We start from the raw sequence: 144,179 nt of genomic DNA, 5'->3' as shown, positions 1-144,179 counted from the left end.
AGTCATGGACCCTAATTTGAGAAACAATGGAATAAAAACATCTTCGGATCCTCAATGTCTAAGGAATCGCTTTGGATCCTCATTATCGAAAGAATCTCTTTGGATCCTCATTGTCTAAGGGATTACTAGTGATCCAATACTGTTGTATTGTTGATTCTGATGCAGCATTGGAGACTGACTCGTCCCCAAGTTCAGTGCTGACCCTGTGAAACACTGTGAAACATACGAACAAAGTGCTTCCAGCCTGAGATCTGTGTGTGGTAGAGGTGTGGTAGTGTTGGGTTCATGACTTTAACAAATGGTCTCACTATTTTTGTCAAAAATAAACGAGGCCCCACACGAGATGCTGACACCAAAACCCTCTAGTTCCGTGTTCTTTTCAAACATCCATGACTTCAGCAGGAACCTGAAAGTTGCTGAGTCAGAACTTAAATAAATGAATCGTGGAATTGGATAAAGATGAGGCCATTCAGGCCATCATGTCTGTGCTGGCACTTTGACAAATTTATCCAAATATTATAAATTCCCCCCAACATCGTTCCTTCCCCCAAAACCAGACAAACATTTTCCCATCAAACATTTATCCAATTTCCACTGTTGAAAATTCCAATCCGCTTCCTCCGTTATACCTGGTGTTGTCGGGGTCAACTCTGCTGTCAGTCGGCGAGTCAGTGTGTATCAGTGAGCACAGGGGTGATGGGTGAATGGGACTGGGTGTGAGTTTGTACACTGGGTCACTGCTGAATTGCTTCCCAATCAGAGCTCAATAAGAATCATCTTTTACAAAGACTATTAACCATAAATCTGTCCAAGCTGACGATGATATTACCTTGAAGAAGTGACAGGAGGAAGTAAGATTTCCCGATCATTGCCCACTCCCAGATATTTCACCAGCTTCTCACTCTCAAGCTCTGAAAGAGAAAGGAGTTAATGAGACCTCACCTCTTGTCCAACAGCTCTCAAGAGATCAGAACTGCTTCCAGACAATGTCTTCACAAAATAATTGGATTCTGTGTGGTATGATAGGTGCTCTGCAGAAAGACACAAAGCTTTCAGAAAGAGAAACAATGAAGGACTTGCATTTCCATAGCGCCTTTCACCACGTCAGGACATCCCAAAGCTCATGTCTCTGCGCTTCCCTCATCCCTTGAACCAGAAATATGTTCTGTACGACAGATTTGAGCCTCACAGCCAGATCTCAATAACCAGTAGGAATCTTTCAAAGGCATCAATCATTGGAATCTGTTTTTATAAAGTCACAACATCAACAAAGGACAATGTTGGTCGTGGAAGTGAATTCCAGTCGTTCCGTTACTTACCCGGGACCTGTCCGTCTGCTCGCCTGGGGAGTAACTGCTGACCCGCTCAGCTTGGGCTGAATGTCCTCTTCCCACGTTGCTCCCTCTGTGTGTTTAATTAGAAAGGGTTGATGTGTGACTGAGTCCAAATGGGGGTGGGGACAATATGAGACAAAAGTTGTTATTTTGAGATGCTGACAGACTGTTAACCCTTTGTGTCCTGTCCCTGTGATCATATTTCTGCTCAGACGGACACTTACTGACAAGGATTTTCTGGAGCAGTTCCAAGAATTTTGCACCCTCCCTCCTCTTAAGCAGAAAGATTTGGGTTTAAACACAACTTCCAGAGATTTAAGCCCCATTAGACAGTTCAACACTCCTCATTCACTACAGAAGTAACATGGCACTGTCAAAGCATCAGTACTGAATGCCACAAGGTCAGTGCTGAGGGAGTGCCGCACTGTCAGAGGGTCAGTGCTGAGGGAGTGCCGCACTGTCAGAGGGTCAGTACTGAGGGAGTGCCGCACTGTCAGAGGGTCAGTACTGAGGGGGTCCCGCACTGTCAGAGGGTCAGTACTGAGGGAGTGATGGATTGTAAGAGGGTCAGTGCTGAGGGAGTGCTGCACTGTCTGAGGCTCAGAACTGAGGGAGTGCTGCACTGTCAGAGGGTCAGTGCAGAGGGAGTGCCGCACTGTCAGAGGGTCAATACTGAGGGAGTGCCGCACTGTCAGAGGGTCAATACTGAGGGAGTGCCACACTGTCAGAGGGTCAGTACTGAGGGAGTGATGGATTGTAAGAGGATCATTGCTGTGGGAGTGCCGCACTGTAAGAGGGTCAGTGCAGAGGGAGTGCCGCACTGTCAGAGGGTCAATACTGAGGGAGTGCCGCACTGTCAGAGGGTCAGTACTGAGGGAGTGATGGATTGTAAGAGGGTCAGTACTGAGGGAGTGCCGCACTGTCAGAGGGTCAGTACTGAGGGAGTGATGGATTGTAAGAGGGTCAGTACTGAGGGAGTGCCGCACTGTCAGAGGGTCAGTACTGAGGGAGTGATGGATTGTAAGCGGGTTAGTATTGAGGGGGTCCCGCACTGTCAGAGGGTCAGTACTGAGGGAGTGATGGATTGTAAGAGGGTCAGTGCTGAGGGAGTGCTGCACTCTCAGAGGGTCAGTATTGAGGGGGTCCCGCACTGTCAGAGGGTCAGTACTGAGGGAGTGATGGATTGTAAGAGGGTCAGTGCTGAGGGAGTGCTGCACTGTCTGAGGCTCATAACTGAGGGAGTGCTGCACTGTCAGAGGGTCAGTGCTGAGGGAGTGCTGCACTGTTAGAGGGTCAATATTGAGGGAGTGCTGCACTGTCAGAGGGTCAGTAATGAGAGAGCGCCGTACTGTTAGAGAGTCAATACTGAAGGAGTGCTGCATTTTCGGAGGGTCAGTTCTGAGGGTGTGCCACACTGTCTGTAGGTCAGCACTGAGTGAGCGCCGTACTGTCAGCGGGTCAGTATTGAGGAAGTGCTGCACTGTCAGAGGGCCAGTATTGAGAGAGTGCCGCACTGTCACAGAGTCATTTCTGAGAGAGTGATGCATTGTCAGAGGGTCAGTATTGAGGGAGTGCTGCATTGTCAGAGGGTCAGTATTGAGGGAGTGCTGCACTGTCAGAGGGCCAGTACTGAGGGAGTGCTGCACTGTCAGAGGGTCAGTATTGAGGGTGTGCTGCACTTTCAGAGAGCCAGAACTGAGGGAGTGCCGCACTGTCAGAGGGTCAGTACTGAGGGAGTGCCGCACTGTCAGAGGGTCAGTACTGAGTGAGTGCCGCAGTGGCAGACGGTCAGTACTGAGGGAATGCCGCACTGTCAGAGAGTCTGTTATGATAATCTGTTATGCACCAGATGCCAGTGTATCAGTAACAATACGTCCAAGTAGAATATCTCCTTTTGTATTTGTGGCAGCACCACCACTGTCAGGAGGGTATAACAACAACGTGACATGTTTACATGGGAAATTTCTATTGTAACAGTGGACACAGGAATTCATATTGATGAAGAAAATGTGACAACAGAAAGGAACAAATCTGAGCCAGAAATTTGCTTCAAAATAGAAAATTTAATTTGTAAATATCTACAGAACAGCCTGAGCAATTGAATCACTTGTGTTAATGAATGTAATATTGTTCATAACCCAAATGCTTCTTACAATCTAACCCAGCGTGGAAAAGATGCAACATTCAGAAAGCACATTCTGAACTGATTACTGAGCTGAGCAACGTCACATTTCTGTTCATTACTATTCAACCATGTTGGCTGCACACAGTGAGACAATGCCTTGGTTATGATGTGTCCACACAGCAGGACTGGGGAGCAGCAGGAATAAGGAAAAGTTTCAGCTTGCTGAGGAGAAGAAGGAGACTCTCTGGTTCCAGGTTTCTCTCTGTTCATTAAGAAGCACACATGACGATGTTCCATTGCTCTCTGTCTGCTGATGACACTGTGCTTGTAAGTTGCTGTTTATGCTGATGGGAAGAATAAGCTTTTCAGAAATAGAGAGACTGAGGTTATGCTGAACACTTCTAAAGCTCTGGTTAGGCCACAACGAGAGTATTGTATTCAGATCTGGTCCCCACACTTTGAGAAGGATGGGAGGAACCTTGAGAGGGTGCGGAGAGAGATTTACCAAAATGGCTCCAGGGATGAGGGATTTTAGCTCTGAGGTTCGGGTTGGAGAAGCTGACCATTTGTGTTTGGGCTGAATGTCCTCTTCCTGTGCTGCTCCTTCTGTGTGTTTAATTAGAAAGGGTTGATGTATCAAAATGGGGAAGTTGGATCAAAGTGAGAAAACCGCATGTTGACTTGTCATTTCAGTGAACCCTGAGGCTTTTCAAAAATAGGACATAACAAGAACAGGAGATGACCATTCAGCTCCTCAAGCCTTTTCCACCATTCAATACTATCACATCTGATCTGATTGTGTCCTTAACTCCAGCTTTATCGATCCCACCAATCTCCTTCATCCCCCTGAAAACTTGATTCCCTAAACACTGAAGACTCTAACTCCACTGCTCTCTGGGGGAATGAATTCTACAGAATAACAACTGTCCAAGAGAAGGAATTCCTCCTCATCTCCGTCTGTGATGGGAGACCTCTCATTCAGAATCTGTGTTCCTCTTGTTCTAATATTTACCATCATAGGAAACACCCTCTCAATCCCATCCTGTCAAGTTTCCCGGAGGATCTTGTATGTTTTGATACAATCACCTCTTATTCTTCTAATCTACATTGGATATGGGCCCAAATGTGCTCAACCTTTCGACACAAGACTAACCCCCTTCGTCACCTTCATTGAGAGGGTGCGGAGAGAGATTTACCAGAATGGGTCGAGGGATGAGGGGATTTTAGCTCTGAGGTTAGGGTTGGAGAAGCCGGGGTTAGTCCCATTGAGAGGTAAGAGATTGAGGGGAGATTTGATCGAGGTGTACAGGATGGTGACAGGTTTAGGTAAGGCAGACGATGAAAAGGTATTGCTGGTACCTGATGGTACAAGGACTGGGGGAGGCGGGCACAGAATTAATGTTTTTATGTGGTGGGGGTGATGTGAGGAAGATCTGTTTAACCCAGTGAGTGGTAATGACCTGGAACCCGCTGCGTACAAGGGGGGATCGAAGCAGAGACGATGATTGATTTCAAAACGAAATTGGATGGAGACTTGAGGAGAATAAACTTGCAGCGATACGGGGTTAGAGCGAAGGGAATGGGACTGACTGGATTGATCTGTAGAGGGATAGTATGGACTGGACAGGCTGAATGGCCTCCTCCACACCCAGAATGATTCTTTCACTATAAAATGATTCTAACCAGGACCCCGAATGTTTTCATTGCAACTTAACCCAACAGTGTACGTTATTTGTCTTCACTGAGACGAGGTTGTTACTGTAAGAAGCTTTAAACAATCTGTCCACTTCCTTTCACTGTTTGTCGCTCCCAGGCACAAACCCCAGCGATAGTGATAATGACACCCACAGTAAATATCACAGCTCGTATTCCCAGGATCAGGATCACATTCAGAATCTCTCCTCCATTGTCTAGAAAACACACAGAAAGAAATCGTCACGTACTCTCTGCTTTCAATCTCTTACTCTGGCCAAACAATAAGCTTCATATCACTGCCAGGCTTGCTGTAATATTGATCCATGGACCAGGAATGTTTTCATTGAAAACACTCTGAGTGGACAGCCTGAACTTTCACCTCAGAGTGGATCAATGGTGAGAGTGGATCGTTGCCCTGTTTGACGCGGTCTCCAATGTTTCTCTCCATTGCTGTGTGCAGGATTGTGTGGGAGAAAAAACCGGAACCATTAGCCACAGGGTGGGAACTTATCTCAGATACATACGTGTGCAAATCGGGCAGGATCGTGATTGAGTTTCCCGCAGAAAATACCCGTCCCGCTTAATACACAGTTCCTGTCTGTGACCACAGAGTGCGGAGAGTGTGGCACCCACTCACACGGGGAGTGGGGAGAATGTGGGACTCACTCTAATGGGGAGTGCCGCACTGTCAGAGGGTCAGTGCTGAGGGAGGGCCGCACTGTCAGAGGGTCAGTGCTGAGGGAGGGCCGCACTGTCAGAGGGTCAGTGCTGAGGGAGGGCCGCACTGTCAGAGGGTCAGTGCTGAGGGAGGGCCGCACTGTCAGAGGGTCAGTGCTGAGGGAGGGCCGCACTGTCAGAGGGTCAGTACTGAGGGAGTGTTTCTCTGGAGAAGGGGCAGATTGATGGAGCACCATAGGGGTGGAGGTGAAGCCTTTCATATCATATGTTCAAGTCAATTCCCATCTACTTTCTCAGCTAAATGATCTCCTAGTAGTATTCAAATCAGATTTCTCATTGGCTAGTTTTTATCAGTTGAACTCCTTCTCACCAGATTGTTGTTATAAAATGTAAATTGTTTCAGCTATTGTAGAATGAATTATATCTGTACTTACATTGCACAGTTAGTACAAGGATCCGCTCCGATGTAACAGATGGATATCTCATTCTACAGGTCAGATTGTGTCCGTGGTGTTTGAGTGATGGGATCAGGGTCAGAACAGAAGTATAGGTCAGAGTGACACCAAGCTGAGTTACAGTGTTTGAGATTGATCCAGGTATGTCAGTGGGAGTGTCCCAGGTTAAGACAGGTGCTGTTCCATTGCACGTTGTGTTGAAGGTGCAGATTATGTTCACGCGCTTTCCTGCAATAATTTCAGCAGGGAATATTGTGGGTTTATCTGTGAAATCTAACACACAGCGAATGGATCCTTTTAGATAAATATAACATGAAGCATCAGTTCAAATAGAAATCACAGTCCCACAAGAGAAAGCATTGTTACAGGGAGGAAATCTGAACTGTAAGATTACAATCATCATTAAAGAATGTCCTATTTTTAGAGTTGCTGAAACTCTGTCAGGCAGCTTACTCTCCTTTCACTCAGCCACCCTTGATTTGACCAGACTGGGTGGGGGTGGAGGAAGAGCTCACAGCTCAGGGAGAACAGGTTCATCACTTTGTCCAAAACCTGCCAAATTTAAATTAAATCCTGTTTGTGATAGGACAGAAACAATTTGAAACTTCTCTGAACCAACAGCTAAAACGGAATAAATATTCTATTGGGTTAGTAACATTTTCTTTGTTTCTCTCTGAGTCGCAAAAACCCAGCTTGCAGGTGCAGCAGGTGGTCAGGAAGGCGAATGGGATGCTGGCCTTCATCGCGAGGGGGATTGAATATCAAAGTAGGGAGGTCTTGCTGTGGCTGTATAGGGCATTGGTGAGGCCGCAGCTGGAGTACTGTGTGCAGTTTTGGGCGCCGTACTTACGCAAGGATATTTTGGCCTTGGAGGGAGTGCAGAGGAGGTTTACTAGGCTGATACCGGAGTTGAGGGGGTTGAGCTATGAGGAGAGGCTGAATAAATTAGGCTTGTACTCATTAGAGTTTAGAAGAATGAGGGGAGATCTCATTGAGACATATATGATGATGAATGGGATGGATAGGATAGAGGTGGAGAGACTCTTCCCGCTCAGAAAGGACAGTAGGACTAGGGGGCACAGCCCCAAGATAAAGGGGGGATGGTTTAGAATGGAGTTGAGGAAGAACTTCTTCACTCAAAGGGTGGTGAATCTCTGGAATTCTCTGCCCGTTGAAGTGGTGGAGGCTACCTCGCTAAATATTTTTAAGACGCGGGTTGATGGGTTTTTGATAAGAGAGGGGATTAAGGGTTATGGGGAGAGGGCGGGAATGTGGAACTGAGCCACGACAGATCAGCCATGATCTTATTGAATGGCGGGGCAGGCTCGAAGGGCTAGATGGCCTACTCCTGCTCCTATTTCTTATGTTCTTATGTTCTCTACACAGTTGCTGCCAGCTCTGCTGGGTTTTCCAGCATTTTCTGATTTTATTTCACATATGCGGCATCTGCAGTAATTTATTTTTACTGGAATCAGAAAGACCATAAAAATAGCAGCAGAAGGAGGCCATTCGGCCCCTCGAGCCTGCTCCACCAATAGGATCACGGCTGATCTGACATTCCTCACATCCACTTTCCTGTCCTTTCTCCGTAACTCTTGATTCCTTGACTGATGAAAAAAATCTATCTATATCAGTTTTAAATTCAGACAAAGAGTTTACCCCCACAGTTCTCTGTGGCAGTGAGTTCCAATGACTCACAACCCTCCGAGAGAAGAAACATCCTCATCTCAATCCTAAATTGGTGCCCCTATATTCTGAGACTCCACCCTGTGATCCTAGACTCTGCCGTGAGGTGAAATATCCTCTCAACATTTACCCTGTAAAACACCTTAAGAATCCTAAATGTTTCAATGAGATTGCCTCTCATTCTTCTAAATTCCAATGAATAGACTCCCAACCCTGTTTAACCTTTCCTCATAAGACAATCCCTCCATACCAGGGATCATCCCCATGAACCTTCTCCAAACCGCCTCCAATGAAATATATCTTGCCTGAAATAAGAGGAGTGGAACTGCTCCCGCTCCTCCAGATGTGGTCTCACCAGTACCTTGCACAGGCACAGCAAGACTTCCTTACTCTTACACTCCAACCCCCCTTGAAATAAAGACCAACATTCCATTACCTTCTTGATTACCTGTTGTACCTGTGTGCTAGCTTTCTGTGTTTTGTGCCCAAGTCCCTTTGTGTCCCAGCTTTCTGCAGTTTTTCCTCTATTTAAATAATGCTCATTTCTTTTGTTCTCCCTTCCAAAATGAACAGCTTCACATTTTCCCACATTATACTCCATTTGCCAACTTTCTGCCAGGTAGTTAATCTATCAACATCTCTTTGTAAATTGTTTGTATCTCTCTTGCTCAGGTTATTAATCAGGTTATTGATCACATTGCTGGCTGTGGAAGCTTGCTGTGCAGAAATTACTCACTAATAAATCCAATCTGGAATTCTGCAGGGTCTCATTTACCATACAGTGTTGAGAATGTGAAATTCAGGAATTAGTTCATTGTTTGTGAATCAGTTTGGGATTCCTGAGGTGGTGACAGGCACTATAGAAATGTGAGTCTTTCTTGTGTTGATATGCCAGCTATTAAACAGGTTGAGAGAGATCAATGGGATTGGATAACCTGCTAACATTGGACACCGTCAGTACATTTAATCATTGATGTTAAAGTGAGTATTAGAGGTTTATTTAGGACAGTACTGGAAGCTCGCAGCAGGTTATTGATAATCAGACAATGTGTTATAATAAGTTGTGTTTTGTGTTAATTTGTAAACGTCACAGCTTGTGCTATTTCCCACTGAGTATTGAATGTGAATTATTGAGTAATTACAACACAGCACTTACCAGAAACATGAAGCCAGGTTGTGGGTTGGTAGATGTAACGGTTCCTGTTGTCAAATTCTACTCTGAAATAATAAGGTCCAGCATCTTCGCGTCTGATGTTGTTTATACTCAGGGAACAGTCGCCATCTTTCAGGTCTCCAGACAGCCGGGTCCGATTGCGGAACCGTGGCATCTCGCCATTGTGATCCTTGGAGTGAGAGGCGATAAATGATGATGACTGTTTCTTATTAAACCAGATTCCGACTCGCGGCTGATTTCCCAGACATGATGGATAACTGTACTGACATGGAATCTGTACACACGAACCTTCCTGCGCTGTCACCTCTCGTGGAGTGTCGACTCTCCACTCCTGTGATGGTTCAGCTGGGGAGAGATGTATCAATATTTAACTCTGGATGGTTTGTGGATGCCCTACACTTGATATCCACCCTCTCCGTCACTGGCACACGGTGGCTGCAGTGTGGACCATCTACAGGACGTAGAAAACTCATGAGTGTTACATCAACAGCACCTCCCTCCCCTGTTACCTCAGTCACCCATAAAGACAATATTTGATTATGGTGTGGAGTTCAATATGTACGGCTTTTAAACAGGATTAGAGAGATGGATGGGATTGGATAACCTGATAACATTGATGGACGCAGTCAGTGCATTTAATCATTGATATTAAAGTGAGTGTTAGAGGTTACTTTAATTTTGAACTGGAAGCTATGACCAGGTTATTGATAATTGGACACTGTGCTATAGTAAGCTGTGTTTTGTGTTAATCTGTAAATATCACAGTTTGAGTATTGACTGAATTATTGAGTAATTATAACACAGCACTTACCAGAAACGCGAAGCCAAGTTACAGGGTGATAACTATAGCTGGGACCATTGTCAAAATCGATTCTGAAATAATAAGGTCCTGTATCTTCCTGTCGGATGTTGGTAATAATCAGGGAACAGTCACCATCTTTCAGGTTTCCAGGCAGCCGGGTCCGATTGCGGAACCGTGGCATCTCGTGCCTGTGATCCTTGGAGTGAAAGGCTATTAACGATCTTCCCTTTTCCTCATTAAACCAGACTCCACCTCGGGAATGGGTTTGCAAACATGATGGATAAGTGTAATGACATGGAATCTGTACACACGAACCTTCCTGTGCAGTCACATTTTGTGGGGTATCACCTTTCCACTCCTGTGATGGTTCAGCTGGGGAGAGAAACATCAATGTTTAACCTTGAATAGTTTAGAGATCCATTAGACACAAAATGTGCGGACAGGAGTGAAGTTGGGGGATAGTCAATACTGAGGAGCTCTGCACGCAATCACTTTGGCAGGATGGATAGAAAAACGGAATATTATTGAAAATGAGAGGGACTGCGGAATGCAGTACAGAGGGATCTGAGTGCCCTTGTACATGAATCACAAACTGTTAGCAATCTCGTACAGCAATTGACAGAACAGTTGAACTTGCGTGCAAAAAGAGGCTATTCGGCCCATCGAGTCTGCACCAAGCCTCAGAAAGAGCATTTTATTCAGGGCCACCATCTCACCTTATTTCTGTAAATCTGCACATTTATTATGGTGAATCCATCTAACCTGCACATCTTTGGACATTAAGGGGAAATCTGGCATTCTTAGGAAGCCTAATGGAATTAAGCCTTTATTACCAGGAAAATGGAATATAAAAGTGGGAATATCTTGTTACAATTATATAGGACATTGGTGAAACCATACCTGGAGTACTGTGCACAGCTTTGGTCTCCTTACTTAGAGAGAAATATACTTCCATTGGAAACAGTTCAGAGAAGGTTCACTAGGCTGGTTTTTACGCTGAGTGGGTTATCTTAAGAGGACAGGTTGAGCAGCTTGAGCAAGTACTCATTAGAGTTTAGAAGAATGAGACATGACCTTATTGAAACATGTAAGATCCTGAGGGGGTTCAAGAGGGTGAACGCTGAGAGGATGTTTCCCTCTCAGGGAGCACAGTTTCAAAGTAAGGGGGATCCCATTGAAGACAAATTTGAGGAGGAATTTCTTCTCTCAGATGGTCATTAGTCTGTGTAATTCTCTCCCCCAGAGAGCGATGGAGGCTGTGGGTCATTGAATAAATTCAAGGCTGAGTTTGACTGAGTTTTGATCAACAAGGGGGTCCAGGGTTATGGGAGGGCAGACAGGAAAATGGGCATTGAGACCACAACCGGATCAGCCATGAATGTTGGCGTAGCGCAAGGCTTTGAACTCCCAAGGCAAAAGTCCTCATTGCTAAATAGGTTCGGACAGGTTCAGGACAGGCCAGGGCCCCTGGATAGCCAACTCCACCTCTGGGGCATTATACAAACCCATCATGCACTGTGAAAAAACACAAACAATGCTGTGCGTTATCGAGGAACATCGGTAAGGAGTAAGAACAGAGCAAAGGAGTGGTCCAAACACCTTAAATTCAGAGAATGACGTGCAGGTTAAAATATGGGCAACAGTGATTTGATGACCTCAGGTTTGCGGAGGGGACAATGGGTGCTGGAATAGTCGATTGTGGAGGTCCTGAAAGCACGTATGAGAGTTTCAGCAACAGATGCCCCAAGGCGGAGTGAAGTTGGCTATGTTCCAGAGGTGGGAGTAGACGGTCTCGGTGATAGCACGGCCATAAGGTCGGAATCTCATCTCAGGATCAAATGGGAAAACAAGGTTGCGACCAGATTGGATTAATATCAGAGAGATTCCAGGGACAGGGATGGAGTCTGTCGCTAGGAAACGGAGTTTGGAACAGGAACTGTAAACAATGGTTTTCATTGGAGGAGGAGGGTGCGGTCACCGTGTGAAAGGCTCAGACAGATGGAGAAGGACGAGGAGAGAAAGTTTCCCTTTGTCCCAGACACACAGAATGTCATCAGTGACTTTGATAAGAACTGTTTCGGTACTGTGACCGGGACAGCAAATTGCTGGAGGATTTCAAACATAGAGTTCCAGGAAAAATGGGAACGGATTCAGGAGATGGAAACACATTCAACAACTTTGGAGATGGGAGAGAGGTTTGGAGACAGGACAGGAGTTTACATGGGTGGAAGAGTCAATGATTGTTATTGTGAAGAGGGTCATCGAAGGCTGATGCGAGAGAGAGAGGGATGACACGCGGAGAGAGAATGAACTGTTAACAATGTCGGCTAACACGGAGACCAGGAGGGGAAGTTGTGCAGTCAGCAGTTTGCTGGGAGTAGGGTTGAGGGAACAGGAGGTGGCTCTCATGGACAAGCTGTGTTCAAACACAAAGGGGGCAATTCTCCCACCTCGCTGCACTGATCTTTTAGTGCAGTGGGCCAGAAGATTCTAGCAGTGCCCGATTTTCGGGCTCCCTGCTGGGGACCCGGACCTGAGTGAATCTCCCAGCGCTGGATTTCCAATGTCGTTAGCTCTGTGCTGGAAATCGGTGTGGAGCTGATTAAATTATGCAGCACCTAATCTGCATGTAATTTAAATACCATTAGCGGACCCGGGACTGAATTCTCTGGGTGCGCTAGCATTCTCTCCCCAGCAACCCCCCACCCCCTCCCCGACCCCTCACCAGGAGTGATTCACTCCAGCAAGGTTTACAGTATCTGCCCAGTTGCGGTGAGCTGGTGACCCAGGCCCGCTGGAGTGAAGAGGGGCAATCGAGGTCCTGCCAGAGCGTTAAGCGCCAGGAGGGGGGCCCTGGGCATTGGAACCTTGGCAGTGCCAGTCTGGCCCTCCTGCCACTGCCCAAGGGGCAAAGTGCTAATGCCCTTGTCACTTTGGCACTGACCATCAGGCATGGGGCAGTGTCAAGCACGCAGAGCGTAATGGATCAGGGTCTGATGGGGGGTCCTCAGGGAGGACGATCGATGGGGCTGGAGATTCCTGCTGCCGCTCTGCAGTTGGGATCAGTGGGAAGGGAGGGAGGCCAATGATCATGGCTGGCATTCCGGGTTGGGGGAGGGAAGCCTCCTGTGGGGGTCCTGACTGTGGGTTGGAGGCAGACAGGCACTGTGCAGGGTTTGGTTGGAGGGGGGGTGGGGGCAGTGGTTGGGACTGCCAAGGTAGAGGAGGGTGAGGTCAAGGCTGCCTGGATACAGGCGGGATACAAGCAATTGGGCCTGAGTGTTTGCATGGTGGGCATTGCAGGATCGCGGAGCTGGTCAGTGACCAGGAGGCCAGCAATCGGGAGGCCCATGGTCGGGAGGCCAGCGGTCAGGAGGCCAGCGATTGGGAAATCAGCAGTCTGGAGGTTAGCAGTGCAAGGCCATACGCTAATCTCGGCACTGATATGCAGCCGGCTCTCCAGCGGGAATACGCCCTGCCCACTGAATGTTAATGTCATTCACGCCACTCTGCACAGAGTGTGGGAGATTCATGTTTAAACTCCCAGTGTAAAAACCACTGTGATTTACTCCAGCTTTCACACAAATTCAACACTTAGAATTCTTTGGGGAAAATCGCTCCCAATAAGTTCATAGATCCAGAGCAGAAATCATTAAAAATAGCACAAGACACGGGCACAAAAAGCAAATCAAAAACTAGGATGTGTTATTTCCCATTGAGTGTGGGCTGTGAACTGTTGAGCAATTATAACACAGCACTTACCAGAAACCTGAAGCCAGGTTACAGGGTAGAAGCTGTATCTATTCTTGTCAGCAAATTCTATTCTGAAATAATAAGGTCCAGTATCTTCCTTTCTGACATTGTTTATAATCAGGGAACAGTCGCCATCTTTCAGGTCTCCAGACAGTCGGGTCCGATCGTGGAATTGTGATGCCTCCTGATTGTGATCCTCAGAGTGAAAGGCGATAGATGATGATGACTGTTCCTTACTATTAAACCAGATTCCGACTCGCGGCTGGTTTGCCAAATATAATGGGTAACTATAATTACATCGAATCTGTACACACGAACCTTCCTGTGCTGTCACCTCACTTGGAGTGTAGCATTTCCACTCCTGTAACAGTCCAACTGGGGAGAGAAATATCAATATTTAACACTGGATCATAGACCCACCAGACTCAATAGTTATCCCCTCTGTCACTGGTGCACAGTGGCTGCATGTGGACCATCTACAGGACACACAAGGAACTCCCCATGGTTTCATAATGGATGGAAGAGAATCCTGGACACAGGAGTGGACCAGTTCACTCTACACTGCCTCATGGTCCTCAGGACCCTGTTTAATGAAGCCAATCTTCCACGCAACACAAAGTCAACAAGACACATCAATGGAGATGTATTTAGTGCTGATTAACAAGGCAGGACAATGGATTAGGAGCCCCCATAGCTCCCACCATTTTCACTATCATGAATCACTCATTAGCCTCACCTGTCTGGATCCTCAAAGTCTCAGACAGTGGTTCCAATTGATTGTAATTTGCCTTTAAGGGATTAGCAGCGTGACATCACTAGTGGGGAAGTGTTTCATGTGATCCAGTCTTAGTTCCACTTTGGCCTGTTAGCAGAACACAGCACACACAGATCTGCTGCAGGTGTCTTCAAGATTTCTATTCATGTACATCTGCCCTCATGTGCCTAGTCGAAATAATTGAACCGACAAAGGGTTAGGGTTTAGGGGAGGCAATGGCCTCATGGTATTTTCATCAGACTATTAACCCAGAAATTCAGCTCATGTTCTGGGGACTCAGACTCAAATCTCCTGACAGCAGATGGTGGAATTTGAATTTGACACAGTGAATCTGGAATTAATAATCAATAGTTGACTATGAAACCATTGTCGATTGTCAAAAAACCCATCTGGTTCACTAATGTCCTTTAGGGAAGGAAATCTGCCATCCTTACCTGGTCTGGCCTACATGTGCCTCCAGAGCCACAGCAATGTGGCTGATTCTCAACTGCCCTTCAAGGGCAACAGGGATGGGCAGTAAATGGTGGCCAGCCAGCAACGCCCATGTCCCACAAATGAATAATAAAAAACATATTTATACAATCCCTAATGAGTGATTGGTGCTTTTATATCATTATTAAAACACAACATGATGTTCGGTGGTGGTCAAACATTCTGGCAGCAAGATTCAGTACAGGTACGACACGGTGAACAGCCTTCAGTCACGCTGCATAACATGAGACCACCCTTTGATCAGACACAACAGTCGCAGTGTTGGGGAATGTTGAAATCACAGCTGCTGACTGTACAGGAAATCTTTCAAGACAGAAATACAGACATGAAGTGATTGACAAACCAAAAGATGACAGTGATGTGCACAATGAGAAGAAGAGAATGGATCGATATTTCACTTTACACACGTATTCTGAAATGGCCCAACAATGAATTGCAGACCGTAATCCATAAAGATCTCTGAAATTAAAATATTCAGAGTGTGTGACAGCTGTACTCAGTGATGTTATCGTCCCAACTGATGATACCACTGGATAAATCAGATAGCAGAGTGGAAGCTGGCCTGATCAATCCTAACTTTTATCTTTTGTTCGATAGGGGGAGGAGGTGACGGAGCAGAGTCACAGGAGTCAGCTGATGAACTTTTAACAAGTGACCTGCGCTGCTCTCTGGGGGAGAGAATTCCACAGACTGATGAGCCTCTGAGAGAAGAAATTCCTGAGGCTATTAGGAGAGAATTTGAGGCTATTAGGAGAGGATTAGGAAGCATAGGTTGGACTAGGAGATTACAGGGACTGGGAACGTCCGAAATGTGGAGTTTTTTCAAGGAGCAGCTACTGCGAGTCCTTGATAGGCATGTCCCTGTCAGGCAAGGAGGAATTGGTAGAGCTAGGGAACCGTGGTGCACTAAAAAAGTTGATTCATTGGTTAAAAAGAAAAAGGAGGCTTATGTTCGGATGAGACTTGAGGGCTCAGGTAGTGCACTAGAAAGCTTTAGATTGGCTAGGAGGGAGTTGAAGAGTTAAAAAGGGCTAAAAGAGGACATGAGAAGACTTTGGCTGATAGGATTAAGGAGAATCCTAAGGCGTTCTATAGGTATGTCAAGAACAGAAGGTTGGTTAGGGCAAGATTAGGGCCAGTTACAGACAGCAGAGGGAAGTTGTGTGTGGAACCAGAAGAGATTGGAGAGGCATTGAACCAATATTTCTCTTCGGTGTTCATGCAGGGGGACTTGAATATAGCTGAGGAGGACACTGGGTTGCAGGGGAGTAAAATAGACAGTATTGCAGTTGATAAGGGGGATGTGCTGGATATTCTTGAGGGTTTGAAAATAGATAAGTCCCCTGGTCCGGACGGGATTTACCCTAGGATTCTCTGGGAGACAAGAGCCTCTGGCTCTGATCTTCAGGTCGTCGTTGGTCTCTGGTATAGTACCGGAAGATTGGAGGATAGCGAATGTTGTCCCATTGTTTAAGAAGGGGAACAGAGACTTCCCCGGGAATTATAGACCGTTGAGTTTTACTTCTGTTGTGGGCAAGGTTTTAGAAAAAATTATTAGGGATAGGATTTATAGTTATTTGGAGAGTAATGAATTGATTGGAAATAGTCAGCATGGTTTTGTAGCGAGTAGGTCATGCCTTACTAACCTTATTGAGTTTTTTGAGAAAGTGACCAAGAGGTGGATGGGGGTAAGGCAGTTGACGTGGTATATATGGATTTTAGTAAGGCGTTTGATAAGGTTCACCATGGTAGGCTTCTGCAGAAAATGCAGATGTATGGGATTGAGGGTAATCTAGGAAATTGGATCAGGAATTGGCTAGCAGATAGGAGACAGAGGGTGGTGGTTGATGGTAAATATTCGTCATGGAGTTCGGTTACGAGTGGTGTGCCTCAGGGATCTGTTTTGGGGCCACTGCTGTTTGTAATTTTTATTAATGATCTGGATGAGGGTATAGTTGGGTGGATTAGTAAATTTGCTGATGACACCAAAGTCGGAGGTGTGGTAGATAGTGAGGAAGGGTGTCATAGTTTGCAGGGAGACTTAAACAGGTTGCAGAGCTGGGCCGAGAGGTGGCGGATGGAGTTTAATGCGGAGAAGTGTGAGGTAATTCACTTTGGTAGGAACAACAGATGTGTCGAGTATAGGGCTAACGGGAGGACTTTGAATAGTGTGGATGAACAGAGGGATCTAGGTGTATGTGTACATAGATCCCTGAAAGTTGGGAATCAAGTAGATAAGGTTGTTAAGAAGGCATACGGTGTCTTGGCATTTATTGGTAGGGGGATTGAATTTAGGAGTCGCAGCGTCATGTTGCAACTGTACACAACTCTGGTGCGGTCGCACTTGGAGTACTGTGTGCAGTTCTGGTCTCCACATTACAGGAAGGATGTGGAGGCTTTGGAGAGGGTGCAGAGGAGGTTTACCAGGATGTTGCCTGGTATGGAGGGGAGGTCCTATGAGGAGAGACTGAGGGATTTGGGGTTGTTTTCGCTAGAAAGAAGGCGGCTAAGAGGGGATCTTATTGAAACATATAAGATGATTAGAGGTTTAGATAGGGTGGATAGTGATAGCCTTTTTCCTCGGATGGAGAAAGCTAGCACGAGGGGGCGTGGCTTTAAATTAAGGGGGGGTAGTTATAGGACGGATATCAGGGGTAGGTTCTTTACCCAGAGAGTGGTGAGGGATTGGAATGCCCTGCCTGCTGCAGTTGTAAAAGCGCCTAGTTTGGGGGCGTTTAAGAGATCCGTAGATAGGTTTATGGATGAAAAGGGATTGGTTTAGGTTAGTGGGTCATTGTTTTTTAACTGGTCGGCGCAACATCGTGGGCCGAAGGGCCTGTTCTGCGCTGTAATGTTCTATGTTCTATGTTCTATGTTCTTCTTCCCCTTCAGTGGGACACCCCTCATTCTGACACCAGCCTCTGAGGAGTTATTTCAGCCTCAGCATCCACTCTGTCAAAACTCTTCACAATTATGTTTCAATTCGATCACCTCTCCCTCTTCTAAACTCCAGTATCGACACAAACTGTTCAAAATGTTTTCATTAGGCAAACCCCTTCAAACCAGGTATCAATCTAGTGAACATTCTCCGAACTGCCTCCAATACCAGAACACCCCTCCCTTAGTGAGGAGACAATAACTACTCCAGATGTGGTCTCAACAATGGCCTGTACAGTTGTAGCAAGACTTCCCTACTTTTATACTCTATCCCCCTTTCAATAAAGACTGATATTTCATTTACCTTCTTAATTCTTTGCTGTTTCAGCATGGTAACATTTTGAGATTCATGTATAGGTTCCCTCTGTGCTGCAGCATTCTGCAATCACTCCATACGTGTATAATATTCTTATTTCAACACTTCCAACCAACGTGGACAGCCTCACATTTTGCCTCCTTATATTCCATCCTACAAATATTTTGCTGACTGACTGAAATGATTTTTATCCCTGTGCAGCTTCTTTGTGTCTTCCTCACAGCTTTTTGTCCTGCCTAGTTCCCTGACGTTCTGTGTCCTGTTAGTTACACAATCTTCTATCCATTTTCATACATCATCCCCAACACTATCAAATTTTATTTTGTACAGGAACCTTTTATGTGGCACTTTACTGAATGCCTTTTGGAAATCCCAATACACCACATCTACTCGTTCCCCTTTCTCCATCTTGCTTGTACATCCTCAAATAATTCTGTTCAACCTTTCAAACATGATATTCCTTTTCATGAGCACATGTCGACTCTGATTTCTGATTAAAATGTGAATACAGAATTGTCAAGTTAACAGTTGGGACAACAAGTTGACATTCAGGTTAGCGGCAAGCAGTCGAGGTGACAAGGATCTTTTCTGAACCAGGGTCCTTTGAAGTCATCCCAGACAAGGGCAAAGAGGCATAACTGAGGATAAATCAGATCTATTCCAGCTCCTCTCCCACTGTACAGCCCAAGTTCATCCAGGACAATGAAACCAGGAATAACATGGAAGAATGACAATCCCACAGATCAGTGTGAACAATTAAAGAAGTTCCAGACACAGTCGCCATGACAAGGTGTGGGCGTACCAACAGATTGCCTCAGTACTTTAGAGACTCAGAGATTCATTGGCTCTGTACACTTGTGTAATGGCAATGAAACATGAACATGATGGCCAGAACTCTCTTGTCCCCTGTCCTTCTGAAAGATCCATGACTTCAGCAAAAACCTGAAGACTTGCTGGTAAGTATCTTAGGTCATTGAATTGTAGGATGATTCAACACCGAAGGAGGCCATTCTGCCTATCATTCTTGTGCTAGCTCTTTGAAAGATCTATATAATTAGTCACCGTTCTCCTCCCTCTCTCTTTCACCATATTCCTGCAAGTTTTTCCCCATTAGGTTTTGATCTAGTTGCCCCTGTTAAAAGTTCCTTTTGAATCTACTTCCTGCGCCCTTTCAGGCAGCGAGTCAGTCGCCTCCTTCTGAGCTGCAAAGTTCAGATTTCCAGTGAAATTTAAACTTTGCAGCAGATCAGAGACAACCATGAGAAATCATATTATTTCACACATTTATACACCAGCTGCTTTATCTTCTGTCTCTATTTCAGTTGTTTTGCACTCTAATGGATGTTTCTAGCACATTGTGAATGGACAGGAAGTGTAACGCTGAGCAACCTGCTTATTCTAGAAGTTTCTGTGTTGTTTACATGGAACATTCTGATTAAAATCAGCAAAATACAGAAAGTTCAGGCCAAGCATAGTATAGACTTCTTCACCAATTTTTACCCCTGATTCTTTACTCAGCCCTTTCACTCGCCAAACTATATCCAACAACAAGCTAAGATTCTCCTCCAGCCCAATGACCATTTCTGTCTCTATAACCTCCTGCAGTCTACACAATCCTCCCTATCTCTGCTGCCTCCTCCACTCGCTACAACCGCCCCATCACTAACATTCTCCAGTCTACACAATCCTCCCTATCTCTGCTGCTTCCTCCAGTCGCTACAACCGCCCCATCACTAACATTCTCCAGTCTACACAATCCTCCCTATCTCTGCTGCTTCCTCCAGCAGCTAAAACCGTCCCCACCATGAACATCCTCCAGGCTACACAACCCTCCCTATCTCTGCTGCTTGCTCCCGTCGCTACAACCCTCCCCATCACTAACATTCTCCAGTCTATACAAACCTTCCTGTCTCTGTAATATCCTCTAGTCTATACAACCCTCCCCATCACTAACATCCTCCAGTCTATACAACCCTCCAACATCTCTGCTGTTCTCCAACTCTGCTGTCAGACAGGGAGTCAGTGTGTAACAGTGAGCAGAGGGGTGATGGGTGAATGGGACAGAGTGTGAGTTTATACATTGGGTCAATTCTGAATTTCTTCCCAATCAGAACTCAATAAGAATGATCTTTTACAAAGACTATTAACCATAAATCTGTCCGAGCTGATGATGATATTACCTTGGAGAAGTGACAGGAGGAAGTAAGATTTCCCGATCATTGTCCACTCCCAGATATTTCACCAGCTTCTCACTCTCAAGCTCTGAAATAGAAAGGAGTTAATGAGACCTCACCTCTTGAGTGATCAGAACTACTTTTAGACAATGTCTTCACAGACTACCTGGATTCTGTGTGGGATGATAGGTGCTCTGTGGAGAGACACAAGGCTTTAAGAAAGAAAAGCTTCAGAGTATTTTCGTTTCTGTAGCACCTTTCACCACCTCAGGACATCTCAAAGCTCATGTCTCTGTGCTTCCCTCGATCTTAAACCAGAAAGATGTTCTGTACGACAGACTTGAGTCTCAGAACCAGATCTCAATAATCAGTAGAAATCTTTCAAAGGCATCAATCATTGGAATCTGTCTTTATAAAGTCACAACATCAACAAAGGACAATGTTGATCGTGGAAGTGAATTCCAATCGTTCCATTACTTACGCAGGACCTGTCTGACTGCTCGTCTGGGGAATGACTGCTGACCCACTCTGCTTGGGCTGAATGTCCTCTTCCTGTGCTGTTCTCTGTGTGTTTAATTAGAAGGAGTTGATGTGTCACTGTGACTCAAAATGAGGAAGTTGGATCAAAGTGAGAAAACAGCACGTACCCGTCCTATCAGCAAACTCTCTGCCTATTTAAGAATAGAAGGACATAACAGGAACAGGAGATGACCATTCAGCCCCTCAAACCTTCTTCACCATTCAGTAATATCACATCTGATCTGACTGTGTCCTTAACTCCACTTTTCTGCGACCCACCTCCACTCTGCCATGAACCTTGATTCCCTAAACCCTATAGTCTCTAACTCAACCTTGAATATATTTCAGGGCCCAGCCTCCACTGCTGTCTGGGGGAATGAATTCTACAGACTAATGACTGTCCAAGAGAAGAAATTACTCCTCACCTGTGTCTGCAAAGAGAGATCTGAAACTGTGTCCCCCTCATTCTAAATTCTACCACAAATGGGAACCCCTCTCAATCCCAACCTGCCAAGTTTCCCAGAGGGTCTTGCATGTTTGATACAATCACCTCTTGTTCTTCTAAACTCCATTGGATATAGACGCAAATCTGCTCAACCTTTCCTCAAGAGACAAACACTGTCATCCCAGGAAGCAGCCCAACCCATTCCACCTTCTCTGAAATGGACCCACTGGGAGTATATCCCTTCTTAAGTAAGGAGACCAAAACAATACACAGTACTCTATGCATGGCCTCACCAATGTCCTGTATGAATATAGCAAGGCTCCCTGATTTGTATACTCCATCCTCCTTGCCAAAAAAGAACAGCATTCCATTTGCCTTTCAGATTCTTTGCTGTACCAGGGTGGTAATATTATCTGATTCATGTACAAGGACACCCAGATCCCTCTGTACTGCAGCATTCTGCAGTCTCTCTGCATTTAAATAATTGTCTGCTTTTCTATTTCTTCTTGCCAAACTGTATTAGCTCACATTGTCCCTCATGATATTCAAAGAACAAAGAACAAAAACAACCCGGGAAACAGGACCTTTGGCCCAACGAGCCCGTGCCGCCATTTTAACATTACCAGTCCGCCCCTCCACCCATGACCCTTATCTATTGTTTATGGCATTCCACATTGAGGGAAATTCATTTAGGGACAGTTTATTACCTCCAATCAGCCTGATAGCACATCTTTGGGGTGTGGGAGGAAACCGGAGTACCCGGAGAAAACCCACGCAAGCATGGGGAGAATGCGCATGTGTTCACTCACTGAATCTATTAATATCCCTTTGCAGCCTCTTTGTGTCCTCCTCACAACTTGCTTTTCTACCTTGCTCAAATATTTCCCACCTATCTTGGTAGCATAGTTAGCAAATCAGTCTCCAGTACAGTTGGTTCCTTCGTCCAAGTCATTGATGTAGATTGTAAAGAATTGAGGCCATATCATTGATGCCTGTGATACTCCCTGGGTTACAGTTTGCAAACCCGAATATGACCCATTTATTCCAAGTCTGTTTCCTGCTGGTTACCCAGTCCTACATCCATTCTAATATTTCACCCCAACACCATCAATTTTGAATTGGGCTACATTCATGATCTTTAGTGGTTCCTTGCGGTCTTGGGCAGAGCAGGAGCCATACCAAGCTGTGATACAACCAAAAAGAGTGCTTTCTCTGGTGCATCTGTAAAAGGTGGTAAGAGTCGTAGCTGACATATCAAATTTCCTTCATCTTCATTGTAGTCTTCATCTCCTTTGTTTTACTGACATTGAGGGAGAGATTATTGTTGCTGCACCAGTTCTTCAGATTCTCTATCTCATTCCTGTACTCTGCCTCGTCATTGTTTGAGATCCAGCCCACTATGGTGGTGTTGTCAGCAAACTTAAAAATTGAGTTGGAGAGGAATTTGGCCACACAGTCATAGGTGTATGAGGAGTATAGTAGGGGGCTGAGAACACAGCCTTGTAATGCACCGGTGTTGAAGATGATTGTGAAGGAGGTGTTGTTGTCTATCCTTACTGACTATGGCCTGTGAATTAGGAAATTCAGGATCGAGTCACAAAGAGAGGAGCTGAGGCCCAGGTCACAGAGTTTGGAGATGAGTTTCATGGAAATAACAGTGTTGAAGACTGAGCTGTAATCAATAAACAAGAGTCTGACATAGATGTCCTTGTTATCTAGGCGTTCCAGGGTTGAGTGCAGCACCAGGGAAATGGCATCTGCTTTGGACCTGTTGCAGCGGTAGGCAAACTATATGGATCCAGGTAGTCCAGGAGGCTAGAATTGATTCATGCCATGACTAGCCTTTCAAAGCATTTCATAATGATGGATGTCAAAGCCACTGGCCAATAATCATTAAGACACAATGCTTGGTTTTTCTTTGGTACCGGGATGATGGTTGTCTTCTTGAAGCAGATAGGGACCTCAGATTGTTGTAAAGAGAGGTTGAAGATGTCTGTGAATACCCCCATCAGCTGATCCACGCAGGATCTGAGTGCCCTTCCGGGTATCCCATCCGGGCCAGTCACTTTCCGTGGGTTGACCTTCAAGAAAGCTGCTCTGACATCTGCAGTGGTGACCCCAGATACAGGTTCATCCAGGGCTACCAGGGTGGGGAGCGGGGAGCTGGCGGGGGGGGTGGGGGGGGAGTATGTTCTTGCTGACCTCTTGCTCAAAATAGGCGTAGAATGCATTGAGCTCATCAGGGAGGGGTACGTTGGAGCCGGTGATTTTACATACCTTCATCTTGTAGCTTGTTATGTCTTGCAGACCTTGCCATAGTCGGCAGGGGTCGGTGTGGCTAGCCTGGGACTCTAGCTTGGTCTGGTACTGTCTTTTAGCATCTTTGATGGATCTCCTTAGATCGTATCTGGCTTTCTTGTATAGGTCAGTGTCACCTGACTTGAATGCCTCAGACCTGGACTTCAGCAAGCAGTGGCTATACCTGATCATCCATGGTTTTGGGTTGGGAACATGTAGATTTGCTTCTTTGGCACAGAGTCTTCTACACACTTAGTAATGAAGTCAGTTACTTTAGTGGCGTACTCGTTCAGGCTGGTCACAGAGTTTTTAAATACTGATCAGTCCACTGACCCTAAGCAGCCCCGATTCCTCAGCCCAACATTACACGACTCTCTTTGATGGATTCTCCTGCTTCAGTTTTTGTTTGTAAGCCGGGAGCAGGAGCACAACCTTGTGGCCTGATTTACCAAAGTGTGGTTGGGCGATAGAGCAGAAGGCATGTTTGATATTTGTGTAGCAATTTTCTAGGATGTTTGAGCCTCTGAATGTGAAATTCCCACATGTTATGATTACCCTTCACTTGAGGATCTTTTATCTGAGACATTTTATATTGTCTCATTAAACCTGACCAGGTCTAAAATATCCAGTTGTCTGGATTGTTCCTGGAAATTGTCCTGAATACAGTCTATGAACCCATGCTGGAGGTTATCTTTGCAAGTTTGATCTGTCCAATCAGTGTGAGGGTTAATCTTTACCACTATTAATAAAGGTTCTTTCTAACAAATGTTAATCATTGTTTGATTTATCTTCTGCCCCCAGTGTAACTACTGTCAGAGAACCCATAGCCATTCAATCCCTACAGTGCAAAAGGGGGCAATTCAGCCCATCAAGTCTTCACCAACTGTCTGAACAACATTTTACCATGGCACGTCCTTTCCCTTCCCTATTGCCATAATTCTGTGTGTGAACAATAGCTAATCCACCTACCCTACATACCTTTTGACAGGAAGGGGAAACTTAGTGTGGCCAATCCACCGAACCTGCATATCTTTGGACACTAAGGGGCAAACTTAGCATAGCTAATCCACCTAACCTGCACATCTTTGGACACTAAGGGGCAATTTAGCATGGCCAATCCACCTAATCTGCACATCTTTGGATTGTGAAAGGAAACCAGAGCACCCAGAGGAAACCCACGCAGACACGGGGAGAATGTGCATGCTCCAAATAGACAGTCACCCAAGGTAGGAATTGAACCTGGAGCTGTGAGGCAGCAGTGCTAACCACTGTGCCATTGTCCCACACCAGTGACTTCTTGCCTTGATATTTCCGATCTTGAGCCAAATGATTGTGCGTTTTGACTTTGAGCCAAAGAGGTTGTGTTTTCAGGAGCATTGTTAAGGAGGAGAGAGGGTGAATGGGAGAGATAGAGAGAGGTGGAGTGGTGTAGGGCGGGAATTCCCGAGCTTAGGATCCCAGGTTGCTGAAGGCACGGCCACCAATGCTGAAGTGATGAGAATCGGGGGATTTCAGGACTGAGTTAAATCACAGAGAGTGATGAAAACCTGGGATAGGGATCCTGATATTTGGGGGAAGGGGAGAGGTAGACAATGAGGGTGAGAATCATTGGAGTTATTCAGGAGGCTGAGAGTGAATGTGAACAAAAGGAAACATGAATTAAAATGGATTGCTGGAAAACCTCAGCAGGTCTGGCAGCATGTGTGGAGAAAGAGAGAGATAGAGTGAACGTTTTGAGTCCAATGTGACTCCTCTTCAAAACATGGGAATAATCATCGTTTTCATGTAGTGGATGGGGAGAGTTCCCCTCATCACACCCCGATCACATTGCAGAAAGACAATCTTACCTTTCTCTTGCTCCTTACAGCACATCAGGACTTCCCAAAGTGTTTCACAGCCAACAAAGGGCTTCCCTTGTGCCACCATCAATGTTAGTTAATGTTAGAAATGTGGCAGGCACAGCAAGATCCCACAAACAGCATTGAGACGATGACCCAGGTAATCTGTTGTTCCAGTGATGTTGGAGTTGAGGGATAACTGTTGGTCTCAGGACACTGGGGAGCTCTCCTCTGCTCCCACTCCCACCTCCCTCCTCCACCCCCAATCTTTTTACAGATCGTGTCCGTGGGATCTTTGACATCATCTGAGGTGTCCACTCTGTATCTGCTCCAGGATCATGAGATGTAAGACCCAGCATTGGTTTTCTTGGAGTCTATCCAATCAGACACAGGGACTGATCCTGTGTACTCCCAGGCTCTGTCCTCAAGTTAATGTTCCCTCTTGGCAAGACTGGGGCGGTGGGTTGGAAAATATCTTTCACCAGAATTCTGTCTGAGCAACAGAGCCAACGCAACCAATAAAACTGTTCTGTCCCGCTGTCTCTGAACAGCATTCTTCACATGGACAAAACACCACCTTTGTTCGTCTCTGTGTGTTCCCAATATTGTAAACCCAGGGGAAATGTCCCCTCCAGTCTCTGAGAGGCAAAATGGTGAAGTTTGATCACCACCACTGTCAGGAGGATGTAATTATAACGTGATAGGGACGATTCTCTTGGGAAGATTCAAGGGAAGGCCATTTTGCGGGTTCCCTGCTGGACACCACGGCCTCTGTGTGTCTCCGAGCGCTGGATTGCTGGCACCGTCAGCTCTGCACCAGAAATCAGTGCAGAGCTGTTTATTATATTTAAATTTGAATTTCCATCTAATTAGCGGGCGCAGGACTGAAATCTCTGGGCCCAGGAGACTCCCCACATCCCCTCACCCCCAACCCAGCCAGGAGTGTATCCCTCCACCAGGGTTTACAACAGCTCATAGCCTGACCCCACTGGAGTCCATGGGGGTCAGTTGAGACCCTGCAGGAGGTCGAGAGTGAGGAGATGACCATTGCCAGCATGGCAGTACCAGTCTGGTCCCTGGCACTGCCCACAGGGCAAAGGGGCAATGACCAGGGGGCATCTTGGCACTTCCTACTAGGCATTGGGCAGAACCAAAGGCACTGGGCCAGAGGGTGTGGGGTTTATTGGGGGCAGGGCTTAAGGGGCTGGAGATCGGTGGGTGTGGTGGGGTCCTGCTGTCACTCGGTGCTTGGCACAGAGGGAGGGAGGCCAGCGTTTGGCACTGGCCATCCGGATGGGGGAGGGGGAGACCAGACTGCCGTTGGGAGTGGGGGTTGTTGGGGGGGAATTGGGACTGCTGGTGGAAGTGGAGGAATCAGGACTGTTGCGGGGGGTGGGGTTGGAGGGGGAAGTCTGGACTGCTGGTGGGGTGGGCTGGGGTGAGAAGGAATTGGGACTGCTGGCGGGTGGGGGGAATCAGGACTGTTGGTGGGGGTTTTGGGGAGGAATCGGGACAGTTGGGGGTTTGGGGAGGAATCAGAACTAATGGTGGGGGGTTTGGGGAGGAATCGGGACTGTTAGTGGGGGGGTAGGGGGAATTGAGACTATTGGTGAGGGGAGTGGTTGGAGGAGATCATCGCAGGCTGAGCCAGACGTGTCCGGTGGGGCCAGGAATCGGGGCGTGGGGTGATCGGTGGGGCAGCGTAACAGGGTCACGGGGCTGGCCAGTGATCAAGAGGCCAGCAGTACAGGGTTATTGCACAGGTGTCGATCTCCACTCTGACAGATCAGCGCATGTGCAGTGGCGCACTCCGCGCTCTGCTGCCGGCCTCACCAGTGGGAATAGGCGCCGCCCACTGATCTTTCACAAGTTTGGGCGAGTGCACTCTGCTGGGCACAGAGTGTGGGAAATTCGTTATGAAAATTCCACTGAAAAAAGCAATAGGATTTGTTCCAATTTTTACACAAATTTGACCCTTTGAATTTATTTGGGAGAATTCTGCCCAATGTGTTTACATGGGAATTTTCCAGTAGAAGTGATAGCACTGGGTTTTTCATAATCAAAAGGACATGTGCCAACAGGAAATGCTGTCATGGAGATAAGAATCTTCTGTAGAGTGTGAAATTTAATTTGAAAAATGTACAGAACAGCCTGAGTTTCTTAATAGCTTGTATCAATAGCTGTAAAATTATAGAGAATTCATCAGCTCCTTGCAATTGGTGACAGAATGAAAACAGGTACAACTGTTAGGGACAAGATCAGAAACTCTAAAGTATATTATGAAGTTAACTGAGACCCCAACTTTTTGTGATTTTGATATTACTGCGAGCATGAGGCATTGTTCGTTGGAGCGAGCAGAGAGAAGGTTAAACAGAGTACAGGTAAGCGATTGACTTTGTAAAGTTTGTCGCGGGCTTTTTAGTAGAATTACAGCTTTAAAAGTTAAACAGGAAGTGGGCCGCGGGGTCTTCTGGGAAGGGATTTTTTTACCGCGCAAAGTATAAAAGGAGAGTTGCAGTCGACAGTGGGCAGTGTGGGGAGCGGGAAGCAGAGTGAGCTGTAAGGGCTTTAGCTCACAGGGCTTCAGAGAAAAGGGCAAGGTAAGTTTAAATTCTTTACTGGGTTTAGAATGCATGAGATGGAGGGACATGTGATGTGCTGTTTCTGTATGATGTGGGATCTGGTGGACCCCAAGGTCCTTCCCAGTGACCATGTCTGCAGTAAGTGCTGGTTGCTGGAAGATCTCCAGCTCAAAGGAGATGAGCTGAACTCTGAGCTTCAGACACTGAGATAAATCAGGGAGGGTGAGTGTAACCTGGATAATGGGTACAAGAGAAAGTCAACCCCCCTAAACTGACAAACTCTGAGGCTCAGGAACAAGAGGGGATTGCTGAGGGGAGGAAGGAGGGGCATGTGGGGAGGAAGGGTGAGAGGAAGGAGGGGGGGTGGGGGGGAGGAAGGGGGGGGTTAGGGGGGAGGAAGGAGGGGGGGGGAGGAAGGAGGTGGGGGGGGAGGAAAGGGGGGGGGTGCCGGGGGGAGGAAGGAGGGGGAGACCCAAAAGCCTCAGCCCCTGAATCTACACAACAGGTTTGAGATTCTTGCTCCCAGTGTGGACAAGAATGAGGACTGTGAGGTGGATGAGCAAACTGCCCATGGTACAGTGGTGCAGGGAGAGGTCAAAGCAGAAGAAGAGAAATGTAGTGGTAATTGGGGATAGTGTAGTTAGGGGCATAGACACTGTCCTTTGTGACAAGGATAAAGAATACAGAAGGGTGTGTTGTCTGCCTGGTGCTCGGGTCCAGGATGTCTCATCTGGGCTGCAGAGGAACCTGGAGTGGGAGGGTGAGAATCCGGTCGTTGTGGTTCATATGGGTGCCAACGACATAGGCAAAATAGGAACTAAGGATCTGCAGAGGGAGTATGCAAAGCTGGGAATCAAATTAAAAAGCAGAACCGACAAGGTGGTTATCTCTGGATTACTACCTGAACCACATGCAGATGGGTGCAGGGTAAATAGGATTAAGGAGATGAATGGGTGGCTCAGGGATTGGTGTGGGAGGAATGGGTTTGAATTTATGGGGCATTGGCATCAGTATTGGGGCAGGTGGGACCTGTTCAGATGGAATGGTCTTGGTCTGAATTGTGCCAGGACCAGAGTCCTGGCAAATTGTATAACTAGCCCTGTAGATAGGGCTTTAAATTAGTTAGGCAGGGTGCAGGGGTGGGGGAAATTACAAAATCTAAAGTAAAGGAGAGGGTACATGTGCAGGTAAATGTTGAGGATGTTCCACTAATTAAAGTAGGGGGCATGAGAGAGGTTAGTAGCGTTTCTACAAATAAGGTCCAAATAAAGGCTGGTAAAAAGACACTTTCCCTAAATGCACAAAGTATTCGGAACAAAGTGAATGAGCTGATGGTGCAAATCAGCACAAATGGGTATGATCTAGTGGCCATTATGGAAATGTGGTTGCAGGGTGACAGGGACTAGGAACTGAATGTCCAGGGGTATCAGGTGTTTAGGCAGGATAGATGGGAGGAAAGTTGGGGGGGAGGGGGAGGGTGGTGCGGGTAGCTCTGTTAATTAAGGATAATATCAGGGCAGTAGTAAGGGAAGATATAGGCTCCAAAGAGCAAAACATGGAATCATTGTGGGTGGAGATAAGGAACAGTAAGGGGAGAAAGACGCTGGTGGGTGTGGTCTATTGGCCTCCAAATAATAACTTGGAGGTGGGGTGGGCTGTAAACAAACAAATAAATGATGCGTGCAGAAACGCAACGGCGATAATTATGGGGGTTTTTAATCTGCATATTGATTGGATGACCCAAGTCGGACGCAGCAGGCTTGAGGAAGAGTTCTTGGAATGCTGTCGGGATAGTTTCCTTGAACAGAATGTAGCGGAACCTACAAGGGAGCGAGCTATCTTAGATCTGGTGCTGTGTAATGAGGCAGGTAGAATTAGGGATCTTCTCGTGAGGGATCCTCTTGGGACGAGTGATCATTGTATGGTTGAGTTTTTGATGCAGATGGAGGATGAGAAAGTCCCGAACCTGTGTCCTCTGTTTGAACAGAGGGAAGTATGATAGGATGAGAGCGGAATTGGCGAATGTAGATTGGGGGCACAGATTGGTTGGTAGGACGACTGAGGAACAGTGGAGGATTTTTAAGGAGATCTTTTTCGGTACTCAGCAGAAATATATTCCGATGGTAAAGGACTGTAGGAGAAGGGATAACCAGCCATGGTTGTTGAAGGAAATAAAGGAGAGTATTAAATTAAAAGCTGATGTGTTCAGAGTGGCTAAAAATAGTGGGCGATTAGAAGATTGGGAAAGATTTAAAAAACAACAAAGAATGACTAAGAAGGTGATAAAGAAAGGAAAGATAGAGTATGAAGCTAAACTAGCTCTAAATATAAAAAATGACAGTAAAAGTTTTTATAAATATATAAAGAAGAGGAGACTGGCTAGAGTGAATGTTGGACCCTTGGAGGGGGAGAGGGGGGATCTAGCGGTGGGTGATGAGGAAATGGCTGAGGCTTTAAATAAGTTTTTTGCGTCAGTCTTCACGAAGGAGGACACAAATAGCTTGCCGAATATTAAAGATAGAATGATGGTAGGAGATGAGGTCCTTAATGCAATTACTATCACTAGAGAGGTAGTGCTTGATAGACTAACGGGACTGAAGGTAGACAAGTCCCCGGGAGTGGATGGAATGTATCCCAGGATTCTGAAAGACATGGCAGAGGTGATAGTGGATGCCTTAGTAATTATTTATCAAAATTCGGTGAACTCCGGGGATTGGAAAATGGCTAATGTTACGCCGCTGTTTGAAAAAGGTAGCAGACGAAAGAATTATAGGCCGGTTAGTTTAACATCTGTAGTTGGAAAAATGCTAGAATCCATCATCAAAGAGGAAATAGCGAGGCACCTAGAAAAGAACGGTTTGATCAAGCAGACGCAGCACGGATTCGTGAAGGGGAAGTCGTGTTTAATGAATTTATTGGATTTCTATGAGGATGTGACTAGTGCGGTAGACAGAGGGGAACCAGTGGATGTGGTGTTTTTAGATTTCCAGAAAGCGTTTGATAAGGTGCCTCACGAAAAGATGCTGCAAAAGGTTAGAGTGCATGGAGTTGGGGGTAAGGTGTTAGCGTGGATAGAGGATTGGTTGTCTAATAGGAAGCAGAGAGTTGGAATCAATGGGTGCTATTCTGGTTGGCAGTTGGTGCCTAGTGGAGTGCCGCAGGGATCGGTGCTGGGGCCTTAGCTATTTACCATTTATATAGATGATCTGGAGGAGGGGGCTGATGTAGGGTAACGAAATTTGCTGATGACATGGAGATGAGTGGAAAAGCAATTGTGAGGAAGGTGCGGAAAGTCTGTAGAGAGATCTGGATAGGTTGAGTGAGTGGGCGAGGACCTGGCAGATGGAGTATAATGTTAGCAAGTGTGAGGTTATCCACTTCGGTAGAAATAATAGTAGGAGGGATTATTATTTAAAAGGCAAAAAGCTGCAGCATGCTACGGTGCAGAGGGACCTGGGGGTCCTTTGTGCACGAATCGCAAAAACCCAGTCTGCAGGTGCAGCAGGTGATCAAGAAGGCGAATGGAATGTTGGCCTTTATAGCGAGGGGGATAGAATATAAAAGCAGAGAGGTCTTGCTGCAACTGTACAGGGCACTGGTGAGGCCGCAACTGGAGTACTGTGTGCAGTTTTGGTCACCGCATTTGCGCAAGGATATATTGGCCTTGGAGGGAGTGCAGAGAAGGTTCACTAGGCTGATACCGGAGATGAGGGGGTTAGCCTATGAGGAGAGATTGAATAGACTGGGTCTGTTCTCGTTGGAGTTTAGAAGGCTGAGGGAGGATCTTATAGAGACATAAGATAATGAAGGGGATAGATAGGGTAGAGGTAGAGAGATTCTTCCCACTCAGAAAGGATAGCAGAACTAGAGGGCACAGCCTCAAAATAAGCAGGGGGGGGCGGCAGTTTAGATCGGAGTTGAGGAGGAACTTAGGGTGGTGAGTCTCTGGAATTCTCTGCCCGTTGAAGTGGTGGAGGCTACCTCGCTGAATATATTTAAGTCACGGGTAGATAGGTTTCTGATAGACAAGGGAATTAAGGGTTATGGGGAGAAAGCAGGAAAGTGGAACTGATCCATTTCAGATCAGCCATGATCTTATTGGATGGTGGGGCAGGCTCGAAGGGCTGGATGGCCTACTCCTGCTCCTATTTCTTATGTTCTTACGTTTCGCTTAATGTACGATTCGACCGACCCACTTGTAAACATTTATTAAAACAAACTTTATTTCATAACACAGTTAAAATAAAGCAAAAAGAATTAACAAAACATTCACCAATCGAAATGCTTAAAACACGAGAAGGTATAATTCTTAACTACTAGCTATTTCTATAGTTCCAATTTAAGCAATATCCCTACAGACACAAATCCCCTCTTCAGAATCAGTTAGCACAAAGCATATAAGCTTGCGTGGATGCTAGACTTCCAACCTTTTAACACCTCCAAACAGAGATACAGAAAGACATCAGTCCTCTGATTCCCCTGCAATAGCCTTCAAAGAAAGATCTATCTTCAAACAGCAACTTCAGAGGTAGAGACCTTTTTTTGGCAAGACCTAGACTCCAATTTCCAGAGAGAAACAGGGAGCTACTTCTCTCTAAAGATCCCAAGCAGTAACCAAATGTGTTTCTGTCTGTGAGCCGAGCCCTACCCAGTCACATGATGTTCCTGTTAATCAACCTAATCAAACCCCACTTTGAAAAACCCCAGGGGGAATCACTCAGATCACCAAATCTGCTTCAACCCAGATTAAAACAAATACTCCAGCAATTAGGATCACTTATGCTTCTGAGTATGAACATGTGACTCCCGGTTACAGACAAGGCAGAACCGGGTAAATAGAATCAATATTTAAAAATGTATCCTGCACAAGAAACATGACACAAATACATCAAATACATTTCTTCAAGGCACAATATCATCACAGCATCATTCAGAAAACACACTCACAACTGACACAAAAGGTGAGCAATATCATATTTTTATTTGTTACTATTTAACCCTATTGGCCTCACAAGCTCCACAGCCCCGTTTCACACTCAGTTTCGCTGGAATCTGATCTGTGTGTATTCTGTGCCCTCGCTCACGTGCACAGTCCCACCATTGCTGGGCAGGTTCAAGAGGTTAATGTCGGCGTAGAGAAGATCGTCGGGTTTGTCGGTGTGTCTGTGGGTAAGCTCTTCAAAGCAGCGACAGCACCTCTCACTCCAGGCACTACAGGAGAAGGAAGGTCAAAGAGAGATTGTCACAACATCCACAATGTTTCCCAGTTTGCATTGGGATACAACTGATCTACAATCCAAATTAGAATCGTAGAATAGAATCTCTTACAAGGCAGAAGGAGGCCACTCTGCCCATCAAACCTGCATTGACAACAATCCCACCCAGAGCCTGTCCCCGTAACTCGACATACTTATCCTTCAAATCCCCCTGACACGAAGGGGAAGTTTAGCATGGCCAATCAGCCCAACCTGCACATCTTTGACTGTGGGACGAAACCGGAGCACCCGGAGGAAACCCACGCAGACACGGGGAGAACATGCAAATTCCATACAGACAGAGACCCAAGGCCGGAATTGAACCTGGGTCCGTGGCACTGAGAGGCAGCAGTGCTAATCACTGTACTCCTGTGCCGCTCCATAATTGATAATGTTTAAACAGAATCTCAGAATTCTTTAGTAGCAGAGAGTGACCATTCGGCCCATCATGCCTGTGCTTATTCTCCAAATCAACCTTGTGACTTAGTGCCATTCCCCTGCCTTCCCCCCCGCCCCATATCCCTGCAGATCGATTCTGTTCTGATAATCATCCAATGCCCTCTTGAATGCCTCAATTAAAGCTGCCTCCACCACACTTCCAGACAGAGCATCCCAGACCCCAACCACTCATTGTGTGAAAAAGGTCTTTCTCACATCACATTTACTACTTTTGTAAGTTGCTTTAAATCTGTGCCCTGTAGTACTTGCCTTTTACAAGTGGGGCAGTTTCTCCGTATGTACTCAGGATTTTGAACACTCCTCTCAGATCTTCTCTTAGCCTTATCCTCTCCAGGAAGAACAATCCCAACCTCTGCAATCTACAAACAGCATCCAGAGGTTAAGATGGTGGGCCCTGTTTTCATTGGAGTTTAGAAGAATGAGAGGCCACCTTATTGAGACATAGAAGATTCTCAGGATTGACAGAGTAGATGCTGAGAGGGCATTTCCCCTCGTGGGAGAGTCTGGGACCAGACGGGCGTAAGGAGGTCACCTCATTTCAGACAGAGATGAGGAGGAATTTCTTCTCAGAGGGGAGTGAATCTGTGGAACTGTTTGCCGCAGAGAGCTGTAGATGCTCGGTCGTTACGTATGTGTGAGAAATGGAATATTGATCATTACCTGAGACCCAAAGGGCCCAGCTGATGGAATTATTTGCACGGTGAAACCCCTACTTCTCATATGTAAACTGGCCAAGATCCACACATTGTAGTGGTACGTCTGAGAGCAACACCTTTAACATGCTTATCCAATCTCTGCAACTGATAGATCTTGTGTCTTGTATAATAAATAAGCCCAAAAGATTTGATCACTATAATAACAAGACCTTCCTTCTGACACACCCCACCTCAGCTTGGTGCCCCCCCAAAGCTCTGCAAATCTTTTCTCCTTCCAGTATTTCCCCAATTGCCCCTTTTGAAAGTTCCTATTGAATCTGCTTCCACCGCCCTTTCAGGCAGCGCCTTCCAGATTGCAACAACTTATTAATCTTCACCTGGATCCAGGACAATGAAAGATGCGCACTGGATCATAAAGGACAAAGGGATCACTGACAGAGAGGCCAATGGTGCTTAACACAAGGGAAAGAATCACTGATTAAGGAAAGAAGATAGCAGTAAATATTTAGCGAAACATCAAGTTAAACCTTCTCACTTACTTTCTCACACACACGAAGACTAAGATTCCAACCACACAAACACTGAACGTGATCCCAGCTGTGAGTGATCCTACTGGCCATTTATTGGAGTTTGTCTCTGGAAAAACAGACATTAATTACTGCACTACACTTTTAGAAAGATGCTCCAACGTATCTCGATTCACCACCCTCTGGCTCAAGAAATTCCTCCTCATCTCTGTTTTAAAGGAGCATCCCTTAGGCTGAAATTGTGCCCTCGAGTTCTAGTCTCTCCCACTAGTGGAAATATTCTCTCCATGGCCACTCTATCCAGGCCTCTCAGTGTTCTGTAAGTTTCAATTAGATCCCCCTTCATTCTTCTGAACTCCAATGAGTACAAACCCAGAGTCCTCAATTGCTCCTCATATGACAAAGCCTTGATTCCAGGGATTATTCTTGTGAACCTCTTTTAGATGCTTTCCAAGGCTGGTACATCCTTCCTTAGATATGGGGCCCAAAACAGCTCCAAATATGGTCTGACTAAAGGTTTATACAGCCTCAGCAGGACATCTGTGCTCTTGTTTTCTAGCTGTTTGCTGACATTGAATTTGCCTTCCTAACTGCCAACTGAACTGTGAGGCCTTATTCCAGATCTTCTCCCCCTGAGCCAGAGGAAACAGCATCCTTCATCCTGTCTGACACAAATCTCTCCCTGTATGATAATCCCCCATCCCATGGATCAGTCTGCACGGTATATCCTTTGTCAGATAAGGAGACCAAAACTGCCCACAATACTCCAGGTGTGGTCTCACCAAGGCCTGGTCCAGCTGCAGTCAGACATCCTTGTTCCTGTACTCAAATCCTCTCACGATGAAGGGCAACGTGTTATTTGCCTTCCGAACTGCTTGCTGTTCCCGCGTGCTTGCTGTCAGTGACTGGTGTATAAAGACACACCAGGTCCCTTTGTACATCAATATTTCCCAATCGGCCAGCATTTAAACAATACTCTACCTTTCTGTTTCTCCTTCCAAAGTGGAGAAATTCACATTTATCCACAATATCTGCATCTGCCACATATTTACCCAATCACCTTGAAGCCTCTTAACATCTTCCTCACCACTTACACTCCCACCAAGTTTTGAGATGACAGCAAACTTGGAAATATTACATTTGGTTCCCTTATCCAAACCATCGATCTATATCGTGAATAGCTGGGTCCCAAATACTGATCCCTGCGGGACCCCCACACATCACTGTCTGCCACTTTAGAAAAAGACACATTTATTCCTAATCTCTGTCCTGTCTGCAACTAATTCACAATCCCTACCAATATATTACCCCCGATTCTATGCACTTTATGTTTACACACTAACCTCTTCAGAGGCACTTTACCAAAAAAAAGTTAAAGTCCAAATAAAAGGCCAAAAAGCATACGCAAGTTGCTGAAATGTTTGAAAGAACTGGTTTTGTTTGAAAATGTTGAAGTTCACGTAAATGAAGTTCACTATTCTGGAGTCACCCTTGGCCTGGACAGCTCAAGTGTTGATAGTTTAACAACACAGAATAGGAACCATTTTCACAAGCCATGACCACATCCTCATGTTGAGTCACAGCAACAAATCTTCTGAGTAAATATAAAAAGGGACTTAGACAGGAAGAGGATGTCCTGCCCAAGCAGAGTTGGTCAGCAGTCACTCCCCAGGCGAGCAGTCACTCCCCAGGCGAGCAGTCGAACAGGTCTCGGGTAAGTAACGAAACAATTAGAATTCACTTCCACGGCCAACATTGCCCTTTGTTGATGTTGTGACTTTATAAAAACAGATTCCAATGATTGATGCCTTTGAAAGATTTCTACTGATTATTGAGATCTGGCTGTGAGGCTCAAGTCTGTCGTACGGAGCATCTTTCTGGTTCAAGGGATGAGGGAAGCGCAGAGACATGAGCTTTGGGATGTCCTGAGGTGGTGAAGGGCACTATAGAAATGCGGATCCTTCATTGCTTTTCTTTCTTAAATCATTGCATCTCTCTGCAGAGCACCTATCATGCCACACAGAATCCAATTACTCTGTGAAGACGTTGACTAAAAGCAGTTCTGGTCTCTCGAGAGCTGTTGGACAAGAGGTGAGGTCTCATTAATTCCTTTCTCTTTCAGAGCCTGAGACTGAGAAGCTGGTGAAATATCTAGGAGTGAATAATAATTGGGAAATTTTACTTCCTCCTGTCACTTCTCCAAGGTAATATCATAAGAACATAAGAAATAGGAGCAGGAGTAGGCCATCTAAGAACATAAGAACATAAGAACATAAGAAATAGGAGCAGGAGTAGGCCATCTAGCCCTTCGAGCCTGCCCCGCCATTCAATAAGATCATGGCTGATCTGTCGTGGCTCAGTTCCACTTTCCCGCCCTCTCCCCATAACCCTTAATCCCTTCTCTTATCAAAAACCCATCAACCCGCTTCTTAAAAATATTTAGCGAGGCAGCCTCCACCACTTCAACGGGCAGAGAATTCCAGAGATTCACCACCCTTTGAGTGAAGAAGTTCCTCCTCAACTCCGTTCTAAACCGACCCCCTTTATCTTGAGGCTGTGCCCCCTAGTCCTACTGTCCTTTCTGAGCGGGAAGAGTCTCTCCACCTGTATCCTATCCATCCCATTCATCATCTTATATGTCTCAATGAGATCGCCCCTCATTCTTCTAAACTCTAACGAGTACAAGCCTAGTTTATTCAGCCTTTCCTCATAGCTCAACCCCCTCAACTCCAGTATCAGCCTAGTAAACCTCCTCTGCACTCCCTCCAAGGCCAAAATATCCTTGTGTAAGTACGGCGACCAAAACTGCACACAGTACTCCAGCTGCAGCCTCACCAATGCCCTATACAGCTGCAGCAAGACCTCCCTACTTTTATATTCAATCCCCCTCGCTATGAAGGCCAGCATCCCATTAGCCTTCCTGACCACCTGCTGCACCTGCAGGCTGGGTTTTTGCGACTCATGCACAAGGACCCCAAGGTCCCTCTGCACCGTCGCCTGCTGCAGTTTTTCGCCACGTAAGTAATAGTCCTTCCTACCATTATTCCTACCAAAGTGGACCACCTCGCACTTGCCAACATTAAATTCCATTTGCCAGTTCCTGGCCCATTCGCCCAGCCTATCTAGATCCTTCTGCAGACTCTCCACATCCTCCGCACAATTTGCCGTTCCACCAATCTTGGTGTCATCAGCAAATTTCGACACCATACACTCGGTTCCCTCCTCCAGATCATCTATATAAATGGTAAATAGCTGATGCCCCAGCACCGACCCCTGGGGCACTCCACTAATCACCAACCGCCAATCCGAATAGCACCCATTGACCCCCACTCTCTGCCTCCTATTTGACAACCAATCCTCTATCCACGCTAACACCCTACCCCCAACTCCATGCCCCCTTACCTTCTGCAATAACCTCTTGTGAGGTACCTTGTCAAACGCCTTCTGAAAATCAAGAAACACCACACCCACCGGCTCTCCTCTTTCCACCGCCCTAGACACATCCTCATAGAACTCCAATAAATTTGTCAGACACGACTTCCCCTTAACGAAACCGTGCTGCATCTGCTCTATCAAGCAATTCCCCTCAAGATGCCTCGCTATTTCCTCCTTGATGACGGATTCTAACATTTTACCTACAACAGACGTTATATCATCGTCAGCTCGGACAGATTTATGGTTAATAGTCTTTGTAAAAGATCATTCTTATTGAGTTGTGATTGGAAAGCAATTCAGCAGTGACCCAGTGTACAAATTCACACCCAGTCCCATTCACCCATCACCCTTGTATCAGGGGTTTACAGCATGGAAACAGGCCCTTCAGCCCAACTTGTTCATGCTGCTCAGTTTTTACCATTAAACACAGCCTAATTGCCAGCATTTGTCCCATATCCCTCTATACCAATCTTACCCATGTTACAGTCTAAATGCTTTTTAAAAGATAAAATTGTACCTGCCTCTACTATTATCTCTGGCAGCTCATTCCACACATTCACCACACTCTGAGTGAAAGAATTACCCCTCTGGACCCTTTTGTATCTCTCTCATCTTAAACTTATGCTCTCGAGTTTTAGACTCTCGTTTCTTTGAGAAAAGATGTTTACTATCTAACTGGTCTATGCCCCTAATTATTTTATAGACTTCTATAAGGTCACCCCGAATCCTCTTGCACTCCAGGAAAAAAAGTCCCAGTCTATCCAGCCTTTCCTCATAACTCAAACCATCAAGTCCCGGTAGCATCCTAGTAAATCTTTTCTGCACTCTTTCTAGTTTAATAATATCTTTTCTATAATAGGGGGACCAGAACTGCACACAGTATTCCAAGTGTGGCCTTACCAATGTCTTGTACAACTTCAAGACATCCCAACTCCTGTTTTCAATGTTCTGACCGATGAAACCAAGCATTCTGAATGCCTTCTTCCCCACTCTGTCCACCTGTGACTCCACTTTCAAGGAGCTGTGAACCTGTACCCCGAGATCTCTTTGTTCGGTAACTCTCCCCAGCACCCTAACATTAACTGAGAATGTCCTGCCCCAATTTGATCTACCAAAATTCATCACCTTGCAATTATCTAAATTAAGCTTTATATCCCATTCATCAGCCCAATGGCCTAATTGATCAAGATCCTGTTGCAATCCGAGATAACCTTCACTGTCCACAATGCCACCAATCTTGGTGTCATCTGCAAACTTAGTAAGCATGCCTCCTATATTGTCATCCAAATCATTAATATAAATGCCAAATAACAGTGGGCCCAACACTGATCCCTGAAGCACACGGCTGGTCACAGATCTGCAGTTTGAAAAACAACATTCTACGGACACCCTCTGTCTTCTGTCATCAAGCCAAATTTGTATTCGATTGGCTACCTCACCCTGGATCCCGTGAGATTTAACCTTATGCAACAACCTACCATGCAGTATCTTGTCAAAGGCCTTGCTAAAGTCCATGTAGACAACATCAACTGCACTGCCCTTATCTACCTTCTTGGTTACCCCTTCAAAAAATTCAATCAAATTTGTGAGACATGATTTTCTGCTCACAAAGCCATGCTGACTGTCCCTAATCAGTCCTTGTGTCTCTAAATGCCTGTAGATCCTGTCTCTCAAAGTACTTTCTGATAAGTTACCCACTACAAATATTAGGCTCACTGGTCTGTGGCTCCCAGGCTTTTCCCTGAAGCCTTTCTTAAACAAAGGCACAACATTTGCGACCCTCCAATTTTCAGGCACCTCTAATAGGGACAGAGGCAGGGAGGGTTAGAGGGTATGGAAGAGGTTAGAGATGGGGAGGGTTGTAGGGGGTCACAGAGATAGGAAGTGGTGCAGGGGCTGGAGGAGGTTACAGAGATGGGGAAGGTTGTAGGGAGTCAGAAGGGTTACAGAGGTAGGGAGGGTTGTAGAAGCTGGACAGGTTACAGAGATGGGGGGGGTGTAGGGACTGGAGGAGGTTAGAGATAGGGAGGGGTGCAGGTGTCAGAGGAGGTTTCAGAGATAGGGACGGGTGTAAGGGGCTGGAGGAGGTTTCAGAGATAGGGAGGGGTGTAGGGGCTGGAGGAGGTTACAGAGATAGGGAGGGGTGTAGGGGCTGGAAGTTACAGAAATAGGAAGAGGCAAGGGAGTGATTGCAAAACAATAAAGTTTTTAAAGGTTGCTTTTTATTAGTGTCACAAGTAGGTTGACATTAACACTGCACTGAGTTACTCTGAAAATCCCATAGGTCGCCACACTACGGCGCCTGTTCAGGTATACTCCGGGAGAATTCACTCACCAATGAACCTAAGAATCTTAAAATTCAAGCATTACTGGACGAGTGAAAGGGAGATAAAGGTTGAGTGGAGAAGTCGGGGTAAAAACTGGGGATGAAGTCTATCCTGATGCTCAAACTCTGATAGGAATGGCCAGAAATGTGTGTTCCGCTCATTTTCCTCGGAATTCCCAGTTGACAACACAGAAGCTCCAAGAACAGACAGGCTATTCAGCATCACACTTCCTGTCCATTCACAGCGTGAGTCATAGTCATACAAGTTTACAGCATGGAAACAGGCCCTTCGGCCCAACTTGTCCATGCCACCTTTTTTTTACAACCCCCAAGCTAATCCCAATTGCCTGCATTTGGCCCATATCCCTCTATGCCCATCGTACCTCTAAGTAGCTAAATGCTTTTTAAAAGATGAAATTGTACCCACCTCTACTACTGCCTCTGGCAGCTTATTTCAGGCATTCACCACCCTCTGTATACATGCTAGAAACTTTGATAAAGGTGCAAAATAACTGAAATAGAGAGAGAAGCAAGGCAAAACTGTATTTGAAGGTATCAAATATTCACTTTGCATATATGTCTTTGCTCTCAACACAGCCAGAGCTCAGGCTACAGGCATTTTGCCCATGTGTTTCACAATATAGACTTTAGGAAGGCATTTGACAAGGTTCCACATGGCAGACTGGTACAAAAACTAAAATCACATGGGATTTGGGATGGGTTGGATAGATGGATACTAGAATAGGCTGGGTTATAGAAAACAGAGTAGTGGTGGAAAGGTGTTTTTCAGAATGGAGATCTATAGCTAGTGGTGGTCCGCAGAGATCAGTGCTGGGACCTCTGGTGTTTGCAGTATATATAAATGATCTGGAGGATGATGTGGGGAGGTGTGATTAGTAAGTTTCCAGATGATATCAAGATTAGTGGAGTTGCTGATTGTGCCGGGGATTGTCAGAGGATACAACAGGATATCGATAGATTGGAGACTTGGGCACAGAAATGGTAGATAGAGTTTAATCCGGACAAATGTGAGGTGATGCATTTTGGAGGATTAGATTTAGGTGTGAATTACACTGTAAATAGCAGAGCCCTGCGGAACATTAACATACAGAGAGATCGGGCATGCAGGTCCACAGTTCCCTAAAAGTGGCAAACAGGTAGCCAAAGTGATTAAGGCAGCGTATGGCATGCTAGTGAGTACAGGAGTTGGGAAATCATATTGCAGCTGTATAAAATCTTGGTTAGGCTGCATTTGGAGTATTGCATGCAGTTCTGGTCACTGCACTATTAGAAGGACATGGAAGTTTTGGAGAGAGAGAAGAGAAGGTTCACCAGGGTGTTGCCTGGTCTCAAGGATGTTAGCGACAAGGAGAGGTTGAATCAACTAGGATTGTTTTCACTGGAAAGATGGAGGCTGAGGGAGAGACCAGGTAGTAGTCTACAAAATTGAGAGGCATTGACAGGGTGATTAGTCAGAGGCTTTTTCCTAGGTGGAAGTATTAATTTACAAGGGGGAACAGGTTCAAGGTGAGAGGGGGAAAGTTTAAGGGAGATGTGCAGGGGAAGTTTTTCACACAGTGGTGGGTGCCTGGAACTCGCTGGCAGACGAGGTGCTGGAAGCAGGAACATTAACAACATTTACATAGAAACATAGAAGATAGGAGAAGAAGGAGGCCTTTCAAGCCTGTTAAGAGGTATCTGGATCAAGTTTATTTATTAGTCACAAGTAAGGCTTACACCAATGAAGTTACTGTGAAATTCCCCTGGTCGCCACACTGGGCACCTGTTTGGGTCAATACGCCTAACCAGCACGTCTTTTAGACTGTGGGAGGAAACTGGAGCACACGGAGGAGACCACGCAGACACGAGGAGAATGTGCAGACTCTGCACAGACAGTGACCCAAGCTGGAAATTGAACCTGGGTCTCTGGCGCTGTGAGGCAGCAGTGCTTACTGCTGTGCCACCGTGCCATCCATGGTACATGAAAAGGGAAGAAAGAGAGAGAAACGGACTGGGTAAGGGCAGAAGGTGTTTTTTTTTTCAGTTTAGTTAGGGCGTCATGATTGGCAAAGGCTGAGAGGGCTGAAGGGCCTGTTCCTGTGCTGTACTGTTCTTTGTCTGCTGAAGCAGGGTCAGCGTTGAGTTTGGGGACAAGTCAGTCTACAATCCTGCATCAGAATCAACAATATGGAGATTGGATCAGAAACAATGCCTTAGAGATTCTGTAGGCAAGAAACATCCAACAGCGCCTTCCAAACACACCACCTCTACCATCTAGAAGGACAAGGGTAGCAGATACCTGGGAACACCCCCCACCTGGAGGTTCCCCCCCGAGTCAACTCGCCATCCCAACATCACTGTCACTGGGATCAAAATCCTGGGACTCCCTCCCTAACAGCACTGTGGGTGTACCTACACCACACGGGGACTGCAGTGGGTTCAAGATGGCGGCTCACCCACCCCCTTCTCAAGGGGGTAATTATGGATGGGGAATAAATCCTGAATCTGCCCAAGACATCAGGAGTTTGATTGAAATATGTCATTTTGCAGTTTCACTTCCTCTTTCTCAGTAAGTGAATTATAATCAGATTCTGCTCGATGTCGCTGCGAATTTCAGATGGTTTATGGTCTGTCTCCAGTGATGCTGAAACGTTTATTGGTTCCTGAAAAATAACTTTTACTCAGAAAAGCAGCAAATGTGCAAAAATGCAACTAATCTGAGGAAGGTAACACAATTAGGAGTCAAAGCTTCTGAGTATTCCTGCTCCCATCGCTCCCTCTGTGGAGACTCCCTCTGACAGTGCGGCGCTCCCTCAGCACTGACCCTCTGACAGTGCGGCGCTCCCTCAGCACTGACCCTCTGACAGTGCAGCGCTCCCTCAGCACTGACCCTCTGACAGTGCGGCGCTCCCTCAGCACTGACCCTCTGACAGTGCGGCACTCCCTCAGCACTGACCCTCTGACAGTGCAGCGCTCCCTCAGCACTGACCCTCTGACAGTGCGGCGCTCCCTCAGCACTGACCCTCTGACAGTGCGGCACTGACCCTCAGCACTGACCCTCTGACAGTGTGGCACTGACCCTCAGCACCTGCACATTCCAAGTGGCCTTTTCCTGTGCTGTAGGGACTATCTCCCAAATGATGGAACAGTTTGTGAATGTGAGTTTCCTCTTCCTGTCACAGCTCTCAGCACCAGATTTCTGTGCTTTTGTCTTTTCAGATCAGCATGGACAGCCATGAGACTGATGCTAATTTCAGCCTTTCGCTCAAGGTGGGAGTCACGGCCAACCTCACTAGGGGCTCTGTCAATCAGACTTTGTTAGGGCTGAGCCTGTCCTTGCACCTTCTGGTTTTCCTGCTGGGGCTAAGTGGTAACTGCCTTGTGCTGTGGGTCGCCGGCTTCAAGATGAAGAAGACAGTGGCCAGAGTCTTCGCTTGCAACCTGGCGGCAGCTGATCTCGCTTTCGTCCTCTTCCTGCCCTTCTCCTTCAGCTACCTGGCCATGGGCTTCCACTGGCCTTTTGGCAGAGCTCTGTGCAAGCTCATTGTCTCCATCGAGTACCTCAATCTGTTTGGCAGCGTCTTCCTGCTGACCGCTATCAGTGTCCAGCGCTGTGCCTCTGTCTGTGCGCCCGTCTGGGCCCGCAATCACCTCAGCCCCCGGGTAGCTGTTCGCACCAGCCTCTTCCTCTGGGGCCTGGCCCTGCTCTCCATTGTCCCCTACCTGCTCTTCCTTGATACCATGCCCGCGGGAGGGAACCGCACCCTCTGCCAATTCTGCTATCGCCTGCCGGGGGACCCCCCGGACGAGCAGGGTAGGGTCCTGTCCCGCCAGCGGGAGGCTGCGCTCCTCCTCAGCTGCTTCTTCCTGGCCTTTCTGCTCCCCTTCTCTGCTATCGCGGGCTGCCACGCCGCCATTCTGGTCCGGCTGCGGAGGGGGCAGGGAGTGGTGGATAGCCCCGGCAGGCCTCTTAGGGTCACACTGACCATCGTGGCTGCCTTCTTCTTCTGCTGGATGCCCTATCATGTCTTCAGACTCCTCAAGATGGCCACCGGCCCCACCCCCGCCGTCCGTCTGGGTGTCACATTCAGCCACAACTTAGTCCTCTTCAGCTGCTGTCTGAATCCTGTCATCTACGCCTTCCTGGGACACAGGTTCCGGGAGACATTCAAACAGTCTCTGCAGTCCATCTTGGAACGGATTGGCTTCGACTAGGAGGCAGGCTGACGTAGGCAGCTCGCTTATCACGCAATGGGAGCAGAGAAAAGAGACTAACATCACTCCAGCGATCACCCGCAGCTCAGGACATCCCAAAGCCACTTCCTCCCAATGACCAAGTATGTGCTCACTGTCGCAATGCAGGCAGCCTGGCAATCATGTTGCGCACAGCAAGATCCCAGCAACCACAATGTGATGGTGACCCAGATTTACAAGTTGGGAAAGGAATAAACATTGGTCCAATTCCATCGAGCAGAACTCCCCATCCCTCTCCCCCCACACCCCCATCCATCCACCTTCTCCTCCCCCATCCCCCCGTCTGCCCATCCACCCTCCCTCCCCACCCCCTATCCACCCTCTCCCACCCCCCGTCTGCCCATCCACGCACCTCCCAACCCCCCCACCTCCGTTCTGCCCACCCTCCCACCTCCCCATGCTCCCTGCCTCCCCTCCAACCTGCCTCCCCATGCCCCCCGCCTCCCCACCCTCTTGTCTGTCCAACAACCCGTCTCCCCACACCCTGGTCTGCCCATCCACCCATACCCCCCCTCCCCCCCACTCCCTGTCTGTCCACCCACCCGCCTCCCCTGTCTCTCCTACCAGCCACCTCCTCACGCCCCCCCCCCCCCCCCCCCCCTCCCCGCCACCCCCCATCTGCCCACAGCCATGGTTCCCACAGTCTGAGTGCACTCACATGCACATATATCTGTCTGGCAACCTGCACGGAGATTTCCAGCTGTGTGTGTCCCGGGCAGGAAGCAGTGAGCATGGATCAGTCAAGCAGCCTCAATCAGCACCTCCAGGAGAACCGGGAGGCGGAATATGGGACACAGCAGAGTGAGGACAGAGGGAGTGCAGCACTGCTACTGACCTGATGCTTTTTTACTGCCAATAAATAGAAACTGTTTGACCAGTGTTGCAAATCAGTTGTGAAACACATCAGGAGATCCACCTTATTTCACAACTCACTGTTTAAAAAAATTCTCATCTCCCACCCCCTCTGGTTCTTTTCCCGATTCTCTCCAATCTGTGTCCCCTCTGGTTACCGAGTCTCCTGACACTGGAAACACTTTCTCCTCATTCACTCCATCCAAACCCCCCTCCCTCCCCCTCGTGATTCTGAACACCTTGATTCAATATTCATTTCGTCCTTGAAACCCTCACAGATTGAACAAACCCCTACACCCCTATCTCTGTAACCTCCTCCAGCCCCTACACCCCTCCCTATCTCTGTAACCTTCTCCAGCCCCAACACCCCTCCCTATCTCTGTAACCTCCTCCAGCCCCTACACCCCTCCCTATCTCTGTAACCTCCTCCAGCCCCAAGACCCCTCCCTATCTCTGTAACCTCCTCCAGCCCCAACACCCCTCCCTATCTCTGTAACCTCCTCCAGCCCCAACACCCCTCCCTATCTCTGTAACCTCCTCCAGCCCCTACACCCCTCCCTATCTCTGTAACCTCCTCCAGCCCCAAGACCCCTCCCTATCTCTGTAACCTCCTCCAGCCCCAACACCCCTCCCTATCTCTGTAACCTCCTCCAGTCCCTACACCCCTCCCTTTCTCTGTAACCTCCTCCAGCCCCTACACTCCTCCCTATTTCTGTAACCTCCTCCACCCCTCCCTTTCTCTGTAATCTCCTCCAACCCAACCCCTACACCACCCCTATCTCTGTAACCCCTCTAGCTCCACCACTCCTCCCTATCTCTGTAACCTCCTCCAGCCCCTACACCACCTCCCTATCTCTGTAATCTTCTCCAGCCCCTACACCCCTCCCTATCTCTGTAACCTCCTCCAGCCCCTGTCTTTACTATCTCTTTCTTTGTCTTGATGTGAAATTCTGTTTGTGAATTGCTCCTGAGAAGAGTCTTTGTGTTTTTAACCATTTCAAAACTATTCTATGGTAGAACTCTGGAACATTAACATACAGAGGGTTCGGGCATGCAGGTTCAGTTCCCTAAAAGTGGCAATACAGGTGGCCAAGGTGATTAAGGCAGAACATGGCATGCTTGCCTTCATCAGCCGGAGCACTGAGTACAGGAGTTGGGAAATCATATTGCAGCTGTATAAAACCTTGGTTAGGCTGCATTTGGAGCATCGCGCGCAGTTCTGGTCACCGCATTATTAGAAGGACATGGAAGCTTTGGAGAGAATGCAAAGAAATTTCACCAGGATGTTGCCTGGTCTCGAGGGTGGATAAACTAGAATTGTTTTCATTGGAAAGATAGAGGCTGAGGGGGGATTTGGTAAAGATCTACAAAATTATAACAGCATTGACAGGGTGGGTAGTCAGACACTTTTTCCCAGGGTGGGAGTGTCAATTTGGGTGTGGGGGGTGGGGGAGGGGGGAGGGGAGGGGGTGGGGGAGGGGAGGGGCAGGGGGAGAGGGGGTGGGGGGAGGGTGGTGGGGGGAGGGGTGGGGGAGGGGGAGAGGGGGGTGGGGGTAGGGGTGGGGGAGGGGGTGGGCGAGAGGTGGGGGAGTGGGGAGGGGCAGGGGTAGTGAGGTGGGGGAGGGGGAGGGCAGTGGGGTGGGGCAGGGGGAGGGGGTGGGGGGAAGGGGAGGGGGAGGGGGGGCGGGGAGTTGTGGGGAGGGGTTGAGGGTGTGGGGGAGGGGGGAGGGGGTGGGAACCGGGGAGGGGGTGGGGGGAGGAGTGGGGGGAGGGGGTGGGGTGGGGGGGAAGGGGGTGGGGGGAGGGGGTGGGGGGAAGGGGGTGGGGGTGGGGGTGTGAGGTTCAAGGTGAGAGGGGGAATGTTTAAGGGGGATGTGCGGGGTAAGTTTTTCACACAGAGAGTGGTGGGTGCCTGGAGGGTGCCTGGAATGCGCTGCCAGAGGTGGTGGAAGCAGGAACATTAGTAACGTTTAAGAAACATCTGGATGGCTTTGTGAATACGGAGGGAACAGAGGGATACGGACTGAGTAAGGGTAGAAAGTTTTTTAGTTTAGTTGGGGCATCATGATCAGCACGGGCTTGGAGGGGCCGAAGGGCCTGTTCCTGTTCTTTAGCTGGTCATACTCGAATGGTCTGTCTTGTGAGGTGTCGTGAAGCACAAATAGGTCAGGACAAGGGGCGAACAGTCAATAGAAACATTCGTACCATCTTTATTCTGGAACAACCTGTAACTCACTCTGTCAACCAACCCAACAGTAAACCTTTCAAACACAACGTTGCAACTGGAGAGATAAAGAAAGAGAGTGAGAGCGAGGGGAGTCGAAAGGCAGAGGAAGGGAAAGAGAGGGAATGGGAAGGGGAGGGAATTGCAGAGGGAGGAAAGAGGAGGGAAAGGGAGGGAATGGCAGAATGAGGGAAGGGCAGGAGGAGGGAAGACAAGGAACAAGTGGAACCAAGAGTGGAAAAACAAAATGGGAGAAGGAGGCAGCGGTTCCAGCGAGATAAAAAACCCGTCACCATGTTGCTGCCGACTCGCAGCTTCCTATTGAAGGGGACGAGTCTCTCCGACTGTACACCTGCTTCTCGGATGAGTGCGTCAGCGAGGAGGAGAAGGCACCATCGCTGCTGTGGGCCGTTTTGCTGCTGTGATTGGGACCCTCTGGCTCAGCCACTCCGTCTTAGTTCAGGCACAGCACTGAAGGGAGGGAAGATTCAGGGAGGTGGGGTCAATTCAAGAACAGGACATCAGATATCAAACTGCAGAGAAAACCTACTCGGCACAGTGATGGGAAGGCAAAGAGAGTAAGAAGTCTCACAACACCAGGTTAAAGTCCAATAAGTTTCTTTGGTAGCACAAGCCACTAGCTTTCGGAGCGCTGCTTCATCAGGTGAGTGGGATTTCCATCAGGTGAGTGGGAGTTCTGTTCACAACAAGGCATATAAAGACACAAACTCAATTTACCTGATGAAGGAGCAGCGCTCCAAAAGCTAGTGGATTGTACGACCAAATAAACCTGTTGGATTTCTTACTGTGTTTACCCCAGTCCAACATTGGCATTTCCACCTCAGGGCTGAGAAACCCAGGCTCTTCAGCCCATTGGGTCCATGGTTATCTCCATGGCCCTCTCGGATATCCCCACATTTAACTTGATCAGTTTAGCACTGAATTCCTTTCTCCCTTTTCATTATCCAGATTCCCCCATTAAGCATCTTAGTGCTATTTACCGCATGCATCCACGATGGTCCCTCCTGTAACATCCCAATGTTCCAGCCATGTCCATTCACCCACTGTCCCCAATACCACCCCAATGTTCCAGCCATGTCCATTCACCCACTGTCCACAATACCACCCCAATGTTCCAGCCATGTCCATTCACCCACTGTCCACAATACCATCCCAATGTTCCAGCCATGTCCATTCACCCACTGTCCACAATACCATCCCAATGTTCCAGCCATGTCCATTCACCCACTGTACACAGTACAGAACCAGTGAAGCCTATAGTGACATTAGGATGTATTAAGAAAACTACATAAAAATATTTCATTGATAACTTACCATTTCATTAAAATGATCATTTTTAGTAAAGGTCAATAAATGTGTAGTCATTCAGGCTTGTTAAAGCATCAACAGCTGAAACTGCAAGCAGTTGAACCCTTTTAACCTTGTGTAAGTCAACATTGTGACATTGACAAAAGATCAGGGAGCCGGAGCTGTCAATCAAGCAATGTTTTCCCTGGGATTCTGGTGTGTCAGTAGTCTAATGGATTTCTGGCTCTTAGCCAAGCACACGTGTTGAGACTTGGCTGAGAGTGCAGATTTCTATTAGACACCATTTCTCCCTCATGTGTTTCTCCAGCTTTCCTCTTATATATCGATGTTATTTACCTCAACAACTCCCTATGGGAGAAGTTGAAGTGGTGGAGGCTGCCTCGCTAAATATTTTTAAGAAGCGGGTTGATGGGTTTTTGATAAGAGAGGGGATTAAGGGTTATGGGGAGAGGGCGGGAAAGTGGAACTGAGCCACAACAGATCAGCCATGATCTTATTGAATGGCGGGGCAGGCTCGAAGGGCTAGATGGCCTACTCCTGCTCCTATTTCTTATGTTCTTATGTTCTAAGTTTCTCTGTTCTTATCACTCTCTGGGTAAAGAAGTTTCTCCTGAATTCCGCATTGAATTTATTATTGACTGTCACAAACTGTTGACTCCGAGTTCTGGTCTCCCTCCCCACATCGCCACCCCGCCCCCCCCCCCCTCCACAAGTGGAAACAACCTCTTGATTTTGACTCTATCAAAACTCTTCTATAATCCTGAAGACCCCACCCCACCCTGTGCTGTCTCCAGCGCCTGCCCCAATGTCAGGGAAATGTTCTCCACTTGCCGATAACTCACCGATCAAAGCTTCCTGGGCAAAGTACTTGACGTCAATGTCCTGATCATGGCTCAGTCTGTCCAGAACGGGCTTGACATCGTTATGTAAGGGGCTGAAAGACAACAGAGCGGGAGGAAACTATTAACCCTGCAGAAAGACAGGAAAACAGCAGACACTCAGATGCTGCTCACTGCCATAACCTGTATACCCTTCAACTGACTGCTTCCTGAACCTTGTGAGATCGCCCACAGATCCAAAATCAAAGGTCTTTAAACATCAGCAAGTTCCTATCTGATCACACTCGAAATGCTAACTCCGTTTTTCTCTCTCTCTCTGTCCACACACACACTGCCAGACCCGCTGAGTTCTCTCAGCACTTTCTGTTTGGTTTTAGGTTTCCAGCATCCGTGAGTCGTTACCACTGGGCCCAAAATTTCCATTTCTCCACTGCCCCTCCGCAACGCAAGACATCCCAAAGCCTGATACTGCCAAGGAAGGGTTTTCTTCAAAGTCTTGTCACCAGTAATGCAGGAAATGTGGCAGCCAATCGGTGCTCAGCATGTCATAACAGCCTGGATCAGGTTGTTATTATTGGTGTTGGGAACTGAACGTGGATTGGGTTTAAAATTTCATCAACAGACAGCACATCTGGCAGTGCGGCGCTCCCTCAGCACTGACCCTCTGACAGTGCGGCGCTCCCTCAGCACTGACCCTCTGACAGTGCGGCGCTCCCTCAGCACTGACCCTCTGACAGTGCGGCGCTCCCTCAGCACTGACCCTCTGACAGTGCGGCGCTCCCTCAGCACTGACCCTCTGACAGTGCGGCGCTCCCTCAGCACTGACCCTCTGACAGTGCGGCGCTCCCTCAGCACTGACCCTCTGACAGTGCGGCACTCCCTCAGCACTGACCCTCTGACAGTGCGGCACTCCCTCAGCACTGACCCTCTGACAGTGCGGCGCTCCCTCAGCACTGACCCTCTGACAGTGCGGCACTCCCTCAGCACTGACCCTCTGGCAGTGCGGCGCTCCCTCAGCACTGACCCTCTGGCAGTGCGGCGCTCCCTCAGCACTGACCCTCTGACAGTGTGGCACTCCCTCAGCACTGACCCTCTGACAGTGCGGCACTCCCTCAGCACTGACCCTCTGACAGTGCAGTGGGGGGGGATTAATAAAAACAGGAAATACTGGGTAATCTCAGCATTTGTGGGGGCGAAACAATATTTTGGCCACAGGCCAGTTGGGAGTATTGTGAGCCTGCTCTGGATTGTGTGGGGGCAGAGCTGAGGGTTCGTGCTGGTGAATCGGAGCCAGTGTGACTGAGGATACGGTGGCAGCGAAGAGTGGGAGCAGCTGGGATTGACGGACTGTGAGAGACCGGAGGCTGGGCAAGGGGAGCACTGCATGCCATTGGAAGAAGTGTTGCCTTGTTGGCCTCACTCTGTCCACCTGCGTTCAAATCCCACCACAGCAAAATCCAATTTGGAATTCTTAAACTAATCTCAGCGACAGTGACCACGACAACGATCGATTGCCGTAAAAACCCAGCTGGTTCACTTGTTGTTTTGGGAGGGAATCTGCTGTCCTTACCCAGTCTGCCCCCTACTTCCTGGGCCCAAATAGGGAAATGACTTGAGGGCGGCTGCGGGAGAATGGCCGTGGATGAGGTTCGCTCTGAGAGGGCTGAATGGCCTCCGCCTGTGCTGTTCGCCATCCGAGGGTTCTGTGACGGGGAAGGAACATGCACAGTTTCTGAGCAAAGCAGTAAAGGAGGCAGCTTTACCCGGGATGCTTTTAAACCGCACACCAAACAGAAACGCATTGTCCCTTTAAACAGAGGATGAGGCAGGGACAGGGGTGGTGGGGGGGGGTGGAAATGGGGCAGGGGGATGGGGCAAGGGGATGGGATGGGGAGGGTGTTGGGGCAGGAGGAGGGTTCAGGGGTATGGGGCAGGTCTGAGGGATGGGGTGGGGGGAGGGGGATGGGGGGTTGCTGGGGAGTGGGTGGAATTGTGTCCGTCGCAGTTCAGAGCTGTCCACTTGCTTGTAATCCAGGATGGGACCGATCATCTGCAGTGTTTTGGCCACGTTGAATCGCACGTTTGCCACCGGGTCACTCCCCATCCGCAGGATAGTGGGCAGCATGATCTTGGTGGTGATGTCCTTTCCGCACACGTCGTACAGAGCCTGGGGAAGTGGGGTGGGGGGTTTGAGATGGGGAGGGGGACGGGGGTGGGGGTGTGAGAAGAGATTTAGAGACACACTCAGAAAAGAGACGCCTCACTCGTTCAAGATGTCCCAAAAGCGGCAGCAGAAACGTGGCGGCTGATCTGCACACAGCAAGATCCCACAAACAGCAGCGGATTCCATGATCCAGTTGATCCATTTCTGCAGATGCCAGCACTCAGTCTCAGCATCACTCCACTGAACGTACACAAGTACCACAGGAGCAGGAGGAGGCCATTCAGCCCCTCCAGCCTGCTGCATTATTGAGTGTGATCATAGCTGATCTCATCGCAATCTCAACCCCACTTTCCTGCCCATTTCCCATAACCCTTCCGCCCCGTTAGTGACTAAAAATCTATCTAACACCTCCTTAAATTTACTCAGTGTCCCGGCATCCACCGCACTCCAGGGCAGTGAGTTCCAGACTCACCGGCCTTTGAGAGAAACAGTTTCTCCTCACAGATTCATAGAATAGAACCATCAAATCCCTCCAGTGCAGAAGGAGGCCACACCTCCACCCTGGCCCTATCCCAAGAACCCCACATATTTCCCCAATTAATCCCCTTAATACTCGGGTCAGTTTATCATGGCCAATCCATCCAACCCACACACTTCTGGACACCTGGAGGAAACCCATGCAGACATGGGCAGAACGTGCAAACGCCACACAGACACTGACCCAAGCCAGGAATCGAACCCGGGTCCCTGGCACTGAGGTAGCAATGCTAACCACTGTGGCACTGTGCTGCCCTATCTCTGTTGCAGATCTGCCACCCCACAGGATCTTTAACTCCTCAATCGGAGGGAGGGGGGGGGGGGGGTGGTGTGTGGGGGGGTGTAGGTGACGGGTTGGGGAGGTGAACCCCAGGTTTGGTGAACTCCCTGACAGACGGCATGTCCAATCTCAGGAATTGGTGACAAAATAAATGAAACTGAGAACAAGACCCAGGTGGATGCGGAAAATGCCACATTTGGAGAGACAGTTGTGCAAAGGGGCGAGTGCTCCCCTCCAGTGTCCCGGGACCAATCCCTCTGCCAACACCATTAAAGAAAAATAAAATAACCTGCGGCATCATTGCATTGCTGCTTGTGGGATCTTGCTGTGCATACACTGGTTGTCAGATTTCCTGCATTACAACCGCAACCGTATTTTAAAATAGTACAGAATGTTTTCAGACTTTCTGACCATGCTCACTCTGCAGCGTCACCTTAGATAAAGAGTCTCAGTCTGAGGGGATGGGACTCTATGTCATGACGTTCTGAATCTGAAACTGGAGAGAGAGAGGGTTCAGAGAGAGAGACAGAGACAGACTGAGAGAATGACAGAGACATAGAGGAGAGTGAGTCAAACTGAGAGGGACTGAGAGAGAAAGTGAGCCAGAGGATGGGAGTGGGTGTGAATATATGTCTTAAAGACGTTACTGCATCTTTAAGGTTTTTTAAAAATCATGTTCTCCACAGTTATAAGCAAATCTTTTCAGTTTTTTTCTCATTGTTGTCGGGCTGTCTGCTAGAAGTCTTTTATTGCTCCTTCAATGGCTTAAGTGGGGTGTTGTTTACTTTTATTCTAGGCCTCGGATTTTTCTGGGGTCAGTTTTATGACCCTGCATTGTTAGGGGGCATTGGCAGGTCATTTGTTTGTTTTTTTTTCCTTCCTAGTGAATTCAGGGATTCACTTTTAATTTGTTTTTTTGCAGCAGCTTTAGCTTAGAAGGGGGTGTCATCAGATGGAGAGCAGTGTTTCTCTCTCTCTCTCCCCCTGGTATTATTGAGCCTGCTGGCTACCTGAAAGCAGTTCTCCTTGTCTTCCTGGAGTGAAACCTGCCTTTGGTGGCTGGCTTGTCTCGAGTCTCTCTCTCTCTCTAGTGTTTTGGGAAGCTCTTCCGACATCAACCTATGTCAAGAAGGCTGCTAGAAGTTACAAGGCTGGGAAGTCAGGGTTTCAATTCTCCACCCAAAGAATTAAGTTCCAGTGTCACATGAGCATTTGTATTTGTTGTGTTAAGCCTATGGCAAGGGTTTTGTTTATGAGATTTATTTGATCGGAACATTTCCTACATTCATTAAGGGTTATCTGAAATCGTGGTTATTTTTTATTTGTAATTGGTAAAAGTTATTGTCAATTTTTATACATGTTAACTATACTCTTAAGCTTTGTTTAATAAAAGCTCCCTAGTGGTTCATTTGAATCTCACCTGAAGTGAAACATATCATGCTTATCCGAGCCAAATTCAAATTGCAAAACTTTTGATCCAGGCGGACTTCATGAAACACTTTGGACCCAAATTATAACAAGAGAGAAGGAAAGGGAGATCGAGAAAGTGAGCAAGAGGTGGGGGTGTTGGGCGGAGGGGGGGGAGTGAGAGAGAGAGAGAGAGAGACAGACAGACAGACAGAGAGAGGGTAAGTGAGAAAGAGAGAGGGTAAGTGAGAAGGTCAGAGAGAGTGAGAGCCAGAGAGATACAGTGTCAGAGAGGAAGAGAGAGAAAGAGACACTCAGAGAATGAGAGGGTCATAGAGAGACAGAAACAAAGAGAGATGGAGTGATACAGGGGGTGCAGCTTTCCCATCCACTACAGGAATCGTAACGGGAGGACGCTCCATGAAAAGATCCATTAACCTCAGGTGGGGTTTTCCAGTCTTGGGGTGAATGCGGCCAGAAACATCCCATCCAGAAAGTGAGAGGGAGAGTGAGACAGAGTGAGACAAAGAGAAATCCTGAGAAACAAAGTGACCGAGACAGAGTAAGAAAGATTGAGAGAAAGAGTGAGTGAGACAGAGTGAGAAAGACTGAGAGACAGAGTGAGCGATGCAGAGAGAGAAAAAGACAGAGAGACAGAGTGAGCGAGGCAGGGAGAGGAAGGCTGATAGAGAAAGATTGAGAGACAGAGGGAAAGAGACTAAGAGACAGAGATAGTCATATAGAGAGAGACAGAGAGAGGGAAACAGAGTGAGAGTGAGATAGACAAAAACAGAGACAGAAGCATAGAGAGAGAGAAAAACAGAGAGGGACAGAGAGAAGGACAGGGAGAGTCAGAATGGAAGACAGAGAGAGATAGAGAGCCAGAATGAGAGAGAAGAAGAGAAACAGAGAGAGAAAAACAGAGAAGACAGAGAGAGAGAGAGAGACAGAGAGAGACACAAAGAGGCAGGGAGGGAGAGACACAGAGAGAGAGAGAGACAGACAGACAGACAGAGAGATAGAGAGACAGAGACAGAAAGAGAGAGAGAGAAGACGTCTTCAAACTACTGAACAATGTCTCCCTCTGGTGGGCATGATGAGAAGTGAATGTCACAGAGCAATGCAGCACCCAAACAGGCTGTGCCCATCTTTCTGAACCGCTGCAGTCTGTATGGGTAGGTACACCCACAGTGCTGTTAGTCCCAAAAGATTCACCCAGCGACAGTGAAGGAATGGCCGATATATTTCCAAGTGAGTGATTCGGAGGGGAACCTCCAGGTGGGGGGGTGTTCCCAGGTATCTGCTGCCCTTATCCTCCTAGATGGTAGAGGTGGTGGGTTTGGAAGGTGCTGCCTAAGGAGCCTTGATGAGTCACTGTGGGGCATCTTGTAGATGGTACGCAGGGCTGTCACTGTGCATCGGTTTTGGAGGGAGTGAATGTTTGGGGTTAGAGTATCGATCGAGCAGGGCTGCTTTGTCCTGGAAGGTGTTGAACTTCTTGAGTGTTGTTGGAGCTGCACCCATCCGGGCAAGTGGGGAGTATTCCATCACACTCTTGACTTGTGTCCTTGTAGACAGTGGGCAGGCTTTGGGGAGTCAGGTGACTTACACTCTGCAGGACTCCTGCACCGAGTTACACTCTGCAGGATTCTCAGCCTCTGACTCGCTGTTAGACACCATCTGGCCCAGATCAGTTTCTGGACAGTGCTAACCCCCACGCACCTCCACCCCCTCCACACACCGCCACCCTCAGGATGCTGATGGCTTTGGAATGATGGATTATTCCTTCCATTTTCTGCCTCGATCCCAGAACCTCAGTCCCAGGAGACAGGAGGTTCGAAAATGAGACTTTGCTGTTAAGGAGAGAGAAAAAATGCACGGAACTGTAGGTCTGTTAGCCAAGCGTCAGTCATTGCGACAATGTGCGAACCTATTACTAGAGGATGTGGCAACAGAGAAATCGTAAGGATTGGTTTCCTAGAGGAAACTGTGGTTGAGACATTAGCCTGAGGTTTTGGTTGAGGTGTCGGCAGTGGAGTCAGTACTGGATAAACCAGCGGACGTGGTCTCAGTGATTTTACAGTTTCCCCCACAAAATGCTGGAGAAAAGTTGTTCCAAGTTCAGGGGATTGGGGCGATGGACTGCCACAGATTGGCAATCGGTTCACAGAGAGGAAATCAAGCAGCAAACACAGCGACATTTTCAGGGTTGGCAGACTGCGAGTGGTGGAGTGTCAGTGAGACTTTGATTGTTACATAATTAATTTAATAATTATATCAACACCTTGGGTTCAGCTAACTTCCTCCACATGGCCTGTACAAGTGTGCAGGAGGGAAGTAGACAGGGCTGTCATGGTGTGATTGCTGGACTGGTGACACAAGCATCCAGGTAAACGATCAGGGAGGCCAACACAAGTTCAAGTCTCATCACGTCAGGTATTTAAATTCAATTAATTTACTTTTATTTATTCATGGGATTGAAGCATCACTGTGCATTTATTGCCCATCATTAATTGGCCTTTGAACTGAGTCTCTCACTCAGAGGGCAGTTGAAAGTCAATCACATTGCTGTGGATCTGGAGTCACATGTAGGCCAGACCGGGTAAGGATGGCAGAATTCCTTCCCTAAAGGACATCAGTGAACCACATGGGTTTTTCTGATAATCAACAATAGTTTCATGGTCACCAGTAGATTCTTAATTCCAGATTTATCACAAAATTCAAATTTTATCACCTGCCGTAGTGGGAATAGAATATTGTGGAATTGTAAAGCTAATCTCAGCAACTGGGGTCATGAAGCTATCATTCGATTTTTGAAAAAACCCATCTGGTTCCCTTTAGGGAAGGGAATCTGCCATGGTCTGGCCTACATGTGACTCCAGAGCCGCAGCAATATGGTTGACTCTCAATCATCTCCTCTTGAAATGGCCGAGACTCTCTGTTACTGGGGGGACGGCAGAGACTCAGGAAAGTGGCTCACCGTCACATTTCCAAAGGGGAAATTAGGGATGGGCAATAAGAATGCTGACCTAGCCAGTGACACCCAGGGTAATGGGGGGAGGATGGGGAATGGGGTGGAGTTGGTGGGAGGAGGGGTAACAACCCGGTCCATAGTAGAAACTTACATTGACACAGAAGAGAGTGGTCATCCTGTGCAGGTAGTTGGGATTACTAGACATGGACAGGACCTTGGGGATGATAATGTTCTGAGCCCAAGCTTTACCAAACTTCTGGGTCAGCTTCTTCAGGTTGTTGGTGGCCGCCTCGCGAACAGCAAAGACTGAAGGATGGGGAGAAAAGGAGAGTCACTAACTCAGTGGGACAGATCTCGATTCAGAACCCATGCCGGCCAGACCTACCCCTCGCCATACTGCACTCTCATCAGCGCAACCTCTAAGCAAACATCAGAGCTCTATAATGATAGCAACATCAAGCAATGTAACTCAGTTCCACCTAATCTATTACCTCAGAACCATAACTCAGAGACAGGCCATTCAGCCCATCTATACCATGCTGGTCTTCATGATCTACAAGAGCCTCCGCCCACCCCTCTCTATTTCACCCCTCCCATCTCCATATTCTTCTATTCCTCTCTCCCTCACGCATTTATCCAGCTTCCCCCCATAAACACATCACTACTATTCACATCAACCACTCCCCATGGGAGCAAGTCCCACATTCTCCCTGCTCCCCATGGGAGCAAGTCCCACATTCCCCCCATTCCCCGTGGGAGCGAGTCTCATATTCTCCCCACTCCCCATGGGAGCAAGTCCCACATTCTCCCCCACTCCCCATGGGAGCGAGTCCCACATTCTCCCTGCTCCCCGTGGGAGCGAATCCCACATTCTCCCCACTCCCCGTGGGAGCGAGTCCCACATTCTCCCCACTCCCCGTGGGAGCGAATCCCACATTCTCCCCACTCCCCATGGGAGCAAGTCCCACATTCTCCCTGCTCCCCGTGGGAGCAAGTCCCACATTCCCCCTGCTCCCCGTTGGAGCGAGTCCCATATTCTCCCCGCTCCCTGTGGGAGCGAGTCCCACATTCTCCCTGCTCCCCATGGGAGCAAGTCCCACATTCTCCCCACTCCCCGTGGCAGCGAGTCCCACATTCTCCCCACTCCCCGTGGCAGCGAGTCCCACATTCTCCCCACTCCCCACGGGAGCGAGTCCCACATTCTCCCCACTCCCCGTGGGAGTGAGTCCCACATTCTCCCCCACTCCCCATGGGAGCAAGTCCAATATTCTCCCCACTCTCTGTAGGAGCGAGTCCCACATTCTCTTCATTCCCCTTACAAGGTACTGCATGGTAGTTTGTTGCATAATACTAAATCTCACGGGATTCAGGGTGAGTTAGCCAAATGGATACAAAATTGGAAGCCAGAGGGTGGTTGTAGTGGGTTGTTTTTCAAACTGGAGGCCTGTGACCAGCGGTGTGCCTCAGGGATCAGTGCTGGGTCCACTGTTATTTGTCATTTATATTAATGATTTGGATGAGAATATAGGAGGCAGGGTTAGTAAATTTACAGATGACCCCAAGATTGGTGGCATAGTGGACAGTGAAAAAAGTTATCTCGGATTGCAATGGGATCTTGATCAATTGGGCCAGTGGGCTGACGAATGGCAGATGGAGTTTAATTTAGATAAATGTGAGGTGATGCATTTTGGTCGACTGAACCAGGGCAGGACTTACTCAGTTAATGGTAGGGCGTTGGGGAGAGTTACAGAACAAAGAGATCGAGGGGTACATGTTCATAGCTCCTTGAAAGTGGAGTCACAGGTGGACAGAGCGGTGAAGAAGGCATTCTGCATGCTTGGTTTCATTGGTCAGAACATTGAATACAGGAGTTGGGGACGTCTTGTTGAAGTTGTACAAGACATTGGTAAGGCCACATTTGGAATATTGTGTTGAGTTTCGGTCACCCCATTACAGAAAGGATATTATTAAACTAGAAAGAGTGCAGAAAAGATTTACTAGGATGCTACCGGGACTTTAATGGTTTGAGTTAAAAGGAGAGGCTGGATAGATGGAGACATTTTTCCTCTGGAGCGTAGGAGGCTTAGGGGTGATTTTATAGAGGTCTATAAAATAACGACAGTCAAAATCTTTTCCTAAAGGTTGTGGGGGGTCTAAAACTAGAGGACATAGGTTTAAGGTGAGAGGGGAAATACAATAGGGTCCAAAGAGGCAACTTTTTCACACAGAGGGTGGTATCTGGAACAAGCTTCCAGAGGTAGTAGTTGAAGCAGGTACACTTTTGTCTTTTAAAATGCATTTGGACAGTTACATGAGTAAGATTAAAAGAGAAAATGCTGGAAAATCTCAGCAGGTCTGGCAGCATCTGTAAGGAGAGAAAACAACTGATATTTCAAGTCCAGATGACCCTTTGTCAAAGCTTTAGAGTTTAGGAGAATGAGAGGTGATCTTATTGAAAGCTGCTGCAGGGGGTTTGGGGGGATGGGCAATGAGAAATTGTTTCTGCTAGTCAGTGAATGAAAAATACAGAGGACGGGGGCGGTGGGGGGGAGACAGTCTCAGGATAAGGGGGCAGCCATTTTGTACTGAGATGAAGAGAAATGTCTTCATTCAGAGGGTGGTGGAAATCTCTCCCCCAGAGGGTTATGTGAGCTCCAGCGAGGAGTATATTTGAAGTTGGCCAAGGTGGGTTTTTGATGTCTTGGGGATTATGGGATATGGGGAGTGGGCAGGAAGGTGAGGTCCATGCTTGACCACAAAGGTACTGAGTGACAGAGCGGACTCAATGGGCCGAATAGTCCACTTCTGATCCAGCCTCTCATGCTCTGGAATTCAGTGACATGTACTGTGTGCTCAGTGATTGGGCATGGGACAGCTAGTACTGGCAGCCAGTCAGTGCCCCTCTCAGACCACACAAGCTCAAGACACACTGTGAGCTGGGAGAAGGATAGTGTCTGAACTCTAGAGGACACAGAGAGGTCAGTGTCATGGTGATTAGATTGAAAGCAGGGAAATGTGACAGGGGAGTGTGAGGAGATACACTGAGATAGGGAGAATGTGGAGAGACAATATAAAATAAGGTTACAATTTCGAAAGGGGTGAGGGAGCGGAGGAAGGTGGGTGCATCTGTACAGAGATCATTGGAGGTGACCAGGACAGGTGGAAAGAGCAGTTAATAAAGATAATATTCTGGAGTTTATTAATACTGGCACAGAGTAAAAGAACAAGAAGGTTATATAAAACTCATATTAAATACTGGTTCACCCTCAACTGGAGCATTGTGTCCAGTTCTTGGCAATGCATTATATGAAGGATGTGAAGTTAGAGGGACTGAGAGAGACAGAGAGAAACACAGAGAGAGAGACAGAGAGACTGAGACAGAGACAGAGAGAGAAGGCAGAGAGAGAAGGCAGAGAGAGAAGGCAGAGAGAGAAGGCAGAGAGAGAAGGCAGAGAGAGAAGGCAGAGAGAGAAGGCAGAGAGAGAAGGCAGAGAGAGAAGGCAGAGAGAGAAGGCAGAGAGAGAAGCAGAGAGAGAAAGAGAAAGAGAGAGAGAGAGACAGAGAGAAAGAGACAAAGAAAGACAGAGAGAGATGGACAGTCAGAGAGACAGACACAGAGAGACAGACACAGAGAGAGAGAGACACACAGAGAGAGACAGACACAGAGAGAGAGAGAGAGAGAAAGAAAGAGAGACAGAGAGAGAAAGAGAGACAGAGAGAGAGAGAGACAGAGAGAGAGAGAGCGACGGGGAGGAAGACAGAGAGAGAGGATGAAGAAAAAATTGACGGGAATGGTTCCTGGGATGAGGAGCTTCAGTCCTGAGATGGATGGGAGAAGTTGGGAATATTCTACTGGGAGAGGGAGAAGGTGGAGAGGGAGATTCAATCGAGGTGTTCAAAATCACGAGGGGGCCCGGGACAGAGGGTGGGGAGGGAGGAACTGTCCCCATTGGCGGGGGAGGGGATCGGGAAGCAGGGGGACACAGACAGAAGGTGATTGGAGACAGAAGCGAGGGGGACTCGAGGAGAAACTTTTCCACCCAGTGAGTGGTTAGGATCGGAGATTCAATCGTGGGATTCCAAAAGGGAACTGGATCGCAATCTGATCAGAAAGAATGTTCCAGGTCCCGGGGAGAAAGTCAGGGGCGGCGGGAAGGGACTGGATGAAGTCAGAACAGACATGATGGGCCTCGGGCAAAACAACCCTCACAGGGTGGCTTCCTCCTGAATGAAATGATACCACATGGATAGTGGATGACGATGGTGTATGGTGACATCTCTTCCTGCACTCACCATGGTCAACCAGCCACGCCATGCAGATGGAGTTTAACTTTTCATTGAAGAACTCAACACCCTGTGGAGGTAAAGGGACAGCACGATTACAGGTCTCAATTCCGTCAGCACCCGGGTTAAATATCGCAATGGCCGCGTCTCACTACCCCCTCCCCACATTACACTGTCAGTCTCTACTGCCTTAGAAATCTGAAACCAAGGAATAGAAAAACACCTTTACATCACTACAGGAGACATTAAATATTCTTATATGTAACAAGAAAGTTCCGACCATCCTGTGAGTTCCAAACTGTTTCCTAATTTCACTCCTGAAAGGCTTGCCTCCCAACTTTTGACTCTGCTCCGTCGTCCGAGACTCTCCCCAACAAGTGTAAATAGTTTCTGTATCTCCACCCTGATCCGTTTTCCTCTTCCATCAAACCACCCATTCATCTCCTCAATTTGAGGGAAGACATCTTTTCAATTCACTTGCTGTTGTAATGTTTCAGCTAAATGTTAGAAGAGGAACTAGCTGAGATAACAGCAAACTTTCTTCACTCAAATTTCACATCAAACAATAAACTGAGGGCCCCTCTCAAATGGAGCCATTATTTGGAGTTGCCAGCGTTGGATTGGGGAGGTTGAAGGTCCTGTGTGGTGGAGAAGGCTCGCTCAAACCTGTGCAGTTGAACCAGGAACACTCTTCATCACACTGGATGTCTCAGCACTCTACACCAGCATCCCCCGCAATGATGGCATTGCTGCAACTGCCTCAGTACTCAACACCAACAACTGCCAATTTCCAGACACAATTCTACAACGCATTCACTTCATCCTGGACGACAACGTCTTCACCTTCAACAACCAGTTCTTCATCCAGACACACGGTACAGCCATGGGACCAAATTTGCACCTCAATATGCCAACATCTTCATGCACAGGCTCGAACAAGACTTCTTCCCCACACAGGACCTTCAACTGATGCTATACACTAGATACATCAATGACATTTTCTTCTTTTGGACTCACTGTGAACAATCACTGAAACAACTATATGATGACATCAACAAGTTCCATCCCACCATCAGACTCACTATGGACTATTCTCCGGAATCGGTTGCATTCTTGGACACATGCATCTCCATCAAGGACGGTCACCTCAGCATCTCAATGTACCACAAGCCCACAGATAACCTCACAATGCTCCAATCCTCCAGCTTCCGCCCTAAACACATTAAAGAAGCCATCCCCTACGGCCAAGCCCTCCAGATACACAGGATCTGCTCAGATGAGGAGGATCACAACAGACATCTACAGACACTGGAAAGCGCCATCGTAAGAACAGGATATAGCGCTCAACTCATTGAAAGACCGCACCAACCACCTCAGAAGACAAACACGGGACACAGTGGACAGAGTATCCTTTGTCGTCTAGTACTTCCCTGGAGTGGAGAAGTTACAACATCTTCTCCAGAACCTCCAACATGTCATTGGTGAAGATGAACATTTCACCAAGGCCATCCCCATATCACCACTTCTTGCCTTCTAACAGACCATTGTCCGCAGCAAACTACCCGGCCCTCAGGAGAACAGTGACCACAACACCACACAACCCTGCCACAGCAACCTCTGCAAGGCATGTCAGGTCATCGACATGGATGCCATCATTTCACATGAGAACACCAGGTACACGGTACATACTCTTGCAAATCGGACAATGTTGTCTATCTGATACACTGCAGGAAAGGATGTTCCAAGGCATGGTACATTAGGGAGACTATGCACACGCCACAACAACAGATGAATGAACATCGCTCGACAATCACCAGGCAGGAGTGTTCCCTTCCAATCAGGGAACACTTCAGCAGTCACGGGCATTCGGCCTCTGATCTTCGGGTAAGCGTTCTCCAAGGCAGCCGCCTCAGCTAATAAAGGCAAGTATCCCATTTGCTTTCTTCCCCACCTTACTGACCTGTCCTGCTGCTTTTAGAGATGTATGGACATTCCCCCCAAGGGGGTGGGGAGGGGGTGGGGGGCAGGAGGTGAAGGAGGGATAAGTGGGTCTGTAATGTTGTTGAGAGGAGGGGGGGGGGGGCAATGTTTGTGGTGGTCTGGGAGAGACATTGCTCCTCCCTGGCCCAGGCGCACTGTGACAGGGGAGTGCTTCTCAATTCTTTTTCGTAAGCATGTGCAGTTGAAGGCTCCGACTGGAGCAGCAGCGTTTTGGGCGCGATAAGTCCCGCCCACAGCACAGTTCAGACTCGCAATTTTTTCAGGCTGAGTGCGTATGGGGGCGCCTGAGAACAAGTTTCCAAGTCGGATCTGAATTGCGCCCAGATTCAGCACTCAGAATCAAAATGGTAAAATCGCCCCCTAAGGGGCAATTTAGCATGGCCAATCCACCTAAACTACACATCTTTGGACACTAAGGGGCAAATTACCATAACCAATCCTCTTAATATAAAATGCCAGAATATGACCTACAAGAATATTTTTAATAATGATTAATAATATGGGCAGCTCGGTGGCACAGTGGTTGGCGCAGCTGGCTCAGCGCCAGAAACCCACATTCAATTCCCGGCTTGGGTCACTGTCTGTGTGGCGCTTGCATGTTCTTCTCGTGTCTGCATGATTTCCTCCGGGTGCTCCGGTTTCCTCCCACAAGGCGAAAGATGTGCTGGTTAGGGGCATTGGCCGTGCTGAATTTTCCCTCAGTGTACCCGGAACAGGTGCCGGAGTGTGGCAACTAGGGGAGTTTCACAGTAACTTCATTACAGTGTGAATGTAAGCCTACTTATGACACTAATAAATAAACTTTAATCTTTGGAGTGTGGGAGGAAACAAGCGTATCCAGAGGAAACCCATACAGACATGGGAAGAACGTACAGACACCACACACTCACCCAAGGCCAAAACCAAACGTGGGTCCTTGGAGCTGTGAGGCAGCTGCAGTAACCACGGTACCACTGCGCCATGCATATTATTTAAGTCATTATTAAAAATGTTACAACAGGGCATTTAGAAAAATTCTAGACAAAAAGGCTGAATCAACATAATTTTGTGAAAGGGAAGTTATTTTTTAACTAATTTATTGAAATTCCACGAAGAGTCACATAGATCAAGGGGAACCAGTGGATGTGCTGTATTAGATTTCCAGAAGGCATTTGATAAGGTGCCACATCAAGGTCATTGTGGAAAATTAAAGCTTATGGAGTAGGGGTAACATATTGACATGGAAAGAAGACTGGTTAGTTACCAGGAAGGACTGAGTAGTGATAAATGGGTCTTTTTTGCATGGCAGGATTTTACAAATGGTGTGCCACAGGATTTAAAGCTTGGGCCTCAGCTTTGTACCATTTATATACAAGAATCGAATGAAGGGACTGAAGGTACAGTTGCTAAATTTGCTGATAATACTGAAAATATAGGATCTAACACTGGCATTTAACGGCATCGCCATCACTGAATTCTCCCCCACTATCAACATCCTGGGGGTTACCATCACTGAATCCCCCCCACTATCAACATCCTGGGGGTTACCATCACTGAATACCCCCCAATATCAACATCCTGGGGGTTACCATCACTGAATCCTCCCCCACTATCAACATCCTGGGGGTTACCATCACTGAATCCCCCCCACTATCAACATCCTGGGGGTTACCATCACTGAAACCCCCCCCACTATCAACATCCTGGGGGTTACCATCACTGAATCCCCCCACTATCAACATCCTGGGGGTTACCATCACTGAATCCCCCCCCCACTATCAACATCCTGGGGGTTACCATCACTGAATCCCCCCCACTATCAACATCCTGGGGGTTACCATCACTGAAACCCCCCCACTATCAACATCCTGGGGGTCACCATCACTGAATCCCTCCCACTATCAACATCCTGGGGGTTACCATCACTGAATCTCCCCACTATCAACATCCTGGGGGTTACCATCACTGAATCCCCCCCCACTATCAACATCCTGGGGGTTACCATTGACCAGAAACTGAACTGGATCCAGCCATATAAATACTGTGGCTCCCAGAGCAGGTCAGAGGCTGGGAATCCTGCGGTGAGTAACTCACCTCCTCCCCAAAGCCTGTCCACCATCTACAAGGACACAAGTCAGGAGTGTGATGGAATACTCCCCACTTGCCTGGATGGGTGCGGCTCCAACAACACTCGAGAAGCTCGGCACCATCCAGGACAAAGCAGCCCCGCTCGATCGACACGCTAACCACAAACATTCACTCCCTTCACCACTGACGCACAGTGACAGCCGTGTGTACCAGCTACAAGATGCACTGCAGCAACTCACCAAGGCTCCTTAGGCAGCACCTTCCAAACCCACCACCTCTACCATCTAGAAGGACAAGGGCAGCAGATACCTGGGAACACCCCCCACCTGGAGGTTCCCCTCCGAGTCACTCACCGTCCCGACTTGGAAATATATCGGCCATTCCTTCACTGTTGCTGGGGTCAGATCCTGGCACTCCCTCCCTAACAGCACTGTGGGTGTACCTACACCACACGGGGACTGCAGCGGGTTCAAGATGGCGGCTCACCCACCCCCTTCTCAAGGGGAAATTAGGGATGGGCAATAGACGCTAGGTCTGGCTAACAATTAACGGACAGATTAAAGAATCAGATGATCTAGGTCCAAATTGCACAGTTTTTTGTGGGATCTTGCTGTGCAAAATGATTGCCACATTTCCACAGGTGAAAAACTGGTCTCCATTATCTGTGAAACAAGTGGAGGTGTCCTGAGGTGGGGATAGGTGCTACAGCAATGCCTGACAAACACAGAATCAGGTCACATGCTTACCAGTTGTCCCGCTAACAGGGGCATGTACTCGATGATGGCCAGTCGTACCCGCCATTTCGCATCTTCTGCCAACTCAACAATGGCGGGCAGCAGGGATTGTGACAACTGTCTGATGCCAATCACCTCGTTCACACAGTCCAGGTTCGAAATGATATTCAAACGGACCTCTGGACACTGCAGAGAGAGAGACACAGAGAGAGAGACCGACAGAGGGGGGGAGAGACCGACAGAGGGGGGGAGAGACCGACAGAGGGGGGGAGAGACCGACAGAGGGGGGGAGAGACCGACAGAGGCGGGGAGAGACCGACAGAGGCGGGGAGAGACCGACAGAGGCGGGGAGAGACCGACAGAGGCGGGGAGAGACCGACAGAGGCGGGGAGAGACCGACAGAGGCGGGGAGAGACCGACAGAGGCGGGGAGAGACCGACAGAGGCGGGGAGAGACCGACAGAGGCGGGGAGAGACCGACAGAGGCGGGGAGAGACCGACAGAGGCGGGGAGAGACCGACAGAGGCGGGGAGAGACCGACAGAGGCGGGGAGAGACCGACAGAGGCGGGGAGAGACCGACAGAGGCGGGGAGAGACCGACAGAGGCGGGGAGAGACCGACAGAGGCGGGGAGAGACCGACAGAGGCGGGGAGAGACCGACAGAGGCGGGGAGAGACCGACAGAGGCGGGGAGAGACCGACAGAGGCGGGGAGAGGGATGGGGGGAGACAGAGAATGAGACAGTCGGTGAGAGAGAAAGAGAGTGGAGAAAGGGAGATAAATGGGGACAGAGTGTGAGGAAGAGGGGGAGAGAGATTGAGTTAGAGACAGTGCAGGGGGAGTGAGAAAGAGAGCGTGCAGAGAGTGTGTGAAATAGTGACAGAGTGAGAGCAAGTGAGAGAGAAGTGAGGAGAGAGAGATGCGGAGAGACAGAGACATAGAGAGAGAGAAAGAGAGAGAGATGGAGACAGAGACAGACAGACAGAGAGAGACAGAGAGACAGACAGACAGAAGGAGACAGACAGAGAGAGAGACATAGAATTAAAGTTTTAAAGTTTATTTATTAGTCACAAGCAGGCTTACTTTAACAATGAAGTTACTGTGAAAATCCTAGTTGCCACACTAGTTGCCTGTTTAGGTACACTGAGGGAGAATTTAGCATGGCCAGTGCACCCTAACCAGCAGAGGCTTTTGGAGAGTGTGGTGATTATCCCTTTACGGACCAATCTGCAGGCTAAAGGTCACATGATCCAGGGAACCAATTATGAAGTCACTCTGGGGAGCTCAGGTTTCTGTTCCAGAACCTTCTCCGGAGCTGGCTGCAGACATGAGGCTGGAAGCCTCTGTATAAACTTTACCCATAAATAAACCTATTGCTGTTTTCCCCCAACAGGTGAACAAGAATTACATTGGCGACGAGGGTAAAATTGAGCTCAAACCGAGAGTGGACATTTTCTGTTGCAGTCGAGACGGAGAAGGATTATTAAAAATATGTACCTTATTTGGACGGTTCGATCCTTTTGGTATCTGTGTGGAGGACAGGACACAATGTACAAAATGTTTGGGTTACTATTTTCAGGCCAATGTAATCGGAGAAGAGAAAGGCATTCCACCTGAGTGTGTGTGGGGTCCAAAGGTACAATCTGATTCGTTATCTCACAACACTAAGAGCCCCTGGCTCCAAGTCATTGAGTGTGACCGGAGAATTGCTAAAGTCACATTTCCATCTGAAACCATCAATCATATTGCAGAGATTTCAATTTCATTCCAGGGCTGAGTTCCAGGGGAAATGATTGTGTCTCATATCACCGAGCAAATCTTGGAGTGCTGCTACTTTAGAGCCACTTTGAATGATACGCTGTGGGACAGATTAGTCTGCGGGGTGAATACAGCCATAGAGTCACAAAATAGTACAACCCTATGGCCTCCTTCTGCACTATTCGGCCCATCGAGCCAGCACCAACAAGTCTCCGTACAGCCTTTACCTGTAAATAAACCTGTTGCTGTTTTCCCTCAACTGGTGAACAAGAATTTTCACCAACAGCTTGAGAGCGAGAGAGTGAAAAACACAGAGATAGAAAGCCAGACAGAGACAGAAAGCGTGTTCAAGAGAGAGTGCAACAGAGAGAGAAAGATTGAAGGAGTGAACAAGACAGAGAGAGAGCGAGAAGGCAAGGCAGAGAGACAGCAAACAGATAAGAAGAGAAACAGAGACACAGAGAAAGAGAAACGGGCCAATAGAGAGAGAGAGAGAGAGAAATGGGTTGAGTGACAGAAAGAGGGCAGAGAGACAGAGAGAGAGAGATAGGGAGAGGGACAAACAGAGAGAGAGAGAGAGATAGGGAGAGGGACAAACAGAGAGAGAGGGAGATGGAGTGAGAGAAAAGGCACAGAGACAGAAAGAGAGGGCAGGTAGAGATACACAGATACAGGGGATAAACAGGATACAATAAGTGTGTGAAGAAACATCAAACCATGTGACACAATCTGCTGTGAGGACAGAATATTTTCCACACAGCGGCTTTTTCTGATCTGAAAGGGCAGTGGCAGCAGATACTGTTGAATCTTTCAGCAGAGGGGAACAGCAAGAGGAGCCCAGTAAGGTACAGGGCTGGGGGTGGTAGAATGAGAATGTTACTCAGACCCCATCCACAGCAGGGGAATCCACAGGGATTAAAACCCGGTGAACTCAGCATAACCCACACACAGGAGCTGTGTCCTCCCTCTCAGCCAGAATCCATCTGTAAACGGTTGCTCCATCCCTACGCCAAGGGGGAAAGCCGACAGTGACTCAGTCCATTGGGACCCCTCAACGCAACAGGTCAAAGGTCTGCAGAGGTCCCAGAACCCGAGAGACCTCTGGAGCCCAGGGAACTCACCTCATCTTTCAGCTGTGCCAGGAAGAGAGGCAGAAGATGTTCCACAGTGTGGTCCTTGCCCAGCATTGGGGACAGTCCCATGATTACAGAGGCCAGAGCCGACTTCACGTGCTCATTCGCATCCGAGACAAGTTCCTGTTATAGAGCAGAACACAATGAGGTGAGAAACTCATCTGACCTTTCACACTGCAGGTACAGCACAGGGTTAGATACAGAATAAAGCTCCCTCTACACTGTCCCCATCAAACACTCCCAGGACAGGTACAGCACAGGGTTAGAAACAGAGTAAAGTTCCCTCTACACTGTCCCCATCAAACACTCCTAGGACAGGTACAGCACGGGGTTAGATACAGAGTAAAGCTCCCTCTACACTGTCCCCATCAAACACTCCCAGGACAGGTACAGCACGGGGTTAGAAACAGAGTAAAGCTCCCTCTACACTGTCCCCATCAAACACCCCCAGGGCAGGTACAGCACGGGGTTAGATACAGTGTAAAGCTCCCTCTACACTGTCCCTATCAAACACTCCCAGGACAGGTACAGCACAGGGTTAGATACAGAGTAAAGCTCCCTCTACACTGTCCCTATTAAACACTCCCAGGACAGGTACAGCACGGGATTATATATAGCTCCAGAGTTATACAAGGGAAAGGTGAAGGTGGTATCTGTCAGGAATGTGGAGATTCACCTTCACAGTGGGCAGGATGTTGGTCATGATGATCTGCTGTCGTCCATCAGGGGGCAGATTCTCACAGAATTCTGAAAGAGACCAGGATTCAGTCAGGAACTTTCAATTCTCATTCCATTCTTGCTGAATATCTCAATGCTAGCTCACATCATCAGTAAAACGAATGCATCAGAAACAGAAGGGGAGTTTTATACTCAGCCTGGCGCACACTCAGTGCTGAGGGAGCGCCGCACTGTCAGAGGGTCAGTGCTGAGGGAGCGCCGCACTGTCAGAGGGTCAGTGCTGAGGGAGCGCCACACTGTCAGAGGGTCAGTGCTGAGGGAGCGCCGCACTGTCAGAGGGTCAGTGCTGAGGGAGCGCCGCACTGTCAGAGGGTCAGTGCTGAGGCAGTGCCGCATTGTCAGAGGCACTGGCTTTCTGGATGAGGCATAAGTGAAGGCTGTGTGCCCTCTTGGGGCGGTATAAAGATCTCACGGTCACTATTTGGAAGAAGAGTGGGGGAGGCAGAGGGGAGGGGCATGGGGGTGAGATCTAGCCTGTGTCCCAGGGCTAAAATTTATCCCTCAATCAACATCAGTGAAAAAAAAGCAGCTAATGTGGGTCAGTAAAGACAAGGTAAATTTGCCGCAGTCCCTGGGGAGCAGAGGCTGCTCTCTCCTTCGAGGGGCAGACTGACTGGTGCTGACTGAACCTGAGGATCACCACACCTCAGATGAGGGGCAAAGGTCCAAAAGTGGGGCTTTCACGAGTGACCTCAGCCAGTCCAGGATTCGAACCCGTGCAGTTGGTATCGCGAAGCAGCCATCCAGCTAATGAAGTTAAATTTATTCTACCACTGCGGGGGCACAGCGCCAGGGGCCCGCGTTCAATTCCTGGCAGCATGGTGACACAGTGGTTAGCACTGCTGCCTCACAGCGCCAGAGACCCGGGTTCGATTCCCAGGGGCACGGTGACACAGTGGGTTGGCACTGCTGCCTCACTGCACCAGGGACCCGGGTTTGATTCCCGGGGGCACGGTGGCCTAGTGGTTAGCACTGCTGCCTCACTGCGCCAGGGACCCGGGTTCGATTCCCGGGAGCACGGTGGCCCAGTGGTTAGCACTGCTGCCTCACTGCGCCAGGGACCTGGGTTCAATTCCCGGCTTGGGTCACTGTCTGTGCAGAGTTTGCACTTTCTCCCTGTGTCAGCGTGGGTTTCCTCCGGGTGCTCCGGTTTCCTCCCACAGTCCAAAGGTACACAGGTTAGGGGGATTGGCCATACTAAATTATCCCTAGGGTCCAAAGAAGTGTAGGTTTGGTGGATTGGCCATGCTAAATTGTCCTTTAGCGTCTAAAGTTGTGTGGGTCAGGTGGATTAGCCATTGTAACTTGCCCCTTAGTGTTAGGGAACTAGCTGGGTAAAAGCATGGGGTTACAGGGATCGGGCCTGGGTGAGATTGTGGTTGGTACATACTCAAAGCACTGAATGGCCTCCTTCTGTACAAAGGATTCAATGATTATCACATGGCTGATTGTGGGATCTTGCTGTGCACTTGTTGGCTGCTGCGTTTCTTGCATTCCAAACTGTGGCCTGTCATAGAAATAAAACTCCTCCTTTCACTCTGTTGGCCTCACTGCGAAAGCGACAGGTGGCGGGGAGGAGTGGGGGGGTAGTTCTTTCCCTGACCTCTGTGTGGACACTGACCTTTGACCTTGCCGGCCGCCGAGGCGCGTACCTCAGCTTCGCAGTCCTTCATGAGGTTCTGGAAGGCCGGAACCAGGTCCTTCTTGGTAATCTCTGGCCCAATGGCTTTCTGCAGCTGTCAACGATCACACAGACGGAGTGGAGAGGGAGGGAGAGAACGAAACAGGGGGAAAAAGTAAAGAAGAAACTCTTAAACCTCAGGGTAAATACCACCCGTTACCCTCAGCACAACTGAAAGGGTTAAAACTGTGAGCACTGACAGACCTGGCTGGTGTCCTAACCCCACCTCCGCCCCCCTTTCCACCCCCGCCTCAGTCAGAACCGTATAGTAGGTTGTTGCATAAAGTTAAATCTGATGGGATCCAGGGTGAGGGATCTAAATGGATACAAAATTGGCTTCTTGACAGAATAAAAAGTCTCACAAAACCAGGTTAAATTCCAACAGGTTTATTTGGTAGTAAACGCCACGAGCTTTCGGAGCACTGCTCCTTCGTCAGGTGAGTGGGAGTTCTGTTCACACACAGGGCGTATAAAGACTCAATTTACAGAATAATGAGTGGAATGCGAGTCTTTACAGCTAATCAAGTCTTGAAGGTACAGACAATGTGAGTGGAGAGAGCGTTAAGCACAGGTTAAAGAGATGTGTATTGTCTCCAGACAGTGTAGATAGTGAGATTTTGCAAGTCCAGGCAATTCATGGGCGTTATAGATAGTGTGACATGAACCCAAGGTCCTGGTTGAGGTCGTCCTTGTGTGCGGAACCTGGCTATCAGTCTCTGCTCAGCGACTCTGCATTGTCATGTATCATGAAGGCCGAACAGAAATCCTTTCCCCGCGCGATGGTGACGCCAATCTTCCCCTCTCGCTTCGCCCGCTTACCTCAGTGAATTTGTCTGCCACCATGTAGCGCACACGCCATGACTTGTCCTCCACTGCCTGGCGCAGTGTGGGCATCACTAGCTTCTCCACCTCCTCCCGCTTCAGGAGCTCTGCGATGCTCACACAACCTTCAACAGCCAGCAGCCGCACAGAGTCCTGCCAGAGCACAGCAGACGGTTAGCCTCTAGGAAGGGGCCGAATAGCCGCCCTCATCAAACCGTCACATCCTCCCCACTTCGCCTGCTCTGTATCGTTCGACACTCACCGAGCCCACAGCCAGAGATTACACTGAGGCCCCATTGCACAAACAGGCCATTCAGCCCATCGGATCCACACTGGTGTCCCTGCTCCACACCAGGCTCCATCGAGAGCCAGCATTCCCATGCCCCTCTGGTCTGACACCAAATCCCGGGTCAGGGTCATGAGAAGGCCTTGGCGGGTAAAATTAGGGAGAATCCCAAGGCGTTCTACAAATATGTGAAGAGTAAAAGGATGAGAAGAGAAAGGATAGGACCGAAAGGCCCGTTTATGCTGTAGGGTTCTATGTTCTAACCGTCTGGTTCTTCTATTCGATCTCAGCTATTGGCTGAGGAACGTATCCCTATGCCTCCTGACCTCATTATCTGTAAACATTCACTCCAAGATCCCTCTGTTCCTCTACACTTCACAGGACCTTCCATTTATTGTATTGTTGGTATGTCTGCGTTTCACAAACACACTGCCTCACACTCCATTGATATATCCCTGCAGTGTACAGCATCCTTGCTCACCATCAGACATGTGGGCAGCACAGTAGCACAATGATTAGCACTGCTGCTTCACAGCTCCAGGGACCTGGGTTCGAATCGCGGCTTGGGTCACTGTCTGTGTGGAGTTTGCATGTTCTCCTCATGTCTGCGTGGGTTTCCTCCGGGTGCTCCAGTTTCCTCCCACAATCCAAAGATGTGCAGGTTAGGTTGATTGGCTGTGCTGAACTTGCCCTTTAGTGTCCTGGGATGTGTAGGTTAGAGGGATTAGCAGGTAAATGTGTAGGGATATGGGGACAGGGCCTGGGTGGGATTGTGGTCGGTGCAGACTCGATGGGCCGAAGGGCCTGTTTCTGCACTGTAGGGTTCTATGATTCTATGAATATCAGGAAATCTTTCTCTTCCCTTAGCCTTTGAATCATCTAATCCTTACAGTGCAGAAGAAGGATACTCGGCCCATCGAGTCTATAACAATTCCACCAGGCCCCATCCCTGGAACCCCACATATTCACCCCACTAATCCTCCTGACACGACGGGTGATTTAACATGGCCAATCAACCCATTGATTAGTTACAAGTAAGGCCTACATTAACACTGCAATGAAGTCACTGTGAAATTTCCATCGTCACCACACTCCGGTGCCTGTTCGGTCAGTGCACGCTAATCAGCATGTCTTTCAGACTGTGGGAGGGAACTGGAGCACCCGGAGGAAACCAACGCAGACCTGAGGAGAACATGCAAACTCCAAACACACAGTGACCCAAACCAGGAATCAAATCCAGGTCCCTGGCACTGTGAGGCAGCAGTGCTCACCACTGTGCCGCCCCTGCACATCTCTGGGCACTAAGGAGCAATTTCATCTGACCAATCCACCTAACCTACTCATCTTTGGACGGTAAGAGACAATTTGTATGGCCAGTCCACCTAACCTGCACATCCCAGGGTTGGTCTCGAACCCAGAAGCTCTGGTCCTGAGACAGGGCTGCTAACCAGCTGCAGTAATGTCCGACACCCCGTCTCTGCTGAGTTATCAGTGGGGCCATTCACATCAAATAAGAACAGTGAGACACAGGCTGTGAAAGGACACCAGAGAGAGCAGTGGCTGTGGAGAGGAGAACAGTTCACACGAGAAGATAGCGAGAAGCTGCAATGAGCAATCGGAGTGATGTTGTGAACAAACTCGGGAACAGGAAATATTTCAATGGGAAAGGGGAAGTGCGAAAACGTGAGCTGCGGTTTGCAGCCAGAAAGAGGAAGGAGTTAAACTGCGGTTCATTCCCCTCGGCACACAGCTGTGTGGGAAAAGGTGCAGACTTGCAGAAACCTCTTTCAACTTTGGTCTTCGAGTTCAGACAGTTACTGACATCGGGGCTGTCAGTGATTCTGCAGGCGTGGATAATTAATGTCTCATCCGGAATGACATTCTGGCCTGTCATGGTTCGAAGCATTCGGGATCAAGGTTCAGGCAGTTCGTCCAATAGAAGCACTGAGAGAATGCCGCACTGTCAGAGGGTCAGTGCTGAGGGAGTGCCGCACTGTCAGAGGGTCAGTGCTGAGGGAGTGCCGCACTGTCAGAGGGTCAGTACTGAGGGAGTGCCGCACTGTCAGAGGGTCAGTGCTGAGGGAGTGCCGCACTGTCAGAGGGTCAGTGCTGAGGGAGTGCCGCACTGTCAGAGGGTCAGTGCTGAGGGAGTGCCGCACTGTCAGAGGGTCAGTGCTGAGGGAGTGCCACACTGTCAGAGGGTCAGTGCTGAGGGAGTGCCACACTGTCAGAGGGTCAGTGCTGAGGGAGTGCCTCACTGTCAGAGGGTCAGTGCTGAGGGAGTGCCGCACTGTCAGAGGGTCAGTGCTGAGGGAGTGCCGCACTGTCAGAGGGTCAGTGCTGAGGGAGTGCCGCACTGTCAGAGGGTCAGTGCTGAGGGAGTGCCGCACTGTCAGAGGGTCAGTGCTGAGGGAGTGCCGCACTGTCAGAGGGTCAGTGCTGAGGGAGTGCCGCACTGTCAGAGGGTCAGTGCTGAGGGAGTGCCGCACTGTCAGAGGGTCAGTGCTGAGGGAGTGCCGCACTGTCAGAGGGTCAGTGCTGAGGGAGTGCCGCACTGTCAGAGGGTCAGTGCTGAGGGAGTGCCGCACTGTCAGAGGGTCAGTGCTGAGGGAGTGTCGCACTGTCAGAGGGTCAGTGCTGAGGGAGTGCCGCACTGTCAGAGGGTCAGTGCTGAGGGAGTGTCGCACTGTCAGAGGGTCAGTGCTGAGGGAGTGCCGCACTGTCAGAGGGTCAGTGCTGAGGGAGTGCCGCACTGTCAGAGGGTCAGTGCTGAGGGAGTGCCGCACTGTCAGAGGGTCAGTGCTGAGGGAGTGCCGCACTGTCAGAGGGTCAGTGCTGAGGGAGTGCCGCATTGGAGGAGGAGCTACACCTACTCCAATCAGCTTGGATCATGTCGGTCAAGCCCAAGACAGGTGGTGAGAGCCCTGTCTTGTCAGCTTGGATCGGGAATGTCCCAACTTGTTGGGACTCTGAATTGGCTTTAATTTGACTTGATTGGATTGGAATAAAGTTAAAAAAAAATGGATAAAGCTAGCCCAGGCTTGGATAGCTGCTGGGGAGGCTGGGGGGAGGCTGGGGGGGGTGGGGCGGGGGGCGGTAGTTGTGAGGGAGTGGGTGCTCCGACAGGTACCTGCTCGTCAGAGGCCAGGTTGACGAACATGGGGATGATCTCGGATTTCAGGTTCTCGATTTCCAGCACTTTGGCAAACTCGCCAAGTTTGGATGCTGCAGCTCGCCGAACCATCGGAGTGTCATCAGCGCAGAGATTCCGGAAGCTTCTGTGCGAGGGAAAGTGGGGGGGTGGGGACGGGGGGGTGGGTAGACAGAAGGAAGAGGGGAGGTGAGGTGGAAAAGCAGGAGTTGGGGCGGAGAGGATAGGGCAAGGAGGGAGGGAGGGATGGAGGTGGAGAGGGAGGGAGGAGGTGGAGAGGGAGGGAGGAGGTGGAGAGGGAGGGAGGAGGTGGAGAGGGAGGGAGGAGGTGGAGAGGGAGGGAGGAGGTGGAGAGGGAGGGAGGAGGTGGAGAGGGAGGGAGGAGGTGGAGAGGGAGGGAGGAGGTGGAGAGGGAGGGAGGGAGGGACACAGGGATGAGGAGGAAGGAGGTGGAGAGGGAGGAAGGGATGGATGGAGGAGGAAGGAAGAAGTGGAGAGGGAAGGATGGATGGGGGAGGAGAAGACAGGAGGTGATGAGGGAGCAAGTGGAGAGGGAGGGAGGGAGGGATGGATGGAGGAGGAGGGAGGAAGGAAATGAGGTGAGGTTTTGGGATGGAAAAGTGAATGAGGTGAATAAAGAGCTGAAATTGAAAGCACTCAGCGCGCTTGGCAAGGCCAAATCCTTCACTGTTTCCCAGCACACAAACAGGCCTTTCAGCCCATATCCATATTCAATCCCACACTCACTGAAACCCCTAGTCCCGAGGTCCAAACTGGAGGCCAATATTATAAAATCGTACCCCCCCCACCCCAGCAATCTCCATCTCCTTCTATTCCTTTCTCCCTCACCCGTTTATTCAGCTTCCTCTTAAATACATCGATAATATTCACCTCAACCACTTCCTGTGGGAGTGAGTCCCACATTCTCCCCACTCCCCGTGGGAGCGAGTCCCACATTCTCCCCACTCCCCGTGGGAGCGAGTCCCACATTCTCCCCACTCCCCGTGGGAGCGAGTCCCACATTCTCCCCACTCCCCGTGGGAGCGAGTCCCACATTCTCCCCCACTCCCCGTGGGAGCGAGTCCCACATTCTCCCCCACTCCCCGTGGGAGTGAGTCCCACATTCTCCCCCACTCCCCGTGGGAGTGAGTCCCACATTCTCCCCACTCCCCCCGTGGGAGCGAGTCCCACATTCTCCCCACTCCCCGTGGGAGCGAGTCCCACATTCTCCCCACTCCCCGTGGGAGCGAGTCCCACATTCTCCCCACTCCCCGTGGGAGCGAGTCCCACAATCTCCCCACCCCCTGTGGGAGCGAGTCCCACATTCTCCCCACTCCCCGTGGGAGCGAGTCCCACATTCTCCCCACTCCCCGTGGCAGCGAGTCCCACATTCTCCCCACTCCCCGTGGGAGCGAGTCCCACATTCTCCCCACTCCCCGTGGGAGCGAGTCCCACATTCTCCCCACTCTCTGGGCAAAGAAGTTTTTCCTGAATTCCTGGTTGGATGGATTAGTGAGTGTCACATATTGATGGTTCTGAGTTCTGCTCTGACATCTAGACCTGGGCTTCACTTCCTACCTTAGAGCAATCATGATGCTCCTTGATTGCTACGAAGCATTTTGGGAAACCCTGCAGTGCCAGTAGGCGCTAGAGAAGTGCAGATCTATCTGTAAATGCAGATCTATATGTGTTGGAACTCTTAAATGCTATCAAGATAGATAAGTCGCTAGGACCGGATGGGATGTACCCCAGGTTACTGTGGGAGGTGAGGGTAGTGATTGCAGAGCCCCTGGCGATGATCTTTGCGTCGTCGATGGAGACGGGAGAGGTTCCGGAGGATTGGAGGATTGTGGATGTGGTTCCTATTTTCAAGGGAACAGGGACAGCCTGGGAAATTACCAACCGGTGAGTCTGACCTCAGTGGTTGGTAAGCTGATGGAGAGGATTCTGAGGGACAAGATTTATGAGCATTTAGAGAAGTTTAGAATGATCAGAAATAGTCAGCACGGCTTTGTCAAGGGCAGATCATGCCTTACGAGCCTAGTTGAGTTCTTTGAAAACGTGACTGAACACATTGACGAAGGAACAGCGGTGGACGTGGTTTACATGGACTTCAGCGAGGCGTCTGGTAAGGTCCCCCATGCAAGGCTTCTTGACAAGGTGAGAGGGCATGGTATCCAATGGGCTTTGACCTTGTGGATCCAGAACTGGTTTGCCTGCAGAAGGCAAAGAGTGATTGTGGATGGATCTTTTTCTGCATGGAGGTCGGTCACCAGTGGAGTGCCCCAGGGATCTGTTCTAGGACCCTTGCTGTTTGTCATTTTCATAAATGACCTGGATGAGGAAGTGGAGGGGTGGGTTAGTAAGTTCGCCGACGATACGGAGGTTGGTGGTACTGTGGATAGTCTGGAGGGATGTCAGAAGTTGCAGCGGGACATAGATAGGATGCAAGACTGGGCGGAGAAGTGGCAGATGGACTTCAACGCGGATAAATGTGTAGTGGTCCATTTTGGCAGGACCAATGGGATGCAGGAGTACAATATCAAGGGTAGGAGTCTTAGCTGGGTTGAAGAGCAGAAGGATCTTGGGGTCTGAGTCCATAGGACTCTTAAATCAGCCTCACAGGTGGAGGATGTGGTCAAGAAGGCATATGGTGTTCTGCCCTTCATTAATCAAGGGATTGAATTTAGGGGTCAGGAGGTATTGCTGCAACTTTATAAGACCCTTGTCAGACCCCACTTGGAGCACTGTGCGCAGTTCTGGTCGCCTCACTACAGGAAGGATGTGGAAGCTATTGAGAGGGTGCAGAGGAGATTTACAAGGATGTTGCCTGGATTGGGAGGCAAGCCTTATGAAGATAGGTTGAGGGAGCTAAGGCTCTTCTCCCTGGAGAGACGAAGGTTGAGAGGCGACCTGATAGAGGTTTATAAGATGTTGAGAGGTATAGATAGGGTGGATTCTCGGAGGCTACTTCCCAGGGCTGAAATGGTCGCTACAAGAGGACACAGGTTTAAGGTGCTGGGGAGCAAGTACAGAGGAGATGTTAGGGGTAAGTTTTTCACTCAGAGGGTGGTGAGTGAGTGGAATTGGCTGCCGTAGGTGGTGGTAGAGGTGAACTCGCTGGGGTCTTTTAAAAGACTTCTGGATGAGTATATGGGATTTAATGAGATTGGGAGTTACAGATAGTTCTATGGCTTGGTAGGTATAGATGTGATTGGTGCAACTTGTGGGCCGAAGGGTCTGTTTGTGCTGTAGTGTTCTATGTTCTATCTTTATACTGAACGTCTCAAAGCAGTGTCCCGATCCTCAGCCTGAGCGATGGGTGGATTTGGCCTTCAGAAAACAGTCCCACATCGACACAACCCCCTGCCCCCACCGCATGGCTCCAATGTCTCCTGCACCTGCTCACGCTGCTCAATGTGCCATACTCACAGCCTCAACTCTGCCTTGACGGGGTTGGGGACTCGCTGGTAACACACGCTGAACAGGCCACATGCCGATGTCCGCGAGGTGAACCAGTCGCCACTGGCCAAGCGTTTGACCAGCGGCACAAAGTGTCGCTCCAGGTCGGGTGCCGAGTGCTCCTTGGAGATAGCACGCAGTGACTCCACCGCCTTGTCCCTCACTACTGTCTCCTCCACCGTGGCCAGGCTTTCCAGCGGAGGCTGATTCCAGGACGTGGGGGGAGGGCGAGAAATACAGGCAGTTACAAAGAAACATTGCCACAGCGTATCCCAGAATTGTACTGTCTGAATGGTGCAGAGACAAACTCGAAGAGATGCTGAATGGGGCCTCCTCCTGTTCCTGTGTAACATGCTCGAGGGGCTGAATGGGCCCTCCTCCTGTTCCTGTGTAACAGGCTCGAGGGGCTGAATGGGCCCTCCTCCTGTTCCTGTGTAACAGGCTCAAGGGGCTGAATGGGATCTCCTCCTGTTCCTGTGTAACAGGCTCGAGGGGCTGAATGGGACTCCTCCTGTTCCTGTGTAACAGGCTCGAGGGGCTGAATGGCCTCCTCCTGTTCCTGTGTAACAGGCTTGAGGGGCTGAATGGCCTCCTCCTGTTCCTGTGTAACAGGCTTGAAGGACTGAATGGCCTCCTCCTGTTCCTGTGTAACAAGCTCGAGGGGAATCCTTCCTATCTAGATGGGCCTGAACAGAGTGCAGTAGAGTTGAAGCATCTCTTGTACGGGATTGGAACCCAGCCTGCTTGAGATAAGGTCCAACATTCCAATAACCTTTGAGTAAAAGTTTATGTTGTATTGCCCACCTGGGTTTGGCAATCTGGCTGAGTTTTCTGCAGTTCCACCCTACAATCTGTTCATTCGGACCAGACAGGGAACAGCACCCACTCCCTGAAGCCCCATACCGCACAGCAAAGATCTCAACAACTCACCAGCAAACAGTTTACAAAGGCAGGGCCTCCCACCAGGGCTGTAAACGATCCCAGCTGTTCAGCCAGGGCCAACAGCACCTCATCTTCATCATATATCGTGTCTGCAACATAAAAAAACACAAAAGACCCACCCAACATGAAAATCGAGCACTGGCATCTGTTTCTGCGGGAATATGATTCAAACTTTATTGGACCACTCTCAGAACACTGCACAGTTCCAGTCTCCATATCCCTCGGTTAGACCCACACTCGGAGCACTGTGCACAGTTCCAGTCTCCATATCCCTTGGTTAGACCCACACTCGGGGCACTGTGCACAGTTCCAGTTTCCATATCCCTCGGTTAGACTCACACTCGGAGCACTGTGCACAGTTCCAGTCTCCATATCCCTCGGTTAGACTCACACTCGGCGCACTGTGCACAGTTCCAGTCTCCATATCCCTCGGTTAGACTCACACTCGGAGCACTGTGCACAGTTCCAGTTTCCATATCCCTCGGTTAGACCACACTGGGAGCACTGTGCATAGTTCCAGTCTCCATATCCCTCAGTTAGACTACATTGGGAGCACTGGGCACAGTTCCAGTCTCCATATCCCTTGGTTAGACCCACACTTGGAGCACTGTGCACAGCTCCGGTTTTCATATCCCTCAGTTCAACCACACTGGGAGCACTGTGCACAGTTCCAGTCTCCATATCCCTCGGTTAGACCACACTCGGAGCACTGTGCACAGTTCCAGTCTCCATATCCCTCAGTTACACCACACTCGGAGCACTGTGCACAGTTCCGGTCTTGTGCAATGTAGAAGTAGAGGCACTTGAGAAGGTGCAAAAAATATTTAAAAAGATGATTCCAGTATTGCAGACTGATTTTAGGCTGCGGTTTATTCCTTGAGAAAGGAGGAGGCTTAGGGGTTGACCTGACAGAGGTCTTTAAAATGATGAGAGAGTTTCATTCGGGTTGATATCGAGAAGATGCTTCCACAAGATTCAGTACTGAAGTAGCAGCGATCAAGTAAGATAATCACAAATAAATCCATTGAGAAATTCGGGAGAAATGTTTTTCTCTCTCTTTCTGCCTCGCACTAACCTGTTAGGAACGGGAGGAGCTCAGTGCGAGTCCGTTCCACACCTAGAGCCAGAGCAATGGTGCTCAGCTTCTTGATGCTGTTGAGACGGAGCTGGAACAGAGAGACAGAAAGGCTAAGGAACAGCACGGACTCTGAATAATTTAATTACAACACCTCTCAGTCATGAGCGAACACGAGACCTGTCTCAGTGAAACCTCTCCTCAAAACCTCATCCAGTTTTAATCCTGCTATCATTCTCAGGAAGATTGCTGCCTCTGCTTCTCCCAGGGCAACACATCCAGCACACTGTGTTACATCTTTCACACACATCTGTACTCGCCATTAACAACATCAGGAACAGGAGGAGGCCATTCAGCCCCTCAGCCCTCTTTCCCCATTCATCAAGATAGCAGCAAATCCACTTCATAGAATCTCTTTATTGCCCGCACTGACCTTTTCCTTCAGGCCCCTCCCTGTCACTGACCGCTCCTCCTCACTGAATCTGCCCTCCTTTTCTGACCCCACCCTCTTACTGACCCCTCCCCTCACTGACCCTTCCCCTCACTGACCATTCCCCCTCACTGACCCGTCCCTCTCATGACCATTCCCCTTCACTGAATGTACCCCCTCACTGATCCTTCCCCCTCACTGACCCTGCCCCCTCACTGATCCTTCCCCCTCACTGACTCTGCCCCCTCACTGAATCCACCCCCTCACTGACCCATCCCCCTCACTGATCCTTCCCCCTCACTGACCCATCCCTCTCACTGACCATTCCCCTTCACTGACCCCTCCCACTCACTGACCCCTCCCCACACTGACCCTCTTCCTATCACTAACCCCTTCCCCTCACTGACTCCTCCTGCTTCACTGACCCCTCTCACTCACTGACCCCTCCCCCTCACTGACCCCAGCCCCTGACTGACCCCTCCCCATTACTGAACCCTCCACACATTGACCCCGCCCCCTCACTGAACCCACCCCCTCACTGATGCCTCCTCCTCACTGACCCCTCCTCCTCACTGACCCCTCCTCCTCACTGTCCCCTCCTCCTTGCTGAACCCTCCCACTCACTGACCCCTCCACATTGCTGAACCCTCCCACTAACTGACCCCCCCCACTTACCCGTCCCCTCACTTACCCGTCCCCTCACTGACTCCTCCTGCTTCACTGACCCCTCCCCCTTACTGACCCTCCCCTCACTGATCCCTTCTCCTCACTAATGCCCTCTCCTCATGACCCCCTCCCTCACTGACCCCCCTTCACTGACCCCTCCCCTTCACTGACCCCTTCCCCTCACTGATCCCACCTCACTAAACCCTCCCCCTCACTGACCCCTCCCCATTGCTGAACCCTCCCACTAACTGACCCCTCTGCACACTGACGCCCTCCCCCTCACTGGCCTCTCCCCCTCACTGACCCTTCCCCTTGCTGAACCCTCCCACTCACTGACCCCTCCCCCTCACTGACCCCTCCCCATTGCTGAACCCTCCCACTAACTGACCCCTCTGCACACTGACGCCCTCCCCCTCACTGGCCTCTCCCCCTCACTGACCCTTCCCCTTGCTGAACCCTCCCACTCACTGACCCCTCCGCCTCACTGACACCTCCCACTCACTGACCCTGCCCCACACTGACCCCCTCCCCTCACTGACCCCTCCCACTCACTGACCCCTCCCTGTCGCTGACCCCCCCCCACTGGTCCCTGCCCCTCACTGACCCCTCCCCATTACTGAACCCTCCCACTCATTGACACCACCCCCTCACTGACACCTCCTCCTCACTGACCCCTCCTCCTCCTCACTGACCCCTCCCCCTCCTCACTGACCCCTCCCCTCATTGACCCCTTCCACTCACAGACCCCTCCCTGTCACTGACCCCTCCCCCTCACTGATCCCTCCTCCTCACTGACTCCTGCCTCTTACTGACCCCTCCCCATTACTGAACCCTCCCACTCATTGACACCGCCCCCTCACTGATGCCTCCTCCTCATTGACCCCTCCTCCTCCTCACTGATCTCTCCCCCTCACTGACCCCTCCCCCTCACTGGCCCCTCCCCCTTGCTGAAACCTCCCACTTACTGACCCCTCTCCCTCAACTGACACCTCCCACTTACTGACCCCTCCCCACACTGACCCCCTCCCCCTCATTGACCCCTCCCATCACTGACACCCCCCCCCCCCAACTCACTGACCCCCCCCCCTTCCACGCCACTGGCCCCTTCCCTCACTGACCCCTGCCACTCGCTGACTCCTGCCCCTTACTGACCCCTCCCCATTACTGAACCCTCCCACTCATTGGCCCCCTCACTGACATCTCCTCCTCATTGACCCCGCCCCCTCACTGATCCCTCCCCTCACTGACCCCGCCCCCTCACTGACCCGCCCCCTCATTGATCCCTCCCCCTCACTGGCCCTTCCCCCGGGGCTCCTCCCCCTCAGGCCCCGGACTCCTTCTGAGGAGGTTAAATGATAATTCTTTTGTGAATTTGATGATTATTTGTCCGTTTTCTTGAGGTTCTGATGTGTTTAATTCTCTCTCCCGCTCACCTGCACATCTTCATTCCGCAGCTCGTCGATCAGCACGGCGATGGGGTAGAGAGAATCATCACCGACCGCCGAGGAGGCGGCCATGGCGAGGGCAGGACCTGGGGAAAGGGCGGGGCCTGGTCAGGGGGCGGGGCCTGAAGAGGGGAGGGACATAGGCGGGGGGGGGGGGGGGCCTGGTCCGAGGGCGTGGCCTGCAGTAAATGGGCGGGGCTGGAGATAAGGCGCGTGGTCTGGAGAGAGGGGCGGGGCTTGGGCAGGGGTCGTGCCCTGAAAAGGGGGCGGAGCCGAGAGTGTGGTCTGCAGTGAATGGGCGGGGACTGAAGACAAGGGGCGTGGTCTGGAGAGAGAGGGGCGGGGTTTGGAGAGGGGTGAGGCGTGGAGGAAGGAGGCGAGTCGTGGAAAGGTGCAGCGCGTGGAGGGGGCGGGATATGGTGTGAGACATTGACTGGGGCGCCGTTACCCGCCGCCCCACCCGTCTGCTGCGTCTGCGCATTGGCTCCGTGCAGAAACATACTGTCTCCTCGTGCCGCTTCACCAGCGACGGGAGCATGGGCGCGTCACGCGGCTGCGTCTCGCGGGACAGCCGTTGGCTGCCAGCGCGTGCGCACTCCGGGGCCGAACTGTAGGGATGATCAACCGTTCCCGCCCAAACTGGTTGCCAACCCTCCCGGAATTTCCACTGGCCCCGATTGAGTCTGGAATTTCCTGAGCCACAAACTGTGACTGGACTCAACCCAGCCCCGCAAAAAAAAAGCAAACATGCCCGTTGAGCGCTCTCCTTTTGTCAATTGTCAATACATAGGAGGTGCCCAATGTTGACCAGCAGGTGGGCTGAGTCCAATGGTAATGGCCTGGCTTCGTTAAGGGAACTCTCCTCCAGTGATGACAATAATCTCTCCCTCAGTGTGAACAAAACAAAGACTTCAGGAAGTGTAAAGGAGAACATGCCCCTTTCTACATCAACAGAGATGAAGTAGGAAGGCTCGACAGCTTCAAGTTTTTAAGTGTGCAGATCAACTACCTGTCCTGGTCCCCCCCATGGTGACACTATAGTTAAGAAAGCCCCACCAACGCCTCTATTTTCTCAGAAGACTAAGGAAATTTGGCATGTCAGCTACAACTCTCACCAACATTTACAGATGAACCATAGAAAGCATTCTTTCTGGTTGTATCACAGGTTGGTTCTGCCCCTGTTCTGCGCAAGACCACAAGAAACTACAAAAGGTGGTGAATGTAGCCCAATCCATCAGGCAAACCAGCCTCCCATCCATTGACTCTGTCTACACTTCCCGCTGCCTTGGCAAAGCAGCCGGCATAATCAAGGACCCCACGCCCGGACATTCTCTCTTCCACCTTCTTCCGCCAGGAAAAAGATACAAAACTCTGAGGTCACGTACCAACTGACTCAAGAACAGCTTCCCTGCTGTTGGACCAACCTCGCATCAAGTTGATCTTTCACTAAACCCTAGCTATGACTTAATACTACATTCTGCACTCTCTCCTTTCCTACTCCTTTATGTGTTCTATGTATGGTATGCTTTGTCTGTATAGCTTGCAAGAAACAATATTTTTTACTTCATCCCAATACATGACAATAGTAGATTAAATCAAAAGGAGGAGAACTGAGGGACTGCGGGAACTGGTGGTCCAGGACGCAAAGTTTGGATGTATCAGCACAAGGAATGTGGCCAACTGGAGTTGGCAACATGATTCACTCACAACAGGGTGCTCCATGAGGCTATTTTGTCATTTAGATCAAAGTCTAAATGAGTCAGTGAGGAAGACCAGGGAAGTGGGGCGGAGGATGGATGTGGGGGGCGGGGTGGTGGGGTGGGCAGGGTGATAGGAAATCTGCTGTTGTCTGAGAGAGACTTGAAGAAATTTGTGGCAGGAAAATTGACCAGATTCAATTTTCAAAGTTTTGAAAAAGAATGGAGATGGAGCAAATAGCAGGATGGAGGCAGGCTCGAGAGTCAGATTAGAATACTCCTGCATCATTTTACAACACCGCAATCGCTTTGTGTTGCCAGTTCTCGTTGGTTTGACGTTCAGGCCCCCAATGATGTCACTCTGAGTCAAGCTCGCGTAGAGGAGTCACGTTCAATTCAAAGGTTTCTTCGTTCAAAAGCTCTGGATCAAGATCTTCTGAGAAGAATATCCAAAACGGACAGGAATTTTGTAATTTTTTCCAGGAGGAAGTTGAAAGTGGTGTTACTCATTCCTGTGACGGAAAGACCCTGTTTCTTGACTCAGCAAGCTGATTTGAGGCTTACCTGCTGGATGTATGACTTTACATCGGGTGAGACTGGGTAGACCATTTTAAAGTCTCAGAGAGAGAGAGAGATGCAGCCGCTGTATTGTGCACAGGTAACATCGCTCACCTTGTTTCAGATGACTGTAATACAAAATCTCTTTCATTTCATCCTCAAAGCATCCCTGAAGAGATCATGCTCTCCACCAACTCCTGAGGGTCAAAAATGGGAAATTTTTATGATCCCAGTTGATGTTGATACTGGGCAGTCAAATTCCAGAGTGTAACCCTGGCTTGATGGATCGTAAAATTTTTTTGTTTCATTTAGAGACATGGATGAAGAGAGTCACAAGATTGCCAATTAACTTCTAACAAAAGAATAAAACTTATATTCTCGTCATCTTTTCATGTTTGACACAAGGCTCCTTCATCTCATCTATATCTTCACCTGTGCACACAGATTTTTAATGTTCTCAGTAAGTACACAGTCCATGTAAACCAACAGGGTAACTGTGGTCTAATCACATTCTGAAATCAAGTAGCAAGTGCCACTCAATATACCTTCTCATCAAATCCCCACAACTGGCCTCACTGGAACTCTGATTTCAATACGTGTTTCCAAATTCCATCCTCAAAAATTTTCCTTAAACTTTGTTTGTTTTTACATTGTAAACCCTTTAATTACCATGTCGGCACAGTTTAAAATGAAATGAAAGCCCACAGATATGTTTAACATGAGCAAACTGAAGTTCTAACCCTTATACAGAATCACAAGATTAAACTTACTTAGAGCCATACCTTGATTCCAATACGCTCTAACTCAAATACAGATTACTTAAAATTACCTCTTTGATTGCTGAGAAGGTTCAGCTGGAAGTCACGAAGCCAGAGAGAGACTTCACCGGGAACAAGCAGAGGCAAAGTCAGAGAGAGTGCAAACAAACTCTCCCAACCATCCAAGCATCCCCTACCCAGCCATGGGACAGAGTCTGCAGATGATGCATTAGACTGAAGTGGCCATCCCGGAATCCATCCAACAGAGACCATCCCGAGGAACTGCCTGAAAAGAACAGAGACTGGTGAGTGTTACCGATTTTGAATGTATACAGTATTTTTCATATTTGCTGGTGTATTTTATACTGCAGGTTATTGCAGCTAGGATTACACAGAGCTGCACGTGTACAGTGTTTCAATGTGGACGTTGTACTTTCTGGGTGAGAACCGTCTGAAGGAACAGACTCTGGTTTTGACACAGATTCCTGTGGGAACACATGATTCACTTAAAGTTGTTTCACCTAAAGTCACCATTTTCAGGAATGTGATTGTAACTTCAAGCGAGGACTCCCTGTACCTGTGATCAATTCTGGGCCTTGAACCTTCGGAAGAATTCAGCAGAATGATCCTGGGGCTAAAAGGGTTAAATCTGAGGGAGGACAGGTTAGGTGGATGAGCTCCCAAAATGTGTACGGATTCAGGATCCATGGTAACCTTGCGGGCAGTCATTCTGCCGCACCACGCCCGGAGCACTCGGAGGAGTGCTCTGTTTACAGTGTCAGGGCCACATAGCAACTGGAGAATGTTCTCCCCTGCACTTTATTCTCCTTGTGATTGGATGTGTATCTATTCCCAGTGTTTGCCGCTATAGCCATCCTATTTCTGTGTCAATTGTAGTTAATGTCAATATTCTCCGGTCCTTACAACAGTGATTGATACTGGGGTCTAGTTGAACAGCTGCAGCATTGTACATGATCTATCATTGTACTCGTTAGAGTTGAGAAGAATGAGGGGAGATCTCATTGAGACGTATAAGATGATGCATGGGATGGATAGGATAGAGGTGGAGAGACTCTTCCCGCTCAGAAAGGATAGTAGGACTAGGGGGCACAGCCTCAAGATAAAGGGGGGGCGGTTTAGAACGGAGTTGAGGAGGAACTTCTTCACTCAAAGGGTGGTGAATCTCTGGAATTCTCTGCCCGTTGAAGTGGTGGAGGCTACCTCGCTAAATATTTTTAAGACGCGGGTTGATGGGTTTTTGATAAGAGAGGGGATTAAGGGTTATGGGGAGAGGGCGGGAATGTGGAACTGAGCCACGACAGATCAGCCATGATCTTATTGAATGGCGGGGCAGGCTCGAAGGGCTAGTTGGCCTACTCCTGCTCCTATTTCTTATGTTCTTATCCCATTCTTGGCTGTGCCTGCAGACAGACATGGGGGTACCATACTTGAACACAATTTAGTCCTGAGACAACCCTTGCTTCAGAAACTGGGGGTGGGGAGGGGGGGGTTGGATCCAACAAGAGTTGAAGAGCAGGGCAGTAATTTTCTTTCCCAATTCTTAACCTAAGAGTTTGGTGAAATCTTTCAACCCAACACAGACCAGGACCTGCATCCATAAACGGTGTAGCACAGTTCCATCTCAACCCTCGGCCATCAGGGCAAATGGGAATTGAACATCCAACCAATGAAAGGCTGTGAATTCTCAGTGTAATTCACTCTGTTATCAAAGCTTTTTCATCCTGCTATGACACACAAAACATTCACAAGCAAGCTATTATAAAGGGGAGGTTGATTTCCACACTCCCTCCACCCACTGGGCACTAACACCTAACCACTCAGAGGAGTACCACACCCTTTTACCTGTCAAAGTGAGCATGAGAAATAGTGTAGTCTGCTCTTCAGCAACTTTTTGTGGTTAATCAAATATAACTACCTGAGAGTTTCTCTTTAAAATCAACAAGTAACACTTTAATTTATCTAACTCACAGTGAACAGGTTAATTAAACTATTAACAGACCAAATAAAACACGATTCTAATGGAACGCTGTTTAGATAAATACAATTCCCACCCATTAACAACAAAAATAGAACTTTCAATCACTCTCTAAATTACAAATAGGTATTATCTTCTGAAATCTTCTGTCTTCTTTCTTCTGTCTGGAATTTTTGTCTTCTTTTGGGACCTTTGCTATTCAGATGAGACTTTGAGCTAAAAACTGTTAGCTGTAGCAGAGAGCAGTTTGCAGAGTCTCTCTAGAGCTGATAGCTGTCTCTCTCTAAAGCTGTAAGCTGGAGCAGATGCTCTTCTCTCATTTGAGCCACTGCCCCCTTCTCTTATACCCCTAACGACATACCAATATCCCCACAATAGGATTATTTGCCAGGTTACCAAAATATCAAATTTAAATCTAATAGGCTGCTGGTAGTTAAGTGCCAAATTTAAACCAATTGGTCAAATTCAAAAGCAACCTGTTATCTTGGTAACACTACTGTTTGGGCTGTAATATAATGTTTCAGTCTGTGTTCTCCATATGCACCTGCATCCTTTTTTAAAAACTCTACGTACAGAAAAAGCAGTGCTTTTTTAACAGACAATTTTATGCACAGCAACTTCACAAAAAACATTCCCAGCATAACTTGCACTGGTCACCATTACATTGAATTGCCTTTTTATTAATCAATCCCTGACCAGGCTGTACATTCTTTTGCACCTCTTTAGCTTTAACTGGGCTTTCCTTTACCACTTTAACCCCATTGGCTTATCCTGTTTTACCATGTCAGTGCTTTTCTTAAACCACCAACACTGCGACTTTGTGTGTCCTACTTTATTACAGTGAAAACACCTACCACCATCATGGGCTTCCTTTTTAACCTGAGATAAACTATCTTTACCATCACCAACGAGAATGCCTTTGCCCTTTCCTCTTGAGCATTTCTTTTCCCCAGTTTCTGTCTCTCACAGGCTGAAACTGATGTTGGAAACCAAACTTTTGATTCATGAACTAACTCATAATTATCTACCGTTTTTGCTGTTAATCTCACAGTTTTAATTCCCTACTCTTCCACCTGAGTTTTCACTACATTGGGAAGTGAATTTTTAAACTCCTCCAAAATAATCGCTTCTCTAAGAGTGTCATGCGCCTGATCTATTCACATTGATCTTATCCACCTGTACAAGTTACTCTGATCATTTCAAATTCTGTGTATGGAGTCATAGTCATACAGATTAACAGCATAGAAACAGGCCCTTCAGCCCAAATTGTCCATGCTGCCCTTTTTTTTAAACCCCTAAGCTAGTCCCAATTGCCCGCATTTGCCCATATCCCTCTACACCCATCTTACCCATGTAACTGTCTAAATGCTTTTTAAAAGACAAATTGTACCCCCTCTACTATTATCTCTGATAGCTTGTTCCAGACACTCACCACCCTATGAGTGGAAAAGTTGCCCCTCTGGATGCTTTTGTAACTCACCCCTCTCACCTTAAACCTATGCTCTCTAGTTTTAGACTCCCCTACCTTTGGGAAAAGATATTGACTATCTAGCTGTTCTGTGCCCCTCATTATTTTATAGACCTCTGTAAGATCATCCCTCAACCTGCTAGCTCCAAAGAAAAAAGTCCCAGTCTATCCAGCCTCCCTTTATAACTCAATCAATCAAGTCCCGGTAGCATCCTAATAAATCTTTTCTTCACTCTTTCTAGTTTAATAATAGCCTTTCTATAATAGAGTGACCAGAACCGTACACAGTATTCCAAGTGTAGCCTTACCAATGTCTTGTACAACTTCAAAAGACGTCACAACTCCTGTATTTAATGTTCTGACCAATGAAACGGAGTATCCTGAATGTCTTCTTCACCATTCTGTCCACCTGTGACTCCACTTTCAATGAGCCATGAGCCTGTACCCCTAGATCTCTTTGCTCTGTAACTCTCCCCAGTGCCCTACCATCAACTGAGTAAGATTGATCCCTGGTTTAATCTACCAAAACACATCACCTCGCATTTATCTAAACTCCATTTGCCATTTGTCAGTCCACTGGCCCAATTGATCAAGATCCCGTTGCAATCTGAGATAACCTTCTTCACTGTCCACTTTGCCACCAATCTTGGTGTCATCTGTAAATTTACTAACCATGCCTCCTATATTCTCATCCAAATCATCAATATAAATGACAAATAACAGGGGACGCAGCACTGATCCCTGAGGCACACCGCTGGTCACAGGTCTTTAGTTTGAAAAGCAACCCTCTGCAACCACCCTCTGGCTTCTGTCATCAAGTTAATTTTGTATCCATGTAGCTACCTCACCCTGGATCCCGTGAGATTTAACTTTATACAACAACCTACCATGCAGTATCTTGTCAAAGGCCTTGCTAAAGTTCATGTTTCTGCCGTTTCTGCTGCTAATCTCGCAGTTTTAATTCTCTACTCTTCCACCTGAGTTTTCACTACAACCGCACTGCTCTCATCTACCTTCCAACTCCCTTCAAAAACCTCAATCAAATTTGTGAGACATGATTTTCCACTCACAAAGCCATGCTGACTGTCCCTAATCAGTCCTTGTGTCTCTAAATAGCGGTAGATCCTGTCTCTCAAAATACCTTCCAACTTACCCATTACAGATGTGAGGCTCACTGTCTTGTAGTTTCCAGGCTTTTCCCTGCAGTGCTTTTTAAACAAAGACACAACATTTGCCATCTTCAATCTTCAGGCACCTCACCTGTGACTATGGATGGTTCAAATATCACTGCTAGGGGACCTGCAATTTCCTCCCTAGCCTCCCACAATGTCCTGGGATACACTTCATTTGGACCCGGGGATTTATCTACCTTGATGCAATTTAAGATTTCAGCACCTCCTTCTCTGTAATATGTAATATGACATCATTATTTATTTCCTCAAGTTCCCTAACAGCCATGCTTTTCTCAATAGTAAGTACTGATGAGAAATATTCATTTAGGATTTCACCCGTCTCTTGTGAATCCAAACATAGATGACCTTGTTGATCCTTAGGAGGCCCAACTCTCTCCCTTGTCCATCTTTTGCCCTTTATGTATTTGTAGAAGCTCTTTGGATTCTCCTTTGCTTTAGCTCATGTCCCTTTTTTGCCCTCCTGATTTCTCTCTGAACTCTACTCCTACACCCTCTAAACTCTTCAAGAGATTCACTTGATCCCCGCTGCCTATGCATGTCATGTGCCTCTTTCTTCTTCTTGACCAGGGCCTCAATATCCTGAGTCATCCAGGGTTGCCTACTTCTGCCAGCCTTGCCCTTCACTGTAAGAGGAATGTGTTTTCCCTGAACCCTGGCTAACACACTTTTGAAAGCGTGCCATTTACCTGATGTCCCTTTGCCTTCCCACAGACTCCCCCAATTAACTTTTGAAAGTTCCTGCCTGATACCATCAAAATGGGTGCAAATTTAGAATTTTAACTTTTGGCCAGACCTATCATTCTGCATAGCTGCATTCCGGAGTTGAGCGGGTTGGCTTATGAGGAGAGACTAAGTAGACTGGGGCTATACTCATTGGAATTCAGAAGAATGACGGGATATCTTGTAGAACCATATAAGATTATAAAGAGAATAGATAAGATGGAAGCAGGGAAGTTGTTACCACTGGTAGGTGAACCTAGAACTAGAGGCAGTGGCCTCAAAATAAGGGGGAGCAGACTTAGGACTGAGTTGAAGAAGAACTTCTTCACACAAAGGGTTGGGAATCTGTGTAATTCTATGCCCGGGTGAAGCAGTTGAGGCTACCCTATTATATATTTTTAAGGCAAGGATAGATAAATTTTTGAACAGTCAAGGAATTAAGGGTTATGGTGAGCGAGCAGGTAAGTGGAGTTGAGTCCACAAAAAGATCAGCCGTGATCTTATTGAATGGCAGAGCAGGCTCGAGAGGCCAGACGGCCTACTCCTGTTCCCTGTTCGTATGTTCTTATGTTTTTCGGAGCGTGGGAGGAAACCGGAGCACCCGGAGGAAACCCATGCAGACATGGGGAAAATGTACAAACTCTTTTAGGTAGTACCTATAAAGAGTATAGAAATGCAGAGGGACCTGGGGGTGCAAGTGCATAAGTCTTTGAAGGTGGCAGTACAAGTGGAGAAGGTTGTGAAGAAAGCTTATGGTATGCTAGCCTTTATAGGAAGGGGTATAGAGTATAAGAGCTGGAGTCTAATGTTGCAGTTGTATAGAACGTTGGTTAGGCCGCATTTGGAGTACTGCGTCCAGTTCTGGTCGCCTTACTACCGGAAAGACATGGAGACCCTGGAGAGAGTGCAGAGGAGGTTTACCAGGATGCTGCCTGGTATGGAAGGACTGGGTAATGAGGAAAGCTTGAGCAAATTGGGGCTGTTTTCCCTTGAAAGACAGTGACTGAGGGGAGATCTAATAGAGGTATATAAGATTATGAAGGGTATAGATAGAGTAAACAGTGGTAAGCTTTTTCCTAGGTTGGAAAGGCACATTACGAGGGGCCACGGGCTTAGGGTGAGGGGGGCGAGGTATAATTCCGATGTTAGAGGGAGGTTTTTCACACAGAGGGTAGTGGGGGTAAGGAATGCTCTGCCAAGCAAGATGGTGGAGGCAGGCACGCCGGAGTTGTTTAAGAGTTACTTAGACAGGCACATGAGCGGATGGAGATGGAGGGATATAGGAGACTGTTTTAAATAAGGTTCAGGAGCCTTGGGACGTCCCTGGGAATGTATAAGGATGTGGATGATACTGATGTTTTTCTCTTTTAATCCACAGGTGCTTTGGTCCACCTTATTGTCCAACAAGGGGCATACATGCGATGGGTCGTACAAGGGCTGCTCTTGGTTGTTTCGAGAATAGCCTAGTACTTCACGTCGTTAGTGTATGCTTAAACTGGACCAAATGCTGGGCAACACGACAGCTCAGTGACTATCACTGTTTGCTGTGCAGATACATGGATTTGGGCCAGTGTCTGTGGGAGTTTGCACATTCTCCCCGTGCTTGCGTGGGTTTTCTCCGGGTGCTCCGGTTTCCTCCCACACCCCAAAGATGTGCTATTAGGCTGATTGGTGTAACAAATTGTCCCTAAATTAGCTTCTCTCAATGTGGAGTGCTGTAAGCGTAGACAAGGGTCATGGGTGGAGGGGGACTCATAATGTTAAAATGGTGGCGCGAGCTCATTGGGCCGAGGGGCCTGTTTCCCGGGTTGTTTTGTTCTTTGTTCTTTGTCCACACAGAAATGACCCAAGCTGGGAATCAAACCCGGGTCCCTGGCACTGTGAGGTAGCAGTGCTAACCACTGTGCCACCCCAAAGACATATCTAAACAGATTCCTGCAAGTGCTTTGAGTATCCGGGTGTTCACTCTTCCTGACTGTCCTCATCACCACTCTCAATGTTTTCCTTGATCTTTGTCATTTTGAGAAGATGTTCACTTTTCAGTTCTGGTTTCCGAAGTTCAAATTTCCTTTCCTCTCTCTCTTTCACTTTTTGTTCTGCCACAGCTATCCTTTTTCCGTTGACTGTAGCTCAAGCAGTTTTATTTATTTTTCTTATTGCAATTCCAACTGTTTCAGTTCTCTTGCTCTCTGTTCTACTGCAATTGTCTCTCTCTCTTTTGCTTCTCTGTTTTTCTTTTGCTTCTAATTCAATCTTTTTCTTTCATAACTGAATCTGAGCCATTTCTAATGATTCTTACTGTGTTTCTGGCAATGTTGAATACTGAGCTATTACTGCAATTATTTCTCTCTTCCATCACCCTTCAGGCAATGTCAACTGCAGTTTATTTGCCGATTCCAAAATTTTTGCTTTAACCACCTTTTGTAAACCACCCCGAGTGACTTCCACATCCAGGAAGCTTTTAGCCACTGAAAGAACCATTATTCCACAAGGTACATTTAAACTAACCAAATGCAAACCTGAAAAGAAAACACAAATACTCACCACTCTCTGTTTTTGAGTCCAATAATCTTAATCTGGACAAGGAATTATGCATTTTAATCCCACAAAAGCTCCCAATTTCTTAGGGACCTGATCAGAAACTTAAAGGTACATTATGAAGTTAGCCTAGACTCCAACTCTTTTATGATTTTGGCATTAGTGTGAGGATCAGGTGTTTCACTCCAGGAATGATTCAAGTGACCCACGAGGAAGTTTTTACTCAAACAAACTTTATTAAACAAAACAGTTAAAAGATAATGAAAATAGTGAAGATAACTTTTACCGATTGAAATACTTCAACATGATAAGGTACAATTCTTTACTGCTAACTGCCTCTATAGTTCCAATTTAAGTAATATCCCCACAAATGTAAATCACTGATCAGAATCAGTTAGCACAAACATTAAGGCTTACATGGATGTGAGATTTCTAGTCTTTTAACACCTTTGGACAGAGATCCTGAATGACACCTGTCTTCTGACGCCATCCGGCAGCCTTCATGGAAAGATCTATCTTCTAACAGCAGACTTTCAGAGAAAAAGACCTATTTTCTGGCAAGCCCTAGACTCCAATCATCAGAGAGGGAAAGAGAGAGATAGAGAGCTATTTCTCTCTGAAGGTCCCAAGTAGCAACTGTGCTTATTTTTCCTTTAGAGCCTAGCCTTGCCTAGTCACATTATTTTTCCTGTCAATTAACCTAATCAAAACTCACTCTGAAAAACACCAGGAGACATTACTAAAATAATAACACTGCATTAGCCCAGATTTAAACAAATGCTCAAGCACTTAGGATCAATTATGCTTCTGCAGTAGCAACACGTGGACTGTTGGTTATAGACAAAGTGGCACCACGTCAATCAACCTGCCTTCTAGATAGAACTCTGCACAGGAAACATAACACAAATACATTTGATAAAGGCAAAGTATCAATGCATAAACAAGACTGAGAATTAGAGGTCAAAAGTATTTTATGAAAAATTGGAGCAACGCATGATAAAATGTAAAATGGTGAGGAAATTGTTTCATCCTGGACTAATTATGCTCCAAACATGCTTTCCTGAACTCTATAATTTGCAATGATCTTTCTGTAAATATTCACTTTGAACGACAGAGTAGGAATTGCCTCAAGTACACAACAACATGAAAAACAATTCCTTTTTATTTAATATCTGAGCATTGTAAAACATCAAAAGAAGCTTCAAAGACACATGATAAAGAAAACTTAATTAATGCTGACGCTTTGATGCAGTACTGAAGGAATGCTGCATATCAGAGAGTCAGTACTGAGTGAGTGCTGTACTGTCAGAGCATTAGAAATGAGGGAGTGCTGCACTGTCAGAGGGTCCATACTGAAGGAGTGCCACACTGTCAGATGGTCAGTATTGAGGGAGTTCTGCACGTCAGAGAATTAGTACTGAGGAAGCATCGCCCTGTCAGAGGGTCAGTCCTCAGGGAGTGCTGCATGTCAGAGGGTCAGTACTGAGGAAATGCTGCAGTATCAGAGGGTCAATAATGAGGGAGTGCCGCATTGTCAGAGGATCAATACTGAGGGAGTGCCGCACTGTCAGAGGGTCAGTATTGAGGGAGTGCTGCACTGTCAGTGGATCAGTACTGAGGGAGTGCCGCACTGACAGAGGATCAGTGCTGAGGGAGTGCCGCACTGTCAGAGGGTCAGTACTGAGGGAATGCCGCACTGTCAGAGGATCAGTTCTGAGGGAGTGCCACACTGTCAGAGGGTCAGTACTGAGGGAGTGCCGCACTGTTGGAGGGTCAGTACTGAGGGAATGCTGCACTGTCAGAGGATCAGTACTGAGGTCGTTCTGCACTGTCAGAGGGTCACAGGGACCACCAATTCACAAGCATTTCTTTGGCTGTGAAGCATTTTGGGATGTCCTGAGGTGGTGAAAAAGGCTAGGAAAATGCAAATCTTTCTTTTTTATAAATCAGGTAACTGAATGTGTTCTAAGAGTAAATGCCCTTAAATTCAGTCAAAGAGGGATGTTCCCAAGGAGCCTCTTAATGAAGGCAAGAAGAGAGAGAGAGGTTCAGGATGTAAAGGTTTTTTTTGAGGAGGGGATTGATGAAAGTTGATCTGAAAGAGAGAGGGATGACACACAACAAGGGCTGACATGGAAACCAGGAGGGGAAGTTGTGCAGTCAACAGTTTACTGGGAAAAGGATCGAGGGAACAGGAGTTGGCTCTCATGGACAAGGTGTGTTTAGACAGTGAATGAGAGGAGAATGGAGACAATTGTGGAAATATGAGAGTTCAGGGCTAGGGCTGGGGTGGGGTGGGGTGGGAAGGGGGAAATTTGGCCCAATGGGCTCGTGAATGGGAGGGAATGGGATTGAATTTGTCCATTCTGTCCTGGTGGGTCACCGATCAATGCCGAAAGACATATCCAATCAGAATGGAGAGAAAGAGTTTTCCAGCAGTGAGGGACAACCCTAAAGAAAGAGAGATAAACTGAAATACAGGGAATCATCTCAGAGAGATCATTTCAAAGATATCAGATTATAACAAGAGTTTTAAAGCTGGTTCAGGAGACTGAAACCCTGTGGATTTCTGGAAAGTAAATTGGAGTTTTGAATGATTCTCAAGCTCTGTGTTCTCCCCACACTGCGGGTGTCTCTTTCTTACTCAGTTTATATATTCCCATAAGTAGCATCCTGAGAAAAGTCACAGTTTGCATAAAGATCATCTTCTAGATAAGCATTGAGGCTGTGGCTAGATTCCATTTCCAGAACTTTCCCATCTTTCTTCTGTAATAAAAACAAAAAAGAATCATAAAGATAATCAGAGTGATATGTGTTTAGTATAATTGATCCAAATTAATAATTCCACGCACACTAGACATTAATTATTGATGCTGAACGGTGTTTGATTGTTGACAGTGAATAGGGTTTGATTATTGATAATGAATGGAGTTTAATTATTGATACTGTGCGGGGTTTAATTATTGATACTGAACAGTGTTTGATTATTGATATTGAATGGAGTTTGATTATTGATAGTGAATGGGGTTTGCTTATTGATACTGAACAGGATTTGATGATTGATACTGAACAGGGTTTGATTATTGATACTGTACGGGGTTTGATGATTGATAAGAACATAAGAACGTAAGAAATAGGAGCAGGAGTAGGCCATCTAGCCCCTCGAGCCTGCCCCGCCATTCAATAAGATCATGTCTGACCTGTCGTGGCTCAGTTCCACATTCCCGCCCTCTCCCCATAACCCTTAATCCCCTTGCCTATCAAAAACCTATCAACCCGCATCTTAAAAATATTGAGCGAGGCAGCCTCCACCACTTCAACAGGCAGAGAATTCCAGAGATTCACCACCCTTTGAGTGAAGAAGTTCCTCCTCAACTCCGTTCTAAACTGCCCCCCCTTTATCTTGAGGCTGTGCCCTCTAGTCCTACTGTCCTTTCTGAGCGGGAAGAGCCTCTCCACCTCTATCCTATCCATCCCATTCAACATCTTATATGTCTCAATGAGATCTCCCCTGATTCTTCTAAAGTCTAACAAGTACAAGCCTAGTTTATTCAGCCTCTCCTCATAGTTCAACCCCCTCAACTCCGGCATCAGCCTAGTAAACCTCCTCTGCACTCCCTCCAAGGCCAAAATATTCTTGCATAAGTGCGGCGACCAAAACTGCACACAGTACTCCAGCTGCGGCCTCACCAGTGCCCTATACAGCTGCAGCAAGACCTCCCTACTTTTATATTCAATCCCCCTCACTATGAAGGCCAGCATCCCATTTGCCTTCCTGACCACCTGCTGCACCTGCAGGCTGGGTTTTTGCGACTCATGCACAAGGACCCCGAGGTCCCTCTGCACTGTCGCATGCTGCAGTTTTTCGCCACATAAGTAATAGTCCTTCCTACCATTATTCCTACCAAAGTGGACAACCTCACATTTGCCAACATTAAATTCCATTTGCCAGTTCCTGGCCCATTCGCCCAGCCTATCTAGATCCTTCTGCAGACTCTCCACACCCTCCGCACAATTTGCCATTCCACCAATCTTGGTGTCATCAGCAAATTTCGACACCATACACTCGGTTCCCTCCACCAGATCATCTATATAGATGGTAAATAGCTGAGGCCCCAGCACCGACCCCTGGGGCACTCCACTAGTCACCAACCACCAATCCGAATAGCACCCATTGACCCCCACTCTCTGCCTCCTATTTGACAGCCAATCCTCTATCCACGCTAACACCCTACCCCCAACGCCATGCCCCCTGACCTTCTGTAATAACCTCTTGTGAGGCACCTCGTCAAACGCCTTCTGAAAATCAAGAAACACCACATCCACCGGCTCTCCTCTATCCACCGCCCTAGACACATCCTCATAGAACTCCAATAAATTCGTCAGACATGACTTCCCCTTAACGAAACCGTGCTGCGTCTGCTCTACCAAACAATTCTCCTCAAGATGCCTCGCTATTTTCTCCTTGATCACGGATTCTAACATTTTTCCTACAACAGACGTTAAACTAACCGGCCTATAATTCCCTGCCTTTTGCCTGCCTTCTTAAACAACGGCGTAACATTAGCCGTTTTCCAATCTTCCGGCACTTCCCTGGAATCCAGCGATGTTTGGAAAATAATCACCAAGGCATCCACTATCACCTCCGCCATTTCTTTCAGAACCCTTGGATGCATTCCATCCGGTCCTGGGGACTTGTCCACAATCAGTCCCTCCAGTCTGTCGAGCACCGCCTCTCTAGTAACAATAATGTCACTCAGGCCCCCCACTCCTACCATCTTTCCATCGCTAACACCCAGCAAACTATTCATGTCCTCCTCCGTGAAGACTGAAACAAAAAAGTTATTCAAGGCCTCAGCCATTTCCCCATCCCCTACCACTAAGTCCCCCCTCTCATCCTCTAAGGGTCCAACGTTCACCCTAGCCAGCCTCTTCCTTTTTATGTATTTATAAAAACTCTTGCTATCCTTTTTTATATTAAGCGCTAGCCCAGCTTCATAGTTTATCCGACCCTTCTTTATCAACTTCTTTGTCATTCTTTGTTGACATTTAAACCTCTCCCAATCCTCTTCTCGCTCACTACCCTTAGCTACTCTAAACGCATCCGCTTTTAATTTAACACTTTCCTTCACCTCCTTCGTTATCCACGGCTGATTATCTCTCCTCCTACGATCCTTTTTAACCATTGGAATAAATTTCTGCTGAGCACCAAGAAAGATCTCCTTAAAGATCCTCCACTGTTCCTCAGCAGACCTACCTTCCAACGCGCACCCCCAATCAACATTCGCCAATTCCTCTCTCATCCTACCGTACTCCCCTCTGTTCAAACAAAGGACACATGTCCGGGAACCCACTTTCTCCTCCTCCATCTGCATCAGAAACTCCACCATACAATGATCACTCTTCCCAAGAGGATCCTTCACCACAAGGTCCCTAATTCTACCCGCCTCATTACATAACACCAGATCCAAGATAGCTTGCTCCCTCGTCGGTTCCAACACACACTGTTCGAGGAAACTATCCCGGCAGCATTCCAAGAACTCCTCCTCAAGCCCACCGCGTCCAACATGGGTCGACCAATCAATATGTAGATTGAAATCCCCCATAATTATCGCCGTCCCATTCCTGCACGCCACATTTATTTGCGCATTAACAGCCCGCCCCACCTCCAGATCATTATTTGGGGGCCTATAGACGACACCCAGCAGCATCTTCCTCCCTTTGCTGTTCCTAATCTCCACCCACAACGATTCCACTTTCTGCTCTTTGGTTCCTATATCATCCCTTACTACCACCCTGATGCTATCCTTAATCAGCAGAGCTACGCTCCCCCCTTTTTCCTCCTGCCTATTCTTCCTAAACACTTGATACCCCTGGACATTCAGCTCCCAGTCCCTGTCACCTTGCAGCCACGTCTCTGTAATGGCCACCAGATCATATCCATTAGTGCTGATCTACGCCACCAGCTCATCCACTTTATTCCGAATGCTTTGTGCATTCAGATAAAGTGCCTTCATCCCAGCCTTCACCTGTACCCTATTTGCCAGAATGCCACCAACCATACTCACGCCCCCTACTCCTTTTATTATTGGGACATCCTTGGCCTCCTCCCTTACCTGCACCCTCTCCTTTACTTTAGACCCTGTAATGTCACCTACCCTCGCACCCTCCCCCCCCCAATTAGTTTAAAGCCCTAACTACAGTCCTATTTACACGATTAGCCAGGAGTCTGGTCCCAGCACAGTTCGGACCAACCCCATCCCACCTGAACAGGTCCCACCTACTCCAATACTGATGCCAATGCCCCATAAATTCAAACCCATTCCTCCCACACCAATCCTTAATCTTATCAACCCTACGCACGTCTGCACTCGGTTCAGGCAGTAGTCCGGAGATAACCACCTTGTCGGTTCTACTTTTTAATTCCATTCCCAGCTTTTCATACTCCCTCCCCAGATCCTCAGTTCGCATTTTGCCTACGTCGTTGGCACCCACATGTACTACAATGACCGGACTCTCACCCTCCCACTCCAGGTTCCTCTGCAGCCCAGATGTGACATCCCCGAGCACCAGGCAGACAACACACCCTTCTGTGCACTTTGTCATTGTGACAATCTAGACAGTATCTAGAGTTAGCCCCTAGACTGGCTAACTCTAAGGGTCAGGAACAGGAGGGGGCTGCTGAGAGGAGGAAGGCGGGTGGGGTCCGGAGGAAGGAGGGTGGGGACCGGAGGAAGGAGGGTGGGGGTCGGACGCCTCAGCCTCTCAATCTGCGTAACAGGTTTGAGGTTCTTGCTTCCAGTGTGGGCGAGAACGAGGGCTGTGAGCTTGGTGTGCAAACTGCACACGGTACAGTGATGCAGACACAGGACATAGGCAAAGAGAAGGTGAAAAGGAACGTAGTAGTAATTGGGGATAGTGGGGTTAAGGGTATTGACACTGTCCATTCAGTCTAGATACTGAACGGGGTTTGTTTATTGAGACTGAATGTGGTTTGGTTATTGATACTGAGTGGGGTTTGATCATTGATACTGATCAGGGATTGATTTGTGATGTTAGTGTACTTTTAAGAGGTTTTTTTAATTCATGGTCACAGCTTTAGATGATGTCATTACTGGAAGAAAAATAAACCATGTGCAGGTCAGATGTTAGGAGTTTTTTCAACTTTTAGTTTGAGTTCTGGGTTGCAGCATTAGAATTATAGGTGAACGAAGTCTCTCTGTTGTTATTGTGAAGATTTTACCAGTTAGCTGAAAGCACAGCTTATTGTCATCGTGGAGTAAAGAATCTGTGTTTTTGTGTTTTGGGGAGCTGATCTAAGTGCAAACTGCTCTGAGTTTTCAAGATCATTTGAAATTAGCATTCAACCTATGGAACTGAATTCCAGTATCATGTGAGCCTGAGCTTGTGCAGTGATAAATCAGTGATAAGGGGTTTTGATTGGAACATCTGATATATATATTATGGATTATACATTGGTGTGATTGTTTTGATTTTGTTTGTAATTGATTAAAGTTCTTGTTCATTTTCTTACCATACTTGGAAACTATATTCTTAAATAAATTTTGTTTGATAAATGCTCCCTCGTGGGTCTTTGACAGTGCTGCACTGTCAGAGGGTCAGTACTACAGGAATGCTGCACCGTCAGAGGGTCAGTAGTACAGGAGTGCTGCACCGTCAGAGGGTCAGTACTGAGGCAGTGTTGCATTATCAGAGGGTCAGTACTGAGGGAGTGCCACACTGTAAGAGTGTCAGTACTGAGGCAGTGCTGCACTGTCAGAGGGTCCATACTGAGAGAGTGCCGCACTGTCAGAGGGTTAGTGCTGAGGGAGTGAAGCACTGTCAAAGGGTCAGTACTGAGGGAGTGTTGCACTGTCAGAGGATCAGTACTGAGGGAATGCCGCACTGTTAGAGGGTCAGTACTGAAGGGAGTGCTGCTCGGTCAGAGGGTCAGTACTGAGGGAGTGGTGCACTGTAGAAGATCAATACTGAGTGAGTGCTGCACTGTCAGAGGGTCAGTACTGAGGGAGTGCCGCACTGTCAGAGGGTCAGTACTGAGGGAGTGCCGCACTGTCAGAGGGTCAGTACTGAGGGAGTGCTTCACTGTCAGAGGGTCAGTGCTGAGGGAGTGCCGCACTGTCAGAGAGTCAGTACTGAGGGAGTGCCGCACTGTCAGAGGGTCAGTACTGAGGGAGTGCCACACTGTCAGAGGGTCAGTACTGAGGGAGTGCTTCACTGTCAGAGGGTCAGTGCTGAGGGAGTGCCGCACTGTCAGAGAGTCAGTACTGAGGGAGTGCCGCACTGTCAGAGGGTCAGTACTGAGGGAGTGCCACACTGTCAGAGGGTCAGTACTGAGGGAGTGCTGCACTGAAGTGGAACAAATCACGGTCATCCTAGCCAAGTTCAATGCAAAAAGCTTATGGTTCATGAAACATTTTGACATTTCTGCCCTGTCCCATAACATATTATTAAGACTAAATGGGATTGGTTTTGATTATTTATTCTGTTAAGAAGTGATTCCTAACATCATCCTGAACAACTCAATGTTAATTTTAAACTTCAGCTATTTTCAGCTGGACTGCCCGCTCTACAGGAAATGATTTCTATCTATTTTCATATTTTTTGAGGAAGTGAATTCCAGTCAATATATTACTCACCGAGGAGTTGTCCAGCTGTTTGCCTGAGGAAGCATCACTGACACCCTTTTCTTGGACTGAATGACCTCTTCCTGTGCTGCTTCCTCTGTATCTTTAATTAGAAAGAATGTATATTTATATGTCATTGTGAGTGAAACTAGCATAGAGGAACAAGTGAGGAAATATCATCCCGCTGAACAGAAAGCTTTTACTTTTTTTAAATGGATAAACTGTTAACCTTTCGTGTCCTGATGTGGTGTGGCGATTCCAGTGCAAAACTGGGCAGTCGTTGGTGGAGTTTCTGTTCAGTCTCAATCAGAGGCTGAAGTGGATCTTCTGAAGGAGCAGATGTTGCTCAGAACTCTTTGAAAATGTCAGGGATTGGAGATCGTGCAAGAAGGACTGGAAGAAAGCGAATGAGGAGGGGAGGTGGGGGTGGGAGAAGGAGAGAATGAATGAGACAGAAAAAGAGAAAGGGAAAGAATGAGGCAAGAGGGAGAGTGTGAAATTCTAATACCAGGATTGCCACCATAATAAATCATGTCAGAAATCTGTGTTCTCACTTGGCAAAGTGTAGCTTGGTCCTCTGGACAGAATTGTGTTAGTAGTGTGACTGCATGTACAAGTTGTAGTACTTTATGATTATAGGTATCTTTTCTGGTTTGGTTAAGAAGCTGGGTGTTGGGATAAGTGGGACATTCTCATTGGCAACCTTTGACTGTTGTAGTGGCACATTGATCAGCACTGGGGCCTCAGCTATTTAAAGTCTATAATAGTGACTTAGATGAAGAGTCAGAGAGCAATGTATGTAGGTTTGCTGATATACAAAGCTAGGTGGGAATGTGGGGTTGGTGTTTATGGTCTTGCTCATCCTGAAACCATAATATCCCACCCAAGTCAATGGATCTTTCCATTGTCCAACCCTGGCCTGCTCCAATTCTTGTGGCAGGCAGGGCGGTAAAATTCCATCCATAAGCTCTGGGGAGGATACAGAGAGGCCGCAAGCAACATCAAAGCAGCTTAGTTCCTCTTTTGCATAAATAACAATGGGAGGCAATTCAGATGCATTGAATCGTGAAGGGAAAGATAAATGCTGCAAGCTGTGCAAAAACAAATAGGCTATCAATTGAAGGCTTGTTAGCCTACACTGTGAAATTGGATGAAAACATAAGAACATAAGAAATAGGAGCAGGAGTAGGCCATCTGGCCCTTCGAGCCTGCCCCGCCATTCAATAAGATCATGGCTGATCTGTCGTGGCTCAGTTCCACTTTCCGGCCCTCTCCCCATAACCCGTAATCCCCTCTCTTATCAAAAACCCGCTTCTTGAAAATATTTAGCGAGGCAGCCTCCACCACTTCAATGGGTAGAGAATTCCAGAGATTCACCACCCTTTGAGTGAAGAAGTTCCTCCTCAACTCCGTTCTAAAACGCCCCCCCTTTATCTTGAGGCTGTGCCCCCTAGTCCTACTGTCTTTTTTGAGCGGGAAGAGTCTCTCCACCTCTATCCTATCCATCCCATTCATCATCTTATACGTCTCAATGAGATCTCCCCTCATTCTTCTAAACTCCAACGAGTACAAGCCTAGTTTATTCAGCCTCTCCTCATAGCTCAACCCCCTCAACTCCGGTATCAGCCTAGTAAACCTCCTCTGCACTCCCTCCAAGGCCAAAATATCTTTGCGCAGGTGCGGCGCCCAAAACTGCACACAGTACTCCAGCTGCGGCCTCACCAATACCCTGTACAGCTGCAGCAAGACCTCCCTACTTTTATATTCAATCCCCTTCGCTATGAAGGCCAGCATCCCATTCGCCTTCCTGACCACCTGCTGCACCTGCAAGCTGGGTTTTTGCGACTCATGCACAAGGACCCCGAGGTCCCTCTGCACCAAAGGATTTCCAAGGTTTGTAATTTCTAGGAGGGCTCAGACTCTGGGAATATATGCATATTACAAAAATAAGACAGAGTGAGCAGCAGTCGAAAAAAGAATTTCCACATAGTGAGAGTGAGTGACTTCTCCTGTCAGTGAGAGGAGTTGAACAGGGTTTTCTCACACCTGCAGAATGGAATGCTACTGTGATTTGGAACATGGAGATTAAAGTGACCAGGCCACTTCAGAAATTTCACAGTCCACGAGTGGATGGAAGACTTTGATCAGAGAGATGCCTGAAATCACCCTACCAGGAGCAATGTTCAGGTTTCCCAGGGTTAGATGGGCAGTCTAGCTGAAAGACCCTAACCCTGAGGGAGAGTGCTGAGGTCAACCTCTTGCCCACAGCCCAAGACCATACACAACCATTAGGACTCTTTGGGGACCTCCCCCTGCAGCTTGGCAATAGCAGAGGGGCACATGGACACTGCACTTACTTCCTTGACCCCCCACCCTCAGAGTACAAGACAGCCAGTCAGGAAGTCACTGCCAGGGTGCCAGGAGCTAGTGAAAGGTTGACACCTGAGAGGGGCCAGGAGGGGAATCATGATGGGGGATCATTAGGGGAGTCATAAGAGAGATCCATCTGGCGATGTATCTTTTGTGGGGGTGGCCTTTTAGGCCTTTGGTCCAGTGTGGGGGGAGGTGTGCGGTGTTCATGTCACCCTCTTGCCTGCATGTTGGGGAGGGGTTGACTCACTCTTTCTGCGGTGGGAAGCAGATGCTGTCTGTCTTGAGGGGTTGGTGGTCAGCAATGGGGGGGTGGGGGACAGGTGGTCATCATTTCCAATGTGGGAGGTGTGATGTTAGTGTGCCTTGAAGAAAGGTTTTTTTTAATCATGATCCCTGCAGCTCTCACAGCTTCAGTGTTTTTCACTGTGGCACCAGGTAATCTCTAGGAGTCCTTCTATTGCTACTTAAATGGAGGTTGTTGATTTTTACTATTGGATCTTTTGTCATTCTGCATTGTTAAGAAGAAGACTGGTTGGCAGGTCAGGTGACAAGAATGCTTCTGTTTTCAGTTTTGAGCTGCTGTTTAATTTACTTGTAGAAGGGGCAGCAAGCTGGAAAGAAGTGCCCCTCTCTCTCTCTCTCTCTCTCTCTCTCTCCCCCCCCGGCTTTGGAAATTCTGCTGGTTAGCTAAAAGCAAGGCTTATTGTCTTCCTGGAGGAAAGAATCTGATTGGCCAGAGTCTCTGTCTGGTGTCCTGGGAAGCTGTTTTGACTTCATACTGTTAGTATGTGGCTACAGCCAGCAATTAGGAAGGCAATTGGCATATTGGCATTTATTGCGAGAGGATTAGAGTACAGAAATAAAGTCTTGCTACAATTGTACAGAATTTTGGTAAGACCACATCTGTCTGAAGCCCTGCACAGACTTGGTCTCCACATTTAAAAAAAGGATATACTTATATTGGAGGCAATGCACTGAAGTCTCACCAGGTTGGACCCTGAGATGTGGGTGTTGCCCTAAGATGAGAGACTGAGTGAACTGGGTTCATATTCTCTGGAATTTAGAAGAATGAAGGCAATGTCATTGAAATGTGCAAGATTCTGAAGGGGCTTGATAGGGTGGATACTAAGTGATTTCTCCTAATCTAAATAACCAGGCTGGTGGGAATGGGGAGGCACAGTCTCAGGGTAAAGGATCAATCATCGATAACTGAGCTGTGGAGACATTACTTTAATCACAGGGTTGTGGATCTCTGGAGTTTACCCAGAGGGCTGAATGTTCTGTCATTGAATACATGTAACAACAATTTTCTGATCTCTCAGGGCATCAAGGCCCGTGGAGATGGTCAGAAAGTGGAGTGCGGCCATTGAATGGCGCAGCTGGCTTAACAGGGCCACTTGACTGAATCCTCCTGTTTCTTGTGTTCTGGCTCTTACGCTCTGAAAGGTTGGCCCGTCCCCTAAGTCACATTATTTGGGGTGGGGTTTGGAATCTGCTCAGAAATTTGATTTTGATTTGATTTGATTTATTATTGTCACATGTATTAGTATACAGTGAAACAAAAATATTGTTTCTTGTACGCTATATAGACAGAGTATACTGTTCATAGAGAAGGAAAGGAGAGAGTGCAGAATGTAATGTTACAGTCATAGCTAGGGTGTGGAGAAAGATTAACTTAATGCAAGATAAGTCCATTCGAAAGTCTGACGGCAGCAGGGAAGAAGCTGTTGTGGAGTCAGTTGGTACGTGATCTCAGACTTTTGTACCTTTTTCTCGACGGAAGAATGTGGAAGAGAGAATGCATGGGGTGCGTGGGGTCCTTAATTATGCTGGCTGCTTTTCCAAGGCAGCCGGAAGTCAATGGATGGGAGGCTGGTTTGCGTAATGGATTGGGCTACATTCACGACCTTTTGTAGTTTCTTGCGGTCTTGGGCAGAGCAAAAGCCATACCAAGCTGTGATACAACCAGAAAGAATGCTTTCTATGTTGCGTCTGTAAAAGTTGGTGAGAGTTGTAGTAGATACGCCAAATTTCCTCAGTCTCCGGAGAAAATACAGGCATTGGTGGGTTTTCTCGACTATCGTGTTGGCATGGGGGAACCAGAACAGGTTGTTGGTGATGTGGATAACAAAATAGACATGGCTTTTGACCCTTTCTACTTCGTCCCCGTTGATGTAGATAGGGGCATGTTCTCCACTATGCTTCCTGAAGTCGATGACAATCTCCTTTGTTTTGTTGATATTGAGGGAGAGATTATTATCGCCACACAAGTTCACCAGATTCTCTATCTCATTCCTCTCTATCTCATCATTGTTTGACATCCGACCCACTTGAAAATCGAGTTTGAGGGGAATTTGGTCACACGGTCATAGGTGTATAAGGAATATAGTAGGGGGCTGAGAATACATCCTTGTGGGGCACCGGTGTTGAGGATGATTGTGGTGGAGGTGTTGTTGCCGGTCCTTATTGACAGTAGTCTGTGGGTTAGGAAGTTCAGGATCCAGTCACAGAGGAAGGAGCCAAGGCCCAAGCCACAGAGTTTGGAGATGAGTTTTGTAGGCGTAATGGTGTTGAAGGCTGAGTTGTAGTCAATAAATAGGAGTCTGACATAGGTGTCTTTGTTATCTAGTGTTCCAGAGTTGAGTGCAGAGCCAGGGAGATGACGTCTGCTGTGGACCTGTTGCTACGCTAGGTGAACTGAAAGGAATAAAGACTTGCATTTGTGTAGTACCTTTCACAACCTCAATCCAAAAGCACTGTACAATCCAGGAGTGCTGCACTTTTGGACCAGACACTAAACTGACACCCAGTCTGCGCTCTCTGGTAGACGTGAAGACCCCCTGGACACTCGGGGGAAGAACAAGGGCAATTCTCCAGACTGTCCCAGAACCAATCTATATCCTTCAGAATACCAACCTGGCAAAGGACAGATTATCTGTTGGCTGTTTGTGGAAGCTTGTGTGTTCAGCCAGGCTGCCCTATTTCTAATGTGACAATACTTTCAGAGTATTTAGTTCACTCTAAATTGTGTATCGAGGTGGGGGGGGTGGGTGCTGGTCACAAACTGTGAAAGGTGCCATAGAATTGCAAGATTTCTTTAGGGAGAGAGGTGTGAGGTAAGAGATGACTGAGATAACAATAAGAAATTAGATCCTCGCACTTACTTTCTTACACACTTGAAGATGATGAATGCAATCAGTTCAACACACAAAGCGATTCCAGCTCCAAGCAATCCTACTTTCCACTGATTGGAGGCTGCATCTGTAACAGTCAAAGAACAACGGTGGTTCGGTGTTTTAAAATGGGCTGGGGGGTCGGGGGGTTGTCACTGAATAAGCACTATTGGTCAGTACTGAGGAAATGCTGCTTTGTCAGAAGGTCAGTTTCAAGGGAATGCTGCACTGTTGCAGCGTCAGCACCAAGGGAATGCTGCATTATTGTTGGGTCAGTCTGAGGGAGTGCTGTACTGTTGCAGGGTCAGTATTGAGGAAGTGTTGCACAGTCGCAAGGTCAGTACTGAGTGAGCACCGCGCTGTTGCACATCAGTATTGAGGGAGTGCTGCATTGTCGCAGGGTCGAGACTGAGTGAGCACTGCACTGTCGTGGGGTCAGTATTGAGGAAGTGCCGCACTGTTAGAGAGTCAATACCAAGGGAATGCCACACTGTCAGAGGGTCAACACTGAGGTAGTGGTGCACTGTCAGATGGTCAGTACTGAGGGAGTGCCGCACTGTCAGAGGATCAGTACTGAGGTAGTGGTGCACTGTCAGATGGTCAGTACTGAGGGAGTGCCGCACTGTCAGAGGATCAGTACTGGAGGAGTACCGCACTGTCAGAGGATCAGTACTGGAGGAGTGCCACAATGTCAGAGGGCCAGTACTGAGGGAGTGCCGTCTGTCAGACGGTCAGTACTGAGGGAGTGCTGCACTGTCAGAGGGTCAGTACTGAGGATGTGCCACACTGCTAGGGGGTCAGTGTTGAGGGAGTGCTGCACTGTCAGAGGGTCAGTACTGAGGGAGTGCCGCACTGTCAGAGGATCAGTACTGGAGGAGTACCGCACTGTCAGAGGATCAGTACTGGAGGAGTGCCACAATGTCAGAGGGCCAGTACTGAGGGAGTGCCGTCTGTCAGACGGTCAGTACTGAGGGAGTGCTGCACTGTCAGAGGGTCAGTATTGAGGGAGTGCCACACTGTCACAGGGTCAGTACTGAGGGAGTACCGCATTGTCAGAGGATCAATACTGAGGGAGTGCTGCACTGTCAGAGGGTCAGTACTGAGGATGTGCCACACTGTCAGAGGGTCAGTACTGAGGGAGTGCCACACTGTTAGAGGGTCAGTGCTGAGGGAGTGCCGCACTGTCAGAGGGTCAGTACTGAGGAAATGCTGCACTGTCACAGGGTCAGTGCTGAGGGAGTGCCACACTGTCAGAGGGTCAGTACTGAGGAAATGCTGCACTGTCACAGGGTCAGTGCTGAGGGAGTGCCACACTGTCAGAGGGTCAGTACTGAGGAAATGCTGCACTGTCACAGGGTCAGTGCTGAGGGAGTGCCACACTGTCAGAGGGTCAGTACTGAGGAAATGCTGCACTGTCACAGGGTCAGTGCTGAGGGAGTGCCACACTGTCAGAGGGTCAGTACTGAGGGAATGCTGCACTGTCAGAGGGTCAGTACTGACGAGTGCTGCACTGTCAGAGGGTCAGTAGTGAGGGAGTGCCACACTGTCAGAGGGTCAGTACTGAGGGAATGCTGCACTGTCAGAGGGTCAAGTACTGACGAGTGCTGCACTGTCAGAGGGTCAGTACTGAGGGAGTGCCACACTGTCAGAGGGTCAGTACTGAGGGAATGCTGCAATGTCACAGGGTCAGTGCTGAGGGAGTGCCACACTGTCAGAGGGTCAGTACTGAGGGAATGCTGCACTGTCAGAGGGTCAGTACTGAGGGAATGCTGCACTGTCAGAGGGTCAGTGCTGAGAGAGTGCCACACTGTCAGAGGGTCAGTGCTGAGGGAATGCTGCACTGTCAGAGGGTCAGTACTGACGGAGTGCTGCACTGTCAGATTTGCCATCTTTCACGATATTAAAATGTGGCTGCAGCTAATCTGTGAGGTGACAGAAAAGGTTATTTGATTCAGTCCAAAGCAGATGCTTGTTCTGGTTCTTACCTGTCTTCATCAGGAAAAAGTGTTTGTTCACAGCCTGATTTTCCACAACACCAGTGGTATAACATGTCGGTCCACACATCTGAACCAACAAGGCTTGCAGCAGCCACGACTCACCTGAAGAAGGCCTGGGGCTGCCTCTGGCGTTCAGGAAGGATGCTGGAATGCCACAGTGGGTTGGGGCATGTGTATTAGGTGGATCGCCCAAGTTCAGTGACAACGTGGATATCCATCTTCCAGCGTCGGAATGTTTCTGGAAATCCATTGTCTTTCCTCAGCAATGGGTTGGTGATGTCGATCATCCCTTCAGTATGGCACTTAGGTATGATGGCACAAAGCCCCCAGATACATAATTACACCAAGGATAGCCTCTGTTGGATAATACTCTGGTCCATATCATAAAAGTTTATCCCAGTTATTAGGTGGCACCGTAACACAGTGGTTAGCACTGCTGCTTCACAGATCCAAGGTCCTGGGTTCGATCCCTGGCTTGGGTCACTGCCTGTGTGGAGTTTGCACATTCTCCTCATGTCTGCATGTGTTTCCTCCGAGTACTCCGGTTTCCTCCCACAGTCCAAAGATGTGTGGGTTAGGTTGTTTGGCCATGCTAAGAAGTTGCCCCTTAGTGTCTAGGGATGCGTAGGTTAGAGGGATTAGTGAGTATAATAGGTAGGGATATGGGGGTAGGGCCTGGGTGGGATTGTGTTCAGTGCAGACTCGTTGGGCCAAAGGACCTCTTTCTGCACTATAGGGTTCTATGATTCTATGATTCAGATGGGAAAGTTCAGCCTGAGGTAGACTGTTGCGGCTTAATGTAGAGTAAATGATGTCCATAGTTTGAGGCTTTATGAGTGGAAAATAATGTCTTATCAATTTGATTGAGTTTTTTGAAGGGGTAACTAAGAAGATAGATGAGAGCAGTGCAGTTTATGTTGTCTGCATGGACTTTAGCAAGGCCTTTGACAAGATACTGCAGGATAGGTTGTTGCATTAGGTTAAATCTCACGGGATCCAGGGTGACATAGCTAAATGGATACAAGATTGGCTTAATGACAGAATAAGTAAGAAGTCTCACAATACCAGATTAAACTCCAACAAAATTATTTGATAGTAAACCCACAAGCTTTTGGAACGATGTTCCTTTGTCAGGCAAGTGGAAAGTTCTGACCAGAAACAGGATAAGAAACTCACCTGACAAAGGAACAGCATTCCGAAAGCTATTGGGTTTACTATCAAATAAACTTGTTGGACTTTAAGCTGATGTTGTGAGACTTCTTACTGTGTTTACCCCTGTCCAACGCCGGCATCTCCACATTGATGACAGAAGACAGAGGGGGTGGTTCTCAAGGGTTGTTTATTCAAACTAGTGGACAGTGAAAAAGGTTATTTGGGATTGCAACAGGATCTTGATCAATTGGGCCCTTGGGCTGATGAATGGCAGATGGAACTTAATTTAGATAATTGTGAGGTGATTCATTTTAGTAGATTAAACCAGGGCAGGACTTACTCAGTTAATGGTAGGGCACTGGGGAGAATTATATAACCGAGATCTGGGAGTACACGTTCATAGCTGTTTGAAGATGGAGTCATAGGTGGACAGAGTGGTGAAGAAGGCATTTGGTTTCATTGTTCAGAACATTGAATACAGGAGTTGAGACATCTTGTTGAAGTTGTACAAGATATTGGTAAGGCCACACTTGGAATATTGTGTATAGTTCTGGTCACCCTATTGTAGAAAGGATATTATTAAACTAGAAAGAGTGCAGAAAAGATTTACTTGGACGCTACCGGGACTTGAGTTATAAGAAGAGGCTGGATAGGCTGGGACTTTTTTCTATGGAGCGTAGAAGGCTGAGGGGTGATCTTATAGAGGTCTATAAAATAACGAGGGGCACAGATCAGCTAGATAGTAAATATCTTTTCCCAAAGGTAGGGGAGTCTAAAACTAGAGGCTATAGGTTTAAGGTGAAAGGGAAGAGATATAACAGGGTTCAAAGGGACAATTTTTTCACTCAGAGGATAGTGTCTTGAACAAACTGCCAGAGGTAGTAGTAGAGGCGGGTACAATTTTGTCTTTTATAAAGCATTTAGACAGTTACATGGGCAAGATGAGTATAGAGACTCCCACCAGTCTCTGCATTCAAAGGATTATCCTCCGCCATTTCCATCAACTCCAGCATGACGCTACAACCCAACACATCTTCCCCTCACTGCCCCTGTCAGCATTCCGCAGAGATCACTATCTCCAGGACATCCTGGTCGACTCCTCCATCACACCCAACATTTCATCCCTGTCCATGGCACTTCCCATGCAATCGTAGAACACGGGCAATTGGAACTAGCTTAGTGGTAAAAAAAGGGCGATGTGGACAAATTGGGCCAAAGGGCCTGTTTCCATGATGTAAACCTCTATGACTCTTTGACTATGACTCACCTGGCACAGTTAGTACGAGGATCCGCTCCGATGAAACAGATGAATATTTTACTCTACAGGTGAGATTATGTACGTGGTGTTTGAGTGATGGCATCAGGGTCAGAACAGACGTATAGGTCCGGGAGTTGCCATGCTGAGTTACAGTGTTTGAGATTGATCCAGGTATGTCATTGGGAGTGTCCCAGATTAAGACAGGTGCGGTTCTATTGCACATTGTGTTGAAGGTGCAGATTATGTTCACGTGCTTTCCTACAATAATTTCAGCAGGAAATATTGTGGGTTTATCTGTGAAATCTAACACACAGAGAATGGATTCTTTTAGATAAATATATCATGAAGCATTAATTCAAATAGAAACCACAGTCCCACAAGAGAAAGCACTGTTACAAGGATGAAATCAGAACTGAGAGATTACAGTATTCATTAAAGCATTTCCTATTTTCTGAGTTAGCAGTGTGTCAGTGACTCAGTTTAATACTCTTTCACATAGTGAGGCTTGAATTGACAATATTAGCATCAAAGTGGAGGAGCAACTCGCAGAGAACTCGCTCAGAAATCTATCCCAAATTTAAATTAATTCCTGTGCCTGGCAGGACAGAAACACTTTGAAACAATCTCTGAACCAGCATCTAAAACAAATGATCAGTTATTTATCTGCAATCTGTGGGAGCTTGCTGTTCACAAATTGGCTTCTTTGTTTCCTACATTACAGTAGTGACGGCATGGTGGCACAGTGGTTAGCACTGCTGCCTCACAGCGTCACAGACACAGGTTTAATTCTGGCCTTGAGTGATTGTCTGAGTTGAGTTTGCACATTCTCCCGATGTCTGCATTGGGTTTCCTCCGGGGACCCCGGCTTCCTCCCATACTCCAAAGATGTGCAGGTTAGGTGGATTGCCATGATTACAATTGCCCCATATTGTCCCAAGATTTGAAGATTAGGTGGATTAGCGCAGTAAGTGTGTGGAATGGGGATAGAGCGGAGAGAGGGCCTGTATGAGATACTCTGTTAGAGAATTGGTGCAGACTAGTTGGTGTTGGTGCGGAATAGCCTCCTTCTGTATTGTGTGAATTGTAGGATGACTACACATCAAGCAATGACTGTGAATTGATTTGGAATGTTCTGAGGTGGTGAAAGGCGCTATAGAAATATGAGTCTTTCTTTAGTCATCAGGTATGACTATTAAATGGGATTAAAGAGATCGATGGGATTGGATAATCCGATAACATTGATGGACGCAGACAGTACAGTTAATCATTGATATTAAAGTGAGTATTAGAGGTTGCTTTAGGACTGCACTGGAAGCTATCACCAGGTTATTGGTAATCAGACACTGTGTTATAATAAGCTGTGTTTTGTGTTAATATGTAAATGTCACAGTTTGTGTTAATTCCCATTGAGTGTTGAACGTGAATTGTTGAGTAATTATAACGCAGAACTTACTAGAAATGTGAAGCTGGGTTACAGGGTTTTGGCTGTAACTATTCTCTGTGTCGAATTCTATTCTGAAATAATAAGGTCCAGCATCTTCTCGACTGATGTTGTTTATAATCAGGGAACAGTCGCCATCTTTCAGGTCTCCAGACAGCCGGGTCCGATGGCGGAACCGTGACAGTACGCGATTGTGATCCTTGGAGTGAAAGGCTACAGATGATCTTCCCCATTCCTTGTTATTAAACCAGATTCCATCTCGCGATTGGTTTACCAAATGTGATGGATAACTGTAATGACATGGAATCTGTACACACAAACCTTCCTGTGCTGTCACCTTTTGTGGAGTGTTGACTTTCCACTTCTGTGACAGTCCAACTGGGGAGAGAAATATCAATATTTAACACTAGCATTCAGCAGGGTTACCTTGAAAGGGCTTCTGCCCCCTCTGACCTTTCCTTGGGCAGCAATGTACTGGAGTGCCAACCACCTCATGCTCAGACTGCATTCTCTTTCGGACATACATAACCACTAAAACAAAATCGCTGGGTCACTACCTTAGAAGTCATCATGTAATCATTGTGGGAGTGCCTTCAGCATACAGACTGCAGCTTTTCAAACAGATAGCTTACTTACTAAAGGCAAACAACAATGACTGAATATCCATTCACCACATCACTATTCCAATAACTATTCCTGCTATTCTACTGCTTCAAATAATTCATTTATCAGTCATGTTTCAAGTGTCTCAGTCACATTCACAGAATTATGTTCTTACAGTTGTTGGGAGCAACATTTATTCACAAAGTGCCCTGTCCCTGCAGATGGAAGGAGCTTGGGGACAGCAATTCCTTATACATTGAGGATCAATGAGATTCCTTAGGGCTTAGGGGAGCTAGGAGGGGGCATGAAAGATCCTTGGCAAGTCGGATCAAGGAAAACCCCAAGGCTTTTTATGCTTCTGTGAGAAATAAAAGAATGACCAGGGTGAGGTTAGGACCGGTCAAGGATAGTATTGGGAACTTATGCATGGAGTCAGAAGCGATAGGAGAGGCAATGAATGAATACTTTTCTTCAGTGTTCACCAAGGAGAGGGGCCATGTTTTTGAGAATGAGAGTGTGATACAGGCTGATAGGTTGGAGGACGTAGATGTTCTGAAGGAAGATGTATTAGCAATTTTGAAAAACTTGAGGGTCGATAAGTCCCCTGGGCCAGATGGGATATATCCTAGGATTCTTTGGGAAGCAAGGGAGGAGATTGCAGAGCCTTTGGCTTTGATCTTTGGGTCCTCACTGTCCAGAGGGATTGTACCAGAGGACTGGAGAGTGGTGAATGTTGTTCCTCTGTCAAGAAAGGAAATAAGAATGACCCTGGTAATTATAGGCCGGTTAGTCTTAATTCGGTGGTTGGTAAGTTAATGGAAAGGGTCTGAGGGATAGGATTTATGACATTTGGAAACATGCAGCTTAATCCGGGACCACAAACGTGGATTCATGAAGGGTAAGTCTTGCCTCACAAATTAGATTGAATTCTTTGAGGAGGGGACTAAGTGTGTAGGTGAAGTAGAGCAGTTGATGTCCTATACATGGACTTTAGTAAGGCGTTTGAAAGGTTCCCCATAGTAGGCTCATAAAGAAAGTAAGGAGGTGTGGGACAGAGGGAAATTTGGCAGATTGGATAAGTAACTGGTCATCTCATTAAAAAACAGAGGGTGATGGTGGATGGAAAATTTTCAGAATGGAGACCAATTACCAGCGGTGTACCACAGGGATCAGTGCTGGGTCTTCTGCTATTTGTGATTTTTATCAATGTCTTGGAGGAGGCGGCCGAAGGGTGGGTCAGTAAATTTGCTGATGACACCAAGATTGGTGGAGTAGTGGATGAGGTGGAGGGCTGTTGTAGGCTGCAAAGAGACATTGATAGGATGCAGAGCTGGGCTGAAAAATGGCAAATGGAGTTTAACTGTGATAGTTGTGAGGTGATTCATTTTGGTAGGACAAATTTGAATGGAGATTACAGGGTCAATGGCAGGGTTCTGAGGAATGTGGAGGAACAGAGAGATCTTGGGGTTCATATCCACAGATCTCTGAAGGTTGCCACTCAAGTGGATAGAACCATGAAGAAGACTTATAGTGTGTTAGCGTTTATTAACAGGGGTTTGAGTTTAAAGCTGTGGGGTTATGGTGCAACTGTACAGGGCCTTGGTGAGACGCATTTGGAATATTATGTGCAGTTCTGGTCACCTCACTATAAGAACATGGAAGCATTGGAGAGAGTGCAGAGGATATTTACCAGGCTGCTGCCTGGTTTGGAGGGTAGGCCTTATGAGGAAAGGTTGAGGGAGGTAAGACTTTTCTCTTTAGAGCGGAGGAGGATGAGAGGTGACTTAATAGAAGTTTATAAGATGATGAGGGCAATAGATAGAATGGACATTCAGAGACTATTTCCTTGGGTGGATGCAGCTGTTACTACAGGACATAATTATAAGGTTCATGGTGGGAGATATAGGAGAGATGTCCGAGGTTGATTCTTTACTCAGAGAGTGGTTGGGGTGTGGAATGGACTGCCCGCTGTGATAGTGGAGTCAGACACTTTAGGAACTTTCAAGCGGTTATTGGGTCGGCACATGGAGCACACCAGAATGATAGAGAGTTGGATAGCTTGATCTTGGTTTCGGACAAAACTCAGCACAACATCGAGGGCAGAGGGCCTGTACTGTGCTGTACTGTTCTATGTTCTTAGACAGTGAGGATCCAGTGAAATTCCTTAGACAGCGAGGAACCAATGAGATTCCTTAAACAATGAGGATCCAAAGATATTCCTGAGACAAGGAGGATCCAACAAGATTTCTTAGACAAGGAGGATCCAACAAATTTCTTTAGACAAGGAGGATCCGACAAGATTCCTTAGACAATAAAGATCCAATGAGATTCTTTAGACAGTGAGGATCCAACAAGATTCCATAGACAATGAGGATCCAACAAGATTCCTCAGACAAGGAGGATCCAGTGAGATTCCTTGGACAATGAGGATCCAACGAGGTTCCTTAGACAATAAGGATATAAACTGCACCAATTAGATTGATTCAGACTAACCATCCTTAGGTGGTGAATTCTAAGAAAGCGATCCATTCCTAGGGTAATGCCTTGACCAATCAGAGTTGACCTGCCTGATTTGAATGTAAACAAAAGCTGGGCAGTAAACTGTTTCCTGATGCATTTTCCACGCCAATGCCTCCCTCAATTGGTGTCCATTTGCCAATCAATCAGCATTCTCTACTTACACAGTATAAATTGTTGTTACTTTGCAGTTAGTCTTTTTGCAAAAATCATAATAAGAGCCTGATGAAAAGCTTCAAGAGCATGTCTGTTTTTCAGCCATACTGACAGCTTTCTCAAGCGATTACTTTGTTGACTGTTCTCCATTATATTTTTAGTTGGGGAATATAATTGTATATGGTATTTAAGTAAATTACATTTCCGAAACCCCACATTAACCTCACCCTACTCCAACAGGCACTGTCAAACACACAAGCAAAGTGCCTCTAGCCGGACCTCTGTGTATGTCAGAGGTGTTGCTATATTGGCTTCACAGGTGGTATTACTTCGTTTTGGTTAAGTCTTAACTGAAGCCCATGTGAAAGGCTGATGATTCCACCCATTCCCCTGCAGTATTTATGCATTGATGCAGCAATGATAAGGGCTCACTGGCAAGGAACTTATTTCACAGAACCATAAAATGAGACAGCACAGCAAAAGGCCATTCCATCGTGCCTTTGCCAGCTCCTTGAAGGAGCAAATTCAATAGCAACTTCACTCAGCGATGGGAAAAGAGCTTCACTGGGGAAAAAGCAAGACAGAGGGAGGTGAGAAAGTTTGATGAATTGCATAGATCTACCAAAGGGCCGGCATAGGCATAATGGGCCAAATGGTCTATTATTGTATTCTGTGGTTCCATGAATTTTATCTGTATTGCAGTTTAGTACTAATACAGAAGAAGACAGGGACGCAGTGATAATGAGCTAGTGATTCAGAGTCCAGGCTAATATTCTGGGCATATGGGTTAAACTGCCACCCACGATAGTTGGTAGAAACTGAATTCAATCTGGAATTGAAAGCTAATCTCTGTAATTGTGACCCGGAAATGACCATTGATTGACATTAAAAACATTGGGTTCAATAATGTTCCCTTTAGAGAAGAAAAACTGCCATCTTTACCCAGCCTAGTCTACATGTGACTCCAGATCCACAGCAATGTACTGATCCTTAACTGCCCCTCTGAAATCACTGAGGGAGACACTTAATTCAAGGGACACTGAGAGATGTGCAACAAATGTTGGTGCAGCCAGCGACACCCACAAGCCATGAAAAACTGTGAGAGATAAGCTGAAAGTTTTGTTATCAAACTGACGATCTTGTTGTCTTTTTAATATTTGCTTGGCTGGCTGCTGTGATGACTGGAAGTGTGAGGGCTGATCTGTCTCTCTATTCTAAGCTCTGCTGCCTTGCAATCATGTGACTTCTCAGCAAAATTCTTATTTCAGAGCGTCCCCAATTCTGAACTGCTCTCCATCCCTGAGGTTTAGGAAGAGAAATGCAGAGCTTAGGGTTGAGGCAGCTGAAGGCACCGCTCCCAGTGGTGGAATGATGGGAATCTGAGAAACACAGGAGGCTGGGTTAGTGTGCACAGAGGGTTGGAGGGCCTGGGGGAGGAAATAGAGGGAGGAAGGGTTGTAGGGGCTAGAAGAGATTACAGAGATACAGAGGGGCATAAGGGCTGGAACAGTTATAATAGTAGGGAGGGCTATAGGGGATGGAGGAGGTTAAAGACAGAGGAAGGGTTAACATAGAAACATAGAAACTAGGAGCAGGAGGAGACCATTCGGCCCTTTGAGCCCGCTCTGCCATTCATTTTGATCATGGCTGATCGTCAAATTCAATATCCTGATCCCCCTTCCTCCCATATCCCTTGATCCCTTTAGCCCCAAGAGCTATATCTATTTTCTCCCTGAAATCAGGCAATGTTTTGGCCTCGATTACTATCTGTGTGAGTGAATTCCACACATTCACCACTCTCTGGGTGAAGAAATTTCTCCTCACCTCAGTCCCAAACTGTGACCCCTAGTTCTGGACACCCACCATTGGGAACATTCTTTCTGAATCTAGCTTGTCTAACCCTGTTAGAATTTTATAAGTTTTTATGAGATCCCCCCTCACTCTTCTGAGCTCCAGTGAAGATATCCTAAATGACTTAGTCAGTCCTCATATGACAGATCTGCCATCCCACGAATCAACCTGGTAAGCCTTTGCTATACTCCCTCTACAGCAAGAACATCCTTCTTCAGATAAGGGCAACAAAACTACACATACTATTCCTGGTGTGGCCTCACCAACGCCCCATACAATTCTCTTGCTATGAAGGCAGTTACCATTTGCCTTCTTTACTGCCTGCTGTACCTGCGCACTTATTTTCAGCGATTGATGCACGAGGACACCAAGATCTCATCGAGTATCCACCTCTGTCAACTTACACTGATTCAAGTAATAATCTGTCTTCCTATTATTGGTGCCAAAGTGGATAACCTCACATTTATCCACATTATACTACATCTGCCATGCAGATGCCTACACATTCAGCCTGTCCAAATCACACTGAAACATCTTTGCATCATCCTCACAGCTCACCCTTCCACCCAACTTTGTATCATCTGCAAACTTTACGATAGTACATTCAGTTCGCCCTTCCAAATCACTAATATATAATGTGAATAGTTGGGGTCCTAGCACAGATCCCTGCAGAACCCCACTAGTCACTGACTGCCAGTCAGAAAAAGATCCATCTTTGAAGATGCGACTAAACACATTGATGAAAGAAAAGCAGTCGATGTAGTATATATGGACTTCAGCAAGGCATTTGATAAGGTGCCCCATTCAAGGCTTATTGAGAAAGTGAGGGGGCATGGGATCCAAGGGGACATTGCTTTGTGGATCCAGAACTGGCTTGCCCACAGAAGGCAAAGAGTGGTTACAGATGGGTCATATTCTGCATGGAGGTCGGTCACCAGTGGAGTGCCTCAGGGATCTATTCTGGGACCCTTATTCTTTGTGATTTTTATAAATGACCTGGATGAGGAAGTGGAGGGATGGGTTGGTAAGTTTGCTGATGATACAAAGGTTGGAGGTGTTGTGAATAGTGTGGAGGGATGTTAGAAGTTGCAGTGAGACATTGATAGGATGCAAGACTCGGTGGAGAAGTGGCAGATGGACTTCAACCCAGAAAAGTGTGAAGTGGTTCATATTGGCAGGTCAAATAGGATGGCAGAATATAATATTAATGGTAGGACTCTTGGCAGTGTGGAAGATCAGAAGGATCTTGGGGTCTGAGTTCATAGGGCACTCAAAGCAGCTGCACTGGTTGAAGCTGTGGTTAAGAAGGCATATGGTGTACAGGCCTTCATCAATCAAGGAATTGAGTTTAGGAGTCGAGTTGCAGCTTTATAGGACCCTGGTCAGATCTCACTTGCAGTACTGTGCTTAGTTCTGGTCGCCTCATTACAGGAAGGATGTGGAAGCCATAGGAAGAGCACAGAGGAAATTTACAAGGATGTTGCCTGGATTGGGGAGCATGCCTTATGAGGATAGGTTGAGGGAGCTCAGCCTTTTCTCCTTGGAGAGACGAAGGATGAGGGGTGACCTGATAGACCTGATAAAGCAAATAAGATGTTGAGACATACTGATCGAGTGAATAGTCAGAGGCTTTTTCCCAGGGCTGAAATGGTTGCCACAAGAGGACACAGGTTTAAGGTGCTGGGGAGTAGGTACAGAGGAGAGGTCAGGGGTAAGTTTTTCACTCAGAGAGTGGTGGGTACATGGAATGGGCTGCCAGCAACGGTGGTGGAGGCGGATTCAATAGGGTCTTTTAAGAGACTTTTAGATAAGTACATGGAACTTAGTGAGATCGAGGATTATAGGTAAGCCTAGTAATCTCTAAGGTAGGGACATGTTCGGCACAACTTTGTGGGCCAAAGGGCCTGTATTGTGCTGTAGTTTTTCTGTGTTTCTATGCCAACTCTTTGCTTTCTATTTGCTGGTCAGATTTCTGCTCATCTCAGGACATTACCCACAATTCCATGTGCTTAAACTTTATACAGTAGTCTGTTATATAAGACCTTGTTGGAAGCCTTCTGAAATTCTAAATAAATCACATGCACTGATTCACCTCAGTCAACTCTACTAGTTACATCCTCAAAAAATTCCAACAGATTCATCAAGCATGATTTCTGTTCTGTAAATCCATGCTGACTTTGTCTGATTATACTACTGCTTTCCAAATGTTGAGTTATGAAATCCTTGATAATGGACTCTAGCAACTTCCCCAGGACCGACAATAGGTTAATTGCTCTTTAATTCCCTGTTTTCTCTCTGCCTCTCTTTTTGAATAGTGAGCTTACATTAGCTACCCTCTAATCTGTAGGAACTATTCCAAAGTCCAAAGAATTTTGGAAAATAACCACCAATGGATCTAGTATTGTAGTTGCTGGAGGAGGTTACAGAGGTAGGGAGGGTTGTAGGTGCTGGAGGAGGTTACAGAGATAGGGAGGGTCATGGGAGTTGGAGAAGGTTAGAGGGATAGGGAGGAGATAGGGAGGAGTGTAGAGGCTGGAGGAGGTTACAGAGAATGGGAGGTTTGTTGGGACTGGAGAAGGTTACAGAGATAGTGAGGGTTTTAGGTTCTGGAGGAGGATAAAAAGACAGTGAGGGTTGTAAGCTCTGGAGGAGGTTACAAAAATAGGGAGGGGTATAGAGATTGGCGGAAGTTACGTGGATAGGGAGAGTCCTGGTGAAGTTAAAAGAGAAAGTGAGCATTGTGGGGGCTCAAGGAGGGTACAGAGATAATGGAGAGCTTTTAACATGAGGGCCCGAATTTGAATTTTGAGGTGTTGTTGATGGTGAGTCAGTGTGTATCAGAGAGCACAGGTGATGGGTGAATGGGACCAGGTGTGAGTTGTACACTGGGTCACTGCTGAATTGCTTCCCAATCAGAGCTCAATAAGAATCATCTTTTACAAAGACTATTAACCATAAATCTGTCCGAGCTGATGATGATATTACCTTGGAGAACTGACAGGAGGAAGTAAGATTTCCCGATCATTGTCCACTCCTAGATATTTCACCAGCTTCTCACTCTCAAGCTCTGAAAGAGAAAGGAGTTAATGAGACCTCACCTCTTGTCTAACAGCCCTCAAGAGAGCAGAAGCTGCTTTCAGACAATGTCTTTTGATTTGATTTATTATTGTCACATGTATTAGCATACAGTGAAAAGTATTGTTTCTTGCACATTATACAGACAAAGCATAATGTTCATAGAGAAGGAATGTAGTGTTACAGTCATAGCTAGGATGTAGAAAAAGATCAATTTAATGCAAGATAAGGCCATTGAAAAGTCTGACAGCAGCAGGGAAGAAGCTGTTCTTGAGTCGGTCGGTACGTGATCTCAGACTTTTGCATCTTTTTCCCCATGGAAGAAGGTGAAAGAGAGAATGTCCGGGGTGCGTGGGGTCCTTAATTATGCTGGCTGCTTTGCCGAGGCAGCGGGAAGCGTAGGCAGACTCAATGGATAGGAGGCTGGTTTGTGTGATGGATTGGGCTACATTCACGACCCTTTGTAGGTTCTTGCAGTCTTGCATACCAAGCTGTGATACAACCAGAAAGAAAACTTTCTGTGGTACATCTGTAAAAATTGGTAAGGGTCATAGCTGACATGCCAAATTTCCTTAGTTTTCTGAGAAAGTAGAGGGGTTTAGTGGGCTTTCTTAACTATAATGGCTGCATGGGGGGACCAGGACTGGTCGTTGGTGATCTGGACACCTAAAAACTTGAATCTCTCAAATCTTTCTACTTCGTTCCTGTTGATATAGACAGGATGTGGATATGCCGGCGTTGGACTGGGGTAAACACAGTAAAAAGTCTGACAACACCAGGTTTAAATCCAACCGATTTATTTGATAGTAAACTCACTAGCTTTCGAGGGGTTTCCCTCTTCTTCAGGTGAATGGAGAGTTCTGGCCTCAGATAGAGCATATAAAGCACAGACAGTTTACAGATTACTGATTAGAATGCGAATCTTTACACCTAACCTGCTGTTCAAGTCTTGAAGTGGTCGACAGTGTGAGTGGAAGGAGCACTGATCACAGTTTAAAGAGATGTGTATTGTCTCCAGACAGTACAGTAAGTGAGGTTTTGCAAACCCAGGCAAGTCACGGAGGTTACCCCGGGGGTTACTCCATTCACCTGAAGAAGAGGGAAACCCCTCGAAAGCTAGTGAGTCTACTATCAAATAAATCGGATGGACTTAAACCTGGTGTTGTCAGACTTTTTGCTGTGATATAGACAGGGACATGTTCTCATCTATGCTCCCTGAAGTCAGTGACAATCTCCTTCATTTTGTTGATTTTGAGGGAGAGATTATTGCGCCGCACCAGTTCACCAGATTCTCCATCACATTCCTATACTCTGTCTTGTCATTGTTTGAGATCCAATTCATTACAGTGGTGTCGTCAGCAAACTTGAAAATCGAATTGGAGGGGAATTTGGCCACATTGTATAAGGAGTATATAGGAGGCTGAGAACACGGCCTTGTGAAGCACCGGCGTTGAGGATGATTGTGGACGAGTTGATGTTGCCTGTCCTTATTCATTGTGGTCTGTGAATTAGGAAGTTCAGGATCCAGCCGCAGAGGGAGGAGCCGAGGCCCAGGCCACGGAGTTTGGAGATGAGTTTTGTTGGAATAATGGTATTGAAGGCTGAGCTGTAGTCAATAAGTAGGAGTCTGACACAGGTGTCCTTGTTATCTAGGTGTTCCAGAGTTGAGTGAAGGGCCAGGGAGATGGCATCTGCGGTGGACCTATTGCGGCAGTAGGCAAACTGTAGTGGATCCAGGCAGTCCAAAAGGCTGGAATTGATCTGTGCCATGACAAGGCTTTCAAAGCACTTCATAGTGATAGATGTCAGAGCCACCGGACGATAGTCATTAAGACACGCTGCTTGGCTTTTCTTTGGTACCGGGATGATGGTCAGCTTCTTAAAGCAGATAGGGACCCACATTGTTGTAAAGAGAGGTTGAAGATGTCTGTGAATACCGCCGCCAGCTGATCCATGCAGGATCTGAGTGCTCATCTGGGTACGCCATCGGGGCCAGTCACTTTCCATAGGTTGACCTTTGAGAAAGCTGCTCTGAAATCTCCAATAGTGACCCCAGATACAGGTTCACCTAGGGTTTCCAGGGTGGTGGGCATGCTCTCGCTGACCTCTTGCTCAAAACAGGCATAGAGTGCATTGAGCTCATCAGGAAGGGGTGCGTTGGAGTTGGCGATTTTAATGCCTTCATCTTATAGCCTGTTATGTTTTGTAGACCTTGCCATAGTGGTTAGCCTGGGACTTACTTATTGGATTTTGTGTGGGATGATAGGTGCTCTGCAGAGAGTTGCAAGGCTACATGAATGAAAGACTTGACCATAACACCGATCAACCTATGAGTCTGCTCTGCCATTCAAGAGCATGATGTGATAATTCTCAATTACACTTTCCCGAATTATCCCCAAATCCCTCGATTCACTTATTATTAAAAATCTGTCTGTCTCAGCCTTGAACATAGAACATAGAACACTACAGCACAAACAGGCCCTTCAGCCCACGAGTTGCGCCAATCACATCAACACCTACCAATCTATAGACCTATCTATAACCCCCAATCCCATTAAACCCCATATACTCATCCAGAAGTCTTTTAAGAGACCCCAGCAAGTTCGCCTCCACCACCACTGATGGCAGCCGATTCTATTCACTCACCACCCTCTGAGTGAAAAACTCACCCCTAACATCACTTATGTACTTTCCTCCCCGCACCTTAAATCTGTGTCCTCTCGTAGTGACCATTTCAACCCGGGGAAATAGCCTCTGAGAATCCACCCTATCTATTCCTCTCAACATTTTATAAACTTCTATCAGGTCGCCTCTCAACCTTCGTCTCTCCAGGGAAAAGAGTCCCAGCAAGTTTGCCCCCTTCCCCATTAACTGTGTTTACTCTGGACTGCTCCTTTGCCATAGCTAACCTAAGCTTAAGGATATGATGGACATATTCCCCTCCTAACACTTGATCCACTCGACCTCCCTCGTTCCCCAGAATCAGCAGTTACCTGTTGCAAACTGGAATGAGCCTGAGCAAAATGCATGGGCACCCGGGAGGGCAGGCTGCTTTTCTGGAACAGCCTCTATGGAAAATTGCAGTCTCCAGCTGCACTGCCACTCAAATAGTGGCAGGCTTCTAAGACCATAGACATAGGAGCAGAATTTAGCCACTCAGCCCATCAATCTCTGTCTTATAGACACTCAATGACCAGGCCTCCACAGCCTTTTGCGGCAAAGAGTTCCACAGATTCGCCACTCTCTGGCTGAAGAAACTCCTCTTCTCTGTATTAACGGATCATCCCTTTAACCTGAGGTTGTACCTTCTGGTTCTAGTTTTTCCTGCTAGTGGAAACACCCTCTCCACGTCTACTCTGTCCGGGCCTCGCAGTATCCTGTAAGTTTCAATAAGATCCCCCCATATCTACTAAACTCTGAGTCCAGACCCAGAGTCCTCAACTGATCCTTATATGACAAGCTGTTCATTCCAGGGATCAATCTTGTGAACCTCCTCTGGATCCTTTCCAAGGCGAGCACATCCTTCCTTAGATACAGGGCCCAAAACTGCTCACAGTATTCCAAATGGGGTCTGACCAGAGTCTAATACTGTCTCAGAAGTGGACCCAGGGGCCTAATAAGAAACACAGACAGACTTTCATTTCTATATCAGCTTTCACAACCTCCGAACATCCCCATGCACGTTATAGCCAATTTGTACACAGCAAGCTCTGACAACAATAATGTGGGTAACTGTCAGACAACCTTTCTGGAAGGATGCATTTTTGCTGCACTCCTCAAAAGTGATTTGCTGAGGAATTTCCATACCCTACTACTACAGCTGTTACTCCAACTCTTTACAAGTGCCCAGCATTACTCTCATCTTGACTTGGGCTTTTTAAAGAGTGCAGAAGCAGAGTCATTGTACAATAAAGCACAGCCCAATGCAGTGACTCCTGAAGAGCTCTAACCAGCTGTGTCTCATAGATACAAGGAACTGAGAGCTTGCAGGCAAGTGCCTCTTTAAATACCACCCTCAAATGCCTTTTCAAACTAATACTGCATACTAATACTGCTCTGACAATTTAAAAAGACACACAGTACCTTGATTTAAATATATTCACAAGGCTACTTCCTGCTTCAGGCTCAACTTTTGAGAGGTGCTCAGTTTAAGGTGGTAATGGGCAAGATCAAAGCAGGACAGGGCTCTAAGTGCAGAGTGTTTGCACTCGCTGCTGCTCCTTTTCTTGTGGGTGGTTCAAACCCTTATTCCTCTTTTTAAATCAGCACAGATCAAGTCATTGGTTCTTTGGAAGAGGAGCTTGAAGGGTGTGGAACCCAAACTGCAGAGCAAACATTTAAAAAAAACAGATTTCAAAATTGGAGTCCAACGTTCCAAATGCTCTCTTTTTGAGTGGAAAATAATGTCAAACGTTGTTCACAGAGAACAGTACCTTTCTCACAATTTAAGGTACAGTTCCTTTACAATAATATATTTACACCAAAATGTACTGGCCCACTCAGTAAAAGCACGTGTAGTTTACAATAGTAAACAAAGGCTAGGAATTGTCTTGGGAAAGAGATCCAAGCGGTTAGAAAAACCTGCTTTCCAGGATATCAATGAATTTCTGTCTCAGCTGACTTCTGAATTGCTTAAACCACTCAATAACAACTCTCCGTCTCTGATACTTAACTACCCTGTCTCTACATCCCTCTGTGGTGAAGAATTCCACAGATACATCCCACTCTGAGAGAAGAAATTCCTCCTCATTTCTGTCTTCAATGGGGCAAATTCTTACTCTTGAGGGGGGCTGAATGGGGCTTCCTCCTGTTCCTCTGTAACAGGCTCGAGGGGGGCTGAATGAGACCTCCTCTTGTTCCTGTGTAACAAGCTCAAGGGGCTGAATGAGGCCTCAAACCAGGACAGTTAGTGAGATTTTGCAAGCCCAGGCAAGTCGTGGGGGTTATAGTTAGTATGACATGAACCCAAGATGATGGCTCGAGACAATTCAGACCTCTTTAACCTGTACTTAATCCTCTCTCCACTCTCATTGTCTGCACCTATAAAGACTTGATTACCTGTTAAGATTCACATTCTAATCATTATCTTGTAAATTGAGTCTGTGTCTAAATATGCTCTTTTGGTGAACCCAACTCTCCACTCACCTGATAAAGGAGCAACGCTCTGAAAGCTTGTGCTCCCAGATAAACCTGTTGGACTTTAACCTGGTGTTGTGAGACTTCTTACTCATCCAAGCCATTAATATATATGGGTGGCTCCAGCGCTGATCCCTGTGAACTCTACTAGTTACAGGTTGCCATCCTTAAAATGTCCTTCTCATCCCAACTCTGTCTTCTTTTAATTAGCCAATCCTCTGTCCATGTTAGTATAGTATCCCCAACACCATGGACTCTTATCTTATTAAATAGCATTTAGTGCAGTACCTTATCGCACACTTTTTGGAAATTCAAGGTTACTACACCTGCTGGTTCCCCTTTATCTATTCTGCTCATTACCACCACAAAGAATTCTTTTAATTGTAAGACATATTTCACCTTCAAGAAGCTTTGCTGACTCTGCTTGATCATGTCATGTATTTTGAAGTCAATGCTATTACATCCTTTATAACGAACTCAGGCATTTTTCCACTGACAGATGTTATGCTAACTGGCCTATAGTTACTTGTTACTTGTCTCCTTCCCTTTTTTAAATAAGGGTGTTACATTGACAGTTTTCCAATCCTCTGGAACTTTTCCAGAATTTATTAATTCTTGGGGGGGTTTGTGACCAGTACATCCACTATTTCTGTAACCAATTCCCTTTAATATCCAAAGGTGCATCCCATCAGATCCAGATGACTTATCATTTTCTCTTGTGATTGTCACAGACAACAGGGATGTCCCCGATTTCCCCATTGTCTACCTGTCCTTTATCAGAAAGTTATTTCTTTAATTCTGATTCCCTGATTTATAAACGGTGCCATATTTTCCCCAACCCTTAAATTTGGAAATGTTTCAGTCCTCTATTAATGACTTGCATGAACAGCAAACGCAAGGTAAGAAGATAATGAAAGGGTTGGTTTATTTTTACACACATGCAACACACACACACACACACACACACACACACACGAGAGAGGGGGTCTCGCAATGTCCATCCCTTTTTACACTCACTCAGAAAATGGCTGATAAGGAAAAAGGAGGCCGGATCAGGGCACAATATAAGAAAATACAGCTATCAGTTTTATGTGTGCCCAGGGCCCAGAATCAGAAGTCAACTGCAACGTTCCTTCCAAGGGGAGGCTGTGATATTGCAGAATGTCCTGCCTTTTCATGGCAAGACTTGCACAATGGGAGAACGAGTCAGTCGGGTGGCATGGGTTCCAAGATTCCAGCAGTTAGCTGGTTTAATGAGGGCCTCAGTTCATTCTGCTGTGACCAGCTTGATAGCAGTGAAGTAGAGAAAGGGTGAATGAATTTAATGCATTTTGTATCTAGCCTATATCACTAACATAACCCTTTCTCAAGGCTGATCTCCTTAAGCGTATACTGCTCCTGGTATCAATATAAGTTTTCCTTACTTGTTCATGTCTTTCATTCTTTAACTTTTATTTCCATAAAGACAGATAGTCAAATGTGACTGTGATTTTGCAGACATTGCAAACCTTACCTGTTTGTGCTAAATGAACATCGTTAAACAGCTGTAGCTGTTAGATTGCGATACCAGCTTTTTAACAGGAAGAGTCCTGCTGGGACAGCCATGACCGCGCAAGTAACTTCAAGGAAAGAGATGCTGACTCCGCCGGAAGCATTGTGGGTCATGATCAGACTGAAGATTATGTCGTGACTGCAGCTACCAGATGGACTGAGAGTCCTGGTTGAACCAGGAGTTTGTGTTGTGACCAAAGTAGGAAGACCTAACTGGAATCGGGAGTTTGCGTCGTGATCGATACTGGGACTCATGATGTATAAATACCCACTTGTATTTGTGTTCAGTGAGAAGCCTGGTAAACCACTGTTAGGACGAGGCTTCTCCCAAAAGCTTTTGAAATAAAACTTACTGTATGTTGACTCACTAACAATCTCAGAGGTGTCTTTTACCTATAACAGCAGACAGCACAGGCTGTTGCCTGGAGTTCTGTTCATATTGGATGTCAGACTTAGCTTTTGAAATTCAGATGCTATCAGAATGTAGTTTAGAGGAGATTATGTAACGTATCTCCTCAATGTTGGATGCAGGATGACTGAGGCCTGACATTTAAATGAAGTTGGAATTCCTTTTGGTTTTAGAGATACTGTTGTCAGGTTGACTCTCTGCTGCGTTCTTTGTTCAAACCTTTGTGTTAGGATTGTTAATGCTTTGGTAATTAGCACCGTTAACGCTGGACCAGACTTCCCATCCCTGTAGGCATTGTTACTTAGCTGGAGAAATGTGGTTCGCTCAGTAATTTTCCATTTTTAACAGTTCCAAAAATAAAATGTCTTCACAGATAGTTCAGTTGATGAATATACATATATATATGTTTATGTCTTTCAGATCTGGACTGTGACGTGATTATTATTGTATCTATTTTCTCACCTCCATTTGCACCTTGATTATTTGGTATTTTTGGAGATGTTGACATTTATTGCAAAATGACTGGAGTATAAAAGTAGAGGTGTTTTTGCAATTTTGTAGGTTTTTGGTTACACCACATCTGGAGTATTGTGTCCAGTTTTGGTCTCCTTATTTAAGAAAGAGTGTGGCGGCATTAGAGGCAGTTCGGACGAGGTTCACCAGATTGATTCTGGGAACGAAAGGGCTGACGTACGAGGAGAGATTAAACAGTTTGGGTTTATACTCACTGGAGTTTAGAAGGATGACAGGGAATCTGATCAAAGTATGTAAAGTTTTAAAAGGGATTGATAAAGTAAATGTAGACCAAATGTTTCCTCTTAAGGGGCAATGTCAAACAAGAGGTCACAGGTATAGGTTGCAAGGCGGCAAATTTGAAACGGAGATGAGGAGGAACTACTTCTCCCAGAGGGTGTTGGATTTATGGAATTTGCTGCCCCAGAGCATGGTGGGGTGTGAATTATTAAATGGTTTCAAAAAGGAGATAGATATATTTCTAATTTTAAAAATGGGATAATGGGATATGGGGAATAGGTAGGAGGTAGATTTGAGATCAGGGAGGGATCAGCCATGATCTGATTGAGTGGCTGAGCAGGCTCGAAGGATTGAATTACCTTAGAACATAGAACATAGAACACCACAGCACAAACAGGCCCTTCGGCCCAAAAGTTGCGCCGATCACATCCATACCTACCAAGCCATAGAACTATCTGTAACTCCCAATCCCATTAAATCCCATATACTCATCCAGAAGTCTTTTAAAAGACCCCAGTGAGTTCGCCTGTACCACCACCGATGGCAGCCGATTCCACTCACTCACCACCCTCTGAGTGAAAAACTTACCCGTAATATCTCCTTTGTACTTGCTTGCCAGCACCTTAAACCTGTGTCCTCTCGTAGCGACCGTTTCAGCCCTGGGAAATAGCCTCCGAGAATCCACCCTATCTATTCCTCTCAATATTTTATAAACCTCTATCAGGTCGCCTCTCAACCTTCGTCTCTTCAGGGAGAAGAGACCTAGCTCCCTTAACCTATCTTCATAAGGCATGCCTCCCAATCCAGGCAACATCCTTGTAAATCTCCTCTGCACCCTCTCAATAGCTTCCACATCCTTCCTGTAGTGAGGTGACCAGATCTGCACACTGTACTCCAAGTGGGGTCTGACAAGGGTCTTATAAAGTTGCAGCATTATCTCCTGACTCCTGAACTCAATCCCTCGATTAATGAAGGCCAGTACACCATGTGCCTTTTTGACCACATCCTCCACCTGTGAGGCCGATTTAAGAGTCCTATGGACCCAGACCCTAAGATCCTTCTGCTCCTCAACCCTGCTAAGACTCCTACCCTTGATATTGTACTCCTTCATCCCATTGGTCCTGCCAAAATGGACCACTACACATTTATCCGCGTTGAAGTCCATCTGCCACTTCTCCGCCCAGTCTTGCATCCTATCTATGCAACCTTCTCCTGCTCCTAATTCCCATGTTCCTATGGTCCTATGTAAAATATTTATTTAACTCCTCTGGCATTTCCTGGTTCCCCCTTATTTCCCCAGTCTTGTTCTCTAAGGGGCCTATATTCACTTTGGTCTCTCTCTTCCTGTTTACATATTTACAGAAGCCCTGACTGTCCATTTTTCCTTTGCTTTCTAGTTTACTCTCATTGTTTATCTTCTCCCTCTTTATTGTTTTTGATCATCTATTGTTGGCTTTTAAATCTTTACCAATCCTCTTTCTTACCACCAATCTTTGCCAAATTATATAGAGTCATAGAGGTTTACAGCATGGAAACAGGCCCTTCAGCCCAATTTGTCCATGCCGCCCTTTTTGTTTAAAACCCCTAAGATAATCCCAATTACCTGCATTTGGCCCATATACGTTTCAGTTTTATACTATCCTTGCTTTCCTTGGATAACCATCTTTGATTTTCGTCTTCTTAGAATCCTTCTTTCTCATTGGGATATATCTTTGTTTTGAGTCATGACTATTTTCCCAAATGTCTCTGCCCTCATTCTTTTGTAATACCTTTATTTAAGTTGAGTACAGTTATTTCTGGCGCAAATTTCTCACTCTCACAGTGAATGCTAAATTCTACAATGTTTTGGTCACTGTTCTTTGGGGATCCTTTACTCTGAGATTGCTTATTAAACTTGCAACATTACACATTACCAAGTCCAAAGTGTCCTGAATATGCTCTGAATTCTACCTCAAGGCTACCTCTGTCAATTTGTCCTTCCCAATCCACATGAAGTCATCCAATATTTAATGTTCTGCCCTCATTATCTCCTGATATATTTTCCATTTATAGTAGAGCTACTGTTCGGCAGCCAATAGACTACTCCCAACTGTGTCCTCTTCCCCTTATTTTTTCTTACCTTCAGTTATATGGATTCTACATCTTCCCATTCTAGATAGTTTCTTGCTTTTTTTTTATTCATTTGTGGGACATGGGCATTGCTAGCTGGCCAGCATTTATTGCTCATTCCTAGTTGCTCCTGAACTGAATGGCTTGCTTGGCCATTTCAGAGGGCAGTTGAGAGTCAATCACGTTGCTGTGGCTTTGGAGTCACATGTAGGCCAGACCAGCTAAGGATGGCAGATTACCTTCCTGAAAGGACATTAATTAACCAATGGGTTTTTCCGATAATTGTCAATGGTTCCATAGCGATCAGTAGACCCAGATATTTTTGTTGAATTCAAGTTCCACCATGTACCATGAAGCAGGATTCAAACCCGGGTCCCCAGAACATTAGCAATTGTGTTTATTCTTGTATTTACAATATTACCTCACCACCTTTTCCTTCCTGCCTACCCTTAAGAAAAGTCTTATAGCCCTGGATACTTGGTTCACAGCTTTGGTCTCCTTGTAACCACATCTCAGCAATAGTTATATGATCATATCTATGAACCCCAATTTGAGCCGTTAATTCATTTATTTACTGCGTGCATTTAAGTAAAACATTAATATTGTCTTGTTCCCCTTTTTCCCCCTTGGACCCTATTTTCTGGTATATTTTATGTTTATGTACTCTGTCCCTTCCTGTCACACTCTGGAAATCATCATCCAAATAGTTGCCTTGCAATGCTGCCATATTCTTTTGTTTTGTAATCCAAAACATCCCCTCTCCAGAATCTTTCACCACCACAGGTTGTCCCAAAGCTCATGTCTCTGCACTTCCCTCATGCCTTGATTTAGAACAATGTTCTGTACGACAGACTTGAGCCTCACACCCAGATCTCAAGAACCAGTGGGAATCTTTCAAAGGCATCAATCATTGGAACCTGTCTTTATAAAGTCACAACATCAACAAAGGACGAAATTGGTCGTGGAAGTGAATTGCAATTGTTGCATTACTTACCCAGGACATGTCCGACTGCTCACTTGGGGTGTAACTGCTGACCCACTCAGTTTGGGCTGAATGTCCAAGTAGTTATAGCCAAGGTAGTGTTTTCTTCCTCCACTGGCATATCAACTAGTTCTAAATAACAGTTTGCAGATTATTAACAATTCAAAATGTAGTTGTTTTCTCACCTTGTGACCACTTCCCCATTTTGACTCACAGTGACACAGCCACCATTTCGGATTAAACACACAGGACCAACACAGGAAGAGAATGTCTTCTGAGTTGAGGAGGAACTTCTTCTCTCAAAGGGTGGTGAATCCCTGGAATTCTCTGCCCCTTGAAGTGGTGGAGGCTACCTTGCTAAATATTTTTAAGACGCGGGTTGATGGGTTTTTGATAAGACAGGGGATTAAGGGTTATGGGGAGAGGGCGGGAATGTGGAACTGAGCCACGACAGATCAGCCATGATCTTATTGAATGGCGGGGCAGGCTCGAAGGGCTAGTTGGCCTACTCCTGCTCCTATTTCTTATGTTCTTATGTTCTTATAACTACATTTTGAATTGTTAACAAACTGCTAACTGTTATTTAGGAAGAATTGATATGCCAGTGGAGGAAGAAAATGCTACCTTGCCTACAATTACTTGCAAACTTTTAAATCTTTATGTACAGATCCTGTGTCATCATTTCTGCTCACAGCTGGAAAATCATTGACGCAAATCAACTGTGTGATTATTCTGCTGTTCCAATGTGACAGGCTCGAAGGGGCTGAATGATCTCCTTCTGTTCCTGTGTAACAGATTCGAGAGCCTGAATGGGCCTTCTCCTGTTCCTGTGTAACAGGCTAGAGAGGGTCTAGATGGGCTTAATCATGTTGCTGTATTACAGGCACACAAGGATTGAACGCATCTTCCTATCACTATGCAACAGATTCATTGGAGCTGACTGGGCCTCTTCCTGTTCCTAATGGTATATCAAGGTAGTGAGAAAACAGCATTTTTGTCTGAATTTACCTGCAAACTTTTAAATCTTAATGTGCAGATCCTGTAATGTTATTTCTGCTCACACCTGGAGTGTAATTGACACGAATCAAATGTTTTATTGTTCTCCCCCTGTTCCTGTGTAACAGGTTCAATGGAGGCTGAATGGGGCCTCCTCCTGTTCTTGTGTCACAGACTCGAAGGTTTAAATGAGGCTTCCTCCTGTTGCTGTGCAGCAGGCTAGAGGGGGGCTGAATGATGCCTCCTTTTTCTGTGTAATAGACTCGACGAGGACTGAATGGGCCCCCTCCTATTCCTGTGTAACAGGCCCAAGGGGAGCTGAATGCTCCGCTTCCTGTCCCTGTGTAACATCTTAAGAGGCTAAATGGCCTCCTCCTGCTCCTGTGTAATAGGCTGAAGATGGCTGAATGGGACCTCCTCCTGTTCCTGTCTGACAGGTTCGAGGGGGAGCTGAATGGACCTCCTCCTATTCCTGTGTGATAGCGTCAAGGGGCTAAATGGTTTCTTCCTGTTCCTGTATAACAGGCTCAAGGGGGGCTGAATGTGGCCTCCTCCTCTTCTTGTGTAACAAGCTTGAGGGGCTGAATGAGGCCTCAAACCAGGACAGTTAGTGAGATTTTGCAAGCCCAGGCAAGTCGTGGTGGTTATAGATAGTGTGACATGAACCCAAGATGATGGTTTGAGACAATTCAGACCTCTTTAACCTGTACTTAATCCTCTCTCCACTCTCATTGTCTGCACCTATAAAGACTTGATTACCTGTTAAGATTCACATTCTAATCATTATCTTGTAAATTGAGTCTGTGTCTAAATATGCTCTTTTGGTGAACCCACTCACCTGATAAAGGAGCAATGCTCTGAAAGCTTGTGCTCCCAAATAAACCTGTTGGACTTTAACCTGGTGTTGTGAGACTTCTTACTCATCCAAGCCATTAATATATATAGGTGTCATAAGAACATAAGAACATAAGAAATAGGAGCAGGAGTAGGCCATCTGGCCCTTCGAGCCTGTCCCGCCATTCAATAAGATCATGGCTGATCTGTCGTGGCTCAGCTCCACATTCCTGCCCTCTCCCCATAACCCCTAATCCCCTCTCTTATCAAAAACCCATCAACCCGCGTCTTAAAAATATTTAGCGAGGTAGCCTCCACCACTTCAACAGGTAGAGAATTCCAGAGATTCACCACCCTTTGAGTGAAGAAATTCTTCCTCAACTCCATTCTAAACCACCCCCCCTTTATCTCGAGGCTGTGCCCCCTAGTCCTACTGTCCTTTCTGAGCGGGAAGAGTCTCTCCACCTCTATCCTATCCATCCCATTCATCATCTTATATGTCTCAATGAGATCTCCCCTCATTCTTCTAAACTCTAACGAGTACAAGCCTAGTTTATTCAGCCTCTCCTCATAGCTCAACCCCCTCAACTCCGGTATCAGCCTAGTAAACCTCCTCTGCACTCCCTCCAAGGCCAAAATATCCTTGCGTAAGTACGGCGCCCAAAACTGCACACAGTACTCCAGCTGCGGCCTCACCAATGCCCTATACAGCCGCAGCAAGACCTCCCTACTTTTATATTCAATCCCCCTCGCTATGAAGGCCAGCATCCCATTCGCCTTCCTGACCACCTGCTGCACCTGCAAGCTGGGTTTTTGCGACTGATGCACAAGGACCCCGAGGTCCCTCTGCACCGTCGCCTGCTGCAGTTTTTCTCCACGCAAGTAATAATCCTTCCTACCATTATTCCTACCAAAGTGGACCACCTCGCACTTGCCAACATTAAATTCCATTTGCCAGTTCCTGGCCCATTCGCCCAGCCTATCTAGATCCTTCTGCAGACTCTCCACACCCTCCGCGCAATTTGCCGTTCCACCAATCTTGGTGTCATCAGCAAATTTCGACACCCTACACTCGGTTCCCTCCTCCAGATCATCTATATAAATGGTAAATAGCTGAGGCCTCAGCACCGACCCCTGGGGCACTCCACTAATCACCAACCACCAATCCGAATAGCACCCATTGACCCCCACTCTCTGCCTCCTATTTGACAACCAGTCCTCTATTCACGCTAACACCCTACCCCCAACTCCATGCCCCCTGACCTTCTGCAATAACCTCTTGTGAGGTACCTTGTCAAACGCCTTCTGAAAATCCAGAAAGACCACATCCACCGGCTCTCCTCTATCCACCGCCCTAGACACATCCTCATAGAACTCCAGTAAATTTGGCAGACACGACTTCCCCTTAACGAAACCGTGCTGCGTCTGCTCTATCAAGCAATTCCCCTCAAGATGCCTTGCTATTTCCTCCTTGATGACAGATTCTAACATTTTACCTACAACAGACGTTAAACTAACCGGCCTATAATTCCCCGCCTTTTGCCTGGCACCCTTCTTAAACAACGGCGTAACATTAGCTGCTTTCCAATCTTCCGGCACTTCCCCGGAATCCAGCGACGTTTGGAAAATAACCACCAAGGCATCCACCATCTCCTCCGCCATTTCTTTCAGAACCCTTGGATGCATTCCATCCGGTCCTGGGGACTTGTCCACAATCAGCCCCTCCAGTCTGTCGAGCACCGCCTCTCTAGTAACAGTAATGTCATTGAGACCCTCCAGTCCTACCACCTTTCCATCTCTAACACCCGGCAAATTATTCACGTCCTCCTCCGTGAAGACCGAAACAAAAAAGTTATTCAAGACCTCAGCCATTTCCCCATCCCCTACCACTAAGTCCCCCTTCTCATCTTCTAAGGGTCCAACGTTCACCCTAGCCAGCCTCTTCCTTTTTATATACTTATAAAAACTCTTGCTATCCTTTTTTATATTAAGCGCTAGCCCAGCTTCATAGTTTCTCCTACCCTTCTTTATCAACTTCTTTGTCAATCTTTGTTGACATTTAAACCTCTCCCAATCCTCTTCTCGCCCACTACTCTTAGCTACTCTAAACGCCTCCGCTTTTAATTTAACACTTTCCTTCACCTCCTTCGTTATCCACGGCTTATTACCTCTCCTCCTACGGTCCTTTTTGACCATCGGAATAAATTTCTGCTGAGCACCAAGAAAGATCTCCTTAAAGATCCTCCACTGCTCCTCAGCAGACCTACCTTCCAACACGCTCCCCCAGTCCACATTCGCCAATTCCTCTCTCATCTTACTGTACTCCCCTCTGTTCAAACAAAGGACGCGTGTCCAGGAACCCACTTTGTCCTCCTCCATCTGCACCAGAAACTCCACCATACAATGATCACTCTCCCCAAGAGGATCCTTCACCGCAGGTTCCCTAATTCTACCCGCCTCATTACATAACACCAGATCCAAGATAGCTTGCTCCCTCGTCGGTTCCAACACACACTGTTCGAGGAAACTATCCCGGCAGCATTCCAAGAACTCCTCCTCAAGCCCACCGCGTCCAACATGGGTCGACCAGTCAATATGCAGATTGAAATCCCCCATAATTACGGCCGTCCCATTCCTGCATGCCACACTTATTTGCGCGTTAACAGCCCGCCCCACCTCCAGATCATTGTTCGGGGGCCTATAGACAACACCCACCAGCGTCTTCCTCCCTTTGCTGTTCCTAATCTCTACCCACAACGATTCCACTTTCTGCTCCCCTGTGACACTCCACTAGTTACAGGCTGCCATCCTTAAAATGTCCTTCTCGTCCCAACTCTGTCATCTTTTAATTAGCCAATCCTCTGTCCATGTTTGTATAGTATCCCCAACACCATGGACTCTTATCTTATTAAATAGCATTTAGTGCAGTACCTTATCGCACACTTTTTAGAAATTCAAGTTTATTACATCTGCTGGCTCCCCTTTATCTATCCTGCTCATTACCACCACAAAGAATTCTATTAATTGTAAGACATATTTCACCTTCAAGAAGCTTTGCTGACTCTGCTTAATCATGTCATGTATTTTAAGTCAATGCTATTACATCCTTTATAGTGAACTCAGACATTTTTCCAATGACAGATGTTATGCTAACTGACCTATAGTTACTTGTTACTTGTCTCTTTCCCTTTTTTAAATAAGGGTGTTACATTGGCAGTTTTCCAATCCTCTGGACCTTTTCCAGAATTTATTAATTCTTGGGGGGGTTTATGACCAGTACATCTATTATTTCTGAAACCAATTCCCTTTAATATCCAAGGGTGCATCCCATCAGACCCAGATGACTTATCATTTTCTCTTGTGATTGTCACAGACAACAGGGATGTCCCTGATTTCCCCACTCTCTACCTGTCCATTATCAGAGAGTTGTTCTTTTTAATTCTGATTCCCTGATTTATAAAGGGTGCCATATTTTCCCCAACCCTTAAATTTGGAAATGTTTCAGTCCTCTATTAATGACTTGCACAAACAGCAAGCGCGAGGTAAGAACATAATAAAAGGGCTGGTTTGTTTTTACACACACACACACACACGCACACACAAACACACACACCTGGAGTTCTGTTCACGTTGGATGTCAGATGTTACGTATTGAAATTCATGTCCAACAGATGCTATCAGAATGTAACTTGGGGGAGGTTATGTGACATATCTCCTCAGTATTGGATGCAGGATGACTAGAAACTTGACATTTAATTGAAGCTGGAATTCTACCTCAAGGCTACGTCTGTCAATTTGTTTTTCCCAATCCACATGAAGTCATCCAGCATTTAATGTTCTGCCCTCATTATCTCCTGATATATTTTCCATTTACAGTAGAGCTACTGTTTGGGGGCCTAAAGACTACTCCCAGCTGTGTCCTCTTCCCCTTATTTTTTCTTACCTTCAGCCATATGGATTCTACATCTTGAGGCGCTGAATGGGGCGTCCTCCTGTTCCTGTGTAACAGGCTCGAGGGGCTGAATGGGGCCTCCTCCTCTTCCTTTGTAATCGGCTCGAGGGGCTGAATGGGGCCTCCTCCTGTTCCTGTTTAACTGGCTCAGTGGGAGCTGAATGGGGCCTCCTCCTGTTCCTGTGTAACAGGCTTGAGGGGCTGATTGGGGCCTCCTCCTCTTCCTGTATAACAGGCTCGAGGGGGCTGAATGGCCTCCTCTTGTTTGTGTGTAACAGGCTCAAGGGGACTGAATAGGGCCTCCTCCTCTTCCTGTATAACAGGCTCGAGGGGGCTGAATGGTCCCCTCCTGTTCCTGTGTAACTGGCTCGAGGGGCTGAATGGGAGTTCCTCCTGTTCCTGTGTAACTGGCTCGAGGGGCTGAATGGGACTTCCTCCTGTTTCTGTGTAACTGGCTCGAGGGGCTGAATGGGACTTCCTCCTGTTCCTGTGTAACTGGCTCAAGGGGCTGAATGGGACTTCCTCCTGCTTTGGTGTAACAGGCTTGAGGAGAGCTGAATAGGACTTCCTCCTGTTCCTGTGTAACAGGCTCAAGGGGCTGAATGGGGTCTTCCCCTGTTCCTGTGTAACAGGCTCAAGGAATGAATGTTCTATGTGAACAAGAAGACGATGACCATTGGAAATGAGAGTGTAAATGTCTGATTACTATTTAAAGCTTATTATTTATTCTTAGTCTTAAAAGCAGGCTGACATTAACATTGCATTGAACTTATTGTGAAAATCCCCTAGTCGATACTCCGGCATCTGTTTGGGTACACGAAAGGAGAGTTTAGCTTGGTCAATACACCTAAACAGCACGTGTTTGGAACTGTGGGAGAAATCTGGAACACCCGGCGGAAACCCACGCAGAAACAAGGAGAACGTGCAAACTGCGCACAGACAGTGACCCAAGCCGAGAATCGAAGCTGGGTCCTTGGCATTGTGAGGCAGCAATGCTAACCACCGCGCCACTCCTGATTCTACTGTATAATCTCACCGGGTAATGAAATTCATATTTAATCAGCCCCACGGGGGGAACAAAGACACAGATCATTATTAATAATGTTCTTCCCTATGATTGTGGCAATTTAGTGGTGCAGTGCAGACGCAGTTTTTCAAAGATTGACCGCAGGCAAGACAGGGCAATGCCTTTCGCCTGCATTTTGGCTTTTATAGTACAAGGACTGCAATTTTAGTTGTATAGTGTGCTTTTGTCCACAGAAAGTTACCTGGAAGTTCTGACGCATATTATGCATGGTAACTAATCAACATGGAGATTTTTGCATCTCGTCGAGAGTACTTTCTTTAGGCAAGTTCTGTGTGACGATTCAGTGCAAATTGCTTTTTGCTCCATGGGAAATCTCTAATTGTTCTCCCCATGGGGCTCATTGAATACGAGTTTCTTTACCAGTTGAGATTCTTAGGCAGAGTTGGGTTTGTAGGGAGGGGGGCAGTTTCCTTACTTCTGTTCTGCAGGCCTGATACTGTTAGCTTCCTGGTTACTTCACGGACAAGCTAAGATGGCTATTCTACAAAATGGGACCTTTACAAAATGCCACGTCATCTCCTGAATAAGACATCAACAGTTCAAACACCCCTCCTCCCATCTGTGGTTCTTAGTTTTTGCCTGGCAAAAGGCATGATTTATATTCTTACAATGAGACATCAACAAAAATTCCTTTGCCTCAATCAAGAGCCCAGGGATGCACAATTAAATAAAGGATTGTCCTTTGTCCTCACAGAAGACCTAGTCTGAATCACAATTCTGTCTGGTAGCTTGGAGACATTTGGGAACACTCTTTAACTCAGTTCAAGTTTAAAAATGTAATACCATAACTGCACAAGACTAACTGAAGTCATTCTGCTGCACCACTCCTGGAGCACTCCTACAGGGCTCCATTTCCAATGCAGCTGCCATTATTCTGCCCCAGAAACAACCAGTTTCTGTGTGAATCTTAGAAAAATAGCCCAAATTGTAGAAAGATGGGAAGAGGAGTTTAACTTCTGATGGCCTGCATCCATCAATGAAGAAGCAATCGAAGTGGAGGTGATGGCCTAGTGGTGTTATTACCAGACTATTATTCCAAAAACTCAGTTAATATTCTGTGGACCCGGGTTCAAATCCCACCATGGCAAATGGTGGAATTTGAATTCCCATCTGGAATTAAGAATCTACTAAATCTGTTGCCAGAATGTCTCCTATCCCACCAGAGGCCTAAACATCCTTGACCACTGCTAGACAAACATCAGATATGTTTTATTACCCGTCCACCAAGCTGTGTTCCTGCTCCCAGCTTGCGAGCAAAAACTGAAGCAGGGGAATCCGATAAGGAAAGTCGTGCAATGTCAGTCTGAGGAATCAGATGATCTCCTACGAGACTGCTACGAGTCAATGGACTGGTCAGTATTTAAGAACTCAGTGACAGGCCTGAACAGGTACACCATTGTAATAACAGACTTCATTAGTCAGTGCGCTGAAGACTGTATGCCAAAGAAGCAAATCAGTGTATTTCCAACCAAGTAAACTGCTTACTGAAATCCAGGTCTGAGGCGTTCAAGTCAAGTGACCCTGACCTATACAAAAAATCCAGATGTGATCTACAGTGAACCATCAAAGATGCCACGAGACAGTCCAGGACCAATCTAGAGTCCAGGCTAGCCACACAAACATCCACCGATTATAGCAAGTTCTGCAAGATCTAACAGAGCACCAAATGAGGGCATGTCAAATTGCCGGCAAAAGTGCACCCCTCCCCGATGAGCTCAATGCATTCTATGCCCTTTACAACCATCCTCTCATCTTATGAGATTTAACCGTATGCAACAACCTACCATGTGGTACCTTGTCAAAGGCCTTGCTAAAGTCCATGTAGACAACATCAACTGCACTGCCCTCATCTACCTTCTTGGTTACCCCTTCAAAAAACTCTATCAAATTTGTGAGACATGATTTTCCACTCACAAAGCCATGCTGACTGTCCCTAATCAGTCCTTGTGTCTCTAAATGCCTGTAGATCCTGTCTCTCAAAATACCTTCCAACAATTTACCCACCACAGATGTGAGGCTCACTGGCCTGTAGTTCCCAGGCTTTTCCCTGCAGTCCTTTTTAAACAAAGACACAACATTTTCCCCTCTCCAATCTTCAGGCACCTCACCTGTGACTATCGATGAATCAAATATCTCGGCTAGGGGACCCGCAATTTCCTCCCTAGCCTCCCACAATGTCCTGGGATACACTTCTTCAGGTCCCGGTAGCATCCTAGTAAATCTTTTCTGCGCTCTTTCTAGTTTAATAATATCCTTTCTATAATAGGGTGACCAGAATTGCACACAGTATTCCAAGTGTGGCCTTACCAACGTCTTGTACAACTTCAACAAGATGTCCCAACCCCTGTATTCAATGTTCTGACTGATGAAGCCAAGCATACTGAATACCTTCTTCACCACTCTGTCCACCTGTGACTCTACTTTCAAGGAGCTATGAACATGTACCCCTAGATCTCTTTGTTGTGTAACTCTCCCCATTGCCCTACCATTAACTGAGTAAGTCCTGCCCTGGTTCAATCTACCAAAATGCATCACCTCACATTTGTCTAAATTAAACTCCATCTGCCATTCGTCATTGATCAAGATCCCGTTGCAATCTTAGATAACCTTCTTCACTGTCCACTATGACACCAATTTGGTGTAATCTGTAAACTTACTAACCATGCCTCCTACATTCTCATCCACATCATTAATACAAATGACAAGTAACAGTGGACCCAGCACTGATCCCTGAGGCACACCGCTGGTCATAGGCCTCCAGTTGGAAAAACAACTCTTTATAACCACCCTCTGGCTTCGGTCAAAAAAACAATTTTGTATCCATTTAGATACCTCACCCTGAATCCCGTGAGATTTAATTTTATGCAACAACCTACCATGTGGTATCTTGTCAAAAACCTTGCAGAAATCCATTTAGACAACATCAACTGCC

The 144,179-nt window shown here is 47.3% G+C and overlaps 4 protein-coding genes across 4 annotated transcripts in view; 1 reads left to right on the top strand and 3 right to left on the bottom strand.

The window, feature by feature from the left end:
• Positions 1-20,442, bottom strand: part of LOC145353718 (myelin-associated glycoprotein-like) — a 45,781-nt gene extending 25,339 nt beyond the window's left edge. Inside the window, exons 1-3 of the mRNA XM_080204486.1 lie at positions 20,403-20,442; positions 13,712-14,077; positions 9,959-10,321 (exon numbers count right to left, since the gene is read on the bottom strand). Coding sequence (XP_080060612.1) covers positions 9,959-10,321; positions 13,712-14,077; positions 20,403-20,442 — 769 coding nt within the window. The remainder of the gene's footprint in view (positions 1-9,958; positions 10,322-13,711; positions 14,078-20,402) is intronic.
• A 7,384-nt stretch (positions 20,443-27,826) lies between these two features.
• LOC145353717 (N-formyl peptide receptor 2-like) lies at positions 27,827-44,951 on the top strand. The gene is made up of 2 exons (XM_080204485.1): positions 27,827-27,877; positions 43,956-44,951. Exons 1-2 carry the CDS (start codon positions 27,827-27,829, stop codon positions 44,949-44,951), a joined length of 1,047 nt encoding a protein of 348 aa, XP_080060611.1.
• Positions 44,952-48,053: 3,102 nt separating this feature from the next.
• LOC145354065 (uncharacterized) lies at positions 48,054-84,364 on the bottom strand. Its single transcript, XM_080205195.1, has 15 exons — positions 84,258-84,364; positions 81,729-81,819; positions 80,642-80,742; positions 79,682-79,914; positions 76,229-76,376; positions 72,810-72,965; positions 71,931-72,045; positions 70,248-70,318; positions 69,560-69,694; positions 66,695-66,868; positions 61,890-61,950; positions 57,748-57,902; positions 52,259-52,401; positions 50,238-50,329; positions 48,054-48,537 (listed from the first exon to the last, which is right to left on the bottom strand). The coding sequence occupies exons 1-15, from the start codon at positions 84,339-84,341 to the stop codon at positions 48,521-48,523; spliced, it is 1,776 nt and encodes a 591-aa protein (XP_080061321.1). The 5' UTR covers positions 84,342-84,364; the 3' UTR covers positions 48,054-48,520.
• Positions 84,365-90,362: 5,998 nt separating this feature from the next.
• Positions 90,363-128,096, bottom strand: LOC145353716 (myeloid cell surface antigen CD33-like). The gene is made up of 6 exons (XM_080204484.1): positions 127,522-128,096; positions 123,349-123,430; positions 115,249-115,614; positions 113,805-114,098; positions 109,380-109,476; positions 90,363-90,426 (listed from the first exon to the last, which is right to left on the bottom strand). Exons 2-6 carry the CDS (start codon positions 123,386-123,388, stop codon positions 90,363-90,365), a joined length of 861 nt encoding a protein of 286 aa, XP_080060610.1. The 5' UTR covers positions 123,389-123,430; positions 127,522-128,096.
• Between the last annotated feature and the right edge of the window lie 16,083 nt (positions 128,097-144,179).

The sequence above is a fragment of the Carcharhinus amblyrhynchos genome, chromosome 16 (assembly GCF_965287045.1).
Source record: "Carcharhinus amblyrhynchos chromosome 16, sCarAmb.v2.hapA, whole genome shotgun sequence".
Lineage (NCBI taxonomy): Eukaryota > Metazoa > Chordata > Chondrichthyes > Carcharhiniformes > Carcharhinidae > Carcharhinus > Carcharhinus amblyrhynchos.
This window is presented reverse-complemented; position numbering and strand designations above follow the sequence as displayed.

What these genes read in the sequence shown, in the direction of transcription:
- LOC145354065 (XM_080205195.1), bottom strand. Translation starts at nt 84,341, where the DNA reads ATGGCCGCCTCCTCGGCGGTCGGTGATGATTCTCTCTACCCCATCGCC. An exon ending in GCTCCTCCCGTTCCTAACAG is followed by an intron (nt 80,743 to 81,728) that starts GTTAGTGCGAGG and finishes TTTATGTTGCAG; the next exon opens with ACACGATATATGATGAAGAT. An exon ending in GGCGGCCGGCAAGGTCAAAG is followed by an intron (nt 70,319 to 71,930) that starts GTCAGTGTCCAC and finishes GGTCTCTTTCAG; the next exon opens with AATTCTGTGAGAATCTGCCC.
- LOC145353716 (XM_080204484.1), bottom strand. Translation starts at nt 123,388, where the DNA reads ATGATCGGGAAATCTTACTTCCTCCTGTCAGTTCTCCAAG. An exon ending in CCTCCTGTCAGTTCTCCAAG is followed by an intron (nt 115,615 to 123,348) that starts GTAATATCATCA and finishes TTCTCTCCCCAG; the next exon opens with TTGGACTGTCACAGAAGTGG. An exon ending in CCTCGTACTAACTGTGCCAG is followed by an intron (nt 109,477 to 113,804) that starts GTGAGTCATAGT and finishes TGACTGTTACAG; the next exon opens with ATGCAGCCTCCAATCAGTGG.
- LOC145353717 (XM_080204485.1), top strand. Translation starts at nt 27,827, where the DNA reads ATGAGGCATTGTTCGTTGGAGCGAGCAGAGAGAAGGTTAAACAGAGTA. An exon ending in GAAGGTTAAACAGAGTACAG is followed by an intron (nt 27,878 to 43,955) that starts GTAAGCGATTGA and finishes TTGTCTTTTCAG; the next exon opens with ATCAGCATGGACAGCCATGA.